General features: G+C 27.0%; 5 protein-coding genes and 1 long non-coding RNA gene across 12 annotated transcripts in view; 3 read left to right on the top strand and 3 right to left on the bottom strand.

The window, feature by feature from the left end:
- Positions 1–17,355: 17,355 nt before the first annotated feature.
- Positions 17,356–36,181, bottom strand: LOC135924923 (WD repeat and FYVE domain-containing protein 2-like). Of its 5 annotated transcripts, none has more exons than XM_065460058.1 (12): positions 36,004–36,179; positions 35,893–35,966; positions 35,776–35,849; positions 35,681–35,735; positions 35,491–35,641; positions 35,281–35,396; positions 30,583–30,709; positions 30,192–30,297; positions 28,426–28,527; positions 25,248–25,453; positions 24,463–24,589; positions 17,356–17,484 (listed from the first exon to the last, which is right to left on the bottom strand). In XM_065460058.1, the coding sequence occupies exons 1-12, from the start codon at positions 36,132–36,134 to the stop codon at positions 17,470–17,472; spliced, it is 1,284 nt and encodes a 427-aa protein (XP_065316130.1). In that variant the 5' UTR covers positions 36,135–36,179; the 3' UTR covers positions 17,356–17,469. The 5 variants fall into 5 exon arrangements, with proteins under 5 accessions (XP_065316130.1, XP_065316131.1, XP_065316129.1 ...); XM_065460059.1 differs by having other exon boundaries at positions 17,444–17,484; positions 24,507–24,589; positions 36,004–36,181; XM_065460057.1 differs by lacking the exon at positions 17,356–17,484 and adding an exon at positions 24,087–24,217 and having other exon boundaries at positions 36,004–36,177.
- Positions 36,182–36,323: 142 nt separating this feature from the next.
- On the top strand, positions 36,324–43,096 carry LOC135924924 (large ribosomal subunit protein bL9m-like). The gene is made up of 8 exons (XM_065460061.1): positions 36,324–36,441; positions 36,479–36,641; positions 36,679–36,803; positions 36,848–36,892; positions 41,991–42,092; positions 42,267–42,380; positions 42,569–42,673; positions 42,817–43,096. Exons 1-8 carry the CDS (start codon positions 36,379–36,381, stop codon positions 42,841–42,843), a joined length of 744 nt encoding a protein of 247 aa, XP_065316133.1. The 5' UTR covers positions 36,324–36,378; the 3' UTR covers positions 42,844–43,096.
- A 3,362-nt stretch (positions 43,097–46,458) lies between these two features.
- Positions 46,459–88,449, bottom strand: LOC135924921 (DBH-like monooxygenase protein 1). Of its 2 annotated transcripts, none has more exons than XM_065460053.1 (13): positions 88,144–88,449; positions 82,558–82,698; positions 67,641–67,817; positions 67,048–67,137; positions 65,960–66,178; positions 61,972–62,083; positions 61,365–61,534; positions 51,070–51,255; positions 47,526–47,629; positions 47,424–47,486; positions 47,236–47,344; positions 46,967–47,066; positions 46,459–46,881 (listed from the first exon to the last, which is right to left on the bottom strand). In XM_065460053.1, the coding sequence occupies exons 1-13, from the start codon at positions 88,441–88,443 to the stop codon at positions 46,610–46,612; spliced, it is 2,043 nt and encodes a 680-aa protein (XP_065316125.1). In that variant the 5' UTR covers positions 88,444–88,449; the 3' UTR covers positions 46,459–46,609. The 2 variants fall into 2 exon arrangements, with proteins under 2 accessions (XP_065316125.1, XP_065316126.1); XM_065460054.1 differs by having other exon boundaries at positions 46,460–46,881; positions 47,424–47,629; positions 88,144–88,216; positions 88,257–88,435.
- Positions 88,450–92,846: 4,397 nt separating this feature from the next.
- Positions 92,847–94,800, top strand: LOC135924648 (uncharacterized). The gene is made up of 3 exons (XR_010571348.1): positions 92,847–92,921; positions 94,341–94,376; positions 94,417–94,800. It is a non-coding gene; the product is annotated as an uncharacterized LOC135924648 (long non-coding RNA).
- Positions 94,801–120,843: 26,043 nt separating this feature from the next.
- Positions 120,844–122,072, bottom strand: LOC135924597 (mitochondrial S-adenosylmethionine carrier protein-like). 2 transcript variants are annotated; one of them, XM_065459682.1, is made up of 8 exons: positions 122,010–122,072; positions 121,818–121,974; positions 121,674–121,774; positions 121,525–121,629; positions 121,388–121,483; positions 121,276–121,342; positions 121,051–121,231; positions 120,844–121,008 (listed from the first exon to the last, which is right to left on the bottom strand). In XM_065459682.1, exons 1-8 carry the CDS (start codon positions 122,037–122,039, stop codon positions 120,894–120,896), a joined length of 852 nt encoding a protein of 283 aa, XP_065315754.1. In that variant the 5' UTR covers positions 122,040–122,072; the 3' UTR covers positions 120,844–120,893. The 2 variants fall into 2 exon arrangements, with proteins under 2 accessions (XP_065315754.1, XP_065315753.1); XM_065459681.1 differs by having other exon boundaries at positions 121,818–121,970; positions 122,010–122,058.
- A 3,399-nt stretch (positions 122,073–125,471) lies between these two features.
- The window catches only part of LOC135923798 (lipid scramblase CLPTM1L-like), a 16,881-nt gene continuing 15,091 nt past the window's right edge, over positions 125,472–127,261 (top strand). The window contains exons 1-2 of the mRNA XM_065458743.1: positions 125,472–125,546; positions 125,592–125,683. Coding sequence (XP_065314815.1) covers positions 125,511–125,546; positions 125,592–125,683 — 128 coding nt within the window. The 5' untranslated portion in view covers positions 125,472–125,510. The remainder of the gene's footprint in view (positions 125,547–125,591; positions 125,684–127,261) is intronic.

Below are 127,261 nucleotides of genomic sequence, written 5' to 3'. Positions count from 1 at the left end.
AAAAATGGCTGTTTATGGAAGTCACCATTGAAGTAAATTGGAAGTTATTAAGATTTCTGTAGTTATGGATCTTTTTGCTTCTGCTATTATTAACGACAGCGTCTACATGAGCGAGGGGGGAGGGTGTAGAGTTTTCTTCGAATTTTAAAAGGGGTAGGGTAGGAGGTAGGCGTTTAAGGTGAGTATGACAGGGGGTTAGTCCAGAGATAGTATAAATTTATTGGGGTGTTAATTATTAAATTTTTAACTAACGCTTTAGAGATTATTTGTTTAAGATAAGGTAAGTGCCATAGACATTTTTTAGTCAACTATAATAATTTTTTAAGTTTGAATGATATAAAAAGTTAATAAACTAAGTTCATCGTTAATTCCAAGTATTTATAAATAAAAATTTAAGACTTACATTAAAATTATTTTAATATGCATTAAATGAACTGATAATAAAACATTTAATAATACTAGACCAATGATTACTTGACTAATTTTGATCTAATTTTGATCTTATAGTATTCTATAATGCTAAAGATTTATAACAGAAATGTAATATTCAATATCCCTTGCTTCTAGAATAATTTGGTATATAAAATTTATAAAAATATTAGGTACAATGGACATATTTTAGGTATTTAGGATACTTCAATCAGTGGCGACACTAGGGGGTGCGCAGCGGCTCGAGCCCCCTGAAAAATTTGAATAGCCCCCTAAGCAAAAAATTTTTTTTTAATGGAATCTTAACCCCTTGAACTAAAAATAAATATTTTTGATTGCCCCCTGAACGATTTCTTTTATAATTTTATTAAGTAATATATAGATTTAATTTTTTTTAAAATTAATAAGACTGTCTAAATATTTATTGAATGAATACTATTTTACATATTAGATTAGATTAATCTTATAAATTATATTCACACTATGTCAGCTTGCAGAGGCGTCGCTAGCCTTCAAATCTCAGGGGGCTCGACTAAAAAAATTCACATGGGGGGCTTCGCCTCCCATACTCCCCAATTTGGGGGCCTTCGGCCGGGTTTTATATTAATATATTATACTTTTTAAAATTTGTTAACTCTGAACAATTATTCTGATTTTCATATTTTGTCATTTATTATATTATGCATAAATAAACTGGCATATAAAAAATCACATAATGCAATAATATAGTTCTTAGCAACTTACATTGACAAAAGGTTATCAAAGTAATATAATTCTCTGTAACCATTTTAGACAATGTTTTATAGAATGGACTAATAAGGAAAAATTTATAGGCCTAAATCAAATCAACAATTTTTGTAGTAGAGAGTATAAACGACCAATCCAAATCATAAAACTATATGGTGGTTAGAGCTTCCTCTTAGATGACATTATGGAAGCTAGAAAAGTAATCAAGAAAATTATGGTGAGATCAATGATATATATATTGGGTGAGATATTAAATTTCTAAAAGATTCTTCCATTTTAAATGATATATAAACGACCACACAGTTGACCATTATTGTTTATCTAAAATATGCAATTAGCCGTTATAGTAATAATCTTAAATTACATAGCAACACAAATAATAGATGCTGGTTAATTTGCACTAATAGCCATGACACTCACGATGTAAACTAATATCAGAATATATTATGTTAGATAAATTGATAAAAATATGACATCCTTGCCTTGTAAATAACTCTATGCGTCAATATATTTGCATAATTGTTTCTTCCAAATATTTTTAGTGTTTAAATTTTATCAATTTATCCAACATAATAAATTCTGATATTCGTTTACATCGTGAGTGCCATGGGCTATTACTGCAAATTAACCAGCATCTATTATTTGTGTTGCTATGTAATTTGAGATTATTGCTAAGGCTGCTGAGAGCATATTTTATACAAACAATAATGGTCAATGTGTAATCGTTTATATATCATTTAAAATGGAAGATAATCTTTTAGAAATTTAATATCTAACAATAATTTTCTCGATTACTTATCTAGCTTTCATCATGCCATCTAAAAAGAAGCTCTAACCAACCACCATATAGTTTTATGATTTGGATTGGTCGTTTATATTCTCTTCTTTAAGAATTGTTGATTTGGTTTAGGCCTATAAATTTTTCCTTATTAGTCCATTCTATAAAACATTGTCTAAAATGGTAACAGAGAGTTATATTAGTTTAATAACCTTGTCAATGTAAGTTGCTATGAATATTATTGCATAATATGATTATTAAAAACTATTATAAATTGATGAGGCATGTGTATGAATTAATAAATCTTTTTTATGACTTGTAATTCTTTAGACGCAAAATTTTTTTATATCAGCAATCGAAAATATTTTAAATAGATTTTGTATTAAAAAATATTATTTTTAGAAATGTCTTGTATTGTTTTAAGTATTTATATGCCAGTTTATTTTATATGCATAATATAATAAATGACAAAATATGAAAAGAATAATTGTTCAGAGTTAACAAATTTTATAAAGTATAATATATTCATATAAAACCCGGACGAAGGCCGGGCTAAAGCGGGACGAAGGCCCACAAAATGGGGGGGGCATGGGGACAGGGTTGCTAGGTCAAAATTTTTAAATTGCAAGAGAAATTTGGTATTTTGCAGGAGAAATATGAAAAATGCGGTAGAAATAAAAAATTTGCTAAAATATCGCAAAATCCTGGCCGAAGCCCGGATTTTGAATTGACATAATAATCCGCCTATTATTTTTTATAATTAGTTTATATAAATACAAATTCGTTAACTATTTTTCAAAATACAAAATAAATTTTATAAAAAAACTAACGATTTTAATTTTACAATGTAAAAAATATATTATATGCGAATGTCCCGCAAAACATCTGCAATTGGAAATCTACCTTGTGTGTGTGTATAACATTATAGGGATAGGCACTTAATTTTTACGTATCACAAATACATAATAAGGTAATATTGTACTCTTTTCAATTATAATTATTTTATTTATTATTGTTCAATCACATTATTTTAATAAGTGCAGGAGAGTGTACCAAGAATATTTTATTTTATACGAATGTATAAATAAAAAAATATGGAAAACTAAAAATAATGTTAATTATATTTTATTTAAGATTTAAATAATGGTATTAAACGTTTATCGTCTTTGTTGAGATATTTATAAAATTCCTGGCATGACATATTATAAATTTGTTTATCCATTAACTCGGCCTCTAATGTTGTTAAAGCAATCCGATTTCTCTCCTTTTTCCAGGCAGTCCTCATTAGGCTATAAATGCGCTTGGATGAGGCATTAGAATGAGGTAAGGAAAAGACATACTCGCAAATTTTTTCCAAGCATGGGGATTTATTATTATTACGAAAAAATTCTACCCATTTCTTCTCTGCTTTTAGACCATCTAACTTTAGTATTCTGGCGAATCATAAAAAATAGAGAGAATTACAATATCCTCAAACAAGACATCAATGTCTTTTGGTATTTTTAATATATTTATTAAATTACAAAAACCATCAATTGACGGTTTCTGTTCCAAGGTCATAATATTTATACATTTGTAAATAGAGTAATTAAAATCAAATTTTAATTGTAAATATTCTAAAATTGTCTTAATAAAAAATATCTGCTTCATTTAAAATGTATTAGAGTATTATTTGAACATTTTAATAGAATATTTTTATAGTCAAAACAATAGATTCTTTATTATAAAATTGTTTCCTATATATAGTCTTTTATAATTATGTCATTTAACTTCTACTAATATGCAATTACATTGACCTCCATAAGATAATATTAAATGTAAGAAAGTTATAATAATATATAATTAAAATAGCGTAACCTTTTAAAATATATATAAACATTCAAATATAACATATCTTCTTTCCCACCAAGTTAAGATCCTCTATCAATCTTTTTATTACCAAGTTCAAGTTCATCTATTAATCTTTTTGTTGGCTTTCGACGCGGTTGCCTTCCTTTTTGACTTGGTTCAATTGGTATTATTGATTTGGTTTCGTCTATTTCTTCCCTTATTAGTAGTTGATCTGCGTGTTTTCATACTATTTTATCTTTTTCTTCTACGTTATACGAGAATTTTGCTTGTTGATTTATGATTTTTCCTTCATGCCATCCTTTTCAAGTGGACTTTTTATCCAAACTAATTCGTTTTCTCCAAAATCTCTATGTATGCCTTTGTTTAACTGGTCGTGTTTTACTATAGAGGTTTCTAATTTTTCAGTAATTGATGGTTTCACCCAGTCTAATAAAGTATTTAGTCTTCTCCCCATAAATAGTTTGGCAGGTATTCGGCCCGTCGAGGAATGTTCGGAATTTCTATATGTAACTAATACTTCATTAAGGCATTTTTCCCCATCATTTGTTTGTTCTCTATTAGCAAAATACCGATTTTTTATAGTTTGTATGCATCTTTCAACTAATCCGTTACATCTCGGAGGTATGGTGTAGTTTTGATGTGTTGTATATTCTTATTTTTGCACCATTTGTAAAATTCATTTGAAATGAATTGTGGACCATTGTCTGTAACAATTTGACGTGGAACACCATATCGTGTAAGCTATTTTTATAATCTATTTATTAAATTTTTACTTGTGGTATCTTTGATTCTATCGATCTCTATCCATCTTGAATATGCATCGATTCCTACCAGCCAATAAAACCCGTCTAGTGGTCCGGCAAAATCTAAATGTACCCTTTCCCAGGATTGTGCTGACGGATTCCATCGGTATACGGCAACTTCTGGTATATCTCTGCGATGTTTTTGACACCCAATACAGCGGTTGACTAATTTTTCGACATCTTTATCTAATTTTTCCCACCATATATAATGTCTCGTAATGGATTTCATCGATGTAATACCGGGATGACCTGTATGTAATATCTGTAAAACTCGTTTTTGTAGTGAATATGGAATTATTAAGCGACCATTCCAAAATAGGATATCTTCATCATTTTCTATATCATCTATTCTATTTCTAAAAACTTGTAATTCTGGTGCTTGATTTTGTATATTTGTACCATTTAATAATATTTTTACTCTTCTTAAATTGGATCTTTAGCAGTTTCATCTCTAAGTTCTTTTCTTGATAGAGTTAATGTGTCATAAGTAAGATTTCGTATATATTTCACTGTTTTATTTTCACTTGTTATTTTATTATCATTTTTCTCTATTGGGTTTCGCGTTAAAGCATCTGCAATTATATTATTTGCGCCATTCTTATACATTATTTCATAATCATATGTAGATAATTTATAAGCCCAACGTAACAATCTTTGGTTTGTTAAGGCATTTAACTCTGTTATCCCCATATATTTTTATTAAAGGTTTATGGTCCGTTCGTATTTTAAATTTTCGTCCATACAAATAGTTATGAAATTTTTCTACGCCGTTTACTATGGCTTTGGCTTCTTTGTCGATTGTCTAATAATTCTTTTCAGCATCTTGTAAAGTTCTCGAGGTGTAAGCTATAGGGTATTCCTTACCATTATCATTTTGCAAGAGTACAGCTCCAAATCCTTGGTTTGATGCATCTGTTTCTAGTATTAACTCAAGATCCGGTTTATAAAATTGTATAGTATTGTGTTCTGTTACTATTTTTTTTTGCTTTTTCAAATAACACATCATCTTTTTTAGTCCAATTCCATTTAACATTTTTACTAGTTTTATTATGTAATTCGGCTATGATTCCATGTAAGTTTGGTATGAACCGTGTATAATAGTTTAATATACCTAAAAACGATTTTATGTCATGTCTATCTTTTGGCGTTGGATATTTTTGTATAGCTATTATTTTATTTTTATCAGGGTGTATTCCATTTTGATCTATTATGTATCCTAAATATGATACTTTTTCTTTCATAAAATTTATTTTGCTTGTTTTGACTTTTAATCCCGCATTTTGTAATTTTTTAAGGACTTGTTTTATATTCTCGATATGTTCAGTATAATTTTTTCCTGTGATTATAACATCATCTAAATAAACTGCTGTATCTTTACAATCAGCCAGTAAATCGTCCATATATTGTTGAAATATTATTGGTGCTGTAGCTATACCAAATGGTAATCGTAAATAGCGGTAGTATCCATTTGGTGTTACCATTGTTAATAATTCTTGCTATTCATCGTCAATGCTCATTTGTAGGTGTGCATTTTTGAGATCTAATGTTGTATATTTATTTTCATTCGCTATTTTTGCTATTAATTCTTCAAACATTGATAGAATGTGATAGTCTTTTAGTAGAAATTTATTTAATGTTACTTTGAAATCTCCACATAATCGTAGTTCACCTGAAGTTTTACGTACCACTACCATTGGAGTACTCCAGGTTACTCTTGTTGTTGATGGATCTATTTTCTTGATTATATTATTTTCTTCCAAACGTTTCAGTTCATTTTCAATTTCTACTTTTAAATGCAACGGTACTCTTCTAGCTGGCAGTGCAATAGTTTTGTATTTTCTTCCAATTGTAGTTTTACTGGTTCGACATTTTTTATTAATCCGAATTTATTATCAAACACCTTAGCAAATTCTTTATATAGTTTGTCAATAACGTTACCATTATCATTGTATTTATATCTATTGTTGATCATATTGATTTTTACATTTTTTGGTAACGATAAGTCAAATTCGATAATCCATGGAAAACCAAATAGAGCTGCATCATTTGTTTGTGTGACTAATAATGGAAGCCATTTTATGTTATTATTTAATTGTACTTTTACATCAGCTTCACCCATAATTTTTATTCTATTATTTCCATATGTAGTTGGTGCTTTCTTCTAAGTTTTGGCTTTATTCCATATTATTTCATTAATAATGGTTACTGCCGAGCTAGTATCATATTCCATTTTAATTTTTTGGTTGTTTATTAATACCTCAATTGTTGGATGTTGCCCATATTTGTAAATTTTTCTTATTAAAACATCCGAATCGTCTTCTTTATTATTGTAATTTGTTCCGTAAATCTTTTCTTCAGCTTTACAACATACGGCGAAATGGTTTGGTTTCCTACATTTGCAGCACAATTTTCCGTAGGCCGGACAATTTCTAATAGCATGAAACCGATTACAGAAATAGCATGGTTTTCTCCAATTACTATTATTATTTGTATGGTAGTTATTATACCCGGGCACTCATGCGCGTACCCAGTGGTGTGTGAGGGGGGGGGGGTTAAAATTTTTTTCAATAAAATCATTGTTATTTAAAAATATAAAGCATAATTTTTTTAGGACTAATAACTATTTCTAATACAGAATTTTAAATTAATGTGAATTATAAAAAATAAATATATAAATCGGCAAAAAATATAATTAAAATATTAATTCGCACATAAAATAATTAAGAAGCATATTATAAATTTATATGTAAAATCCAATCTTCATTGAGATTGGGTTTATGTTCAATTATCTCATCTGTGCTTGGCATCAAATGCCTACGAATATTCAAAAGGGCCAAACCATTCAATATATTGTCAGAAGTTGTACTCCTTAGGTATGTTTTTATTCTTCTTAAAGAAGGGAAAGTTCTCTCATTAGTTGCAGTACTAATGTGAAGTGTTGCTAATATATATAATTTATTATACATTGGGAAAATAATCTTAAAGATGTTTGAAATGATGCAAAGCATCCATAGCATTTCTTGGGACTATATCAACCATAGTTAATCTTTTATATAATAGTTGGCATTCAGCTAATAAGGCATCATAAGATACTTTAACATTTTCATGAAAAAAATCTGATAAATATTTTATTTTTTTTCTATTACTATCTGAAAAAGGTTGGTAAGGCTTTTGTGGAAGTAATATCTGCAGACTGCTAAGTGCTGCCTGATGAATTAAAACCCGTTCTATTTGGGTTATAAATGTATCTAAGAGAGGGATAAAGACATTTATTTTATAATACTCTTCTACTGACCCTATATTAATGTTAGGACGATAAGCTTGCCTCGTTGCAAGCCGAGGGAGTAAATGTTAATCTCATATAGCTCTGCTTTTGACTCAAAAATAACATATAAAATATGAAATTCTTCAATAACATTAGCCCTAATTTCCCTGAGTTCTAATAATATGCTCTCCGCTATTCTCATCGTTTCAATCAAGTCAATGTTATGTTTTTAAAAATACATAATATATATTCTAATGAGAAAAAAAAGTAAGTATTGAAACCAATGATATGCGTGCTTCTGAGGATATATCTCCTTCAGGTGTGATTTTTCAGTAAGAGCATAATAATCAACTCTTCTAACTCTATAAAAGCTGTTTTGATGGCAAAGACTCCATCTCGTTGGGCAAGCTTTTTGCAATGTCTTTCTCCTTGTTGGACAAGGAATTTCAGAAATAATTCTGTTTACAGAATCTCCTAATGCTTAATTTTACAAGACCACGAAAATTACCTTCATTATAATTATTATTGAAATTCAAGCTTCCTGAATCCAAATGACCATGTAATTCTGGGCCCTGCAATCCACAATATAGTATAGCCTCAATAGTTAGCTTGATCTCTATTTTCTTTTGCTATTTTAATCCTATTTTTGTCAATATGTGATAAAATGGGAATCATATCCCCACAATTAATTTGAAAAAATAATGGGTTCACCGCGTTTGTGATAAATTTGTTTTATTGTCAAAGATTTATCCAGCATCTTTGTACCTGTTGACTTAACTAACAGGACTCATAACTTGCAATTAGTCCATTGTCTCGGTAGAGAATTATAGCCACAACCATCTAGTAAAATAGCTATTTTGAAATTTTAACTTTCAATTAGCACATAAAGTTTGTGTGAAATTTGAGAGGTAGAATATAAATCTATTATTAAATAAAATATTAATCTTAGGTATCTTTATTACCTTTTTAAGAAACTTATGTTTTACTTCTAGGCTAATTATGAAATGTTATAAAATTATTTGTACTTTTTTGCTTTTTTGTAAGATGACTAGGATTTTCATCATCATCAGTATGTTTAAAAAATTTCTTATGTCCATCATAATTATTATTTGACTAGAAAATAGACAAATATTACGCCAAGAAAAACTTGAAATCGAAATTAATTGATAAAATAACTTAGTAAATGAATGTGATAAATAAATGTAATTAAATATATTTAAAACGAAAGAGAATGGATTAAATATTATAAAATACAACTTAATATAAACAATAATATTTTTAAAAAATTTATCCGGCATCTGCATTTTTTGGCTTGGGGGGGGGTAGATTTGCCCCCCCCCCCACTGCGTACGCCAATGCGGGCACTAGTTCTCTTTTTACATATGCTTTATTATCCTTTTGATAGTGCCGTTTATCATTATCATTATTATTATACTGCCGATTATTTTTATCATGTTGATTTATCCGATTATTATTTATTATCATGTTTATTCAGCTCTTTGATTTTATATACCATTTTAGCAGTATTATTTATTTCTAAGTCAGCTTGTTCCATCGCTAAAGCCAATTCTACCACTTTGTTTAAACGGTTGGTCTTCGTTTTTAGTATCTGGATATCTTAATCGTAGTTCTTTATCCAGTTGTGACATCTTTAGTCCGGCGATTAATTGATCTCGAATTCTCAGTTCTACATTGTCTTCAAATTCGCATCTTCGGGCTAGCTCCTTTATATTTTTTAAATAGCTCATTACGGATTCAGTAGCCCCGCGACTTAATCTAACTAAATCAATTCTTGATGCCAAAATAGTTCTATCATCTTTATATAATTGTTTTGCTATTTTATATATGTCAATCCATCCTACCTCCTCTATATTCTTAGGATAGAGTAATTTTTTGATATCAGTTATAATGTTTATTCCTCCATAAGCTATAAATAATTTTTTTAAAGTGGCGTCAGTTTGAGGAATATTTTTCACATTTAGTATATAATTGATATAATCAACGTAGTCCTCGATAGAACAATCTTCCTTTTTAAAGTCCTGGAGAATTATCCATAATTTATAAATATATATTATTTTTTTTATAAAGAGAATTTTTTTTTATAATTCTGTATATTATTAAACTTGACCGAAGTTTTTTTTTTATTTCGTCGCCATTTTTGATAGTCAAAACAATAGATTCTTTATTATAAAATTGTTTCCTATATATAGTTTTTTATAATTATGTCATTTAATTTCTACTATGCAATTACATTGACCTCCATAAGATAATATTAAATGTAAGAAAGTTATGTTATATATAATAATATATAATTAAAATAGTGTAATATAAATGTAATTGTAAATTGAATTTAAATTGAATATAATATTAACTTTTCGTTTGTAAATTACATAACCTGAAGGATTGAATTCATTATATATATATACGTGATATTTTGTATTAAATATACTTTTACTTACTTTACCTATTTTACTTATTTAATAAAACACTTCATTGGCGACGATATTTTTAGAGAAGATTTATTTGATTTATTAAATTTAAAGTAAAAGACTCAATGGAAGTAGCTCCTATTAAAGTTGAAGATTCAATGGAAGTAGTTCCTATTAAAGTTAAAGACTCAATGGAAGTAGTTCCTATTAAATTCCATATTCCAGAATTCGTCAAAGAAAAAGTAAATATTCAGGACTACTTATTTAACTTGGAGTTAATTTATAAAGAGTGGGCTTACCTGAGTGGACAAAGAATTTCGGTCAAAGTATATCGAAGGCAATATTACTTTTGAAGAGACTGTGCGTTTAGCGATCGCGCTGTCTTTGGAAAATGAAATCCAGACTGAAGCTAATAAAATAATTAAAAATAAGCCAACACAGGGTTCGAAAAATAATTATTTTAGAAATAATAATTATACAAACGTCAATAGATTCAATAATAATAAACACTTTAGTAACAATTATATTCCTAATAATAATTATAGACCTAGTATCAAACCTAACTCTATTCAAAAGAAAGTGATATGCTTTCGTTGCGGTAAGGCAAACCACATAGCGAAAGATTGTAGAACCCATGCCATACAAATGATTCTGCCACGGACACCTCGCCTGTCATTTTCAAATAAAGCAACCATCGATGCGAAGATAAATGGGTTGCAGCTAGCTATGGAGTTTGATACCGGCGCCGCGTGTAGTGTGATTGATGAGGTCACCTGAAATCGTATTGGCAGACCACAACTATCACCGGCTTATAAATTAGTGGGATATAATCATATCCAAATCGAAGTACCAGGTAAATGTACCGTAGAAGTCAAAGTAAAAAATATTTCGAAATTTTTACTTATTTGGGTAGTTAAAGGGGAGAATTCCCTTATTTTTGGGATGCCTTTCATTAGAGAATATGATATAAAACTACCGGAAGAAGTTCGTATTAATAAAATAAATATGAATGTTCCCTCTTTAAATACGATTGCTTCAAAATTCCCTCCAGTTTTTAAAAAAAAATTAGGTGAAATCATACTGCAAAAGGCAGTCATCCGAATAGAACCGAACACGTTACTGATTGCATTACCAGCAAGAAGAGTTCCTTTTCCGTTGCGTCGAACCATTGAAGCTGAGTTGGACAGACCTTTAGACGAAGGCGTTATCGAGAAGGTGGATCCAACAATAACTCCAATCACTTGGGCTACGCCAACGGTTAATATCTTAAAGAAATCCGGTGCCGTACGGATATGCGGAGATTTTCGTTTAACAATCAACAAATATCTAGCGATCGATAACGATTTACTACCAACTTTCGTCGACCTAACAAATAAAATCGCGGGTGGTAAAATATTTTCAACGATAGATTTAAGAGATGCATTTTTACAATCGGAGTTAGTCCAGAATGTAGGGACCTTTTAGTAATTTCGACACATGTCGGTTATTAACGATACCAAAGAATTCCATTTGGTTTGACAAGCGCTCCGATAATATTCCAACGCTTTATGAAAAACCTATTAAAGGAAATTCCTATGGTTAGTGTATTTTTAGACGACATAATTATTGCAGGTGAGAATAATTCCGATCACATAGTTAATTTGGAAGAAGTATTAAGAAGATTTGAGAAGGCTGGACTGACCACGACGACCGATAAAATTAAAATCGGAGAAAAGTCAGTCACTTATTTAGGTCATGTTATTGACAGTTTCGGAATTCACCCTACAGAAGATAAGATTAGCGCTATAAAAAATTTTAAAACACCTTCCAATGTTAAAGAACTACGTTCACTTCTTGGAATAGTGAATTATCATGAGGCATTTATTAAAAATTTGCATTCTATTAGTGCGCCTTTACACCGACTAACGAGTAAAAATGTTGGTTGGTTTTGGTCAGCTAAAGAAAATGAAATATTTACTAAAGTTAAAAATATACTGTCAAAAGAAGATACAATAATTCCTTATTCAGCCGATATCCCTGTCGTGATTTCTTGTGACGCTTCCGAAGATGGTCTAGGAGCTGTTATTGCACACCGATTTCTTACTGGCCAGGAGAAACCGTTTGCTTACGCATCGAGGACACTTTCGGCGGCTGAAAAAAATTATGCCACAATTGATCGGGAGGCTTCGGCGATCATGTTCGCTATCGAGAAGTTTCATCAATATATTTTTGGAAGACATTTTATCTTGGTTACTGATCATAATACATTACAATATATTTTAGGTGATATAAGAGATCTTAACAAAATAACAAATAACCATTTAATACGGTGGGCGACTAAGCTATTAAATTATGATTATGAGATAATATATAGACCAGGTAATCATAAGAAATGTGTCGATGCTCTGTCTCGTTTGGGGGTAGAGAAAGCAAAAACCAATGATGTTACAAAAAAATTCGAAGAAGAAATCAGAGGATTAAAATTAATTTCATAGAAGATTTATCTTTCACTCGCAGTAAAGTAGTAAGTGAAACGAGCAATGATATAAACCTAAAAGAGATTATTAAATTAATAAAAAATCATTGGTATATTGATAATATAAATAATTATTCGGAGATTGTAAAAAAATATATTTCGATTAAAGATAATATTTCGTTCGAAGAAGGATTATTATTTTATAATGATAGAATTATTATTCCAGATATTTTAAAAAAGGAGGTTTTATATGTGATTCATCGAGGACATCCTGGGATGGGATGAAATCATTGTGTAGATATTACGTTTTTTGGACAAATCTCGATACTGATGTTGAAGACTTTGTTAAATGTTGTAAGAGTTGTCAAGAAGGAAGGCCGGGAGCTAAAAAAGTGCCATTATACAATTGGAACATTCCTACCCGACCTTGGGAACGATTACACATTGATTTGACAGGCCCCGTATCTGGAAAGTTTTGGTTAATTTGCGTAGACGCTTTTACCAAATGGGTTGAAGTTGCAATTTTAACACATATTAATTCGGCGAGTGTAATAAATAATCTGCGTAATTATTTCGCTAGATTTGGGTTACCTCGCTACATTGTCTCAGATAACGGTACTCAGTTTACTGGATCTGAATTCAAAACGTTTCTTTTTAAAAACAATATAAAACATTTTAGATCGGCCCTTATAGCCCCAAATCGAATGGTTTGGCTGAACAATATATATGGACGATAAAGACGCGTTTCTATGCAGGAAGGAGATGTGGGACTCCGGACCAGTTAAATTTAGCGAATGTTTTAATTACTCACCGTAATACTCCCAATGCAACTACTGGTAAATCCCCTGCCGAGATGATGTTTGGAAGGTCGCTTAGGACGACATTAGATCAGTGGCAATTATCAACGAGAGAAAGGACGGAAAACGCTCTATGGAAACAAAAGTACTACAAAGATAGAAGTGTTGAACCTCGGGAGTTTGAAGAGCAGCAAAAAGTTTGGATAGCAAACGAAAGGACAGCAGGGTGGCATGAAGGAAAAGTGTTACAACGAAAAAGCGCAATATTGTACGATGTGGAATCAGAGGGGATCGTTAAAAACAAGCATGCAGATCAATTGAGGGATCATACACAAGAGAAGGAAATACCCGTTACGTTGACCGAAGAAGTGGAAAAGGCAGAACATGAGTATACAAATCTTGAAAAAAGAGTTTCGAAACCCCCATACGTTATCACGATGAATTCAATTTATAGTGGGGAGAACTGTAATATAAATGTAATTGTAAATTGAATTTAAATTGAATATAATATTAACTTTTCGTTTGTAAATTACATAACCTGAAGGATTGAATTCATTATATATATATATACGTGATATTTTGTATTAAATATACTTTTACTTACTTTACCTATTTTACTTATTTAATAAAACACTTCAAATAGCGTAACCTTTTAAAATATATATAAACATTCAAATATAACAAATATTTTTAGCAATAGCGCCATAAAATTTATTATCAATTTTCAACTGTAAAGATGAACAGAGCTGTAGCATGATTTTGCGAATCTTTATTAATAAAGAATATTCTGATTGCAACTGAATATTAATTGCATGAAGTAGATTTCCTACATATGAAACTAATCCCAAATATGCTTCTGCCCTTTCTTACTCGAATCTTTATTTAAAAAGTATTTTTTTAAGGGTTTGTAAAATTTTGAAATTCTATCGATGGCAGGTATTAATGATAACCACCTGATAGGTACATATCGCAACAACTCACACCAATCCAAGTCATACCACTCCACCAACTCTTTTAATTCACTAACTCTTTTAATTCACTAACTCTTTTAATTCACTAACTCTTTTAATTCACTAACTCTTTTATTTGATGAATTAAATTCGTTAAAACATTTCATCATAATTATTTCGACATCCACAGATAGTACATTCATTGCCTTCTTGCAAGAAATGTAGTATATGGCATATACAGCCAATTGGTATTAATTCATTATTGTGCTGCCTCAATTCGGTGAATGAATAAACTTTGGCTTTTGCCAAAATTTATAGATAGAAAGCTGACATGCAATTCATTGATAACCCTGAATCAGCTATATTTACATTATGTGGTTAAATACATCGTTAGATTTTTCACTATCCGAGGAAAAATTTTTAACAGTTTTATGGAAATGTTCTTATTCTTGTTAAAATAGCGAAGGATCAAAGGAAATGTTTTAATATTTCCCTTATTAGATGCATCTGTTAGAATTGAATGATGCCCATCTTTCAAATCGTCTAGAATTAACCTCTAGGATTCAGGTACTAAAACACTTGTGAGCCTTGCTCATTTTTGTTCTACCACAAGTAAGGTTTGCACTTATATTGGAAAAATATCATGGGAAAAAGATTCGACCAACATTGTGATGATATAGCTCTATGAATGTTGAACTACATGATAGGTGTACACGATTTCCGAAACTGTAGTTGCATCTATATTATTTAATATTTTTGGAGAATATTTTTGTGTTGCAATCGATGTTCTTATACTCCCCTGTACTGACTTATATGAATAAAATGATGTTGATTTATTATTGGATAAAAATAAAACAGGATATAAAGAAATTGACAAACTAGACATGTTTTTCGAATAAATATTTAAAAATATAAAAATAATTAATTACTGTCTCTCAAAATTATTATTTATATATTAAAAACGTTAAAAACTTTTTTTTAAAAATTCCGGGAGAAATTAAAAAATTGCGGTAGATTTCCAATTGCGGTAGTTTTGCGGGAGAGAAATGTCTGCGTGTAAACTAAAAAATTGCGGGAGTCTCCCGTTGATGGAGGGAGACATGGCAACCCTGCATGGGAGGCGAAGTCCCCCATAAAATTTTTTTTAATTGAGCCCCCTGAGATTGTAAAGGCTAGCGACGCCCCTGACTTGAATCTACTTATTCAAAAAAAGGAAATGCGACAAAATATCGTGGATATTTATGACTGTTACCTTTACAAATTATTACGTTAGTCTATCATGGCTTTCTATAGTCTTCTATTGCCCTCAACATTCTCAATATCTTTTATCTCAAGATATTATTTTTATTTAGTAAATTAATTATAGTATATCAAAATATAAAGGGCTTCTAACTACAAATTTGATCGGAACGAGAGTAAGAGGAGAATTTAAATAAATTATTTAATATAAATGAAAGTCTATGGTATTTAAGCATTAGTAAGCTGATAAATTTTATATTTACAACATATTTTTCTTGTGCATATAAATTAATTTTTATTTTTTGAAATATCAATGACATATGTCATTATACTTTGTACATTTCCTATAAATACTTGTACATTTCCTATAAATACTTGTACAAAAGAAAAATTTCTTACTTGTGACTATCCAAAATGGCTATTTAAAGGGAACCATGAACCATGGATTAACTCTGTTGTGATTGTGATAACAATTTGGAATTATTAGTTTATAAATATTAAGTCTGTTTTATATTTGTTGCATGTGCGCATGTGCGCTATTATATTATTACTTACTTAAATAATTTATATTTAAAATGTCCGTTAAACTATTATATATTTAAATACTTAAATAATTTATATTTATATATCTTAAGGCAACAAAGTTTTTCTCATATATAATAACTTGAATTGTTTTCTTTCAAAATTATATGAATAAAATACCAAATTAACAACCATTCTAGATTAAATATTCAAGCCTTATAAATTCTCTTTCATTAGCCTATATTACATCCTGTGCGACCATTCTAATAACCATTCTACTTTAAATATTCAAGCCTTATAATTATCTTTCTCATTAATATTTTTTATATACATATATTTTAATAGTTTTTTTTTAATATAAAGTTGAATATTTAGAGTTCATTTAAAATTTAAATAAGGAGATATTATTATAATCCGATGAGTATTATTATATATTATGCAAATAATTATACTATATAAGGGGATTTTATATAGAAAGAGAAGGACTTGTTACTTTTACTTTTTATTTTTTTTAGTTTTCTTTTAATTTTTAACTTTAATTTTATAATATTTTTACTGTATAATTTATTATTGTATAATTAATAGTTAAACTTTAAATTATATTATTGTTTCAAAATTGATATCTTTATTATTTAATCTTCTTTCTTTTTATATTTAGAAGACAAAATTCGCAAATTAACAAACTCTCACAAAATATATAGTGATATCAAACATATTTCAAATGTAGTCATAAATGAAATGGATAAAGGGCCACTTAGATTAAATAAAATATATAATAATAAAATGGACACATTTAATTTATTTTAAAATATTTTTATCAATATCAAAAAAAAATTATAATAGTTTTGTTATCAATATTTATAAGTTATTTTTATCAATAACAAACATATTTTGATTTTTGATAGATATTTAAAACATTTATAATCCTATTCCATATTTATTGTAATAAAATAATATATCCTTAATTAAAACTTATATCAGAGTTAAAAATAATCTTTGTATTTTGCTTAAAATTAGAGATATAATAGTAAAAATTTTTATATAAATTTAAAAAATTTATTACAAAAAATGTCTAGAAATATAGATAATATTTATACAAAAGTCTTTCTACTTCTAAAATTTTTTTAAAATAGAACAATATCCATCCATATTATAATTTCCCGATGTCCTCACTATGTCATCACTACGTCATGTCATCGCCACGTCATATCATCGGTACCTATTTATAAATTTTTTTTGTAGGAATAAAATATTTTGAAAATAACATCATCAACACCCAAGAAAAAGATCAATTTAAAATCAATAATCAGGCAAATTATTTTTATTAAACTTTTTTTTATTTACAGATTTCCTATTACCCTTACAACTCCTTCACTAATACTCTCACATCCTCCAATGACAAAAAAATTAACTTAATAATTGGTTGTCTCACGATTAACACTCCAGAAGATCAAATAAATATATTTATTGATCATTATAGGAACATTTTCAATTGTTAAATACCTCTCATTAAATCTTTAACTTCTCAACAACTAAACACACATGCTCCTTTTACCTTAAAACAAGAGGCTATCATAAAAGTTATAAACAGCTTCAAAAATCACAAATTCATGTCAGACAATCTTTCAAATGAACTTTTAATAAATTTCCCATTTCAACATCAAAAATTTTATTTCCAATTTTAAACAAGATTTGGTTAGCAGCAAACGTACCTCCTGAAATCTGCAAATCAATCATCATTAATTTACCTAAAATACCTTTCCCTAAATCACCAAATGGATAGGAATAACCCCTTCATCATCAATTTATAAAATTCTAATGAACTTTTTATTTAACCTAAACATTGATAATAACAGCAATGATAACATTGCATCTTTCCATAAAGGAAGAAATACAATTGAATTGATCATAGCTTTAAAAATCAAATTAGAAAAAGCAACATTTCATAAATTTAACCTATATATCATAATTAGTGACATTTCAAAAGCCTTGACTCAGTATGTCATCAATCCATCTGAAATACTCTTTTTAAATATTAAATCAGCACACATATAATCAAAATTATTATGAATATTTATGAATATAGTTTCATTAACAACAAACACAATACATTAACCTCCTTTTAAAACAAAGATATCCCTTCCCCTCATTAAATATGTATGCTATAATAATAAAGATACCAAAAATGGGTTTAAATTTCCAAACAGTGTAATTCATTACACTGGATATGTTCTCTAAAGGGTATTAATAGGATCTGACTCCTCTACAGGTTTTACTTCAATAAAAATAATAATAAGTTGTATTTATTCTATCCTTTCCTTTTCCTTTTCTACCTTTTTTCTTTACCTATCAATTTTTATAGGGTTATTAAAATGCTGATTTGAGTCGATTTACTCGATTTACAAAAATAACCCTATTATTATTCTAGACAAAATAATATTATATAAACCTCAAGATAAAATATGGGTCCAAACATTTTTGCCATCTACGAGCAAAATCTTCAGCCTTACATATTAATTTGGCTAAAATAATTGGGTTGTTTTTAAAAATCGACCTAAATCAGACTTTTAAATAATCCAACCTCCCCTCCCTTCTTTTCATTATTCCCCTTTTCTTTTCCCCAACTTTCCCCTTTTCTTTACTTTTTTCTTTCTCTTTCCCTTGCCATTCCATTTTCTTACTTTTTACCTTATCTTCTCCCTGCTCCTTTCCAGATTTTCTTTCCATTTTCCTTTTTTTTTTCCTTTATCTTTTTCTTTCCCTTTACATTTTTCTTTCTCCTTTCCCTTTAAATTTTTTCTTTCCTTTCACTTTTCTCTTTTAATCTATTTTTCTTTCACTTCCCCTTTTTCTCTATTTTTTATTTCACTTTCCATTACCCCATTTTTTTTACAATTTCGTTTATCTTTCCATTTCCCAATTCCTTTCAGTTCTGCTTCTTTCTATTTTTCTTTTCCCTATCTTCCTATCATTCTTAGAAAAGTTTCATTTAAACTGATTCTAGATCCCCATTTTCTTTTAAGAACTTGTAATTTCACATTAAAAGTTTGATCAAAAAAGGAAAAGGTTCTATAAAAAAAGGTCCGAATTTCAATTCAAAAAAGGGAAATCATTATTTTTTTAAATATTTAAAAAAATTTATATTCTCAAGGATCTTACATGAAAGAAAGCTTGCCAAAATGTATCTATAAACAATATTCATATTAATTTGCATATATACTTATTATTTTGCACATAGTAAATATTTGTATAATTTTTATTTCTCATTGTTCCTGCTCAATAAAATTAGCTATTGAAAATATACTCATTTATATTATGGCAATACATATATTAATAATATTTTTTAATATCCGTTCTTAACCCCATACCCATATTATATTTTATGATTCTTCGCCCTGGGCATAGAAAATATTTCTCAAAATTAATATAGACTTGAACCTGATTTGGGAAATTTTTTTAAAATTATCATGGGTTGGACCAGGTTTGAGAAAAAATTTCAAAATTATAATGGGCTGGGCATGGGAAAAATTAAAATTATTAGGCTCTTAGACGCTTGAAAATTTTTTAACATATAATATGGGCCAGTCATTGGCCTAAACTTTTTGGAGGCCTGGGATGGGCCTGATGAAAAAAAGGACCATGAAGATCTCTGATTACTGCATTATGATTTTTTTCAAAATTTTTGTTTAGAACTACCAAAATTATTAAGGTTTCGGGTTTAGGGAAATTTTTTCAAAATTATTGTGGGCTTGGATATGGCTTTGGATTTTTTAATATTAAATATTAGCCATAGGTAATCAATAATATTTTATAAAGAATTTTGATATGCGTCTCAAGTAAAAGTTAATTTAAATATATTTTTAATCAAAAATAGTATTAACTTAGTAATAATGGGTTAAACTTGGCCTGCTTCAAGAGAGGGGGGGGGCGGTGGGGTTGGGGTAAAAAGTATAAAAATTGGATATGGTTTTTAAATAAAAGATAAATTGGATATGGTTTTTAAATAAAAGATAACATCAATCGTAAGAAAACGAATAAAATTCTCATTTCCCGTCATTTTTGACGGGTTATCTATTAGTGCTAATAATTATAATAATATATCATTTATAATTGAGGCAAATTTGTATTAAAAAATTAATACCTCATTTATATTAACAAATTGATCTGATTAATAATAAACCAATACATTGACTAAAAATATAAATAACTCAAGTGCCACATATATGTAATTTAATATAAAAAAAATATTTACAAAAACACCAAAATTAAACATTAAAAACATGATATAATAATTTTATTGATTTATCATTCCAAATATTCGATTATTCAATTTAATTTGATTCTATTCTATACATTATTCCGTATTCTATATATTATTCCGAATTCCATATATTATTCTATTAATTCTAATATCCAAATTGATCAATTATTATTCCTAATTATTCATAACTAATTGATGATAATAACACTAATAATCATTTAAAATACTTTCAATACTAGAACCAGCTGGTTTTTACAGATGAAGCGATAAATTCTTAGATGGGATTACTCAAATGCTATGAAAGAGTGGGTAATTACTAGTTTGGGGTTATTCATGTATTACTCAACTGGGATTCCTTCAACCAAGCCTTCAATATTCTAAATCAAAATGAATAACAAAAATTCCAAATGTTTTCATACTAATCATATTCGCCATTTTTAACAAACTCACTCAATCATTCGTCAAAAATCTAGGTTCTGAAATATGTAAACTCAGAGGATCCGAGAAAGTTTTATCCTCCGACAAAGGCTGGTTCTAGCTATTCTAAAAGCAAATTACATTAGCTGTCTCCCCGAAAGATTTTTAATATTTTTTTTAGATAATTAGGGTGAGTACAAAATAAAATCTTTTTTACAAAAAAATGAATATCGCATTTATACATTATACGTCCAAAATCAAATTCAATAATAAATATATTTTTTTTAAATTAAATTTTGATTTTGGACGTACTCGTAGTTATAAAAAAAAAATAATATTAGTTTTTATAAATGCCTTTTTTTAAAAAACACAATACATATTTTTTAAATTTACACATATAATTTTTTCAATATATTTTGTTAAAATTGGTAGAAACTAAAATAAGATTAATGAAAAATTCATTAATAAAATAAAGATTAAATTATTTAATAAAATAAAGATTAAATTATTTAATAAAATAAAGATTAAATTATTTAATAAAATAAAGATTAAATTATTTAATAAAATAAAGATTAAATTATTTAATAAAATTAAATCAATAATAAAATATTGGTTATAATTATTAATATAATTAAGATTAAATAAATTAAAAAATATTAGATATTTATTATTTACGTCTTGGGCCTGGGAAGTTATGGCCTGAGTCAGAAATGGAGATAAATAAGTGTGCATAAATTGAACGTTTCAAAACGCAAATTAAAAAAAAAACGTAAGCGCAGCTATTTGAATTGAAATATTAACTTTTATTTTTTCAATATGAAACGTCTACATTCTAAACAAAAAAAGCTTGCCCTATATTTAATTAGCAAATCATTTTGTAATAACATAATTTCATAAGAAAATTATTTTACTTTTTAGAAGATGTTGTATCCATGCTATCACTTCAATATTCAACATAATAATATATAGTCACAAAGGAAGCACTGGGGGCAGCGGATCTGTAGATTTAGGATCTAATAATTCCATATCTTTTGTCAACAGAATAATATCATATGCTGACGACATAGTTGTAATCTCCAAGAGTATAGATGAAACCAAAAATTTGTTATACCTACTAGAGATCCTAAGTCAAAGAGTTGGACTTGAAATAAATTTCAAAAAAACTTTTATTCTCCCCTCCCCAAATGTTCCACCGCTAGATAATCTTACATTTGGAGGAAATACAATTAAGGTTGTGAACAAAATTAAGTACTTAGGTATAAAACTAGATAACTAAGGCAGTGGAAAAGAGGAAATGATGATCAGAATACAAAAGGCGAGGGGTGCTTTCTATAAGTACATGAAAGTTTGGAAAACCAAAGAGATCTGGGTATTTACCAGATTGAGGTTATTCAACTCGACGATAGTTCCTATTTTATTATATGGAGGTGATATTTGGGAAGCAAATAAGACAGAAATGAGACGACTACAATATTTATAAATAATTGTCTACTAACAATAAATGGAATTTTTTATCCAAAAGTTATCTCAAACTCTAATCTTTGGAAAAAGTCAAATCACACGCCGATAAACATAACTATAAAAAAACGCCGGATCCAGTTCCTAGCCCATATAATAAGGAACTCCGTTCATAATCTAGCCCACGATGCCATAGAATTGTTGTGCACATATAAAGGAAAATAATATACAAAATACAAATCCTTATGGTAGTATAAAACCATAAAAGATAATTCATAAAACTAAATAATAGCAAAAGATCCATCAAAAAGCTTTTTCGCATCAAAGAAAGTTACCTCAAATGAATGCGTACTTCGAATTTCTTTGCTCATATATCATTATCTAAATGTTTCCTATCTCAACAATTATTCAACTCATCATTATCTAATGTTTCCTATCTCAAAAATTATTCAACTCCTTTTGGAAGTATTCTTTTAAATTTCCTTACTAAAACCAGTGCTAATATAGTAAAATTTTCAAATTAAAAATGATCCTCCGCCCACCCTAAAGTAATTAAATAATATTGTAGTTCTCAGGTGTAGGCTCTTTTTCTGCCCCACTCCTTTTTTAAATAAGTCTATAGAGGTTTATGCAACATTTTTCGAAATGTTGCGCCTAAATTTAAAACGTTTAAACACATGATATTTGGTTTTTTTAATAATAATTTAAAATGCAAGACGAATGTTTCCAATTTAAACGAATGCATTATTTGCTTTTTGAAACGCTGCGTTGAAATGTTGACTTTGTGCGCACTATAACAAATGCTAATGTATCACAAATAGTGGAAAATCAAGAGTTCAAAAATTAAATAGAACATAGATTAGGGCAGAGGATTGGTAAATTTTAAAAAATATGATCAATATTATATATTGCAATGGTATATTAATTTATGTGTTAAGTGGCTTATTTATTTTAACGGTGACTTCTTGCAAAAAGAAGAAAAAGATGAAATGATATATATTTTATATTAATATCTTAAATAATCAGTAACGAAGGAGAGAAGAATAATGTAAGAAATAAAGATTGGCAAGCTTCAAAATTTATAATAAATAGGATTGAAAATTTGATTTAAACAATAAGAATCGTTTACTACGAATCTTTCTTTCGACGGTTATGCAAAATAATAAGAAATAAATTATAGAAAGTAAAATTAGAAAAATATTAAAAATAATATGCCCAAAACATATTCGAAATGAAGCAATAGTTATAATGCACAGAACCTGGTGACTCAATATGAGGTTCTGGTAATAAAAGTGCTAATATTAACTATGGGTATAATCAAAGTATGCTTTAAAGAAATCCCCGCGGCATGGGAAAATCAGATATGCCTCAAAATATAAATAGAGGTCTCATAACATAAGAATTGCTGCCATTTATATTGAGGAGGGGAGGGGTGAGATTTTGATGAAATCTTATATTTCACATTCGTATGCTACAGTAGGGCTGAAAAACTAGTCTATACTTAGCATTTCATTATGACTATATAATATAGTGACACTATTAAAAAGAATATAGTATAATAGATTTTAAATAACACATTTAATATAATGATAACATTAAATATTATGATAGATTTATATATAATATAAAATAATATTGAAAAAAATGTTACAAAATTAAATAAAATAATTAACTAACATAGATTTGTAACATGTTATTTATCACGTATATAATTGCACATAAATTTAATCTATTAACTAGTTTTGTTGAAAGAGATAAACATAACATACTATTATATAATTTATAATTATTCCACCAAAGAAGAAATATTCCATACCTAATAAAATAAAGATTAAAATTTAATAATTAAATCAATGCGATTAGATTATTACAGAGTTTTAATTGCACATCGATCAATTTGATAAAAAGAGCCATTTTAAAAAGACAAAATTACCCCCTTTAAAAATTATCATTAATGATATAAAAAACAAAATTTTAAATGTTAGTTTAAAGTAAATAGATAGATGGGATAATTCGACAAAATTGTAATTAGAACCACAGGAATCGATTATACTTAAATACTTTAATTATTTTATCTCCACCAGAAGTCACCAAGATCTTCAAACCTTCATTCATATCCATGGCGAGGAGAGGGTGATGCGTGTTAAAAGAATGAGACCATTTAATATCTTTAGAGACTATATTTTGGCTTTAAATTAAAAAAAACAATACAATGATTAAGATAACATAGACTCGAGAGATGCGTTTAACAAAACACGGATAGTAAAAGCTTTGGGTTCGAACTTAGATTAGAGCAGTTTTTTAAAAAAGATTATAATAAAAAGAAATAATGATAGAAAAAGGTGAATAAATCGTTAATCTTTTCATTCCAGGTGATAAAATTTGCGAAATATGGTGAAAATGTTACGAAATTTTCAAAATTCATATCGGGCCAAAATATTCCATTAAAAAATCGATGCCTGATTTGAAAATAAATTTTTTTAAAATGAGCTAGGATTGAAAATAAATTTTTTTAAAATAAGCTAGGTTTGAAAATAAATTTTTTTATAAATCTGGGCGGGTCTGAAATTTCGTCCTCTCATGTGTATTTTATATTTTTTTCATTGTTTGCCCAGAAGCCCATTTAAAATATAAGATGTTTATCCTTAAAAGTAGGGATCCATCAAACCCAAGCGTCATCACCAATTGTATTCGTGAAATGTTAAAGAAAAATTTGATGATTTATTAACCTTTTTTAATCATGATACCTTTTTAGGCATAAGACACTGTTAAAACATGCCCGGAGTGGTAGCTCAAATTGTAAAGCTTGAATTAGACGGTATTTAATTTCGCATAATTTTTTTTACCTCAAAGATGAAATACCACTGATGGATCCATTGACAATTTCATTTTTTCCTATATTTATATCGGATATTGATGTTTGAGGAAGATTGGAATGCGTGAAACATGAGCTACAAACCCTAACAGGTATTTCATAGCCTAGATGTGGTAATATAGTCAATTCATTGCAGCAATCGTTGCATAAAGCCCTACCACATTGCCTGCAATGATGCTTTATTTGATATTATAAAAGGGTATACTAGGAAAAGTTATATTTTATAAAAACAACTCTAATAAGTATCAAAATAATGTTTATATTTTTTCATTATCATGTAGAAAGGAGTTATGAATGGATGTATAAGAAGTGCGTAACAGGTCAAAATATCCAGTGCATAAAAATGTGATTTTTTTGTTTAAAATACTAAAAATTTATTTCTAATTTTAACATAAAAAAATATACCAATTTTTACCTAAGAATAAAAATAACTGAATAATATTTTTCGCTAATTCACTAAACATAAGAAACTAATTTTAAAAGTTTTAAGTTAAAATAAACTAGTTTACTTTAGTATCATTGCTTGCTTTTATCATATTAGGGGCGTGGATGCCATTTCGTAAACAATCCTAATATAGTCTTGATTAGTGTTGTTAAACGGTTCAATTTGAGCCGATTTTTAAATACGGCTAACTCAATATTTTCATAAGCCTCGAAATTTCACTAATAAATGTCCAAATGTTTGTGCTATCGAGCAAAGTGGTTAGGCTTGCGTAATATTTTTCTGGATGAAATATCGAGTTAGACGTTTTTAAAAATCGGCTCAAATCGAACCATTTAACAACACTAGTATTGATAATCATAGGGTCCCAACTTCACTAAAATCAATTTTATAAGAAGGAAGCTATTTCAAAAAAAAACCATAATTTTTTGGCGAAAACTATAAGATATTTCGCCATTTTTTTATAGATAGTCATTTTATTTTTATAACAAATCTATTTTTTAAAATTTTATTATAATGCTATAATTTTGAAAAAATGAAAAGAAGTGATTTGAGAATAAATTAAAATTATTCGTGATTTATTCGTAAATTTTAGAAAATATTCCAATAATTTGTTAAATTTTAGAATTATTTGCAAATTTTAAGTAATTAAGTTTTTTGAAGCCACTCTTTTTATTTTTTCTTGAACCATTTATTTTTTTGATTGTGATATGAGACTTCTTGTTTAAAATTTCCTTAAAACATGTAAATTGTATTAGAGCTCGTTTGCATCTTGTGAGCATCTATTTTTATAGATATTGATTACCAAAAAAAGTCTCTAAAAAAGAAACAATTTATGCTTTTTTTAAAGAAATTTATTTAATTGAATTATTCGTTATTCATATGAAATCGAACAATACAATTGTTCGATTAGAAATTTATAAATCGAATAGGAACATTTCAGTATTTGATAAACTCTAAAAAACAGACTGTGCTTAAAATATCATAAATTATTTTATGTTGGACGCACTCAGAATCAAAAAGTCTCATATTAGAGCTGCACCGATATTTAGATTGGCAGCTAAATTTTTATGCGCAAACATCACGGAATATCTATATAACATTAAAATTTGTTATAAAACAAAATTATTATAAGTAGGCGTCAGAATTGGCCGATCAAAAATTTGTTCTAGATAGGATCGGCAAAAAATTGGAAAACCGTCCAAAGATAGGCTCATTTCATTTGCCGATACTGACTCTTTCTTAAAATATTTTTGTTTGTAAAATTACTTTAAAGTTTTGTTAACATTCCAAGATGGTTTAGTGACAATTCCGAGATACATACATTTATAATCATATCATTTTAATATCAGCACAGCCATATATAATAGAATTAATTATATTCCTTAAAGGTTCTATTTTTGACAAATTATATATGAGGAAAATCGAGCATAAATTTTCCAAATATGTGATGGAGGGAATAAAAAAAATATATGGTGTATCGAGAGGTGTAACCAGGGGGGGGGGCTAAAAATCTTCTTTGTAGATTTAGAGGTACTCTTAAATAATTAATATTATCTTAATCTAAAAATTATACTCTTACACTAGTCCCCAAGTATATCATTATAGAAAGTGTTTTTCTTTGAAAAATGACCACAGTCAGTCACAAGAAGAGCTATTGAAGACTTGATTCTTGTAAGAGTTTTAGAGAGCTCAAAGATCTTTGAAAATACACATATTAAGATAAAAAAATTATAAAAATATCGGTTTACAATATTTTTTAGATTTTGCGTATCCAATAAGCTCTTGGGAAATGCTTATTGTCTTGTGACACGCTTGATTAAAATGCTTTTTTTCAGCAAAAGCATTTTAAAAAGATGCAACATGCCAAAAAAATGCTCTCTAATAAAATGTATGGGTGGGAGTGGGACATATAAACCTTAGGAAAATTTACGCCTATGTTGTATGGAACAATGTGTAAAATTGTTAAGATAAATTCAGATAAAGGAGTAGAGTAAGGTTAAGAACAAAATATAGAGATGATGGGGAAGGGGAAGTGAAAGATACAATTTAATATATAAGGAAATAAAAATGTGGCAGACTTTAAGTGGCTAAAGTGGGTGAAGAATTAATACATAATTTAGGTCAGAATATTGGCATTTAAAAATAATAATAATTAATTTAAATGATTAGAAAAATTTATTTTTTAAATACCTATAATTTATTTAATCAAGTTTAAGCATAGCTATTTTAAGTATTTATAACTGGAAAAATTATCAAAGGTGCCATCTTTTCTGTAGTCAACACTATTATATCCTGAATTTCTTCTAAATGATTTTTTAAAATTAAATTTTAAATTTTATCCACGCGTTAAAAATAATGCTTTATCCTTTATAATATTAATATTTAAAACATTGGATTAAAAAAAAGTAAGAACTATATTTTATATAGTTATATGAAAAACATATTCCAAGTAAATTTGTAGAGGTTTTTCTTGTTGAATATATATAGGTGGAAGTGGATCCCCCAAGAACAATATTTCCAAAATTAATTCTTTTTTTGATTGGTAAAACAGATTAAGAAATTAATAAATAATAATCGTAATCACAAGCTAAATATATGAGCAAACAAGATATTGGTTGTGTATCTATATTTTAGACCAAAGTGGAGTTAGAACCCTGAATAATCAAGCTGCTTTAAAAATAATAAGAATTGTATAAAAATAAACCTGTCTAACTCCGATAATTTTCCCCTCGATCATGGATTTGAAATTCCAAAAAAAGGGTATTTTACAATTTTCGCAAAAATCGTTTTCACGCCAAGATACCGGCTAAAATTGGTAATAGTTATTTTTTTAAAATCAAATGTTTACATTTTTATTCATAATAAAAACATCTAACTATTTTTAAGATTTAAAAAAAAGGATCGTTTACTTTTATGTTTCTTATTTTAACGATATCTTAAATCTTAACTATATCGATTTTTGGTTAGGCCATATCAAAGCAAACTATAAATATATTTATATAGATATAAATTAATAAGCGGAAAAATAGTCCTAAAAAACCCTAGAAAAAAATCTAGAAATGATAAAAGTAAAATCAAGCAAAATTATTTATTTACTGATTCTTGATCCAAACAGAAGCCTGATTTGGGATAGAGTGAAAACAGTATCCATTATTTAGTATAATTTCATTTTTTCTTATATTTTTGATATACTTTATTAGGTCCCCAATGTTACAATTTAAAAAAAAATATTTTAGGGAAACAAACGCACAGTTCTAAAATTGGTTCTATATATTTTTAAATGTTTTTAATCTACAAACATTTTTTATAATATATCGCCTGACAAATGAATCTCATTTTTAGTTTTTATTGTTGTTAAAAAAAATTCTGCAGACTTGTTAACGATACTATTGAAATGTAACGACACAGATACAAATATAGTTTTCCTAAATGTATTCGATACGATACATTAATTTATCGATACTTTTTGTGATATACTTAATTACTAATTAATAAATACATTAATAATAATTATAGTAATGCATATTTCATAAAATAATTACAAATTAACATCAATATCAATTATTTGATCAATAAGATATTTCAAAGTTTTTTCACGGGAAAGACATCCTTTCCTATCAGTAAAAACATTTTTAACAACACTGAATAAGTGTTCACCAGGTTTGCTGGAAGGAATGGTGGTGTTTTATTTTATAAATAATTGTTTAATATTAGGAAAATTAATAAAAATGGAGAATCTTTACACTATGTACTGAAAAAATTATCAAGATTTTGCTTTAAAATTAATTATTTTAATCATAATTTTTAATTAATATTTATTTAAAATGTAAAATAACTCTGATTAATTAATTTAATAAAAAAAAATTAAATATTTTTTTAAAAATTCAAGCTGTAAATATATAAAAATATCGATTTTTCGATATTGATACAAAAAATATATTGGGCTAAGTTGATACTTTCAAATTGCAAAAGTGTAGTTGATATTGTTCGATATGTGAAAATTCTTTGGGATAGAGTATCGTAATACTTTAACAAATAAAGATGGCAGTATTAATTTACGAGGTTTGAGTGATATGAATGAGGTGGGGTAGTATACAATGAATTTTAAATAATGCATTTATTATACTATGTGATTGGAATCAGTAAGGTTTTTTTTTGAATATTTTTTCTCTTCCGGAAATCTTATAAATTATACATGGTAGTTTTAAATATAATACATATACCTATAATACTTTAAAATATAGAAAAATTATAGAAATTAATAGAAATAGTAAGCGAATAAAATTTTAAACGCAGAAACGTTAGAATTATCCAATTCTTTGTAAATAATAGTTAGATTTTTGGCTTGCTATTTTAAAATCATGCCCCCGAAGGTTCTGGTATGGCTTTAGCCTAAGTTGTAAAACTCTACACCCTATTTCTAAACATTTTACTCTTTCTCAAATTCGCTCAATTAAAAAAAAACATAACCTCTTTACGAGGAACCGTCATATTCCAGGCTATGATGTTTCCATCCATACTAGAAGACAAACAATAATTGCCTTTAGAAGAAACAATAATTTTGCTAATTTTCTGCCTATTTTTTTTATATAAAGATAAATATATTTAAAACAATTATATATTACAAATGATATTATTTAATATAATCTGCATATAGCAGTGTTGTCAAAAGTTACCTTTGAAAGGTAACTTGTTATAGTTACTAGATACATTCTTAAAAAGATTAGTTATTTTTTCGCAAAAATGCAATTATTTACGTTCACTATAAACCTCCGATTATAAAGTGACTATGATGGTAACTTTAGAGGTTTAGCCTTATTTAAAAAAAATTAAGCTTCAATAATGAATGTTTTGAAATTACGTGTGTCCCTCGAGTTGTATTATTTTCCCGTTGTTTCCCCCTATGTCCCATATAAGAATAATTCCTTCGTTACTACCCGAATATAGTTTCATACGAATAGGATCCCAAGTGATTTGTGTTACCTCACCTGAATAAATAAAAAATAAATAAAAATCAAGCATCAAACTAAAAATTAAGGGGGGGGGGTAGTTCTATACTTTAAAATACCATTATATTATAGATAGATGACAATTAAACTCAACAACAAAAATAAATCAATGCATATATGATTGCATCCTATATTAGAATTCATTAGAAAATATGAAAAATTGTTTGAACTAATAATCAACTCACCTCCCCCCCCCCCTCATCTCTCCAAAAAATTTGCATTTTTGATTTTCTCATTAATGCTTTCTGGTAAAAATTAATATACTAATTTTATGAAAACTGGCAGGAAAATAACAGTTTTACGTTTCATTTTTAATGTTCCTTCTCAACAAATAGTGCTTTTGTTTTGCTTTGAGTTAATAATAACAAATTGGCTTTGGTTTACAGTCGAAAACCTAAATTTAAGCGGGTTTTAAGAAACGGCAAAGAGTTAAGCTCATTATTATATAGGTAACATTTACCCCATGAAGTTTTTATTTTTTTATATTGGTAATTTATTTTGGAACTTCATATTCATTTTTATTAATAAGGATTAGCTAAACAGGACATGGCTAATAATCTTGTCTCATAATGGAGAGGTTGAAGAATTTATTAGGATTAGCTAAAATCACGATTTTTTAAAAATAAAAATTCCAATTTATAAAATTATTTGCAATATTTTTGATTTAAATTAAATATTATAATTTTGAGGAATAAGCCTAAGAGGAAAATAACTCACAATACAAGGTGATTAATTGAGGATATATTTAAAAAAATTAAATTATGTTTTCCTGCAAAATTTATGAACAAATTTGTTAAATTAGTAATAGTGAATTGTTTACAAAGTATTTTATCAGTTACCAATATATAAAAAAATGATAAATTGAATATAAATGATAACAATGTTAGAATATTTTAATAATAATTATTTATAAACTGCATATGAATTTTATTCAAAAAATATAAAATAGAACTTATGATATTAAATTAACAAATTATCTTAAAGAGATGACAATCGGTGTAAAAATATAATTTGTGAATTTGGAATATTTCATTGTTTTTTTTTCTCGGCTATATCAACCGGATTAGAATTTAAATTTTTTGGGAAAGAAGATACGCATGTGAAGTCCCAAATTAAGGATTTCCCTAAAGACCAAGGCACGGAAGTTAAACCATCTGGTCTTAAGCCATCATCTAACGATAAATTTGTAGGCTCCAGGATGTTTGGTATTCGGGCCCTGGTAAGAGAACGGCTAATAGCTAAATTAATTGCTGCATGCCTTGCATGCCTGCCTTGACTATATATACAATTTAGACCATGTCTCCCTTTGGAGTCAACTAATGTTTTACATTTGATGCATGTATGTGGTTGAACAATGTTACATCCAAGTCGATGGCCTATGGCAACTCTTAATTGTTCATCTGATAAGAGGTTACCTAGGTTACGACTTGGTAATGCTTCCAACCATTCATAACCACTAGTACAGTCAGCATTCTGTAATAGTTGAATATACTCCAAAGGGGGGTTTGATGAGATTATTTTAAAAATTTTTTTAATTAAAGGTTCGAAAAGAGATTGGTGTGTTAAGATCGTGGGTAAGACAGCTTCAGGTGGAGCTAAAGATGTCCAGGCTGTCAAGGCTGAGTTTAAAAGGTTATCTTTAGGAGATATAAAAGAAGATATCATGGCGTTATTCATCAAACGCGATGCCAAAAATGAGGAAAAAGATAGAAGGTTTAAAGGATATAAATCTAAACCACCCATTTTCGAGGGTAATTGTGAGAAACCCCAATTAAAATCTTCCAATTTAATATTTAAAATATTTTCTAATAAACTTCTAAAAAATTCATGAACACGATTAATAATTTCATTATTTAAAAAAAGGAAGAAGATCTAAAAATATGTACTATCTTTGGTAAAAATAAATATTTTTTTAAAAGAAAAAAGCTCTGGTGTGAAGGAATTTCGTTTAAAATAGTTTCGAGTCCTGATAAGCCTTCGAAAAATTTTTCCACGAACACCTCACAGTTGGAAAAACTGCTTAAAGGTGAACCTAGAAGATTAATTTCACTTTTTTTGATGATTTTAAACCCTTGGACTTTGAGAGTATTTGAATTTAAAAAGCATATTTCCGATTTAGCTTTATTTAGAGTAAGGCCTATGTTTAGAGAATTTTTCTCTATATAATCTATCGCTGCAAGAATATTTTTAGAAGGTCCGCAAATGGTACCATCATCTAGATACCATATGTTTAAATCTAAATTAAAAGAGGATTTTAGACAATGAACTAGGTTATGTATACCTAAACTAAAGATCAGAGGGCCCAAAGGGTCTCCTTGTTGAATACCCTCGTCAGAAGGAATTGTATATTCCCCGAATTTGAGAGGGGTTCTACAGCCATAAGACTGTTCAATAAATCTTGCATAAACTGGGAATTTTTCATAAAAAATGTTTAAAAATGTTTTTCTGGATAAAGAATTAAAAGCATTTTTAAAATCAAGCTTACAGACTACGGCGTCTGGAGGAGGATCTTCGATATATATGCGAAGAGAGTGAGCGGCTATTTCGCATCCCCCTTTAGTACCAAAGCCTAGTTGATATGTTTGGAACATTTTTGAAGCATCAGGTTTGATGCGCTCAACGATTATCTTAGCTAATAGTCTCCTAAAAAAAGACCCTATTGCGATTGGCCGAACTCCACCATCAGGCTTAGTAAAAGCAATTAATCTTGCGCCAAAAAGGATTTGGTGAATTTGACTGGGTAAATCATTGTTCAATATATTTTCACTAAGTATTACCAATGAATTTACAAATGTATCTTTATGAGGATTTTTAGGGTTAATTAAAAATTGGAAATAAGAGGGGCGAAAACCGTCAATTCCCCCTGCAGAGTTTTTATTAAAAGATAAAATTGTTTTAATAAGTTCTTCTTTACCTATTTCGATTAAATTAGATTTTATAGGGATGGGAAGATCTTCAGGAAAAGCCTGAGGGTGCAATTCTTTTAGTAAAGTAAAAGTATGTTCATCAAATGGAGCCAATTTATCATTAGATGAGGCTAATTTAAGAGCTCCACATACGTTCCCTTGGTCTATTTTTTTTGATATAATCTTACATTTATGGGAAAAATTAGATGTTGCCCTTACATCAGGAACGTAATTTTCCATTTCTAAATCATAGAAATGGTCTATTTTATATTTTATATATTCATGTAAAATAGTTTTTTTATTTTTATCTGTAGGTTTAATTAAGACTTTAAAAGGAAAGGTAAGGTTAAAAGATTCTCCCAAGCTTTAAGGGAATTTAAATTTGAATTAACTTCCATAATAAGTGTTGTTAAAAAATTAGAAATTAAAGACCTTGATTTAAGGGGTAGGTGGATTAAGGTTGGTGGCTTTTCCCACTTTAAAAAATTATCATAAAAATCAGGATAAAAATTTTGGATTACAATGGGGGTTGTTTCAATTTTGTTGTATAAAATTTCATTTGAAGGGGGTTTACCAGAGTTTATACATGGTTTAGACCTGGGCCCATGTTTATAAAAACAAATAGCTTGGGTCAAGGTTATATTTCTATGGCAGGCATTACAAATGCTTGACATACCCATTTTAGAAGAATAAAAAAAAGGAGAAGAGGGTAGGGGGTATGTATGAATGAGTGATTTTTCAAAAAAAAAAGTTATTTATTTTTAAAAAAAAATTTATATAAATAAAAGTTAAATTAAAATTAAAAATTTAAATTTTGTTGTATTAAGAATAATTGAGTAATGTTTAAATAAAAATTTATATTTAAAAAAAAAAAATATATATATAATACAAACTAACTTAAAATCTATATTTTAGGAAAAATATGTATTAAAATGTATCTTCTTTCCCAAAAAATTTAAATTCTAATCCGGTTGATATAGCCGAGAAAAAAAAAAATGAAATATTCCAAATTCACAAATTATATTTTTACACCGATTGTCATCTCTTCCCTTGGACATATGCCAAGTGGAACTTTAAAGTTTTTAAAAAATATAGGGGATAAGATAAGAGCCCTTACATCAGACCCTAAAGAATCTTATTTCTTAAAACAAAACTTCCAAATCATAATTTTAAAATATAACTACACATGTTTTTTGGGAACTTGTAGTCCCACCTCGGTTTTTATATAATATTTTATTTAATTTATTTTATTTTATATAATTTTAATTTAGTATTTTAACGCTATGTATTATTATACAGTTATCATTATCATGTTAGAATAGAATATTATTCATTTTTTTTAATTATCTTAAAGCTTACAACTACTTTATAAAATTAATATGGGCAGGATGGAAGACTGTAAAATTTTTTTTTGATGGGTTAGATAAAAAAAATTGAGGTCAGCCAAACAATTCAGGCCAACTAATTTAAACCATATGATATAGTGGCTACTTTAAAAAAAATTAAATTTAGCAAATTTATCAAGGATATTTTTATAATATATGTTTTAAAATAATTAATTTGGGCTATGATGCAGAACTAAGATTACAATATTTATGATATTATATTCAACATTAAAATGAATTTTTTTTTATAATATATAACTTGTATGCTCTTTTAAAACAGTCAAAGGTTTGTAACCATGTAAATCTTCAATTTTAATCAAATGGATATCTCCACCTGAGTCACCTATAAATATCAATTTAGCTGCAGAGTCAAAAGTATATATATTGTATGAAGTTAAGGTTAATAATTATATGAATTTTAATAGAAAAAAAGGCAATATATTAATAAATATTGATAAAAAAAGGATATTCTAAAGCAGTTATAATTTTGTGGTTTATTATGCTTCCAAGTGTTAATCCAGTAGTAGTATTATGCCAAAATAAAATTTTATCTTGCCCTCCTGTTAATAGTATATTATTCATTGCTGAATAAAATATGCATAATATTGCTGATTTATGTCCTAAAGATAATGTTTTCATATAAACAAATTGTAACTAACCATTATAATTTCTAATGTGGGTTAGATTTGTCATATTTTGGGATAATTTGTATTCCTTAAAAACGAGAATATATAATATCAATTATATATAATACTGCAACAAGTCCCATAGATAGACCAATAAAACATTTATATGCTGAATCATAAAATTCAAATGAAGATATTTGAGCTTTATTTCAATATAAGTTTATAAATAAAATATATATACTTACATAATACTGATTGGCAAAGAAGAAGTTTGAATTGCTCTGATTGTTTATCATATTCACCCCAAACTCGTATATAGCTAAAGCCATTATTAAATATGTGTAATAATTATATACTTATCATCACCAATACCAACTAATCCCCCAGATATAATTTTTATAAATCTTACATATTCGAGTATCCTACAAATTTTTGATTCAAGTATCAGATTAAATTTTAAATTAAAATAATCATCTTTATTTGACATAGTTTGGAATTTACATTGGTTAATAATATGCAAAATATCGAAACATCAGGAAAACCGATATGAATAGCCAAGCTAATAATATAATTTTTTGAAATGCAATTTAAACGTGTAATAATATGGTTCTAGCTACTATTAAAAATAATTTATTTTTGATATAATATTTATCATTTTTAAAGTTGTGTTTATGATTTTAAATATATTAAGCACTATTTCAATGTTCGGTTTTTAAGTTTTTCGAAAAACGATGTTTAAATCACTCCTGAATATTAACAAATATGTTTCATGTGTGCCTATATATTCCAAACGAGTAAGTATTAATTTTAATATTTTATATCTTTCATTAGAACACTTATATGTTGAAACATGTTGATCCCGATAAACATTTTTATCAAAAATGTATGGATAAAGAACCCATAGATCGTAAAAAATATGTATATGAACAACTTGAGGACATATCTCTAAATCCAAGTGGTAAATTAAAACTAATATTGACTACAACAGTTGAAGGTTGATTATTGAATTTAATTAAATTAATTTTTTTTAGAACTAGGTGTAAGAGGTGACATCATCGAAGTTTGGAAGGAGAAAGCATATCTGGATTTGTTGCCATCAGGATATGCTGTTTATGCTTCTCCTGAAAACCTTGAAAATTTTATGCAAGAAAAAATAGTTAATATTATTGTTTTATCATAATTATAAATATCAATTTTTAGGATGACAACATGTCAAAAAATGTTCATTCAGCATTTGCATCTGGGGTAATTTTTTAGTTAGTCTTATTTAGTCTTATTTATTATGTAAATTATTGAATTTTTATACCTAATTAAAAATTGGACAAAAATGGATGAATTTTATTTGTTAATTATTTTTACAGTAATTATTTGCTTACTAAAAAATTTTTATAATATAACCCACATGTGATTAGATATGAGAAATAGTTATTTGATGGGCTACACCTCTTTTTTCTTAATCTAACAGTAAATATCAAAAAAGCAAGCACCTTTAGACTTAGAGCATGCTTCATGTCATCAATTCTTGTAATGACTTAATTTTTAAAAATTTATAAGGATTTGCCATCAATTTCTTACCATTCCCCTCCAAATAATTTTTAAAAAAGATATGTTATTTTAAACTTATGATCCCTTCGGGAAAATTATTTTTAGATATCTTTTGCAAGATTTTTTTTAATTTAAGAGTAAGATTTAATTGAATCACGTAAGGTACTATTTTTGGAAATATAATAGTCATAAATTTTTATTTATATTGCAGAATCATCAAATAATATGCCTTAAAATATAGGAAATTTCCATGATGTTTAAATTTGGTAGAAATGTAGGAGGAAAGATACTAACTGACACCGATCTTTTAATTTCAGTGAAATTAATTTCCATGTTGCTAGAAAATGCCATATATATAAAATTAATTAAACTGTCACTAATCTATAGCAAAAAATACAGATTATAAATTATTTTTGAAGAATATAAAGTTTTTTGTGAATTGTAAAGTTTTCTAATATATTTTACGAGATTTAAGTGATGGTTGAGGTGGGGTAATAATAATATGACTTTAGACTAGGGCTGTGCCAATATTAAATATCAGATCGGATTGGTACCGATATTTAGCGTTTTCCGAAAATATCGGATCAGGCCGATAACTGTAAAAACCCTATCCGATCTTTTTACTTTTCTTTTTTTTGTTATTTTGGGTGTGGCTAAAATACGCGTCCCTGAAAACTGTGCGTCCCTACGCGTTCCCGGTCAAAGAGGTTTAATTTATATAATATTAATTAAAAATCATATTTAGCTTCATAAAATAAGTTAAAAAATGTTTTTTATGATTTAAAAAAAAATGATATCTTAATAAAATTTTTAAAAATTTATTTTTTTTAAAAAAAAACTACGCGTTTCCGGTCAAGATACAATTTTTTTTTAAAAATAAATGCAGATTCATATTTAGCTCATTAAATGAATATCGAAAATGTTTTTTATGATTTAAAAAAAATGTGTTAACTTAGTAAAATTTTTAAAAATTTATTTTTTAAAAAAAAAAACTACGCGTCCCCGGTCAAGATACAGTTTTTTTAAAAAAGTCATGCCCGTTATTTTATTTTATGTTATGTATATTTATTTATTTTACATTATTATAATATTTTCTAAATAATTTTTTTAAATTTTATTTCTTTTTTAAAATAGATTTATAGTATTTTAAAAGTTTTTTTTATAAAAATAGAAAGGAATACCCAAAGTTTTATTTATTTTAAATCAATTTAAATAACGCCAATTTTTTTACTTATACTTTAAATAAAGGAATTTTTTAAATATGTTATCTGAATTATGGAAATATTTTACAAACGACAAAGATAATTTTGCAAAATGCGTTATCTTCGGAATCATCTGAGTCTGCTTTCAGTACGGCAGGAGATATAGATAGTCCATATCATAGAAACTTATTTCCAGAAAATCTAGAGGCTCTCATTTTTATTAAAAAAATCGAATATTATAATTTTATAAATATTACAATTTTATAATTCACACCAACATAAAATGGATATATTATTAAATATATATTTTTTTATTAGTCTTAATTGTAGAAATAAAAAAATTCAATTAAATTCATAATTCGATTTTTTGCATAAAAAATATTGGATCAGTATAAATATCGGATCGGTATCGGATCGGGTTTAAAGCAATATCGATCGGTGAAAAATATGTGGATCGGCACAGCCCTACTTTAGACCACTTACTAAACCAGACCTATTTATTTTTTAATATATATTAATCATGAGGTTGAATTCGATCTTCTATATATCTTCTGCCCATAGATGGAACCACCAAGTTGGCTTAAAAAAAACATGGCCCATGCTAGATTTGAACCCATAACCATCGAATTGTTATACATGTACTGAACCAACTAGGACCCTTTTAAAAATCATCAAATGTTAAAAAAATAGGATTGTTCGGTTTGGGCTCGCTTCAGGGAAATATTTTTAAACCCGGGTTTGTGTCCGGGATCAGCTCGGGTTTAAGAATTTTTGAATTGATCAAAAAAAATTCTATATTTAAATCATAATTAAAAAACTTGACATAAATTTGGTATAAAAAATTAATTTTTTATTTTATTTATAGGAGAAATATAGTTAAAAATACAAAGCATAGTCATGTATAGATTTAAAAAAATTTATTTAGACGTATTTCTTTAAATTAACAATATCCAATTAATAATTTCTACTTTAACTTATTCACTTTCATTTTCCTTTAATTAATAATCTTTGAGAATAAGTTAAAATTAAAAATAAATGGCATATATGAATTTAATTGTAATTTATTAACAAAATAGGAATCTTTGAGAATAAATTTAAAAATGGAGTAAATGAATTAAGTTGTTTAAATTTATTATCATTTCACTTAAATGGAAATTTGAAAATATAAAATGTCAAATAAATTATTAATATTTGTATTTACAATTATACAAATATCTTATATTAATTTAAACAATACACTGAACCCGGTAGAACTCGAGTTCAAATAAAATTCCCGGGTTTAATTCGGGGTTTTGAAAATTTTATAAACGGGTTTCAGGTTCGGTTCTGGTTCAAATTTTTTTCCCCAAAACCCGGGTTTTCTTCTTTGGGTTCGGGTACGGTTCGAACCCCTGATCAAATCTTTTTGTATATAAGGATAAAATTACAATCAAGCACATTAAGAATCAATAACGTTTAACGCTATGCATCATTAGTCGGTTGAGGCAAGAGCAAAATCATATTTTAAAATTTGCAAGCCTTGACTTGCACCCTACAAACAAACCATTTTAATATTGGACTCATTTATGGATTAATATGAACTAACCATTTTTATTCTACTTTTGGATACATTTTTAACACAAATCAATGAACTATTTCCAATTCTTCAAAGGCATTATCCAATTTACAAATACTATTACTTAGAAATTCTTCTGATGTTATATTAAATCTTGATATTGAAAGCTCAATTTTATTCAGAATTACTTTTAATTTAAAAGTTGGTAATAAAGATTAATTCTAGTAGATAATATCTGAGAAATGTTATTTAAGCACGAGTATTTTGGAACAATACCAATTAGTACAAGCAAAAATGAGAGGATCTTTTCTTCATTGCTGAGAATAAAGACCTATTTTAAAAGTGCTTGTAAATGAGCTAGCTCTACTTAATATAGATAGGGATTTAATTTCCAATAAAGAACAACCTATAAAAAAGGTTGATGCAATTTCAAAGTTAAATTTCTACTTATGAACAATATTTTGTTAGCATAATTCTATATTTTATTTTATCATGATTTACATACCAGTTTCGCTATAATATTTTTTATCAATATTATATTTGCTTTTAAATATTTTGTATTTTCCAATATTATTTGTGTTCAAAATTGTCATTTTTATAAATAAGATAGGTTACTTATGCTGATTAATTATGATTAGTTTTATAAATTTTCAATGTACCAAAAATAAATCATTATAATATTTAAAAAAATATCCTTCCCCCAGAGAAAATTCTTAGCTACACGCCTACAACATGTACAATTTAGCATTTGAAAAGATTAAAGAACTACTTTCAATCAAAAATGCGTGATGGTAGGTTTGCTTCATTATGCACGTTATAACACCATTGAATCATAAACAATAAAAAATATTCAATTATATCTATATTTTTATAAAAGTCAAGTAAATTGCAACAAGAGATCTGCCTAAGCCAGCCTATGAAAATTTTTTATCGGGTTTTCTGACTTAGCCCATAATTATTTTTACCACACCCGGCTTGAAAAATGTGTTTACAGTTGTTCCTGGCCCCTAATAATTTTTTATGAAAAAAATCGCAGAAAAGCACACAAAAAGTCAGCAAAAATGAAAAAGAAATAAAAACTTTAGCAAAAAATGTCCCTGCATTTCCACGTTTTTGCGGGCACCCTTGAATGAGATAATTATTTATATTTTTACTAGGGGTGTATCGATACCACTTTTTGGAGACCGATCCGATATTAAACTGATATCGGCTTATTACCGATCCGATATCATATCTAATTTTGTAAAGATACCAATGGTTTTAATTTTTAATATATTTTTATTAGTATAACATCTATAATTTAACTATACTATAACTTATGTCGTTTAAATATATTATACAGTTATATTTTATATTCAATTTAATTGCATCTAATATTCAATTTAATTGCATCTAAAAGTATATACAATATTTTTATTGTATCACTTTTATATAACATTAATCTATATACATTATAAGTAATAAATAAATATATTATGAAATTTGAAATAAATATTTAAAATAATATTTAACATTAATATATCGAAGATTTCTTTTTAGAAATACCAAAATTTCCAATTTATCAGAGGTAAGCCTGCGGCGATGGTAACTGTCAATATCACCAGCTTCACCTAAAACAGATTCTGAGAAGATTTTCGCACACTTTTATAAACAGAATGCGCAAAAAAATAACAATATGGCAGAATGTTTATTGATTATTATTATTAAAAAAATATACATACAAATGGATTTCGATTTTATTTATAAAAATAAATGATTTTAATATAACTTTTTTTAAAAATTTTATAACATTTTATTTTTGTTAAAGACGCCATTTTATATCGTATCGGATCGGAAAATTTTATAATATTGGACGATAACCCATATGTTAAATGGGTGAAATATCGGCCCGATCCTATCCGATATAAAATATCGGTACATTCCTACACAAACTCCTAAATATTCTAAAGGGAAAAATAATTGCTTTTAGAAAAGTACATTTTAGAGTTATAAAAACACGCACACTGCTTTTATAAATAAATTATGATATATAATATTAAAGGTTATACGAAGACTGAAAGAAATGAAGCTAAGAATACTCATGAATGCTGACAATGATTGGACTCTTGATTCTAATCACATATCAATTGCTTTCAGACATGCCGTAAATTTTTTTTAAGAGTAAATTCTTAAATCTAAGTTGGTTTACTAAAATTTTCAAGAAAAGATTAAATTTTGTTAATTTAAAAGTCATACTTAATCAGTTATCAATTTGATTTTTTGGTAAAAACTTATGAACAATTCTAATATTTATTATTATATTGCTCTCATAAAATAGGGTATAATAGTTCCACCTGAAGCAATCACCCTTCCTACCTTAATCGATAATGACCATCCACAAAGCATTACAAAAAATAACTGCTTACAAAAGAATTTTAGGATCGGCATCACGGTATTTACAAATCAAAAATGTTTTTTTTCCTTATTAAAGAAATCTATCCATAACCCACTTTATTTAAAAGCGGATTTGCTAATCGGGACAAAAGCGTCATCAGCGCGCTTTTTTTAATTTTTTTTTAGCTAAACGCGTTTTTTGTAAGCGTTTAAATAAAAACTGAATTTTTAATATTTTTTTTAAAGGTTAACAATATCGAAACTATCCAAGTTGACGCCTTTATCGAACTTTATAGTAAAAATCCGCTCAGAATGAAAGAGATATTAAAAATGAAAGAACAAATGTCCGAAGTTAGAATATGATTGATTTATGTTTAAATGCATATTTATTAACTAGTACCACAGTTTAATTATTTTTATAATCGCTGAATCAAATTTGTAAATATTATTTTGTATATTAGTTATATAGTATTTTTATAAAATCTTATATCTAGAATAGAGCTGTCTACATCAATCATTGAAAATTTAGGCAAATTTATATATAGCGAAGCCTAAGTGCATAGGCGTACTCAGGGTGGGATATCCCTAGACCCACGCCGGCGCTCCGCCGATTTTCATATTGGCGGCGCAGAAATTTCTTTCATATTTCATACCTTTTTATTCTAATAATTCGTCAACATCACTGTTGTAATTTTTTTTAATGTCAATCAAGATTTTGATGAATTATTTTCTACTATTTTAAAATCATAATTATATTGACGTCATTATAGAATTCAATCAATCACAAATCTAAAATTCCAAAAGTTACCATAATTTTACATATTTTTAAAATGGATGCATCTACATTTAATAATTCTATAAATAATTTTAGTATCCTAACTCTGGATAATAAAAAATCCAGAGTTGTTAAAAATACTTTTTAAATAAATCTAGATACAGATACATCGTCTAAAAATTTATCTAGATGCAGATACAGCTTCCAAAAAGTTATCTTGATACAGATACAACTTAAAATGTATCTATGTACAGATACATTTTTTATTATACTCTTAGATAAGGTTTGAATAAACCTAAATTAGGATTCTATTGTAAAAATTTATGAAATGATCTAAAAAATTTATTGACTCGATATCACATTTATCAAAATATAACTAAAATAATGAATTTTAGATATTAATATAATATATGATTAATATAATATATGATTAATATAATATATGATTAATATAATATATGATTAATATAAATAGTTATTATATATCATTAATAAAATAATATAATATATGATAAATATTTTAGATTTCAGTAACAACCACTGTCTGTCGGCAAATTATATTTTTTTGTGGAGCTAATGTTTTGATCATTTTTATAAATGAAGGATTTTCAACAATTGAAAATGGCTGAATGCTATCTATAATAAAATCAGTTATTAAATCATCTAAAGTGGTTTGGGTTAAAATCTGAGGTCTCTTGGAAAAAAAATCAATGGACGATGAGCCTAGTTCAATATTTTCTTTAATAGATTTTTTCTCCTTCCCCTTTTTTATTTGGATTAAGAGTGTTTGATGTTTTCTCTTAAAATTTAAAATTGTAAACATTTATTTAGTATCTATACCCTTAAATGTTTTACAATGTAGCAAGTTGAGGTAATGCTAACTGAAATTTGCATATTTTTTGGTAGACATGGCAAAAATTTTACCAACAGAGATTAGTTTTCTTTATTTTGAGATATTACTTTAAAATATGCTCTATAAATTGGCCATGGAAGAATGTTGTCATTTTCGTCATCAATATTAATCTTAAAAATTAATATAATAGAATAAAATACCAATTCCATTGCAATTAAAAATGACAAATTTCTTGAGATGGATTGTAATATCAGAATTTGCTTGTTATTGATAACTTGGACATAATATTTAATTAATATTTATATATTCTTTTTATATATAAGTTTTTATATTTTACATATATATATATATATATATATATATATATAATTTTTTAATATATATATATTAATATTAAGTTATATGCTCATATAAAATAAAATAAATTTTACATTCAAGTATTTTTATTTATAATATAAAAAAGCGTTAAATAGAAGTATATCAAAATGTATCTTAAAAAGTATCTAAAAACAGATATGGATACCTCTAAAATAATATCTAGATACAGATACTTTAATCAAAAATTTATCTAGATACAGATACCACATTTTTATATCTAGATACTTTAACAACTCTGAAAAAATCCATAGTCTGGAAATTTTTTTGCAAAAGAATTAGAGAAATTATTACTGCTCTAAGATATAAAACTGCAGAGGTTGAATTTGAATTCGAGGAAGATCAAAAAAATGTCTAAGTACAATCGATTTAACATCAGACATGTTAGATCTTGACAGCATTGATCCATACCCGGATACCCATTTTCAAATTGGCAATTCCAATGACAATAATTCCACGCATAGTATATTAATTATGCTAGAAAGCATATCTGGATTGAATAATAATTTAATTAATATTTTGAAAAGAATTGGGAAGCACTTTCTCAAATTATGAATCTAAGCTGGTAGAAAAACGATTAGCATTTCTTTCAAAATTTAAAGAAACTGTCGAATTTCTTTCAGTACAAAAAGGGCCTACTTTAAACTTGGCGTTACTTTTTAGAAGTGAAATTGAAACAAATTGAATAGTAAATGATAGTGATAGTACTGAAATCATTTCACTTAAGGAAAATATGCTAAAAAACTTGCGTTACGATTTTCGGTGTGTAATCTGCAAGTAATAATATAAGATATTAAGGTATTGGCCTCTCTTTTAGATCCAAGATTTCAAAAATTGACAATTGTGTCAAAGTATTTAATAGAGCAAAATTTTTCAGCTTCAGAATTTATAATAAAACATCTTAAACTTATAGAGAATGATGATAATCAGGTAGTAAATATAGCTAATGAGGATCAAGATGAATTATTAAATTTAAGTTATTTGACAAAATTGGCAAATAAACATTCAACAAATATAAATTATGATTCCAAGTTAGGTGACTTAGAACAATAATGCCACAGTTTTCTTGGAAAACGATATTCACAAGATATGGACTTTTGGAGAGAAAAGAAGAGTAAACTTCCCAATCTTTCCAGGCTCGCCAAAAAATTCTTTGCATTTGGGTGACTAGCACACCTAGTGAAAGAGTTTTCTCTACCGCTGGATTGACGTTAAATTCAAGGAGATTATTATTATCCCGAATATTTAAATAAAATAATTTTTATACATGATAATTATAAAATTACGAAATCGATTTTGGATTTATAATGAGTTTTCTATTAAATAAATTTAAAAAATATGCCGAGATATCTGTAGAGTAATGTATATTCGTTTTTTTTAAATAATAAGCAATTAAAAAAATTTATGTTATAAAAATTTATAACTGCGCCGATTTTGTTGACGGCGCCTAAAAATCGGCGCGCCGCCGGCCGTCTATAGGATTTTTTGAAAATTGCGCCGGCCGCCGATAGTTTGCCGGCGCACAGGTCTAGATATCCCTCTTTCCTTCGAATATTTACCTGTTCCTGTGAATATCATTGATAACAAATTCTCTCACCTCCTCACCCCCAAAATGGATTTAATATATTGCTATAAACAATATTTTGAAAGAAAAATAAGTAAGCTGATAAATAATTACTATAATTCAAAATTTTTATAAAACAAAAGTAAAATCCAAATTTATTTTTTTAAATCTAACATAGCCAAATGCCTGAAATATGTGGACCTAAAGACCCCCAATAAAATTTATGGGAAATCCCTAACCTAACAGTTACCCCTATCAAAATCCTGGCTACGCCCATGGATAAGTATAGATTAGGGTTGAGCTATATTTTTTAAAAAAAATATTCCCAAAATACCTCATCTAATTGAATGTATTGGATTCAAATATTTTAAACGCATTATTTTACCTGTTTAATAAATAAAAATAGTTGTTCGATTGGTTGTTATATCTGAATAGTGAGATATTAGTAAATCAGAGCCCTACTCCTAAATTGTCAATAATAATTTTTAGACCTACAAAATATAACTCCTATTTTTTTTATTGAATTGAGCAATTATTCGACGGCGTTTTAAAAATTAACATAATTTTTCAACGATATATAGTGTAATATAATCAATTTTGATAAATATAGATAAAATATGTAACATAAATAAAATAAATATATATAAGCTTTTTTAATAAAAAGTTAATTGTTAATATAATATAAATATTTAATTATTGCTTTGACGTAACATGGATTGACTAGAAATAGTTTAAATGAAAACACAACAATACTATAAATTTTAATGTTAAATTTATAAGGCTAATCGAAGTTTTATTACTATTAATTTCCCCCTTTCTTTCCACCTTATTCTTAATATCTTTATAATCCTTTTCGTATTTAAACTCTCCCAAATTTGAAAATATCTTCAAATCATTTATAGCAAGTGAATCATTAGTTTGATTTGAATATCGTTTTGAAATTAGTCCATATTGATTAGGCTCTTGTAAGGATTTAGAAATTCTGTCACGGGCTAATTTGTATATTTTGGTGGTATTTAGAATAAAAAATATGCTCAATTTATGATATTTTTTGAAATTATAAAATAAATAAATTACCTTTTCCCGTATTATTTTTTTCGAAACACGATCCTTCATTTCTTGGATAATCGGACATTATATATTCTATATTTGGGTAGTTAACAAATCTTTCAGTGTTCTTATGAATAATTTTTTAAAATAATATTCTTAATATAATAAAAATATTATTTATAATATGAGACAATATTAGTAGTTAAATTTTCTAAATCTTTGTTAATTTCTCTTGAAGATAATTTCAAAGTATTTATTTTGTACGTGTAATAAATAATATTTGTAAAATATTAAACTTGAATTGGATTTCTATTAATATTCCTACACAGTGTGACTAAGTTCCCTTGTTTGTAGAATTCAATTAGCTTCGCCCGGGTATTTTCAAATAATTTATTATTTATATCGCTAAAAAAAATTGATGACTTAATTTTTTTAAAGGTTAAAGATAATAAATAACAATTTAATTTAAATCAATCGTAATTACAATAAATTCTTTGAATCATTTTTAGTTCCGAATTCCCTGATATCTGACATTATTGGTTCGGTTCTACAAGAAGTTAAGTTTTTTAACTTAGGGTAATAATACAAAAATTGCATGCAAGACATCTGTTCCCAGAAAAGCCCCATTTGATAAAAACCATGTAAAGATATAGAAGAGCCGTAATTGCACGTCAGTGTTATCTGGTCGCCCTTTTATAAAAGATTTAAAATAATCAGTTAAATTTCAAGTTAATTGATATAAACTACTTAAAAATATTTACTTTAAAAAAATTAAGCATATGATATAAAAATCTTATTATAAACGGTTAAAATATCATGGCCAACTATTTTTTAGTTGGGTTCTTAAAAAGGAACCTTAGTTATATTTGAACGTCAATTTGCATTTTTGTCTTTGAAAGAGAAATTCTCTTGGTTCATTAGTAAATGTTTTGATTTTGAGTAAAAAAAGTTTTAAAAATTTGTATGTTAAGGTAGAAAAATGTCCGCTTGTTAATAATACGATTGGAGTGCACACATGACTTGATAATTTTAAATATTTTTTTTGTTTTGGCTGTTAGTAAAGGATTCGATATATTGTCTGAAGAGAAAGAGGAGAAGTAAGGTTCTAAATAAGAGATTTACTTGACTCCTAAGGTATTGTAGACAATCCATCTGATTTTAGACTATCTTCTGATGATAGATTATTACATTCAAAAATGTATGGGATCTGAGCAGCTTTTAGGCTCCGAATTTTTAGATTTATTAAGATATGACATTGGTTTCGGCCTTGACTGTATAAACAGTTAAGTCCATACCTCCCCTTATAGATGACCAAAATGTTACAATCAATGCAATTGCTTAGTTGGAGGGTGTCACTTCCTAGTCGTAAATATCAATTGCTTATCTGATAAGAGATTACTAAGGTTTCGAATGGGAACGGTCTCCAGCCATTCATGACCCCCTAGTCTCTCATTAAGAAGAATATCGAATCTAAGGTAGGATTTGATAGTATGCCATCGAGAATCTACAAGATAAGAGTTGGAAATTTTATGATTAATAACCAGGAACTCGAACCGTTATATATAAAGGATCCGGCTCGGTTACAATTCAGGGGCAAAAAATTATAAAGGTTCCAGTTTTGGTACGGTTTAGTTGCTTAAAATTATAAAGGTTCCGGTGGTTAAGATTTTAAAACTTATAAAAGTTTTGCAGGTTTTTAGTTATTTATTTTAAAAAATTAAAATAAAAAACAGGAAGACAAAAATATAGATGATTTTGCTAAGATAACGCACAAGTTATTATTTACATTTATGAATAATATAAATATGAAAATATATTAGATTTGCAGGAAAATTAGAAAAAAATACCATTATAAAATTAAATAAACTCCTTAGAGAAAAGTAAAGTGTAAGTTATCAAATATTATGGTCTAAGTTATAATTTATATTATATAAAGCAAAACAATTTTAATCGGTTCAAAATAGAGGTTCGGTTTGTTATAACGGTTTGCTCCGGGTCCCTGTTAATAAGTGCCCATCAGATTTTATAGAAATTTGGGAAGGTTAAAATTTGTTAATTTAATATTTTTTTAAAAAAAGATTTAAAATTTAATTATAATTTATCAGCAGAAATAGTATTTTTTTATAAATGCAGAGAACCTAAAAATATATGGGTGTAGGTATTCAAAAATTCCAGACATTTCGAAAGGTTTGTAAAGATTTTATTAAAAGCTTCTTCCGACATAGATTTTAGTAAAAAGAGAACCTAATAAGGTAAATTTATTGTGTGGCAATATTTTGAAAAGTTTAGCTTGTTCAACCAACATTATTTAGAGCAAAGGTATTTTTAATTTTATAAAATTAAGTGATATCTCACAAAAAGTATTCATAGACGTGTTTTTCTTGAATATTAATATATTATAAATCCCAATGTAAATAAGTTATTACCTTCTCCTGTGAAGCCAAGATTCTTCTGTCGTGCAGATATAGGAGATATCTGTTAAATCTCTTACTATTAATACCCTTTAATCTCTAAAATTATCAGCTATTCTAGTCAACACTGTCTGGTAACAAAAATTTCTTGTACTAAGGGTGGGCAAGGTATTTAAATAAGATTTACTTATAGATTCTAAAAAATATATCTACGATAGGCTATAACTACTTATATCTGCACAGGAGTATCTTGATACATTTTATGAAAAAGTTTATCAGCTTATCTTTCTTTTATGAAAATTTTTAAATTATCTAAAACACTAACAAATTCATGATATTTTGACAACTATATTAAAAATATTCCAATAATATTTTGCAAGGATCTATACAATTATGAATAAACACCAATCGAAATCACCCAAATCTTCTTATTTTTAAACACAGTATAATTTGTCTAAAAGGGGCAATTCAAAATTGATAGTGAAATATAAATAGAAATTAAATTATCTAATTTGATTAAAACAATAAAGTTGGTATGTCAAAATAAAAAGAATAATATTGAATACCAATTAAATATAAATATAGAAAAGCAATAAAATTTAAGCAAGCCGAATTCCTGAAAAATAAACTCTTCTGAAATTTTTAAGCAAAAAATATAAAATAATATTTGTATTTGTATGAAATTAGATAAAGATATATGTATCTTATTTAAAATGTCAAAAAGATACAAATGTATTTTGCATCTTAGAAAGATATACTCTCTGTTCTACCCAACTCTGTGCATTATCACCCAATGACAAGCTACACCGTATCAATAAAAAATTTCTGCTACTTCTTGACTTAGGAGTGTTGTTTGTTGGATTAATGCATCCAATTAGTTTTATTTTTTTAAACAAAAGTGTGTAAGTATAATTCAAAACGTTTAAATTTCAAAATTATAAGTCAAATTTCAATTTCATTTGATTTTAAAAGTAGCGAAATATCTATCGCTACTTTTCGCTAAAGCTACAAATAAGTATTCCAACACTGATTTATATTCACATAGTTAAACGAGTTTAGAAGAGGTCAGTGATCTGGTCGCGACCCTCACTATAGTTCCTTATAAGTTACAATCACTTTCAAGATTGGAAGGCCTTTTAGCCAATTACTAATAATGAATATTTAGATATTTTGAAGTGTTTTATTATATTGGAAGGTTAATTTTTTAATTCTTCATAGAAGCTAGTGGTATCGTAGGAGATCAAAAAGGTGCATTTATGTTAGATAAGAGAATAAATTATTGTATTACTAGATTTTATTTCCACTTAATAATTTTTGAGCGTTTCAAAAAACACTATAAAAAGTAATTTAATGTATAAATTATAAAAAAAATATGTCGTTGAGCCGATTCCCTTCGCCTTTGACGAAGACGGGCTAAAGAGTGGAGCGTCGCCAGATGCCGATTTGTTTTTTAAACATCGCGTTGGGCGCCTATAGTTTCATTGGCTCACAGCTCTAACTAGATAATTATTAAAAAAAAATGTGTTAATAAATTTTGAAATTTGTTCGTATATTGACCGAAGATATGTATCATTACCCTCAAAGGTACTTTTTTAGAAACGCGTTCTAAATGGAAAGTGAAATTTTTTAGCCATAATGAGAGCGGAATAGAAAAGCAAAAATACTTTTGTCCCAGGTCTCTGATAAAATTTTTTTTAAAAAAAATATGAAAAAATTAACTTTGTTAAGTATGATGCCCTTTTTAAGATATCGGAAACTTTGATAATCTACCCTATAATTATGATCGGCCATTATGATATTTGCTGTGTTAGAGCCAATACTACGTCTCATAGTTGAAATGTTATCAACATTCCCATGCGTATAGTATTGGATGCCATATATATTTATTCCTGTTAAAGGGATATTCTTGAAGTTAATAAAATAATTAAAATAATATAATTAATTCATATGAATTGAATGAAATTTTCTAGGTTTAACAATTATTAGGTATAGGAGAGAAAAGATCTAAAAAAGTAATTGCAAAGGATATGCAATTAATTAATATTTAAATTAATTTATTAACTGATAAAATATAAAAATGCAAGTATTCGTAATCCTACCTAACCCTCTAAATGAAACTGCCTATCATAGTAATGGGTGTAAGAAATATTATAATCCATGTAAGAAGTATTGTTGTTACACGGCTCAATTTGAGTCAATTTTAAAAAAAGGCTAACTCAAGATTTTAACCACAAAAATATTGCCTAAGTCTTAAAATTACGCTAATAGATGTCCAAACCTTTGTGCCATCTATGGAAAAATTGCTTATGTAATACATTTCTGGATAAAATATTGAGTTAGCCGTTTTTAAAAATCGGCTCAAAATGAGCCGTTTAACAACACTAGTAAGAAGTATGTAAGATATCTTAAAAATTATGCATAAGAAAGAGATGTGGGGAACATAAAAAAAACGTTTAAATATTAGTAAACCTAATATTTAAACAAAAGTATAATATATTCTCTATTTAATTTAATTTAAAATTTTAAACTTATTTGAGTTGACTCTGAGGTATATTTTATATATATTTCGTATATTTCATATATATTTAAGATATTATTTTTAAATGATTGATAAATGTCAATCAGTTAAATAATTTTATATTTAGAAAAATTATAGATATTGATTAAAAAAAGAGTTATTATTTTTTGTTGATTTTAATCGCGGAGTGATAATTAAAAAGAAAGAAAAAGATTGATTCGCCAAGAATTGAATTATTAAATTATTGTGAAATATATTTTTATTTGTACTAAAAGTTGATATTTGGATTGAATTATTGTGAATAAACTGATATACCAGAAATAATGAATAAATATTCATAGTGAAATTATATAAATCTTAATAGTGAAAATTAAGTTAATTGAGTAATAAAAGGAGTAATATTTTAATGGTACCGACCGACCCGGATCAGTGAACATTAGGGAAAAATAAGAAAATTTAAAAAAAAACAAAATAGTGAATATTTTTGTTAAGAGAATTTTAGATATTATAAAGGAAGAACAATTTCTAGGACCGGGTTCCTCAAAATAATAGTAATTCCGGATATATATAAAGGTAAGAATTTTTTTTTTTGAATTATAAATTACACACAACGCAATTTGAAAAGTTTTTTTTTAAATTTAATTTTAAGGGTATAAAAATTTTTTATTTGTGATATAAATTTATGAAATCATGGTTTATCCTTTTATTACTATGCATAGGAAGCCTGATTTTAATAAAATTTCGATTTATAAGAATAATTTTAATAAAATTTTTAATACAAAATTTAATGAATTGGATGTGACCAATAGTGTGGTTACAGCTTTCATTTTTTTTATATTGTATATATTATTAATTGGTTTCAGACAATTAATTAATAAAATTCAGAGAAGATCAGTGAATAATAAAATAATTAAATTAGGTGATCTAAATGGTAATAAATCTTTAGATATTTCTGAGGATATCAAAAATAGTTTACATTTAATATTATTAGAATTAAAAAATTTAAATGGTAAAAAAAATTATTATATCGGAAGAACAATCAGAGAAAATATTATATACGGGTGAAGTATTTAGTTTTCCTCAAAATATTGACATATCGGAGGCTATAAATAAAAAATTAAATTCAATTGTGATAGAATTTAAAAAGCAAATTTCTGAGGTTTTAATCGAGAAGCCAGTAGAAATTTTGAAAAATAATAATACAAATAATACTTTGAGACAAAGTACAGAGGAATCTCTAATTTTACGTGAAATTAGAGAAATGAGAGAAAATATGAAAAATTTGTCCAGAGATGTTTCCAACTTAAAAATTAAAAATAATAATAATATATTTGAAAGTTGTGAAATCTGTGGAAGAAAAGGACATGTTGGTAAAAATTTCTATGCAAGAGACCAAAAAACTAATGATAATGTCACTGTTAAAACAAGTGAAAAAAATGACATGGTGTGTCATCGATGTGGTTTTGTGGGACATATAAAACGAAATTGCATGGTGAAAGAAGCCAATTTCAAAAGTGGATTTCCGCAACGAACATCGGTAGTGATAAGTCCAGTGGTTCGAAATATACAAATCCTAGTATTACAAATATGGATAAAACATAAATATACAATACAGACCATGATAGAATGTGTTTCAGATGTGGAAAAATGGGACACATTGCAATACATTGTATTCAAAGTGTGAGTGGGTCACAGTGACTATATGATTTGAAAGAGAGTCATATAAAAATAGATATATTATATTTAGAGAATATAAAATTTTGTGATATATATAGTTTTATTAAAAATTTTGTGTATATATATAATAAAATAGATAATCATTATGGGAATGATGATTATACATTGAAATTTAACTCGAATAGAAAGAGTTGTAATGTGGGAAATTTTTATTGTCATTCTGATGAAATAAAAAATTTTAAATTAACTAATAATCTGAATAAAAAGGATTATTATAATCAAACAAGTGGGAAATATCCATGGGAGATTTTTAATAAAAACATAAATGAGATTCAGAGACATTTAAATTCTGAGATGAATTTAGGTATGAATATTAATTATGTTAGAAATTCGATTATAATAAATACTATTCAGCCAATGAAAGTAATTGAAAAATTAAGTGATGAGGGAACAATTGAACAAAGTTCATGTCCTCATATAAATTTGAAAATTGATGAACATATTGTGGAAATGTTATTTGATACTGGAGCAAGTATTTCAATAATGTCTAGTGAAAATTTTTATAAATATTGACCGAATGGTATTGTCGAGAGACAAAATATGTGTATAAAACAATTTGATGGATCTGAAATCCAAGTTTTGGGTAAAACGCAGTGGGATGTTCTTTTCCATGATATTCCTATAATTTTGGATTTATGGATAGTAAAAAAAAATGTTGAAACAATTATGGGTTGGGATTGGATTAGCAAACTTGGACCTAGAAATAATTATTGGGATTTATTTATAATTGATAGCGAATTGGCTAGAGATATTGCCGAAAGAAAAATAATGGTTAATGAAGTCAGGGAAAAGCTTAAAGAAAGGGAAATGAATAAATTAATGAGTGAAGTGAAAGAATCTATAGTTAATAATAATATTTGTGAATATCCCGCAAAATTAATAATAGATTCAAATCAATATATGATCAATAGTGAAGTTGATAATGATAAAAAAATTAATGAATTAAATAGAGTTGAAAATGCTATACCCATTTTAGTTGAAAAATATGATATAATTTTTGAAGACACTTTGGGATGTCTAAATGATTATCAAGTGGATTTAAAATTAAAAGAGGGATTTTCGCCTATTTTCTTAGCGTGTCGTAGAGTTCCTTTTGAGTGGAAAAAGGAGATCAACGAAGAATTAGATAAATGGGTTAATGATTGTATTATTATTTTTGTGGAATATAGTGAATAGGCTACACCATAAGTACCTGTTAAAAAATCTAATGGAAAACTTAGATTATGTGCAGATTTTCGAGTAACACTTAACAAATGGGTTGTGGAAGTGAAATATCTATTACCTCGAATTGAAGAAATTTTGGCAAATTTAAAGGGAGCTAAATATTTTTCAAAATTTGACTTTTCATCAGCATATTTACAATTGCCTTTGAAAGAAGAAATTCGTAAATTGTTGACAATAACAACGCCTATAGGATTATTTACGTTTTGTAGATTACCTTTTGGGTTAAGTGTATCTGCACCGATTTTTCAGAGAACCATGGCATCCGTTTTTCAGGGTTTGGAAGGTGTATTTTATTATATGGATGATGTGTTGATAACTGGAGTGACGCCAGAACAACATAATCAACGTCTTGAAGAGGTTTTCAAGAGAATTCAAGATAAAGGTTTAAAAGCTAGTAAAGAGAAAAGCATTCTTGGTGTCACCGAAATAGTATATTTGGGTCATCAAATTAATGGAATTGAAGTGAAACCACTTGATAAAAATTTAAAAAATATTTTAAACATAAATCAGCCTAGTAATAAAGCTGAAGTACAATCTTTTATGGGCATGATAAATTATTATCATAGATTTGTGGATAATTTTGCAAAAATAGCAGCTCCATTATATGACTTATTAAAAAAAGGTGTTAATTTTGAGTGGAAAATTGAACAAAGAAGTGCTTTTGAAAATTTAAAGAAAAAAATTGGTGAGGAACCAATTTTAGTGTGTTTTAACAATGATTTGGAGATAATTCTTGCTGTTGATGCATCAAATAAAGGTGTAGGAGGCGCATTATTACATGTCATTGATGGTTTAGAGAGACCAATTATTTTTTTTTCACGAATATATGAAGTGGAAACTAGATATTCTGTTATAGAACAGGAGGCTTTAGCGATTATTTTGGGTTGACCAAATGTCGCGAGTATTTAATCGGAAAAAGAAATTGATAACATGATTATTGATAGAGAAGATGCATTGGTGCGTACTCTATCATATATGTTAAAGGGAGGTCCTACAACTTGGGAAGATCTCAAATCATATACTTTAAAAGATAAAGTATTGAGACAAATAAAATTATTTTTAATGTGAAAAAAACCATAGAAAAATAATTATAAAATTTATCAAAGATGTGAAAAAGAATTATCCGTGGTGGATGATTGTGTAATGAGGGGAAATAGCGCAGTAATTCCGGTGAAATTACGTGCTAAAATAATTAATTTATTACACGCAGGACATCAGGGTCAAGTTAAAATGAAATCTTAGGCTCGTGAATATGTGTGGTGGCCTGGGATGGGTAATGATATAGAAAAAATTACAAAGGAATGTGTTCCATGTAATACTTGTGCCGTTATGCCCCGTAAAGAGGTGGCCCAAATCAAAGAAACCATGGGATCGTCTTTACATTGATTTTTTTGAATTGGATAAAAAATCATATTTTTTGGTTGTGGATTCATATTCCAAATGGATTGAATTTGAAGAGGTTCAAGGATTAACAACTAAAGTTGTTATTAAATTATTACAAAAATTGTGGGCTAAATTCGGGATTCCTAAAATAATTGTATCGGATGGAGGTCCGGCTTTTATAAGTGAAAATTTTAAGCAATTTTGTAATTCAATTAAAATTAAACATATTTTGACTCCACCTTATCATCCTAGCTCTAATGGCCAGGCTGAAGGAATGGTAGCCATAGTGAAAAATTGGTTCAAAAAATCGAAACAAGAAAAAAATGAAGTCTGGTTAGCCCAGTTATATTATAATAATTCAAGGAATAAGGAGGGAGTTTCACCCAAATTATTTTTGGGTAGAAGAACCAGATTACCCTTAGATTTTCTTAAGTCAAAAGAAATTGACAATATATTATCTTATGAAAAAACCAATATAAAATTTCCTGTAGGGAAAATTATTTAGAAGTGGGAGAAAGGTTGTGTGATACATAATATTGGGAATAAATTATGTAACATACTATTTTATGATGGTACTGTGGGAGTACGTCATAACGATTTTATTAGGGTATATAATAAAGAGGGGAATCAAATTAGTCTTGTAATTCCTATAATTTATTAGGACAGAACTCTTTGTGTACTTAAATAATTTTAGTTGTAAAATTTATACAAATAAAAAAAAACAATGAAAAATATACCCTAGATAATTAAAAGTATATATATATTAAAAAAAAAATATATGAATGAAGAACTGAGAAGAAATATTTAAAGAAAGAGGGTACATATCATCTTAGAGAAGAGTGAATACTTCTGCTGATGAAAGTAAAATACTTAATTGGGGTTATCTGATATCTGTATCATTTAATATTAATATAAGACTATGGGAGCCAAAAGTAATTTTATTTAAAATCAATCTGATATTTATTTTCTTTTCTAAATATTAATATGACTATGTGAGCCAAAAGTAATTTTATTTAAAATCAATCTGATAGTCGCAAATTAAAAGAAATTTTATTTAATATCATGTTATTGTGATATAGAGAAGATTATCACTAAATGGAATGTACACTTGTGGGGACAAACAAAGAATAAATCATTTTATAAATAATTTTTTAATGTTATTTTAAAAGAAAAGAGGATAAAATTAAATAACATACATGTTTGATTTTTTTTCTTTTAGGGAAAGAAAAGTGAAGAGTAAAATATTTTTTTTAAAAGAAAATAAACGAATGGTGTTTTCGTGAAAATTGTCTTTTAATTTGAATGGAATAGGGGTAATAGTAAATAATTTATGTGTTAATAAAGAGAAAGGGTTCCACGTCTTTATAGAGAAACCATTATAGAGAATGTATTTTATAGAGAAACATTTATAGAGAAAACAATTATAGAGAATGCATTTATAGAGAATTGTTTTATATAGAATGTAGTTTATAGAGAATATTTTATAGAGAATGTTTTATATAGAGAATAATTTTTATAGAGAATTAATTTATAGAGAATGATTTTATAGAGAATGCCGTTTATCGAGAATGGTTTTATAGAGAATGGTTTTATAGAGAATGTAATTTATAGAGAATGATTTTAAAGAGAATTATTTTATAGAGAATGTCCTTTATAGAGAATGACTTCAAAGAGAATGATTTTATAGAGAATGTTGTTTATAGAGAATGATTTTAAAGAGAATTACTTTTATAGAGAATTATTTTGTGGAGAATTATATTGTAGAAAATTACATTGTAGAGAATTATTTGTAGATCTTGATTTTATAGAGAAATATTATATATGGGACAATTATAGAGTTCAAAAATTTTATGCGGGATTTGAAAAAAACACCCCCCCCCCCCTTTCAACAGAAAAGTTTGAATAAATAATTAGTCCTAATGATACGAAGAAATTTAAATATTAATATACTTGCTTATAACCAGATAGGAGTTTACGGCTTGTAATAAGAAATTTTCATTTTACTAAAATCAATTTAGAGAAAAGGGTGTATTATTTTAAATTTTGTCGATGTATAATTTTTAGGTAAGAGTTTGAACTATCATTTTATATTTTGTAAATTCAGATATAATTATTTTCGGACCTATGATGATTTCGACAGAAATTGATCCAACCACCCTCTAGTGTTCCCTCCTACCATGTGAATATTAGACAGTACTCTAGTGATCTTAACTTAATTTTGGTAAGGCGATAGTTTGATGGGTACTTTTTTATTTTTTGTTGTTATTTGCATTTAAAATCATTAATTGAGTGCGTTTTTTAAATTTAAAAATCTGATTTTGCAAGAAATGCACCTGAATAAGTGTAACATACCCACCCTTAATGTTGCGCAATCGGTTAATTTTAGGCAATTCCAAAACGGTTAGCCAGGTTTTTAGGCCAAAAAATCGGCTAAGCATAATTAGGCTTAGCATAAAAATAGGCGAAAACGAATAGTCAAAAATTAGGCATCGGCTAAGGAGCTCGGTTAATCACTCGTCATATATCGTTACATAATAAATTTATAAAATAATTTTAATAAAGGCTAGGCTTAGTGTTGCATAACGCAGACGGGCGATTAGCCTAGCTCCCAGTCCCTACATTTTGTCTAATTTGCTTTCCAAGTGATAGTGTAGGACATTGCTTTTTTGGAAATTTTTCTTAAGCCTACTTTGATGTTTTCCTTTTCTAAATGTATTTGATATTTCGCATCAAATATATATAATAATAAAATATTCTACATTGTAATTAAAAAAAATCTCAAAGCCTCTTATTGGGTAGATTTTCCAGATTAAATATCCTTAGCCTCTTATTGAGTAGATTTTCCAGATTAAATATCCTTAGCCTCTTATTGAGTAGATTTTCCAAATAAATATCCTTAAATATATTTTTAATAAATTATATTAGATTAAATCTGGTTTAGTAAGTGCCAAAAAAAAAGAATTAGACGGTAAATGGTCATATTTGAGAAAATTTATTTCTAAAATAATTCATTTTCTATAAAATCATTCACTGTAAAATTCTCCAATATAAAATTATTAATCCTTCCATATAAAATAATTCGCACTAAAACAATTCTCTGTAAAACAATTCTCTGCAAAAATATTCTCTATAAAAGAGATTCTCTATAAAATCATTCTCTGTAAATGAGATTCTCTATAAACGACATTCTCTATAATTGTTTTCTCTTTAAAAGTTACTCTATAAAATAAATTCTCTATAAAATCATTCTCTATAAACGAGATTCTCTACAAAATCATTCTCTATAAACGAGATTCTCTACAAAATCATTCTCTATAAATGAAATTCTCTATAAACGACATTCTCCATAATTGTTTTCTCTTTAAAAGTTTCTCTACAAAATAAATTCTCTATAAAATCATTCTCTATAAACGATATTCTTTATAAACGACATTCTCTACAATTGTTTTCTCTATAAAGGTTTCTCTATATTTGCATTCTCTATAAAAGATTCTCTGTAAAGACGGGATACCTAAAGAAAGATTATTAAAAATGATAATTAACAATTAGTGATTTTCTTATTTTAGGGAAAGAAAAGTGAAAAGTAACATATTTTTGTTAAGAAAATAACACGAGTGGTGTTTTTTGTAAAAATTGTTTTTCTTTTAATTTGAATTATATAGGGGCTATATATAAATAATTATGTATTTAGAAAAAAATAATTATTAAAAAAAAATAATTAATAAGTAGTAATTTTATTTTAAAAGAGAAAATTAATTAATTATATTAAAATAAATTTGAGTATTTATTTAAAATAAAAAGAAATATCTATAACTTGTGATGAGTTACAAAATTGAGACGCACGAACAAATAATCTATGTGAGAATAATAAAAAAAAAAAATTGGGAATAAAAAAACCTAAATCTGATGTATTCAAAGATGCTTCCGCTGTCAAAATTTCGGACATCAAATAAAGGATTGCAATATTCCGACTTATGTGCTATAAAATCAGGAACGCGAGGATCATCTTAGTGACACATAGTTATTTTTGTGAGAAAAATAATAGGGTACAGCCGGAGGTAGCGTACCAAAACTACAATAAAATAAATGAGATAGAATCTAGAAGTAAACAATATGGAAATAGGCAGTGACTACCTAATAATTATGATGGAATGGTTAAAAGATCACATGGTATACAAGCTAGGACAGTGGGAGGAATACCAACTACAAGCCAGAATTCGATCAAAGTGGGATCAACCATATCTAAAGTGATCAACAATAATGGTTTGCAAAAGAAATACAATCCTATGGAGACCGAAGAAGAAGAAATGTTAAAGGAAGAAAAAGAGAACATATAAATGTAAAAAGTTTTAATTTTCCGCGTTTTTTTTTCCACGTCTTGGTCTTTTGTAAGGCGGACGTGAGGTATATTTCATATATATTTCGTATATTTCATATATATTTAAGATATTATTTTTAAATGATTGATAAATATCAATCAGTTAAATAATTTTATATTTAGAAAAATTATAGATATTGATTAAAAAAAGAGAGTTATTATTTTTTGTTGATTTTAATCGTGGAGTGATAATTAAAAAGAAAGAAAAAGATTGATTCGCCAAGAATTGAATTATTAAATTATTGCGAAATATATTTTTATTTGTACTAAAAGTTGATATTTGGATTGAATTATTGTGAATAAATTGATATACCAGAAATAATGAATAAATATAAATATTCATAGTGAAATTTAAATCTTAATAGTGAAAATTAAGTTAATTGAGTAATAAAATGAGTAATATTTTAGACTCCTCTATGCCAAAATCACATTAAAGATGCTTATCAAAATAATATATATTAACAATCTCTCAGAAGCGTACATAAATCTTCGGGCCTACACAAAAAAATCTTATAGAGCCCTACCTATATTTATGGCCCCCGTGTATTTAAAAATTTGGCCTGGGCCTTTTCACGCTGTGGGTATCTGTTACATCGCTGCCACCTTCTATGCTTACCAAAATGTTACCGTCCTTTAATTTTCACGAAGTCTTATTGTATACTTAAGAGCGTTATTCATTAAGATAAAGAAAAGTTATTATAAAATGGTTTAAGAAAATAACCAAGGTTTTATATTTAGTTTAATAATAGAATCAAATTTTGAAGAAAAAAAAACTTGAGATGTGCAATGGCTGTCACAATGGCCGTAGAGAGTTATTCCTAAAGTTGGAATAAAATAGAGTTGAGATGGTTCTAGTCCTGTAGCTAATACTCCAGCATTATTCTCTCTCAATTTAGGAGTATATGTTATTTGGAATGAGACAAATCTTTTTAGAGCACTTGATACTAAATATTTTATGAAAATTAATGAGTGTACTTATTAGAGAAAGGCGTGGCTTGAATAGGCCCGTGGAAATTCTATCAGGTTTTTGCCTGACCCTTAGTTATATTTTTCCGGTTCGGTTCTAAAATATACTTTGTACAAGTTTTCCGGCCCGGTCTTATGATCCTCTTGCCCGACACTGCTCGCGGACTTTAGCCTTACCGGCCTATAATAGTTATGTTATCTTTTGAAAGGAATTCTATAACTTAATTAGTTAGAATGATGATGATTTTTTGAATATTAAAAGATGAAATTGAATGTAAACTTAAAACCCTCAATATTATATTGCCTTATATAATATAAAATTATTATTATTTATTATTTAGTTCTCTTTTCATCGTTTTAATATTTTACCGTTAACTGTCAATATAAAATTTTTTTTAAAGTATAATAAGAATACCTATATGCTTATTTTTAATGATGGTGTCATCGAATAAAACCTCCAACAAAACGTATTTGCTATCACCAGGCGCCCCTATAGAATATCCAGCTTCAGGTGGCCAATAAAAGTCCTTATATATGTTTTTTTTAATAATACATACAAAATATAAAAAAATTTGAAATTAAATTCAAATTTGAACTATTCGATCTTGGAAAATCTTTTTTTTAAATATTATTTAAAAAAATTTTTTATGCGAAACAAAACAAAATATGTAAAAGAATTAAATAAGATTTTAATCATAGATTTAGGAGCCCCAACCTTTATCTATAAAAAGCAGAGACCTGCAGAGGTACCATTTGCACGGCCCGGCCCGGTTTTAAATTTTTTAGGCCCGGCCCGCATATTTAAAAAAAAAATTTTTTACGGCCCGGCCCGGATTTAAAAATATAAGGCCTGGCCCGGATATTTTTTAAAAAACAAATTTCAGGCCCGGCTCGGAATTTTTTAAAATTATATTCGACCTGGTATATACAAAAATTCACCTATGAGGTATTTTACCATATTTTTCAGCGAGTATTATCGCTTATTATTTAAAAAATACATGTAAAAAGCTAATATTTTGAGAATATTATATTGAATTTATAAAAATTATAAAACTGTTATTTATAAAAATGGATATTTTGAGCATATACTATATTTTATATTGCATTTATAAAACTAAAACTAATATTCATAAAAATGGTAATAATATTTTGAGCATTTACTATATTTTATATTGCATTTTAAAAAAATAAAACTAATATTTAATTTATAAAATTGGAAAATATTTTGAGAATATAATATATTGTATTTAATTTACTATTTAATTTATAAAATAAAAATAAATCGCTATTTAAAAAAATGCATGTATAATAAATAGTATTTTGAAAATATAATCTAATTGCACAATATTAATATTTTTTATTTTATAATATAAATTTTTAACAAAAGAAGATAATTGTATTATATAATATTGTAAAAAAAAATAATGAAAAATGTTGGATTAAAAACTTTCATGACTCAAGGTAAATATAATAAATGCAATTGACAGTTTGCAAAGAAAAAACCAGCATGATTGACCAAACCCTATACTCAAGAAAGATATTAAAAATTCACAAATTATCATGAAGAAAGAAAAGCATATCTACCTTTTCAGGTTGAAGATTACTTCTTCTTTCTTCAAGAATTCTCCCAGTAGTGGAAAAATTCCGCTCACAGCTTGCACTTGAAGCAGGAATTGCCAATACCCGTTTTGCCAATTTTGCTAAAATTGGAAATTCGCTTTGATGAGCCGCCCACCACTCTAACAAATTATCCACCTTAAATGTTTCATCTATTTTTTTATTTATGTAATTATAATATTCATCATCGGGTATTGACATATTACCAGAATTACCATCGCCCCATTTGTCATAAAACGATTCAGTTTGTTTAACAACAGTCGTAATTTGACTGGTCTATGGTGTTTCATTTACTTCCTGAGCCTCTTGTAATTTAATATAATCTTTTATATAGTTTTCCGTCATCTTGCGATCTGTCCCTGACAACATACGTAATTGCTTGAATTTGGGACAGAGACAAAGAGAAATAAAATGATACTTGTGTAAAACAAATTTTTCAATTAAAAAATGCTTTATATTAAGTAAAATCAATTTTATTTCTCCTTTTTCGCTTTGAAAGGTATTACAAACTTCAAGAAGTGATATTCCTTTATTTGATTTGTTTTGATAAAATATATTCTAAAAATTTAGATATGAATTATAAAAAAATATATTAATAATATTTGAATATTGGGGCTTATTTAAGATATTCCTTTATTTGATTGTTTTGGTAAAATATGTTGTAAAAATTTAGATATGAATTATAAAAAAATATATTAATACTTTGAATAAATTTGCAGGAAATTAATAATTAGATCGATCTGTGGGTGTTAGGTAGTGTTAACCATCACCCAATATTATATTAATCATAACTATAATATAATATAATCTTATAACCATTAACTCATAATGTAAAAATTTTTATAAAAAATATTAAGGCCCGGCCCGGATATATTTTAAAAAAAAATTTTTAGGCCCGGATGTTAAAAAAAATTTTTTTAGGCCCGGCCCGGGTATATTTAAAAAATTTAAAATACGGCCCGGGCCGGGTTTAGGGCCGGGCCTGCAGGTCTCTGATAAAAAGTGTTAGGTTCGGTTACAGCTCAAGAGCAAAATTTTCTATATAGGTTGCGCTTCGGTTTTGGCTCAGACCCTTAATTTTAAAAATATTCTCGTTCGATTACGGTTTTAGAAAAATTGTAAAGGTTTTTTTGGTGGTAAAATTTTTATATTTTAATTTTATTGAATTGAGAAATGGCTTCAATTTGTTTTTTCCGGTAATATGTTATTTTTTCAACTTTAAATCATTTTTTGAGCACGTTTTTTTAAATTTAAAAATCGTATTTTACAGGAAATGTATTCTGACAAATACCTATCCTATAAATATCAGACAATTTGGCCATGAACTTTTGAACTTAATAATATTAGTTTTTTCATAGATTTTTTATATAAATGACACATGACTCAAAGGTAAACGGCAAAATTATCTACAATTAATAAAATAGGTATTTTAAACATGCTGGAATACATTTCTTGTTAAATCCGATATTTAAATTTAAAAAAACGCGCTCAAAAAATGATCTAAAGTAGAAAAAATAACACATTGCCGGAAAAAACACTTGACGCTAACTTATATACTAATAACAAAGCATAATAAATGTTTAAAATTAATCAGTAATAAACATGAATATGAGAAATATGTGCTTCAAAATCAAAAGTCCACAATATTTAATTAAATAAGATTTGATGTTTATAAATAAGAATATATATTTTAGACGAGCAATTGTAAGCACAATATATAACTGTAATTACAGTAAAACCTCTTTATGGGCCCCGCTGGGACCAACTTAAACAGTTGCCCAATTTATCAAGATAATAGTTATTAATAGGAATTTGATTGGGAATTCAAAATTTTAATCAAATTAGGGAGTTGCCCGAATTAATAAGAACCCAAATTAGACAAGTTTCCTGAATATATGTCGTATTGGGATATGGAATCCATGTTTCGGAATCTCTCACTTTTATATCATTTAACGAGGGCAAATTTTAAATATGGAAAGTCTGATTCACCTGGAAATATTATTCCAGCATATGTAAATTCACTACCTTATGAATTGTAGAAATTTTTGCCATTAAATTTTGTGTTAAATTTCAATTTCCATAAAAATCGGTACCCGTTCTAAATCGCTAAAAAAAATATTGTTAAAAACAAAAAAAAAATAATTAAAATTTCACTTATATTTTTTAGAAAATTTTTAATGCAAGTTTGATATTAATATTAATAGATGCTAGAGGAGTAATTAATTGTATGAGTTTTTTTTAAAAAAAAATCGCTAAAAATGGGGGAAATATCATCAATATTCTCAAAAGTTGTTCCCAATTCTGAAACCAATAATAATATTTCCTCCGTGGTTTTTTTTAAACACTCAATTCAAATATAAATGTGTTTACTTTCCTAGGATCTATTAATATTATTTCTAATGTTACTTTTAAAATTATCTAGGAGGTATAAGTGAGATTCCCAATTTTTAGCGATTTAGAACTATCCTTAAAATTGTTTTTACTTGTCAAATTATATGGTTTTTTAAAATTACAATTTATGTATGTAAAACGATTTATATAGATTCGGTTCGACCAATAAATAAAGGTTCGGTTATTTTTTTCGCAGTAATAAGATTCTTGAATATCTTAATTTGCTTAAGATTTGTACAAAATATATCAGACAATAATACCTTTTTATAATATTTAAAAATTTATTATTGTTTAATATTATAAGTGCACATTTATTTTATTTTTATTGTATAATAAAAAAAATACATTAAAAATGATAGTGTATATAATATGTTATGAATCTAACTAAAACTAACCTTTTCACCACCTTTAACCCAACCGGAAATCATCTCGTTGCATGAGAATAGATTCGGTGGAAATGTACTTTGGTAACACAAATATGAGGTATCTGTATAAAAATGACCTTGTAAATCAGGTTGGCACCCGTGAAGCCCCACGTGTTTCAAAGAATTTTGAATGATTTCCTCATCAGATCCTATTTTGTGATTCGCGAATAAATTTCCTAATAATTTATGCTTTCAAATAAAATATATTAGATGTTATAATTAGATATTAGAACAATAGGACTACATTAGTTTATCATTAGCATCCTTCCAGATGCCTTAGTATTGGTTATTATTATTGATATTAATTTTCAATATAGATATCGTTTAAATATAACAATGAGAGACTAGCAGATGTACCCATTTTCAGGCCCGCCGATCTTGGTTTAAATATTTTTCAGTCCTGCTCGAGTTATTAAAATTTGGTTCTAAATAATCTTGGCTACATATTTTTTATGGGGATATAAAAAATTGTAGTTATGGTTTAGAAAATTATATAATATAAATTTTTTTATTTTAAACCATGCAAATATATATTTATAGTTCTTAAAAATTAAAAGTAAAATCCATATATTTTTAACACGATCTTATGGATAAACGGGGATAATGAATAATATGATGAGCAATAACTCTTTTTCGATATTTGAAATCGTATATATTGAGAAAAATATGGGATGGTAAAACTATGCTATTAACCGAATTCGAATACAAACAATACCTAGGAATCTACGGAGAGTACTTAAGGACTAATATACACTCAGGGAACCACTCCTAAACAGGCACATAGCCAGAACGTATCCAAGAATATGTTAAAAAACTTTGGGACACACCTCTAAACCCATATCTGTTTGGTCTTTCGACCGGTTCCCTCCTATGGAAAATTCGAATTGTTTATTTCTGTTTAAAATATCTTTTATTTTCCCGTGGTTATTTTTATTTTGCATTTTTAAAATATATATTATCTTTTAACCCTTTAATGTACTTTGCTTATGGACTCTTTATCAAAAAATTTCAATAGATTTAACAGGTACTATATAACTTAAATTTAAAACAATATATACCTTGATAATATGGTGTCGGCTTGTTAAAGAGGGTAACCTGAAAAGTTGGCACAAATAGTTGGAACCAGAGGAATAATTGTTGCTTTTAAACTTTTTTGTTTAAATATTAGAATGAATGTATCAGAGAATTTCAAAAAAGATTTTTCAGCCCTACCCGTAATATTTTAGCGGCTCTTACAGAAAAATATTTTGCGCAAATTGCCTGACCTAGCCCTATTTATTTTTCTAGACCGGCTCTTAATTATTTTTTGGAAAGGAAAAATTTTTAATACTTCGGGCCGCCAATAGTTCTAATATGCATATTGCCCATGTCCAAATTTTTTTACACAATTCAAATTTTAAAGTAAAAAAATAAATTTAAATTTTATGTTGAATTTTATAATTTAATTGCTGAAATAAATGTCACGAGGACAAACTAATTTGGATGAGGGTATTATGTATATATTTATAAAAAATTTACTCATAAAATTAAAATAAAATATATTAAATTAAATTAACATATACTTATGGCGACTGATACTTTATTAATGAGTTACCTCACTGAAATATAACCATTTAACTGAATAATTTGATAAAAAAAATATTGAAATTACGATATCTGAAAGGTCAAGGGTGAATTGAACTTTTTCAATCGTGTTTTCTTCCTGTGTTTCTTGTGATTTTACGGAATTGGGGGTATGATGGAATAGATACACGGGCAATACGTGATTATGCAAAGAAAATATGGGCATATTAACTTCTTGTTTCCAAACCAAATATAGAGTATCATTCTAAAAAATATTGGATGATTTATTAAAATTTCATAAAATATGTAAACAAATGCATAGCTCTAGAATTTCCTCCATGGGCGGTCTATAAATTATTTTTGAAATAATTCTAAATTATTTCATTTAAATTTTTTTACAATATTAATAATTTTATAAATTGAAATTGCACACGAAAGAGTATGAAAGACCGAGATTATGGAGGTACAAAAAATCAAGGGACAACATCAGTATTTTGATAATTTAAATAAAATATGTGACATTTTCTTTCTCTTAATCAATCTTGAAATGTTTTGCATTTTCCCAGTTCAGTTTTTTTTTTCCTTTCAGTTAAACATGAGATCTGAGAGTAACTAAAAAATATATGAAGATTTTATAAATAACTTAAGTATCCTTTTTCAGAAACAATGACTAAAAATACTTATAGGAGAGGCTGGAGCAAAACAGAACAGGGGACATGTCAGAACACTTTATTTCAGTTGAGAAATATTTAAGTTTAGATTCAGCAAAAATTTTCCTGACATATAATGTTTAGATTTCTCAAATCAAACTGAAATACATAAACTTTATATCAAATGAACACTTAAACTTTCTTCTATCAGTTCAGTTGATATATAAAGTATCATAATGGAACCTTATAATTTTTTTAATATGATTGTCAAATGTGAGAAGTAAGTGTTGTATTATAATAAATATTTATTTATTATTTAAAAAATAATGGATAAAAAGAATAATATTATAGTGCGTACAAATTGAGCTTTTCAACGCTCCGTTTTAAAAGCAAATAATGCATTTTAAATGGTGTTGTGCAAATTGGATTTTTTTACGGCAAGCGTTAAAAAAAAAGCAAACTAGTTTGATTTTTTTATGCGTTTTTATTTCTCGCCAATATATATTTTTAATTTTATTTAGTGATTTTATATAATTATACATATTGTAATATATTAAAAATATTTAATAAACTTTTTTAAATTTTAAAATGGAAACAAATGCGAAATTGTAAGTTAATTATTTTACATTTATATAATTATTATATGTTATTTAGAGTGTGGGACGACATAGTGACAAAAAAATTCGGTGCCTTATTAGAGAGTCAAGAAATGGTCTGGAATCAGCAGCATCCAGACCATACAAATTCTACATTAGTGCTAAATGGTTTATCATCCATTAGCCAAAGGTATAAATATATATATAAGATTAAAGAAATTATATTTTTAATAGCATGGAAGTTGAATTTCCTCAGCATGATACAACTGTGTCATGCATAAAGAAGAAGATGAAGAACTTCAAGGATTTTTTATTAAAAATATTTATATTTTTGTAATATTATTGTAAATATATATATTTATATATAAAATAAAGTAGTATTCAATATTAATAGTGTCCATTTTTCAAAAAAATATATAAATGAGCTAACTATCATTTGGCATTTTTATTAAAATATATAGTTTTTTAATAAAATAGTATATCAAATTATGAAAGAATGTGATTGAATTAACATTTATGAAAATCTAATAAATAAAAATATCAGGGATATCATGGTTGGGAGAATTGTAAATTTAAAATTAGTAAGTATATATATTATAAATTTTGAAACAATAATTAGAGATCAAAATTTGATGCCTTTCTAAGAATATATGCCAATGTTTATCACAAGCCCTTTGCAATTTTTTTTAACCATAGTTTAGGCAATATTATCTAGAAATTAATGTAAAAAGAATAATAGTGTATGATTTTTTAAGATATTGACTATATAGAAAATATTTACTATGTTTTATTGAGCTAATTTTTTGACATCACCTTATGTGATTATAATAGAAAAATTATTATTCAAAATTTATTAAGCATTTTTATTAATATATGTAGATTATAAATAAAAATATATTAAGATAAAATAAATATAAATAATAATATAAAATCATTTATGAATTTAAAAAAATTTTGAATGAATTTCTGATATTCCTTGCTTCATTAGATGATGCATTATTGTCCCTAATAACAGACATAGGTCTTACATTCAAGTTCGTGATATCTGTAAATATATTTTTTAAAATAACAAAATATAGATTTATCCAATTTATATTAAATATTTTTTAAATACCTATCTGATCAACATCATCAGGTAAGCCCTCCAAGGATATGATAATGTTGTGTAAAATACATATACACTTAATTGCTTGTTGAAATTCGTCACCTTAGGTTGTATATCGTCTTTTATGAGATTCAGAATATAGGAGAAAGTCGTTCTCCTCATCCTTGTATAATTGAAAAATTGGGATGGAGTAAAATCTGCTTTTATAGTAATATACTCTGAAAATAAATTTCTCTCCATAAATATTTTTGAGGTCTTCCTTCTTGTCTTCGTAGATTTCCTTCTCTTTAGTAAATATAAAGCAATTAGTTGCTTATCTTGTAAACTAAAAAATTCCATATTGTTTAATAAAAATGTTTTCAATTTTAAAATAGAAAAAACGTACTGCTTTCAATTTAAACACAGATGAGTTACGTTAAAAAACGTACTGCAAACGCAAACGTTCAATTTGTGCAATATATTATATTTTGTAAAAATCAGCGTTTATTGATTATTATTTTTATGTTGTTAAATTCAGAAAAAAATAAAATATTTAAAAGTGCCTTCTTTCTTTTCCTTTTTCTAACAGTTTGGTGCCGTTTATTTTTTTTATTCAACCAACGGAGAAGATATCTGGGGAAGAGTGAACGCAGTGTACTAATAAAATATACAATCACGGTGGAAAAGGAAAAATTCATAATAATAAAAGGTAAAACATTTTTATTTGAATGTATTATATAACAATTTTATTAATAATAATAGCTTTAGCATATTTTTTTTTTCATTTAGAATTATAAAGATTTTATAATAAAATTTTTAATAAATTTATTATAATTACACAAAAATTTGAATAAATTTTAAGGTAAATTTTTTAAAAAAAAATTATTTTTAATAAAAAAGTGATAAAAGCTTATAATTATATTGAAATCAGGAATTTGTCTCAATGTATTTATTTAGTATTAGTTTTAAGTCTAATATTAAGTATTTATATTTGGTATAAAAGAAAAAATATTAATAGAGAGGCGAATAAAATAAGATTGTTAAAACAAATGGCTAGAGAAAAAAATGAAAAATATGATAAAATGGAAAAGTTATATAATGAAATATGTTTGATGAAAAATAGGAATATTAAAAACAGATATCTTTGGAGATTCTAAAAAAAGAAAATTTGGAATTAATGTTGATAAAACAGAGATTATTAGAGATTCTAAAAAAGAAAGAAATGAAATTGATACGGAAAATAAAAATATAGGAAATGAAAATAATGAAATTGAGATAATAAATATGATAAAGGATATAGTTATAAAAGAAATAGAGATTGAAAATATAAAAAAAAAGAAAATTGAGAAAGAAAATTTGGAAAGGGAAAGTAAAGAAAAAATAGAATTACTTAAAAGAGTTGAAGAGATGAAATGGGAAATAAAAAATTGAATGAAGCAAATCAAAGGTATAATAGTGGAACGGGTCAAAATAGAACGTGTTATAATTGTGGAAAATATGGACATATAAGCAGAGAATGTAATGAAGGAATGAATAAAAAAATGTTACTAGTAATTTTCAAAAGATGTGGAAACCGAGGACATAATGCTGAGGAATGTTACGTTCCGGCATATAAATTATTAAATGAAAAACAAAAAATTACAGCGGCGTGTGAAAGTTTGGGCATAATCAGGATAAGTGTTATAAAAATCAACAGGGAAATTCCAAACCATTTCCAGCGGTGGAATATAGAAAAAATGAAGGGAATAATATTTATGAAAAAAGAATTGTGGAAGATATAACGTGTTTTAAGTGTCGTAATATTGGTCATTATGCGAAAGATTGCACAGCAGGATGACTGTATGATAGTGAAATAAAAACATTTGGAGGAGTTACATCAAAAAATGAGTTGGATCTATTGAAAGAAAATATATATAAAAATAAGATAAATGATCATAATGAAATAGAAAGAAAAAATGAAGGAAATGTAAATAACACTTATGGGATTTATAAAAATATGTTGGAAAATGAAACATGAAAGAATATACATATTAGTAATTTACCGATTTTCAAGTTGGAAGATAATAAAAATTTTGATCAATGTCTAAGAGTAAAAGTAAATGTAGGAAATAAAGAGATTTTGATGTTTTTGGATACAGGGGCAACAATATCTGTGATGGGGTATAATGAATTTTACAAGTTATGGCCGAATGAACACATAATTAAAGATAAAATGAGGGTAAAACAATTGAATGGTTCAGAAATTATGGCATTGGGGAAAGTAAATGTACCGGTATTAATAAATAACGAATTAATAAATTTGGATTTTGTGGGTATTAGAAGAAAAAATTGATACAGTTTTGGGATAAAATTGGATATCAAAATTTAGATTAGAAAATATTTTGTTGAATATATTTCAAGAGAAAAATGGTAATAAAAATATTGAAGTATTAAAAAAATCTGTAAAAGAGGTAGATGTTAAAAACTCGGGAAATAAATTGATGAAAAATGAAATTTTAGAGAATATGATAAATAATAATCAAGAAATTTGTGATAATATGTGGGTATTAGAAGAAAAAATTGATACAGTTTTGGGATAAAATTGGATATCAAAATTTAGATTAGAATTTGATGAATATATTTCAAGAGAAAAATGATAATAAAAATATTGAAGTATTAAAAAAATCTGTAAAAGAGTTAGATGTTAAAAACTCGGGAAATAAATTGATGAAAAATGAAATTTTCGAGAATATGATAAATAATAATCAAGAAATTTGTGATAATAAAGAAAATGAATTTTTGGAAAATAAAATCCTAAAAAGTGGTGAAATTAAAAATTTATTAAATAATTCTGGGGAAATTCAGAAAAATGAAGAAATTATGAGTGATAAAATGGGTCAGGAAAAACCTGATATTTTGGATAATAAAATTGACATAAATATAATACCTAATAATCAAATTAAAAAAAATATTGAAATTGGAAATATAAGGGTAAGAGAATAAAGAAATAATAAAATGAAAATAATAAGGTTGTTGTTTTGTGTAATGGTTCATTATGTAAAAAAAAGGGGGTATTGCGAATATGTTGTTAAAGTGATTAAGTTCTTGTTATAAAGAAAAAAAATAATAATTGTATCTGGGATTGGGATAATGTTAAAAGGGATGAATAATAATTACATTTTGGATTAATTAATAAAATTTTGTTAATTGGGATCAGAAATTTTGTGTTTAATATTTGAAATTTAGGATTATGATTGAGAGAGAAGAAATATATTTGGGATAATGTAAAAAGGAATGAATAATGATTACATTTTGGATGTCATTTAAAAAAAATTTGACTTACTTACTTTGTGTAATATTCTTGTAATCAACTCAATAAATTACAATGATGCAATAGATCTATGATGCAATAGATCTATGATACATTAACCATTAAAATTTAATGATAATCAACAATGCTGGATAAGGATACCAAGCTTAAAATAGAATGATCATGACTGACCAGTGATACAATGGATAAATCAAGCTATGACTCATTAACCAGGATAATTTTGATAACAAACAAAACAATCGTTTAATCAAATATCAAATCGTCGTATATGTCAGAAATGAACGATACAATAATATCAAGAAAATATCAACGATATGAAGTTTCGCTCATCGTCGATATAAGAGAACATCAATGATATGAAGTCTCGATCAACGTCGATATCAAGAGAATTTCAATGATGCGAAGTTTTGGTTCACAAGAATCTAAAAAAAATATTCTAAAATTATAGTTATGGTTAAATGTGGCATTTAGTACCTTGAAAAAGGGGTACATGTTGTATTATAATATATATTTATTTATTATATAAAAAATAATTGATAAAAAAAATAATATTAAAAAGAAATATATTATATTTTGTAATAATCGGCGTTTATTGATTATTATTTTTATGTTGTAAAATTGTGAAAAGAAATAAAATATTTAAAAGTGTGAAAAATCTATTTGCAGAATTCTATAATTCAGAGCCTTCATAACAGTAAGGACCCGTGGGAACACTTTCATGTAAATAATTAATATTTTCTATTAACTATTTTAGATTTTCTAACCTAAGTTTATACACATGATATTAGAAAGAAAAATACAGCCATAGTTATTAATGACAATTTGATAATTAAAATATTAAATCTTTATAAAAAAGATTATTATTAATATAATAATAAATACAAATATTATTATAATTCAATATTAGTTTTCAATGAGAGAGATAACCAATCAAGGAGGCCAGTGGCCCCTACACTTTTTGAGCGAATGTAGCAGAATACCCCCATGAAAAGCCCCCCCCCTTAGAAAAAATGATAATTATGACACCCATAAATTTCAAAAATAATTTTTATTGCATCAATTTTTAATATATAATATAAATAAAATGCAAAAAATATAACTTTATAAATATTATTTTTAAATTAATAATTTAGATAAATTAGGGGAAGAGAAAGCGAAAGAATTCATAATTTCATCAGTATTTAACAGAGTTGTTAAACGCTATTTTTAAAAGTAGCGCGCTACCGTAATAGCTGTTTGTCAAAAAAAGTAGCGCGCTACCGCTTTCGCTATTTGTCAAAAAAAGTAGCGCGCTATTAGCTACTTTTTTTCAAAAGTAGCTTTAGCTACTTTTTTTCAAAAGTAGCTTTAGCTACTTTTAAGCTACTTTTTATAAAAAAAAATTTAGAAACAAATGAAACAAATTTTTTTTATTTTTTTTTTCTTATAATGTAAATGTATAATAAATAATATATAAAAATCAACATTTATAAATATAAAAATATAGTTAGTTTAGATTATAAAAAAATAAGTAATATAAATAAATATTTATTTTAATTTGTTGCATTTTAATAATAATATCATTTCAATATTATCATCCCCAAGTCTAGAGCGACGATCAGAAAGTATAAGCTTTGCTTTACTAAATAATCTCTCGACACTAGCACTTGAGGGCAAGGGGGTATTAAATTTTATATATAAATTTTTAATATATGAAAAATTATCAAAAATATTCATTTCAATATTTTTTGATTGAAAAAAAATATCAATTGGATTTTCTATTAAATCATCTTTAATTTCAAAAAACAGATCTTCTTTTTAAAGTCCTAGGGTCTAACCAATGGCCTGTGATTCCCAAATAAGCTCTAAAAATATTTAATCAGATCAATTTATAAATATAAATAAGTTTTTACCTTCTGTTATGTGTCCAACTATCTGCTATGGTACATACATAAGATATATCTGATAACTCTACTATTAGAGCATCTTTCATCACTTTGAAGTTGTCGGCTATTTTATTCATAAGTGTCTGGCGACATAAACTGTTGTGCCAGGGGATAAAGTTTTAATCATCAGAGTAAATGATGGATTATCAACCAAAGACACTGGCTGAACTGTGTCAATAATAAAATCAACAATAACTTTATCAGCCAATTTTTGTGAAATATTGGCATGTTTATTATCCGTTAATTTGGTTTGGATAGTATTTGTCTTTTTGAATGAAGATTCTCCTATACCAAAATTTTTTATATGTTTCTCTATTTCCTTATAGCAATAGGCGTGAACAGTCTAATAAAATAAATATTATTATAATGTAAAAATAACAATTTACCTTTAGGTGTTTCTTCAGGTTATAGCTACTCGATTGATTTGATGATATATTTTTTTTACATTTTAAGCACATGAATTTGAATCCAGATTTTGTTTTAATATTTATTTTAAAAAATTTTTCAAATTTAGGGAATGGAAAAACGTTATTAGAGCTATTAAGTACATTTTCTTCCATTGAATCTTCCATATCTGAATCACTTTCAAGGATTTGGATATCCATGGACGATGCCATTTTAGATTATTAACACAGATTGAAAATATAAATTAAAAATTGAAAACATATTTAAATTTCAAAATTAAATAATAAATTATAATTAATTATGATATTATATTTAAATTTTTATGTTTATACTTACATTCATTATATTTTTAAAAGTAGCGAAGTAGCGCGCTACTTAGCTACTTTTAAAAAAAGTAGCGCGCTAAAAAATTAAATAATTTTAAAAAAGTAGCGGCTATTAGCTATAGCTACCAAAAAAGATAGCGCGCTAAGTAGCGCGCTACAAGTAGCGCGCTACTTTAACAACTCTGGTATTTAATTGTTTAAATAAAAATTTTTCCATTGATAATATGGTTAAATTATTGAGAAAAGAATCTATCATGGTACTGCGCAGTTTTGTTTTAATTAATTTAATTTTACTCATGACTCTTTCGGCAGTACATGAGGTTGTGGGAATGGTTAATAAATATTATAAAATTCTCAAATTAGGGAAAGCAGAAAAATTTAAAAGTAAACGATAAGGTAAAATAAATGAATAGTTTTTCCAATCTGAATCGTAAGTCCCTGAATTATCATCATCATCAGAAGAAGCTAAATAATGTATTGGTAAAAATATTTTAATTAAATAAATTTACAATTCTCAGAATCTGACAAATCTTTAGATTCTTGAACCTCTAGGTCATGAGTAATAATTACATTCCCCATTTTGGCCATCTTATAAATAATTCTAAACTTCAACATTTCTTTGAAAATTTGACTTGAATTTAAATGTAAAATTCACAGATACCCTCGATATCTCCTTTAATAATTGATTTTTCTGCCAATCCCTTTGGCGTAAAAAATGATGTTTGATGTAAAAATTTCATGGAATCATCATTAAATCTTTCGTTAAACTGCATAATAATTAAATCGAGTGCAGCATAAAACACATCTATTTTAAAGCTAAAAAATTTCTATATTTAATGATGAAAGTATATATACCTCTCCTTTTTGGATTGTAATGTTTGAAGTCTTGAACTTTCAAAATCAAAATGTAGATTTCTCTCCTTCATAAAATTTTGCGCCCTTGAAAAAACATCCAAAAATTCAGTTTTATTATCTATTAGATTAAAAAATAATTAAGACAATAATTTATATTATACTTCTCAAATTAATCAAGCAATCTTTTGCCAATTGAATTTGATTTATTGCATACCCTATATCCTTCGAAATGGTTTGCAATTTTGTACAAGCCAAACTTGTTATCAACAATATTTTATCCAAAACACAAAGTGATAAGATAAAATCAAATTTTTCTATTCTAAAGACTATAGCACTATCCATAGTGGAAGTGGCAGGATCTTCAGAATCCTTTAAATTTGTTAAAGCTACCCTCAAGGCACCATAAAGTTGAAAAAAATTTACAATAGCTTTATATGACTATAAGCCAGCTTCTAAATAAAAAAACATTTAAAATTTAAATAAATAAGGAACTATTACCGAGTGGTATTCTTGACGCGTAGAAATCGTTGCTATTTTTTCAGATCATTACACTGAAATTTTTTGAGTACCTCATATCTTTTTACACCATTAAAATAGACATAAATCTCATCTAGTATTCCTAGAACATTTCGAAGTTCTTTAATTGATTGGCATAATTGAATAATGATTAAATTTAATCGATGACAATAACTCCAAATAAAAGCTGCCTTTGGCGCCTCTGCTCTAATCAAGGCTTGCACACCATTGATTCTTCCACTCATGTTTGAGGCGCCATCATAACTTTGCCCAACTAGATATTCAAGGGGTAAATTCATCGAGCCAAGTTTGGATATTATATTATGCTTTACATCGAGACCTGTGGTATTTCCCTTACAATATATGTCAATCAGTCTTTCAACAGGCTTCGGCGTCTCACAATTTTCAACATATCTTACTATCAAAGCTATTGCTTCTGATTTCGAAACATCGTATGTGCCATCAACTATGATTGAAAGGCACCTGTTAAATGTAATCTCATTTTGAATTTTTTTATAACCATATTTTTCATGGTTTCAATGAGAATGTTTATGTTATTATATGATAATAGGTTTGAATAAAATTTCGTTTTTAATCCCTTATTTTTTTATCCTTTTTTCTTTCTTCATTTTGCTGTATATGCATTTTTAGTATAGGTTCAGAATCTGCAATAAGCTTAATAAGGGCCATCATATTGCCTTCTTGTTGCCTGTTCCCCCAGAAGGCTTGGTTACGGGATATTAAATAATCTAAACATCTTATTATAATTCTTATAATAGAACGGTTATTATCTACACATTCTTTCTGAGGTGTTATAAATTTTAATATCGAATTTTTATTATGAGAAAGCCTTCCATAATCGGCCATCATATGTGCCTGTGAAGATTCATGCAGAATAATATCACGATTAATATTTTGCCATTTATCTAGACCTTCACATGTCCATTTTGAATTTGCGTGTGGACCACCAAATAAGAGACATGTTAAGCAAAAAACTTTATACATTTTAATAGTATAAGTAATCCAATTTCTAGGAATTTTGCTATTGTCAATAGTGTTGTTAAACGGCTCATTTTGAGCCGATTTTTAAAAACGGCTAACTCAATATTTTAGCCAGAAAAATATTGCCTAAGTCTCGAAATTTCGATAATAGATGTCCAAACCTTTGTTCCTTCTACAAACACAATCTTCAGGCTTGCGTAATATTATTCTAGATGAAATATTGAGTTAGCCGTTTTTAAAAATCGGCTCAAAACGAGCCGTTTAACAACACTAATTGTCAATATTGGTTAATATTTTTAGGCATATTTTAAAATTGGAAAAATAATTTATGACAAGAAATTTCGGATAACAAATTTACTAAACATCGACCAAAATTTCCGTCAATATATTAAATTAAATATTAAGTCGGGGGGGGGGGGGTCTTATTGTTACATTTATAGACCAGAAATCACATGATCATGATGGATGTAAAAAAAAGTACCCCCACTCAAATTTACTGAAGCAGTTGCTTCGGACCCCCCCCCCGTTGTAGGGGCCCCTGAAGGAGGTAAATGATTATATTTATTCTTTTGATCTTTATGAATAAGCATTAAAACAATCAAATTGCATATATAGTAACTTTGGCTACATAATTTAACACAAACTTACAATTTTATAGTTTGTAATCTATTAGATCAGGATGATAGCATCCTTAAATTTAATTTAATTCGCATATCTTCCTGTAAATCGTTTTTAATTAAACTTTTATACCAAGATAATACTAGTGTATGTTGATATATCCAAAATATAATGTAGATTTCCATGTAAAGGATTTTAAATCAAATTTTTTTATACATAGAAAATATTTAGCAAAAAAAAGTAAGTGTTCCAACGTGCACTGATTTGTTTTCAATCCAACTTGTTTGACGAGGCCCATTTTTTTTGGTGATACTAAAATTGAAACATAAAAAAACTTAATACTGAAAAAAAATATCCCATTACATAGAATAGACCCTTCATTTTAGAAAATAATAATAGGTTTAATAAACTTTTATAAATCCGTTCCAGTTGACCCTATCCTTATATTATTTATTTAAAAATAATATTAAATAATCATAATTTCTGACCATATTATAAATATTTTAAATTGGTGAGTAAATGGCTAATAAAATAGCCCCAAGAAAAATTATTAAAGGCCACTTTTAAAAAATCTCGCTATCTCTCTCATTTTTAAAAATTCTAATGCGCTAATACCTATTATATTTAAAAAGTATTCGTTTAAACTCCTTTATGAAAAAATAAAAATTTTTTAACACAAACATTAGACAAAATATATTAATTTATTATGAATAGCCACTTGTATAAAATAATAAAAAGAAAAAAACACGTTTTTTCGCCCCCATAAAAATAATTATATCCATTAGGTATATCGGAAAGAAAGAAATCCCAAGAATATTCACATCTAGCTGACACCAATATATTTATCAGAGACCTGCCCGTATTTTAATTTTTTAAAACATACCCAGACCGGGCTGGTAAAAATAATGCCCGGAATATTTAAATAAATCCGGGTCGGGCCTGAAATAATTTTAATGCAAATGGTACCACTGCAGGTCTCTGATATTTATACCCATTGTGGTATCAACAAACTGCTCATTTGGGAAAGGGCCTAAATCCCTAATCAAACTAATTCGCATAAGAATCTCGTGGGTCCTTTTGATCAGGCATAAATCAGCTTCGAAATTTTACACTACAATCTTAAATTATTTAAAGATGCCGTCACCAGATGAGGGTTACTTTTAAACTCCCCCTTTTTATGGATTAAAAATAAAAATATTCAAAAAATAAATAAATAATAATAATAAAAAGGTTTTATTTATTTTTATATTAACAAAATCATTTTTCATAATATATTTAATTTACTTCAGAGACTTGCAGGCTCGGCCCTAAGCCCGGGCCGTATTTTAAATTTTTATAATATACCCGGGCCGGGCCTGAAATTTTTTTTTAAACTACCCGGGCCATAACATTTTTTTAAAAAATTTATACAACATGAATTATTAATATTATATTCGTCAATTAGATATGATTATAATGATTAATATAATGTTGGGTGAAAGTTAGCACTAGCTAACACTCATAGTATCTATTACATAATATAATTATAGTTTTCCTGCCAAGGAATAAATACGCAAAGGATATGAGGTAATAAATACATTATTATATAATATACGTTATATTTTTTATTTACCCGTTACCGCGAATAGAAAAAATTTTGGCCAGTTTGAAAGGGGGAAAATATTTTTCCAATTATAATATCAGTTTTATTTTTTTTAAAAATACAATTAATATAGTATATTCTTAAAATATTATTTACACAAATTTTTTATAGTATCAATTTGTAATATACTAAATATCTGTTTAGAATAAAAATAAAATAAAATATGTAATGTAGTTTAAATGGCTCATTTTGAGCAGATTTTTAAAAACGTCTACACAGTATTTTATCCAGAAAAATGCAAGCCTGAAAATTTTGTTCATAGAAGGAGCTAAGGTCTAGACATATAGTATCGAAATTTCGAGGCTTATTCAATATTTTTCCGGCTATTGAGTTAGCCGTTTTTAAAAATCGGCTCAAAACGAGCCGTTTAACATCATTAGGTTATATGCTTGCTTATTAAATGATAATACTCGCCGAAAAATATGATAAAATACCGAATAGGTGAATTTTTTGTATATACCAGGTCGAATATAATTTTAAAAAATTCAGAGTCGGGTCTAAAATATTTTTTTATAAAAAATCCGGCAGCTAAAGTTTTTAAACCCGGGCCTTGCAAATGGTACCTCTGCAGGTCTCTGATTTACTTGTTTTAATTTTTTAAAACTTAAATTACAATACTTTTTAAATATTGGAAAAGTCACACACACACTTTACAAGATAATTTTCTTCTATAATAAGGTTCCATTTCCTTTTCATACATTTTTAAAAAATTTTATGATTCTTAGATGTAGTCATCTGCATCGGGCCTAATTTTTCAAGCCCAGCTCAAAATTTTTTTAAAAAAAGTTTTCCCGGCCCTGCCCGAACCCGAAATTTTTTTAAAAAAAATTACCGGATAATTACTCAAAATAAAAGCCATATGTTTTCTGGCGTCTAGTTCTATAAATAAAATCTAATATTTTTATTTTACATAAAAAAATCAATATAAAATTGATAAATCTAAATATATTTCCAAGTGTTGTTAAATATCTCGATTTGAGCCGATTTATAAAAACGGCTAGCTTAATATTTTATCCAAAAAATATTATGGAAACCTGAAGATTTTGGTCATATATGACACAAACGTTCGGACTATCGACTTAAAGTTTAGGCAATATTTTTCTAGCTAAAATATAGAGTTAGTTGTTTTTATAAATCGGCCCAAATCGATGGCCGTCATAAATTTATTATTGTATATGTTAGCGGCGAAGTGTTTTTTCCATCAATGCGCTTAATTTATTTTTCCCATAGACTTTTTATTTAAGTTATAAATGACTCAAAGATTAATGGCGAAATTGTCTACAATTCAGTAAAAACAGATTTTTAAATTTAAAAAAAGACGGTCAAAAAATGATTTAAAGTTGAAAAAATAACATATTGCCGAAAAAACATTGCCACAACATATATACCAAGCTACTTTTCAAAAAAAAAGAAACCATGTATCCTCACTATCATAAGTTATATTTTAAGGTAATTTAAGATATTTTTTTTTATTCAAAGAAATTTCTATTTTATGAGGAATATGGCCTTGAATAAAATAAATTTGAAAAAAAGTATTAGTTATTAAATTCAATTCAAAAATATGAACAATTTTTTTTTATATAAAGAAATATAAAAAATATTTATAATCCGAAGGGTAGTCGACCACCGCAAAACTGCCCTTGTGGCTATGCGCCTGGACCCCATAGTTATTCTTAATAAAAATGATGTGAAACCAGGCTACGACTTGAAGATGGCTATGCAAGACTTTTCCATTTTAATATTTAGAGTATTTTGTCTCTTATCATAATATTTACTCTACTCAGAGACCAAAAAAATGATAATTAACTTTCATAAATTTTAAAAAAAACCACGAATTTATAAAAAAAAACATACGAATTTCTAAGCAGATAAGAAAGAAAGTTTCTTATCTATTTCCTTAATTTTTACAAATTAATCTATAAATAAATTGTTTCCTTTTTTCTTAAATAAATAATTATAATTTTTGGTATAAAGTGGTATTATCAACCGTTACTATTTTTATTATAGTATTGGTATTGGTTCATATTTTGTTATTATTTCCCTACATATTGAAAATTTATTATAATTTAAATATACCGTAAAGATGATATCGTTAGCATCACAGGTATATATATTGCGAGAGAAATGGATAGATATTTTATCAAGGGATAATTTGCTGTAATACCTGTAATCCTGGCTGGGGTCTTTTATTGTCATCCGATTCACTATATGCCGATCCTAAGGTATATAACAATGAAAGAATGAGTAATTTTGTTATCAATAGGTAAAAAAATGTATATACAGGGTTTCCCAATCAGAGAAGGACAAGAGTAAATTAAAAAAGAAGAGGGTCATTTAAGAAAGGAAAAGTATATTACTATTTTAAAGTAATTAATTTCAAGTGTTACTTTTTGATTCAACTAGTTATACGATAAAAGTAATTTCGATAAATATATGTAAATTAAATTTATTTCAGATAAATTATTTAAATTATTAATTTAATTAAAATTTTAATATGACGAATTATTACAATTTTAAATATAACAATATTGTATTTTTCAATTTATATATTAAGTGATCCTCTATACAAACCAATTTACCTTTAAATAGGTGTAAGAGTATTATTTGTGCCACACAACGTCTAAAAGCACAAGGATGTTTAAATAAATATTTTTTTAAAGTCAAGGTTTTATGGAGAAAAAAAATTAAAACCCGGCTAGGTTTGAAAATTTGAACTCTGCAGGCAGATCTTTGATATTACCGCGTTACAATTAAACTCAAGTAAACACTTTAAATATGGTACACCCTTTCAATTTAATTATTATTTCACGAGTTTCCGCTAAGCCTGATTTTAAGGAACACTTCAACCTGTGTATGACTTTAATAAGTGCGGATAAAGTGATGAGGGGAGGGGAGGGTAATGAAAGTTGTTATTTACTTCAAATGTTGCTTTCGGTGTGGTCTGCCATAAAACTTACAAAATGGAATTAATTTTAAATTTTTTAATAATAAGATATACAAAATGTGAACATAAAGGTTTTTTAAACGTATTAATCACCATTATTTTTTCGCATTAAACAGGCTAATCAATTTTTTATCATAAATATATATTTTTCTTTAAAAGATTTGGTAATGGTTGTAGTAATCATTAAAAAGTAATAACAGTATTTTAAAAAAAAGATCCATGTGTTAAATATTCATCAAAAATTGTGCAGCATCTTAAAATTTTCAAAAAAAACAAATATTTTTTTATAAAAATTTTTTATTTGGATAAAAGGGCGATGATAGGAGGAAATATGATATGATAATAGACTTTCCTTCCCCCATTATAAAAAATTATTATACGTTAGTTAGGTTAGAGAGTACTTAAAAAAATTTTATTATAAAAGGATAGCAAATCAAACCTGTCCAGTTGAAATATTTGCTAAAGAATGAAATATCGTTTTTGCTGATTATTCTTATTCATATGATTTGAAATGAATGATATACTAAAGAATGAAATTGGGACAGTTATAAACTCAGATTAAGGTGGCTCGAATAAGTCGCCTTTTTCAGGGACTCGAAAAATGCTCCGGAACGATTTTTGGATTGCAATATTTTTAGAGAACCAAGGGAATAAAAAAAATATTGTTCCGGAGATTCCAGACAGTTTCTCGGAACGATTTTTTTAAATTAAAAATTGGAAAATATAATGGACCGAACATCTTAAAGAAAGTTTTAATTTTTAAAGCCAGAACGGACGGTAAATGATATTGGTGATCTAGGTCGTTGTTCAACAAATTACTAAACAACGACCAATATTTTATTTCCTGGCCATATCTAAGCATTTAGTTACAGGATGAACAAGTCACGCAGGGGATCGAACCAGGGTTCTGGTTGCCCTTCACTCCAGATCTCAAACTATCTGAGCCACAGCTGCCATTTTTTAAAAAAAGTTATTTTTTTGGTCTAATGCCCTTTAATGGCTGACTTCAAATTATGTACATTATAAAATATGGCCCTTATATTTTAGAAAAATATAAATGTTAGAAATAATGAATGTATAAAAATATTTTTCAGAGATCTGCAAAGTCCAATCTAGTAAATATTTTTACATAAGTTGCCTGGTCAGCTCATTAAATTTTTTCGAAAAGTCCACCCCTACATGTTAAATTTTTTTTATTCCTGCCATTACACTTTTAATATTTATCTAAATGTTTTCCCAATGTCAATTATGTTATATCTCGCTTCTATGGCTATCTATTTCATTCTACAACAACCTCGTGCATGATATCTGTATTGTGTGTTTGTAATTGGATCCTATCATAAATAATTTGTTTAATTTTTGATGAATTTACTATATTATTATTTAGTAATTTAACATTTTTTAAAATACAAAGAAATAAGTAATTGTAATTTATTTTCAAAATAGTATTAATCAAAATATTAGCTTGAAAATGCAAAAAAATATATCAAAATTTTAATTTTCGATCTGTGCTGATTTTAAAAATGGCTAACTCAACATTTTAGCCAGAAAAATATTACCCAAAACTAGAGATTTCGCTAATAGATGTTCAAAACTTTATGCCATCTATGAGCAAAATCTTCAGGCTTGCGTAATATTTTTCTGGATAAATTATTGAATCAGCCGTTTTTAAAAATCAAATCAGATGGAACGATTTTGCAGCACTACCACTCAGGTTAAAATTTTATTAAAAATCCGATATTTGTGAGGCCTGCCTGATTTTTTATATATAAATCATCTGGTATGACCGAAACTTTTTATGTAGGAATCACCCTACCTAGTCCGGAATATATCATTTTTAAAAAGTTGGCCGGAATTTGCAGATTTCTAATGTATATGTATATGATAGCGTCAATGTGTTTTTCAGTCAATGTTATATTTTTTTCAACTTTAAATCATTTTTTTGAGCGCGTTTTTTATATTAAAAATCCAATTTACCAAAAATGTATTCCCCCATGTTTAGAATATCTAACCTATGAATTTTCGACAATCTTGCTATATCATTTTTTCCATTTATTTTTTTATAAACTATAAATCATCAGTATTTTTTGTCGAATCCCTATTATGTAAATATTTAGATTAACCTATTCAATCTATTTTGTAAGTTAGTGTACGAGATTAATTTGTATTCTTCAAAAAATGTTGTTCTTTCATTTGTGCAAGTAGAAAATGAGTGTAGTGGTTGAAATATTGAATATATTAAAAAAATGTTCTTACTGATTGATTAAGATGCTTTCACTTAAAAAAAAATTATTCCAAATTGGGATAAAGAGCTATTATAAAATTCTTCTACTCATCCTATAGTAATACGTGAACGATGGGCTTGTTGTAAGTAGAGGTATATTTATAAAGCCCTCGCTTGAGATGAATACATAATTTAGGAAATTTCTCATCAACATTTGACATAATTATTATAGGCTCTGATCTGAATCAATACTTTCAACGATTTTCTTGGTTCCAACTAACTCAATATAGCATAGAATCAGTGCAGTGGCGCAGCCAGTATTTTTCCATAGGGGAGGGTTGAGCCCCAAACTCTGTTTTGACTGGCCTTCCCCCCTATAAAAAATTATTACTTATTTTTCCGTGATCTCTATATTATCTCCGTAAAGTTGATTGAACAATTGGAAGCAGTGACGTAGCTACGGGGGTGGTTTTCGAGTTTGGACCCCTCCCCGAGCAAAATTTTTTTTAGATTATACGTTCAAAAGATATAAAAGTGATTTTATATGAATTATATTTTTCTGGTTTTGATGTTTGTGGAAGGATATTATAATACTATTGAAATTATTCTGGATAGTATTATTATAAAGTCATTGTGAATAATCTAATAAATTATAATAACATATTATTGATGCATTTAAAAAATATATTTATTATATATTATCGAAGATATGGTTATGATTTGTAAGATAAACCCGGCCGAAGGCCCGTTAGAGGGGGTCTGGAGGGGAGAAGCCTCCAGCTTTTATATGTATGGACCCCCTTCTAAGGAAAATTCCTAGCTACGCCACTGATTGGAAGCACTAATTCGAAAATCTGCCAATGTTTTGTGTGTTAACTTTAACCAGTATAGTAGCCTAGCCAGTATAATGGTAAAAATTATTTGTAACAAAATTTTGACAAACTTGTCAATATTTAGTGCTTAAATGTAAATTAATTTAATTCGTTCGGTAGACAGTAGAGAAAAAAGAAAGAAAAACTGCTAAAATGAATGGAATGGATAATATATAAAAAAATTATAATTATCTGAATATATTTTTTTATTCCGCAGTCAATTATGAGAAGAAACGGAGTTACATACAAAATGAAAACTATGACGTCACGCTAGCGTGGAATTAGCCAATCATTTGAAAACACCCTATACCAAAACATTAAGTAATACTTTATAAGTATATTTTGTTTTATTTTGTATGGCAGATGATTTAAAGAGGAAAAGAATTATTAGTAAAAAAAAATGGTCAAAATTAGCATCATGCCAGAACGGAGTTATAAAAAAGTTATAATTTTCTGGTTTGCGTTAATATTTAGTGCCTTACTTATTATTTTTAATCAATTTCGGCAGTTATAAAAAAGTAACCGATAAACTATAATATCACTCCTTAAGCTCAAAGTCAGCCAATTTGGAAGTCTGATATTTTATGTGGTTGATAATTTAAAGAAAAATTTTATTGACAAAATTAATAATGTCAAAATTGACATCCTGCTAGTAGGAAAATTATAGAAATAATCGTAATGCATAGTTTTTCCAGTCAATAAATAAAAGCCAGCTATAAGCGAAATAAAAATTAGGCACGCTTTAGGCTCTGTCCTAATTAAATTTATATGGCAAATACTTTTAAAATAAATGACTACATGTCTGATAAGATAAAATAACCAAAAAAATTATAAACTCTTTTTTAAAGCAGGGACCCCGAGTGAGCCGAACCTTAATCGGAAACCAATCTTTTTAATTTACCGCCAATTACCGGAAATGCGAATCATAATGCAGGATTCTATTTATTTTACCTTATGTCCAAAGCTAATTTATTTTTGTATGAAGTAATATTAAGATGCAAAATTGGCGCGACATCGTGTAGCTTGCAAAATACATGAAAAATCTAAGCATCGCTTAAGGTTTGTGCTACCATAAAAAACAGCTTAGTAATATTTTTTTTAAATTAGGGCTTTTCCAACCAACAGGTTTTTTCAAAACGAAAAAATTTAAAACACGACTAATCCTTCTCTGAAAGGTCGACCTCGCTTTGGAAGTTAAGTTATATAGCTATGTTATCGTTTAGCAACGAATCACGCGTCGCTTAAACATCGTTATGTACTCATTTTTAGAGGAAAAAAGGGGAGTGAAAGAAATGCAAGGGTATAAGTTATATCAGTTAACGATATTTATGAAAACTGCCAAATTTGCTAAGGGATGCCCCCCCCCCCTTATTGAAAACACAATCAAAGCGAACTTTCTTTATCAACTATCCCTTCTTCTTCGCTCAAATTGCGTTGATATGATGTATTATATTTTGCCTAAAATTATATTTGGCAAACCAAATACATGACAATCCATTATAAAGATGAAAAATAAAGACATATTTTTTTCAAAACTTGTCCTTGTCTATGAAAATTTTGTCCAAGATTTTGTTTATATCATAGCATAAAAAATAAATGATTTATAAAAAAAAATTATTTACCTCTAAATAGACAGTTCCATCTTTGGCGATTGAGATATAAATTTGATCACCATCTTCGATTAAATCATTTGCCCTAAAATTGAGAGAATAATTTTTCATCATCATATTAGAACCTTTCAAAATCAATTCGAACCAAATAATTTCAGAATCGAAAGCCCATTTTAATGTAGAGCTGGAATCTAATTTTAAAGTATAATCCATCTTTATGTTATTTTTTTGACTATTCAAAAAACAAAGTCCTATAAGTTGACAAATGTTTAGTAATAATTCAGGTAGTAATTTAATCGGTTTTATATTCATTTATATTTATTAGAGTTAATTAAAATGAATACTATAATTTTTTATCGAAATTAAAAAAATGTTAATATTTAAATATTCAAAAATTCGAAATAAAAACTTTAATTCCGTTTTTTTGCAACACAAAAAAAAATTATATTATTTTTATTATTATTAAAAAATTTCTTTATCTAGACATTTTTTTAAAAAAAACTAAATATTTATTTAAAAAACCCCAACCCAATTTTAGTTAATTTTTGGTTATAATTAATAGACTTAGTCTGCCAAAATCCGATTGGCTGTTTTTTTTAAATACAAATAATATTTTATAAACTTTTATTTATGAGATAGTTTATAATTTTATTTTAAATAGACCAGCGAAATGAATGAATGAAATTTATTTTAAAAAAATCCGATTATATAATATATCACTAGCTCGCATCCGTCCTAATTTCATATTTTGCTTTGTTCAAATTGGACAAGTATTTTACATTTTATTAATAGGGGGAAAATGGGGGGGGGTGGGTGGGGGGAGGGGCGAAATCTATTTCATTTATTTTAAAATTTGTGTTTCTTTTTAAATGGGGAAAACCACATAATTTTCTTTTTACGTCTACTAAAAAAAATTTCATTACGAAAAGAGAGTAGGTTTTTTTTGTCTTAAATTTAAGTGAGGAAGGCGGGATTTATTTTTTTAAATTTTATTTATATCGTTTTAACTTTCGAAAAGCTACGTCGACGTTACTCAAAAAGTAATTTCGTTAGATTTCGTTTTACTCCCCCAAAATAGTAACATCGTTATATTTACGTTACTTTTTAAGATAACGCCGTTACTATAAACATTTTCTTAAATATGGAAAATAAATAGTTTATTATATATTATAATCTTTTAAATTTTCTAAATAATTTAAGCCGAGTTTTAATTCAGATCAACCACCAAAAGTTCTTTATTTATATATACATTTTTGTTGAATTTTATATAGTCAAGATTGTTAACTTATATTAAATCAATCAAGGTATCTTAATATATATTTTCTAATATTATCATTTATTTTATAATGAATATATGTCAAAAGTACTTATTTCTTCAGATTAACATGATTTAATTTTGTTTTGGCTTGAGTATAAAACATTTTTTACATAAATAAAGGAAATTCAAATATTTCAACCTCAATGTCTAGCAGCTCAAATCTAAAAAAACATAAGAATGTAAAAATATGAATTCATATTAAATTCCAAAAAAAAATTTTATGAGTATCTGAATGAGGATTCTTGGAAAGTTAATCTAATAAGATTTTTTGAAAATAAAGATCATTCTTTAAATATTTTTAATAAATTCCATCAACTCTTGTTCATATGATCAACATTTTGAAAATAAATTGTTGTTAAGAATAAATAAATCAATAACTATGGGAAAATATAAAAAGAAAAATTGATATGTAATATTTAGATCCGTGAAGTTGGCCGAACAATTGGAAGCACTAACGATGAATCATATGTCATTTTTTAGTGCTTCGTTAGTGCTTGTTAGTGCTTCAATCCGTATAGTAGCCGAATTTAAGGAAAAAAAGTTATAAGCAAAAATAAAAATTTGTCCCAACTTCACGCTTAAAAGTCGATTGGAAGCACTAACGATGAAACTTATATCATTCTTTAGTGCTTCGTTAGTAGAGGTTAGTGCTTCAATCCATTTTGTAGCCGAATTTAAGAGCAAAAAGTTATTCACGAAAAAAACAAAAATAAACAAATAATGGCGACATGCCAAAACAAAAACTAGAGTAGTACTTAACATCCGGTTTTCGCCATTATTTAGTGCTTAATTAATGTATTTAAATTCCGTTATTAATTTACTTAACCGCCATATGGAAAAAAAGTTATTAGCTAAATTAAATTTATGACGCCACGATTTAAGCGTGAAGTTGGCCGAACTTTTGAAAGCACTAACGATGAAACTTATATCATTCTTTAGTGCTTCGTTAGTAGAGGTTAGTGCTTCAATCAGTTCCGTAGCTGAATTTAGGAATAAAAAGTTATTCACGAAAAAAACAAAAATAAACAAATAATGGCGACGTGCCAAAACAAAAACTGTAATAGTACTAAACATCCGGTTTTCGCCATTATTTAGTGCTTAATTAGTATTTTTAAATTCTGTAATTTATTTTGTTAACCGTCATATGAAAAAATTGTAACACGCAAAAGAAATTTTTAGAGGTCAAATTTCGGCTAGAAAATTATGAAAGCACTAACGATGAAACATATATCATTCTTTAGTGCTTCGTTAGTAGAGGTTAGTGCTTCAATCAGTTTTGTAGACGAATTTAAAAATCAAAAGTTATTTGCAAAAAAAAGAAATAATGGCGACGTGCCAAAACAAAAACTATAATAGTACTAAACATCCGGTTTTCGCCATTATTTAGTGCTTAATTAGTATTTTTAAATTCTGTAATTTATTTTGTTAACCGTCATATGAAAATATTGTAACACGCAAAAGAAATTTTTAGAGGTCAAATTTTAGCTAGAAAATTATGAAAGCACTAACGATGAAACATATATCATTCTTTAGTGCTTCGTTAGTGCTTGTTAGTGCTTCAATCCGTATAGTAGCCGAATTTAAGAAAAAAAAGTTATAAGCAAAAATAAAAATTTGTGCCAACTTCACGCTTAAAAGTCGATTGGAAGCACTAACGATGAAACTTATATCATTCTTTAGTGCTTCGTTAGTAGAGGTTAGTGCTTTAATCCATTTTGTAGCCGAATTTAAGAATAAAAAGTTATTCACGAAAAAACAAAAATAAACAAATAATGGCGACGTGCCATACAAAAAGTATAGGAGTTCTAAACATCCGGTTTTCGCCATTATTTAGTGCCTAATTAGTGTATTTAAATTTCGTTATTAATTTACTTTACCGCCTTATAAAAAAAAGTTATAAGCTAAATAAAAATTATGACGTCACGATTTAGGCGTGAAGTTGGCCGAACTTTTGGAAGCACTAACGATGAAACTAATATCATTCTTTAGTGCTTCGTTAGTAGAGGTTAGTGCTTCAATCAGTTCCGTAGCCGAATTTAAGAATAAAAAGTTATTCACGAAAAAAACAAAAATAAACAAATAATGGTGACGTGCCAAAACAAAAACTATAATAGTACTAAACATCCGGTTTTCGCCATTATTTAGTGCTTAATTAGTATATTTATATTCCGTAATTTATTTTGTTAACCGTTATGAAAAAATTGTAACACGCTAAAATAATTTTTAGAGGTCAAATTTCGGTTAGAAAATTATGAAAGCACTAACGATGTAACTTATATCATTTTAATGCTTCGTTAGTAGAGGTTAGTGCTTCAATCAGTTTTGTAGCCGAATTTAAGAATAAAAAGTTATTATCAAAATAAACAAAATACAAATTGTTCCTTTTACAAATTTTTATTTTATTCGAAAAATTTTTAATATTTTTATCAAAAATTTCATTTATATTTAGATCTCATTATTCATAATATAATTATGCAGGAATTCAGTTACCCTGATTCAATATAGCAGTGCCATATCAATACTTAATAGCAACAACCCAATAAAAAAATTTAGTTTACAAATCCCAAACCAATTAATAAAATTTTTTTTTTTTTTTAAATTTAGAAAATATAAATTTAAAATTTTTTTCTTCTTCAAATATAGTTGAATATTTTATTTTGTGTATATAATAATCTATAATGACAAGTAAAAACACAATACATACAATAATAATTATAACATACATAATGTTAATTTTGTGAGAAAATATTATATTTTAAAATTGTATTCTCGTTTTAGTTTTGAGTTTGAGTGTTCGGAAATTGGCATCTTTTATTTTTATATAAATAGAGAAAAGATAAAAATATATTTAAATTAATAGGTATAAATTTGTATTAACTTTAATTGATTGGTTGTCCCCGACAACCAAGTTCCAAAAAATCATGCATGATTATAAAAGTTTTTAAAATTGTACGTATGTACCGATTTAATATCGAAGCAGTGGCGTATCAAGGATTTTCCTATAGGGGGGGGGAATTTTTTCCTAATCTCCCTTAGCTGTACTTAGGCCAGCTTTCCCCCGGCCTTCGGCCGGGTCATATGTTTAAGCTATTTTATTAAATGATTTATAATTGTTTTACCTTTTTATTTATAATTTAAAGCCAAATTAAGTTATTATTGTTAGATGAGAGTTTTTAATACCGACCTTATTTACCCCATTAACTAATCACATTCACTCCCCATATTTATTACACTTTTGATATAGATTTCGTATTTCAATTTTTTTAGAAAATTCACGAAATAAAAAAAAGAACACAAATAAATATTCTTAAATATAATTTAAATGGCATATTTTATTTACTATTTTTATTCTATTACTAAAATAATTAACCACACATGTGATTAATTAATCTAATCTATTATAAATATTTTATAATTTTTTTTACTGCCATTAAAATAATTTTAAAAAAATATGTATTCCGAAATGTAACAAGTAAATTTATAATTTTAAAACTTTAAATTTTAATGGAAAATTTTGGACATGTTTCATTAAACTTGCGAAAGTTTTAAGGTTTTGAGGCATTTTAAAAATATTTAGTTCATAGCATAAAATAATTTTTTTCTTTTTGAGTGAATCAGACATGTATTTTTATATTGATTAGCTATGGTTCATCAATTTAATATAAATTGATGAATGTATCGGAAATGTATTTTTACATTGATTCGCTATGATTCATCAATTTAATTAAAAATTTGATGAGTGAATCGGAAATGTATCTTATTTTTGATTAGATATGATCAATGAAAATTTAATAAAATTTGATAAATGTGTCGGAAATGTATCTTATATTTGATACGATATAATTACTGAAAATTTGATAAAATTTGATGAATGTATCGGAAATGTATTTTTACATTGATTCGCTATGATTCATCAATTTAATTAAAAATTTGATGAGTGAATCGGAAATGTATCTTATTTTTGATACGATATATCACTGAAAATTTAATAAAATTTGATGAATGTGTCGGAAATGTATCTTATATTTGATACAATATGATTACTGAATTTTTAAAAAAATTTGATGAATGTATCGGAAATGTATTTTTACATTGATTCGCTATGATTCATCAATTTAATTAAAAATTTGATGAGTGAATCGGAAATGTATCTTATTTTTGATACGATATGATCACTGAAAATTTAATAATATTTGATGAATGTATCAGAAATGTATATTTACATTGATTCGCTATGAATACTCCATCTAATTAAAAATTTGATGTGTGAATCTGCAATGTGCCAATGTTTTATTGCGCTTCTAAGTGATTTGACAATTATAAACAATGTGAGTTGCTTGAAAATATAACCATCAATTCGTAAAGTATAAAATATTAATTTTTTTTTTAAAGTTCTGTTTTCATACCTTTGTCTCTTTTTTTTATTTCTTCCTTTTTTTAGTCAATCTTATTTTCCCATCTCTCTCTTAAATTCTAACTCCCACCATCACGGGGTGGGGAGTGAATGTGATTAGTTAATGGGGTAAATAAGGTAGGTATTAAAAACACTCATCTTACAATAATAACTTATTTTGGCTTTAAATTATAAATAAAAAGGTAAAAAATTTTAGGCGAAAATTCAATGCGCCCGTCTTTCTTGACGGTAGTACTGTTATAATTAGTTATCATAATACAAATAAAAATAAAGTATAACCATTAATATTCTTCAACATTTCATTACATAGCTTTTACAATTAAGCCCTTGACACTTCCTATGCAAAAATATATTTAAATTAAATCCATATTCTGCTAGAGTTTTGAAAGAATTTAATTTGTCGTAAAAGTTCAATGTTGTACTGGAATTATTAAATTAGAAAATATAGGATATTTTTACCGATCTTATATATTATAGGGTATTTGCTGAAGTTTCCTAATCCTATACAATAAGGTATATTTTAAAATATCAAATGAATAATATATGATTTTAGGGTTGAAGAATGTTTTTATCTTGGCAGGAGCTTATCAAATCAAATGATTTTAAACGACTCCTAAATAAATTATGGAATTTGTGACAACAGAAATTGTGAATTGATTATCCTATACAATTCAAATAAAATTATATTGCATTAAAAAATTAAATAATATTTATAATTATGCCATAAAGGTGTTTTAAACTATATTCCAATTATATTCGTATTTGTTTATATTTGTTATAGAATGTTTTATTGATTATATGCTTATTTTCGCTTATTCGTTGAAAATTATAACATACATTTTTTATAATTTTTTCCTTCTTTATTCTTCCATCAATATTGTAGCTATAATATTCGAATAAAAATATACTACTCTTATTCCACAATCTATTTATATTATCGAGTAACAGTTTTCCAATAAAAAGATATAACGCTTGAGGATTATATTTTCGACCACTAAGTGTAGTTGGACTTGCATTTTTATTAATAACTTTTTTAGTTTTTTTGATTATTTTTAGAGAAGAGTTTGTATACATGTTGATATCTATCTATAGAAACATAATCAATTTGATATATTCTTTTCTTAAGATTCTAGAGATGTGTCAGAATATTTGAAGTATTGATATGGCACTGCTATATTGAATCAGGGTAACTGAATTCCTGCATAATTATATTATGAATAATGAGATCTAAATATAACTGAAATTTTTGATAAAAATATTAAAATTTTTTCGAATAAAATAAAAATTTGTAAAAGGAACAATTTGTATTTTGTTTATTTTGATAATAACTTTTTATTCTTAAATTCGGCTACAAAACTGATTGAAGCACTAACCTCTACTAACGAAGCATTAAAGAATGATATAAGTTTCATCGTTAGTGCTTTCATAATTTTCTAGCCGAAATTTGACCTCTAAAAATTATTTTAGCGTTTACAATTTTTCCATAAAGGTTAACAAAATAAATTACGGAATATAAATATACTAATTAAGCACTAAATAATGGCGAAAACCGGATGTTTAGTACTATTATAGTTTTTGTTTTGGCACGTCGCCATTATTTCTTTTTTTCGCAAATAACTTTTGATTTTTAAATTCGGCTACAAAACTGATTGAAGCACTAACCTCTACTAACGAAGCACTAAAGAATGATATATGTTTCATCGTTAGTGCTTTCATAATTTTCTAGCCGAAATTTGACCTCTAAAAATTTCTTTTGCGTGTTACAATATTTTCATATGACGGTTAACAAAATAAATTACAGAATTTAAAAATACTAATTAAGCACTAAATAATGGCGAAAACCGGATGTTTAGTACTATTATAGTTTTTGTTTTGGCACGTCGCCATTATTTGTTTATTTTTGTTTTTTTCGTGAATAACTTTTTATTCTTAAATTCGGCTACGTAACTGATTGAAGCACTAACCTCTACTAACGAAGCACTAAAGAATGATATAAGTTTCATCGTTAATGCTTCCAAAAGTTCGGCCAACTTCACGCTTAAATCGTGACGTCATAAATTTTATTTAGCTAATAACTTTTTTTCCATATGGCGGTTAAGTAAATTAATAACGGAATTTAAATACATTAATTAAGCACTAAATACTGGCGAAAACCGGATGTTAAGTACTACTCTAGTTTTTGTTTTGGCACGTCGCCATTATTTGTTTATTTTTGTTTTTTTCGTGAATAACTTTTTATTCTTAAATTCGGCTACGGAACTGATTGAAGCACTAACCTCTACTAACGAAGCACTAAAGAATGATATTAGTTTCATCGTTAGTGCTTCCAAAAGTTCGGCCAACTTCATGCTTAAATCGTGAAGTCATAATTTTTATTTAGCTAATAACTTTTTTTATGGCGGTTAAGTAAATTAATAACGGAATTTAAATACACTAATTAAGCACTAAATAATGGCTGAAACCGGATGTTAATTACTACTCTAGTTTTTGTTTTGGCACGTCGCCATTATTTGTTTATTTTTGTTTTTTTCGTGAATAACTTTTTACTCTTAAATTCGGCTACAAAATGAATTGAAGCACTAACCTCTACTAACGAAGCACTAAAGAATGATATAAGTTTCATCGTTAGTGCTTCCAATCGACTTTTAAGCGTGAAGTTGGCACAAATTTTTATTTTTGCTTATAACTTTTTTCCTTAAATTCGGCTACTATACGGATTGAAGCACTAACAAGCACTAACGAAGCACTAAAAAATGACATATGATTCATCGTTAGTGCTTCCAAATGTTCGGCCAACTTCACGGAGCTGTAATATTTAGTATTTTTTAAGTAAAGAGTAACGCGTTACTTTCGAATAACAAGGTAACGTGCTCCTTTTTTCAAACGTAACGTGCTTCTTTTTTAAATTAATGTTTACAGCACTATAAAATTCAAATAAATTGCACAGAATTTATTATTACTATAATTCTATTAATATATTTATAATTTTTTTTTCAATTTTAATGGTGATTGTTGTTTTTCAAGCTTTAAAGATCATTTATCCCTCAGAACTGCATTTGCTATAGTGTACACCCGCTCATTAAGCGCGGACGATGGAAAGGGGGTATTATAATATACAAGCACGGTTGTATTGGAAAATATTAAGATTTTTATTTCTACAGAGATGTATCTCTAAAAGAATTTTGATAGTGAAACTCAGACAACCCTTTATCACAAAAATTTTATTTTTATCTTTGGAATGATAATCGGTCAGAAAAGACCCATACAAAAGTAACCCGGATAAAAAAACACTAAATATACCCCTCCACCCAATGTCCAAATTGAATAATATTTTAAAATGCTCTACGTGAAATAATGGGGCAATGTTATTTAAAGTTGATATTTTATACAATAAAATCAAAGTTTTTGCAATGACAGCTGGTAGTGAGAAAAATTTCACGCCCATTTACGTTTTATGTTAAAACAATTTAGCCCGACCAGCCTATTCAAGAAAAGGCAAAATTTTTGTCATGTCTAAAAATTTATGTATCACTTAAAAATATTATTGGGCCTTATTTATTTTCATAATTTTACATAAAATAAAATGGTCTATATGCAGGAATTAAGAATTAACTAATCAAGTCATATTTTATAAATCAAAATCTTTATTTATATTGAAAAATGAATGCCATTATTTATTTTTATTTTAGTTGCGCTTGCCTTTTTCCTATTTAACTATGATTGTCTATTGAAAATAATCGTTCAATTGAAACCGAACTGGCGGGGGCTGATAAAATTTTAATGGCTAATTTTTCGAAAAAATGGAACAAAAGATTCAATATTGACAAATTTTGAAAACTATTATAAAAAGAATGAGTTTTTCTTCAAATAGAAATTTTGAAAAATTTTAAGGCCATGCCATGCTTCGTCTTATTTTTGAAACTTATTTATGTTTAGCCAAGGCTAAGCAGATTTTGAATGGGCACACATTATTTTGGTTTGTTATATAAGTTTTTACTCTAAATAAATATTATTTGTTATTTATTTATATATTTTTCTCACAAAGACGCTTTACCCTTTCCGTCAATTTAAACCTTTTCTTTTTAGGCTGTTTAGAGGACGCTATATACCCGGGTAAACAGACTACTGTTTAGAAATAAGACGAACCAGGACATGGTTTAATAATTTATTCATTTTTTTGTTAAACTTATGAAAATTCTTGAACAAAATAAATCCTGCTTTCGATAGTCTGTTAAAGTAATTTCTAGTATCTTAGGAAAAAAATCTTGCAAAATGTTTAAGAAGTAACGAGATTGGTTTTTAAAATATATTAATTTTTAAAAGTTTTCCGTGATTCAAGCAAAATTTTTAATCACACTCAACCATGCCTTGTAATTTTCTTTTGCCTAATCAACAATCAAATTTATTCAAGATCGTGGGACTCACCATGTGATGGGGTAAGGGGATTTTTACGCCCCGTGCTTACCTATAGTTAGGAAGTGGATAACATCATGTTTCGAGATTGGTTAAAAAATAAAATATTTTCCATATTGTCGATAATATATTTTCATTTAAGTGGTTACAAATTTCAAGAATGCCTTCAATACAATTTCGCGTTCCTCGGCACTCGAATTTTTTTACGACCAATATTGGCGCTTCGTAGACATTTGCTATAAGAATAGCACTCCCCTTATTTTTAATGGTAACATTATTTTTTCCGAAGAGGGAGTACAACAGGGCGACCCCCTCGGCCCTATTCCCTTCAGCTTAGCTATTCAAAACATGATGAAAGATCTTAAATTAGATTTCGACCTCGACCTTAACCTATGGTACCTAGATGATAGCACACTATGCGGTAATTCACATCAGATAAGCAAAGCCCTTAGCCATCTCGAAACAGATGCATTAAAATCGGTTTACAATTAAACAAAACCAAAACAGAAATATGTTTCCTCAACCCGGAGATACCCTCTGATTTTTTTTAAAGATTACACATTATTGAAAAGAAGATATTCAACTTGAGCTTCCCATTATTAAATAATAATATATCGGAAAAAATTATCGATAAAACATTTTCTGAAATGCAAAACCTTGAAAAGTTTATAACCACATTCCATCACACCAACTTTTTTATTGATTATAAAAATGTTTTTATTTATCTAAAATCTCGATCTTTTCTACTCATCCTCCTCATTTACCGCCTCAACTTTTTTAATCAACATGATATTCGCTTAAAAACCTTTATAGAAAGAATCCTCAACCTCTCATTATCGGATTTTAATTGGCACCTTGCCCAATTACCTGCTAAACTAGGTGGTATCGACATGATTACTTTAGAACTATTGTCCCTATCTTTAATCTCAAATCGCCCATCCCTCAATTCAGCGATCTCATCATTTATAACACCCAATGATGATCTTTTAACCGCAGCAATCGAACTTTGGAATCGACTTACAGCAGACGGTTTTACATTTCCAACCGAAATATCCAACAAATTTATTATTGAACCCCTAAAAAAGTACCTATCATAACCATATTGATATTAACAACATACAATTATTACAATCCAATGATAAATATGGAGGACACGAATGGCTCGAAGCACTTCCAAGCCAAACCTTAGATACTCTCTTAACCAACGAACAACTGAGAATTACTATAGGATTTCGACTTGATTGCTCACTTACACAACCACACACATGCCACCAATGTAACTTACCCGTACAATCCTAACGCCCAACACAGCCTTAACTGCACCCGTAGTCAAGGTCACCATCTCCGTCATAAAGCTATCAACAAAATTATCCATAATGCATTTAATAAGGCAAAAATTCCCAACATCCTCGAACCAACTAACCGTTCATTACAGGATGGCCTCAGACCCGACGGTTTAACCTGTATCCAACAGCAAATCCCTTATTGGTGTGCCTCTTCTTTTCTTCCTCAATTAATTCTAAACCTCTAACTTCCGGGGAGAATAAAAAAATTAATAAATATTCAAAATTCAATAATTTCATATTATTGAGTTAATTGTCATATCAACTAACGGCAATTTTTCCCAGTCAACATACCTTTTTTTAAAATTTTATCGCTGAAAATATTTAAAATAACAAACGAATACCGCGAATCTAAATTTCTCAAACAAGAACTTCAACTTGAAATTTTTAAACATAATTATACTTGTTTTTTAGTAACATACTCATTATTAAATTAAGCCCTTTTAGAGCCTTCGATACTTATATATATTTTTATTTCTATTTAGTATTTTTATATAATTTTATAAATACTTATTATAATTTTGATAAAATATGGAAGAGATATTAAAAAATAAAATCCACAAATATACATATTAAAAAAAATACTCAATATTATATCCAGAAAAATATTACGCTATCCTTGAGATTTTACTCATAGATGGCAGAGGTTTGGATATCTATTAACGAAATCAATAAGCTTAGGCAATATCTTTTGGGCTAAAATTTTGAGTTAACATTTTTTAAATATCGGCTCAAATCGAGCCGTTTAACAACACTAATTTTAAGTTCGCGGCATATATTTTTACGTTTTTCATATTTATTATACTAATTTAAAGTATTTTAAGATATCTTATATTTTATCGGTTGTTGTTAAAGAACGGCGCCTCAAAACCCGGGAGCAGGATCGGTGTAGGTGTTCTACTCCTTTAATTTTAGTTGTATAAATTGTTTAAAAAAAATCTTAATGTATTTATTGAATACAATTAAAAATGATATATATTATATACATTTGTGAAACTATTTAATTATATTAAATGTTTGAACCTAGTTTTTATAATTTTTATTCTCTCAATTCTTTAAATTCAAAAAACCATGGAGAGAATATAGTTTTTTTAATAAATACAGACGATATTGGAATGCATGAAATCAAAATTTCATTTCCATCCTACTATAAATTTTCTCTAAAATCTATATGTTATACCATACAACATATACGCTTTAACTTCCAGGAACCTAAATTTATTAGAGGATATCGCCAAATTAATATAATCGTTATTTTTTGAAATAAATAAATTTCAGATTATGGAGCTTTGGCAAAGATTTTGAAGATCCTTGATTGTGTTGGTTTTTTAACTCCAAATATTAGGCAAACGTTAAAGGTATAAGTGATTTTCAGATTTAGAGTTTTGATAAACTCTTGAAGTCTCTTACGGTATCGATAAAAGATTTGTAACTTTATTTAAATAAATTATAAATTTTTGAATATTTTAGATTTCACCAGTTTATAAGATAAATATCATTGCTGCTAATATTTATTCTCCATTGAAATTGACTTGGGTATGAAGTAGGGATAAAAATAGAGAACTAAAAAATAAATAAGTTAATTTTATAAGAAAATAAATTCCTAACATAAAAATACCTACAATTTGAGATCTGTAAATCACGGCTCTGCCCGTACGGGTTTCAGGCCAGGCTGGGCCTATTTTTAAAAACAATTTCGGTTCGGGCCAGGACTGACCTAATTAAATTTTTAAATAAGATATTAAATTGTGAAACAAATTGATATATTTTAATATTCTTGCAAGAAAAAGGTGCTATTTTTTCTATATTTTAGTAAATTCGGGCCAGGCGGACAAATAATCTTTATTTTTATTTCGGGTCAGGGTTTTCGGGACAAATAAAAAAAATCCGTTCCGAATCGGGCCTGAAAAATTAGGTCCGATGCAGATCACAACATACAATTGTACCCAAAATACCCTATAATAATTTAGAAATTTTTATCTGGATTCAATCAAATTGATTATCACAAGAAAAATATTATACTAGACCGATATATGTAATATAGATGAACCTGGTAAATTTAAGATAGTTGACAACCTATTATCATTTATTTACTTAGAATTTAAAAATAAAGAAATGGTATGATACGCAACGCAAAAGGAAAATAGGTACCCCCCTTATGTTTTTCATAATTATTAAATTTTATATTAATGAAAAACTAAAAAAATTAAATATTAATTTCCACCATAGAAATATATGTAAAGAATAAAACTACGTTTAAACATTTTGGAAAACTTGCTTCATCTATTTTTTATGCAGTTCAATTTTTTTTATGGACAATATAACACCGGTCTGCCTTTCAAATATTTAATTCAAAAGTAAAATGTTTTTTGATAAACTTTTCGTATTTGTAGTATCGCAATATAAAAATGAACTAAAAAAGAACGCAAAAACTAAAGTAACTCCTCTCTAGAACAGCAATTATAAAATAAAATATGTACAAAAATTTACTACAAAATTATATAAATTGAGTAGTGAAACAAATTAAAATATTAATAAAGAACCGGTCTGGTTGTGGTCTAAGACCTAGGACCGGATTGTGAACTTTCACTAGATAGGATGCTTTGAATATAAATATAAAATGTATCAAATCAAATAATTTTTATAAGATTACGGGAGGTGGGAGGAGCTATACAACCTAGTTGTTCGTTGATTTATCATTTGTGCTCCGAATATATTCTATGGATATTTATGCTTCTAATTTATCTAAATATATGTTACCATATGAAAAAAGCAAAAAATGAATATAATATTGCAAAGAAAAATCCATATTAAAATATACTGTTCTTGTACCATGCATACTCCTGTTGTATGTCAATCTCTTAAGGGATAGGAAAGGAGAGACGATTCAAGCATAAATAAAAGATTTTTTGTATTACTTTAAATTATATATATAATTTAATTTTTAAATTTAAGCCCAGCCTGAATGCTTAATTAGCTTTTACAATTTACAACTGGGCTGGCTTTTTATTAAAAAAAAATTATTTTATTAGCTGAATTTGGTAAATTGTTAAGATAGAAATAGAAAATTTGAGTAGAATAAATCCGGACTTGTTATTTCATTTTTGAACCCGGTTTGGATTTAAAAAATTATACTAAGTTGCATGGGCATTTAGTATAATTTAAATAAATGAATTTACTAACGTGAATAGGCAAGTTCTCGATTCTGAAGTTACGGTTCAACGAACTAGAGACAGACCATGACTAACTAAAGCAAAGCAATATGTAAGGATAAGGCGTTTTTAAAGATACCAAGTTTTAAGATTAATATGATGAAGAAGAGAAGACTTAATGGCGTGGGCAAGCAGGCCGCTTTAATACGGGGTAAGGGTTGTGAAGCAGTTTTCTCATAAAACTTGGTGGGAGGGGGTGGGGTTTCTTGATTTTATGAAGCGCAATCTCATCATGGGATAAAAAATTGCTTTTATCTCTCTATGAATATTTTCATCTATATAATAACTTTATATTCCTTTAATCGCACTACCCTTCTCTTTCCAATTAGGAATTTTTTTTTAAATTTGTTAAAATTGATATTTAGTGCTTCATAGCGATTGCAACTACAAAAACAGAATGTTATATTTTTTTAACTTACATACCTTATTTCTTTGCTAATATAAAATTTAATATCTCATCTCGTTTTGCTGCTCAATCTATCATCGATAATGGATCCACTCCTTTAGATACTGACCTCTCGTAAGCCTTCACCTTTTGGGACAGCAATTGCCCACCCACCCTTTGTAGTCCCGCTTTCAGTATTCAAAAAGACTGGGATGCTTCTCTGATCGCCCGTTCCGTTGAATACCTAATTTCGAACAGGCCCTTAGAGGATAATCCCAATAATTTTTATATGCAAGCTCAGGTTACGAATGGTTGAAAGCCATCAGTTCCAATCTTGGCCTCCTTTTGACTGGCGAACAGCTACTCATTTCCATAGCCCAACGCCTTGGCTGTAGTGCTGTGGTTCCCTCTTGCATCGACTGTGGTCATCCCATCGAATTGAAAGCTTAACATCCCTTGCACTGCAAGTTCTCCCATGGACGACAACTGCGTCATAAATCTATTAACAACATTCTCCTATCTGCTCTTAAAAAAGTTAATATTCTATCCACTCTCGAACCAGTGGGCCTCTCAAACGAAAACGATCTCTCATTCCCTGGACTAATGGTCTCCCATTCGCTTGGGACTATACCTGTGTCGATTTAGCCGTCAAGTCTAACCTCCCATTTTCTGCCATCGAAAAGGCCGAAATCTTAAAAAAAACAAATATGCTTGCTTCACCAACAAAGGTTTATTCCAATCGTTACCAATACCTAGGCAAGTTCGGAAGTGATGCTCTCAATTTCATTAAAGCCATAGGAAAAAAATGAGACAGAACTCAGGGGACCTCAATGAAGGATTTTACCTTCGTCAGCCCTGGAAATCTGCCAGTCTAATTTTTTAAGCATTCACTCTTTTCTAGGGTGATATATACCTCTTTTTTTTATAATAAATTTTTTTTCTATCAGTTCTCTTTTATGTTAATATATACATAATTTTTTTATATATATTATTTTTAATATATGCTTATTTGTTTTTTAATATATATTTTTAATTATAATTTGTAAAAGAAAAATTTGTGAAATTTTTTTTTAAAAATAAATTATTAATAAAAAAAAATTTTTTAGATTATTTATAAATAGAAAAATTTAATTTCTTAACTAAAAAAACATCATGATAATCAATTGGTTATCTGTAAAATGATAAAGTATCCCTTAAAGTTTTAATTTAATTTAATTTAATATTGTATTTGGAATTTTTTTTCTTTAAACAGTATTTCTATTTCTATTTCTATTCTATTTCTTCATATTCTATATTTTTCTCTCTAGCAAATCAAATTATCTACTAAAACGGTATTGGGTTAGTTCCACTCACTTATTTAGTTTCACCTGGGTACAAGTTTTGTTGGTGTCCTTGAGAAAAAAATCGGCATAATTATATGAAGGGTAGGTCTTCATATAATTATCGTCGCTCATTTTGGGCAGATCTATGACCAACGTGCTAGATAAGATAAAGTTATTTTTAATTAAATATGAATCAAATTTTTTGTTATAACCTTTTTCAAAATTTAAGATAAATTTTTTTCTTTTTTTTCAAGAGTCTAAAATTAATTGAGTAAAATTATTATAAACTTGGACTTAAAAATTTTAACAATTTCATTATAAAAATGTGATATAATATAATATAAATTTTGAATAATAATATGATTATATTTTAAATCCCTGCTCATCTTGCTTTTCTAACTTCTTATATAAAGAAATAACTTTATTTTCATTTAGGAAATTATATAAGATATTTTCGCCTAGATACCTTTATAAAAAATTTTCATAAATTTATTCATTTATAAAAGTAAAAAAATAAAATTATTCTATTCGCTAGATGGCGTCATATACTATATTTTAATAATTAATTTCTACGATATTTTTGGATTCTTTTTTTCAAATTTTCTTATTCAATTTAAATAATAAAATTTACCACGCGACACTATATTGAAATTTAGAAACACTTTATTTAAAAATTGGGATAAAGCGTGAAATCATCATATAAAAATAAACCATAATGGCATAAATAATATAATATATTTGAATAAAAAACTCTTGTTTAATGTAACATTACTATATCATTTAACTTTTTTAATCTAAGAGCCAGCGAGTTAAAATATTATTTTCCCAATTTTAAATACATATTTAATATAAATTGAATAATCTAGTATTGGCAAAAGTAAAAACGATCAATCGATAGGATGAGTATTGGCCTGATGTGGATACTGGGCATTAGTAGATCCTTGTAATTTATATTTAATATATTTGTATAACTAAATTATTTTATCAAAAAAAAATTCCTAACCCTAATCTGCAACAATCTTAATTAGTTATAAGTTTGTTCATTATTTAAAAATTTAACATATAAAAAATTTTCATAAATATGTTAATTTTTTAATGATTCTTAAAATCTAAATTTTTTGTAAAACTCAAATATCATTTTAAAAAATCTGCCTCAAATAAAAATATAATGAAACAAATTAAAGTTAATAATTATTTGTGAATGTTCGTGAACGAAGTTCGTTTTTTTGAACGGCGTTCTTTTTATTTTTGACGAACTTTGAACGTGAACGCGCTCCTTTTTTATGACGAACGCGTTCGAATTTAACATTCGTTCAATTTTTTAAAACATTTTTTATTTTTATTTATTTGAAAATTTAATATTAATCCGAATTTTTTAAGAAAAAAGTCTTAATAAACAATTGTTTTTCCTTTTCACATTTCAATTTTTAAACACACCATTATTATAATTTATTAATTTGAATATTATTGTTTATATTTTAATTTATTTAATAGATTGGCATAATTGATATTATTTCATCATCATTATCTGATTCTTAAAATTCAAAATCAGATGAATTAACATTACCATGGCCTTACAGTAACATTCTATATTGAAAGAACTAATTCAATACTCACCAAATATAAAATGTGCCCAAAAAGTATTATACCATTTCAAAATCTTCAAGTTCCAATTTACAACGACATTTGATTGTAATATAAATTATTTTATTTTATATAATATAAGAAGAACTAAGTAAAATCATTAAATTTGAAGAAAAAAAGCATTTAAGGTTATTTGATCCAAACAATAACGATAGTTATTTTAAAATTAAAAAAATTAGTGGCCTAAATTATGGTAAACTAATGATATACGCGTTATTCAATGGGATTAATAAAAAGTATTAAACCTATCATTATCAAATTAATTACATATTTATTTTTTTTAAAGATTTGAACATATATATGAAGATCAACATGTTATTTCTGCAATTATACATCCAATATTCAAGCTCATGCGCGTACGCAGAAATTTGGTGTGGGGGGGATAATTAAAATTTTTTAAAATAAAATTATTGTTATTTAAAAATATCAAGCATAAATTTTAGGACTAATAACTATTTCTAATATACAAATTTAAATTAATATGAATTATAAAAAATTAAATATATAAATCGCTATATAGAAATAAATTTGAATTAAAAAATATTAAACGGATATAACCGGCGGCATATAAATACTTTAAATAAATCTGAATTATAAAATATTAAGTGGATATAACCAGGATATGAATGACTATAAAATAAATAACCCATAATCAATATTTAAATTTTTTTGAGCCTTTAAAATTTATATATAAAGTATAAAAAATTTAAATGTTGGAAATATGAATAATTATATTTTTTATGTAAAAGAAAAATATATAAGACATTAAAAAATGATTGCACAAAAAATATTATAGAAACATTATATTTTTATAGTGCTGTAAACATTTCTAAAAAATCGAACGCGTTCGCGTTCAACGTTCATTGACAAAAATCGAACGCTTTCACGTTCAAGTTCATGTTCAAAAAAAAGGAACGCGTTCACGTTCATAAAACCGTTCAAAATTTTATGATAAATTTTTTTTAAATTTAATTTAATATATAAATAAACAAACTTATATTTTTTAATACAATATATTTTAGCCATGTTAAAAAATAATATAGTTTTATTTTGATAATATAATTATAAATAAAATATAATAATATAATCAGGGTTGGGCAGTATCACGGATATTTGTAACTTTTTTAAAATTTTGGAAAGTATCTTGTATCCAGTATCTAAGATACATATTATTTAAAAGTATTTGTATCTTAACCAACTTTGTATTCAAAAAGATACAGATACTTTAAAAAAAATTTATATTGGTTAATTTAAATAGCCTTAAAATGTAAAATGATATTGTTTTAAGATTTAAATAAAAAATTTAATCAAAATTTAGAAATTTTAAGATAATTTTTGATATATGACGTTGGTCGTCATATAGCAATTTTCTAACAATTAGAACTACCATATTTGAATCGTTTTATATCAGTCTATTTTAAAATTATGGAAGAAGAAAATAGAATAATATGTTTATCTTCGTCTTCAGATGATTCTTCAACCGAAAATTATAACAATAAATTTATACTAAGCATGCTTAATGGCAAATTTTTTGAAGTACTTCAAGATGATCATAATAAAGAAATTAATCGTGACTTTGGTATTGACGAAAAAGTTATAGCAACTGCTACAGATAACGGCTCTAACTTTAAGAAAGCTTTCAAGGAGTTTGGATATTCTATGGAAGCTGTAGAGAATAACTTTGACATCAATGATGATGAATGTATAGAATTCGAAATCATTGAAAGTATTATATAATACTTCTTTAAAATTTACATGATATTGTAAATTTAGTAAAAATTTTCAAATAAAATTATTTATTTGTTTATTTAAGGGTCTAAAGAAGCCTCAATAACATTGCTTCAACACATTCGTTGTTTGTGCCATACGATAAGTCTAATTGCCACAACAGATGTCAAGAGAGCTATTAAGGATTCTCCTAACATTTCTAAAATTCATCATCCTGCAATAGCTAAATGTACTAAGCTATGGAATGCAAATAATAGGCCTAAAACTGGAGAACATATCAAAGCAGTTTTAGGAAAATAATTAGTTACACCTTGTTGCACTAGATGGAATAGTTTGTATGATAGTCTTCATAGTTTATTAAAATTTAAAGGCGAACTTCCTAAATTATGTCAAAAATTAGAATTTCCTAAATTAAGAGATATTGAAATTCAATATTTAGAAGAATATTGCAATATAATGGCCCCATTGGCTATAGCGATTGACAAAATACAGAGTGAAATCAACTGCTATTATGGAGAATCAGCTCCAATTTTAAATGTCATTAAAAAAATTACAAATTTAATTCAAACCATTCTACAATTTTGCAAACCATTAGCTATTGCCAAAGAAAATTATTTAAATAAAAGATTTAAAAATATATATGATTTTGATAACAATTTTAAAAGTGCATTTTTGGCAACTATTTCTCATCCCTATTTTAAAAATCGTTGGATTGATGGTGAAAAAGAAAAAAAATACCTTCAGGATTTGTTATTACATGAAGTTTTAATTGTTTTTAAAAATAATATTGAAATTAATACTTCAACAAAATCTTCAATTGATGAAGATGATGATTACTTTTGCCTTAAAAGTACCACATCCAATTCTAATAATTCAATAAATGATATTGAAATAGAGGTCCTAAATTATATGAAAGATGACAGGCGGAGTATAAATATGTTAAATAGTTATAAATATATAAAAGAAATATTTATTAAATATAACACAATATTACCCTCCTTAGCCCCCGTTGAAAGATTATTTAGCTTTGCTAATATGGTTAATAGACCAAATCGTCAAAGATTGAACGATAAATCATTTGAAAAATTAATAATATTAAAAAATAATGCTGATTTATTATTATTTACTAATTATATAATTATTAAATGGAATATCGCATTATCTTTTATAATAAATTTGTTATTTTCTACAATTTATTTTAAATATTTTTTTATAAATTTATACTACAGATAAGAAAATAAAGCTTTATACATTTTGATTTTGACTATTTAATGTTTTTTAAAAGTATCTTGTATCTTAGATACTTTTTTTAAAAAAATATAAGTATTTTGTATCTTAAATACAAAATTTTATAAAGTATCTGTATCTGTATCCGAATACAATTTTCTGAAAATTTGCCCAACCCTGATGAGTATCTACAAATCGCGCACACAATGACATCTGCTCAATGCCAGCAATGTCCGTGGTCTCATCTGCCAAAATTGAGAAGCATGGGGCAGAATTGATTTCAGCAATCAATTTTTCTAAAAAATTTTAAAAGTCCACTAAAATTATCTTCGTTATCATTATTATTAAAATTTAAGCTTCCTGAATCCTTGTGGCCACGTAGTGCTAGGCCTTGCAAGCCACAATATAAAATGGCCTCAATAGTTAGTTTTATCTTACAACTATTTTCTTTTGCGATTTTAACCCTGTTTTTATCAATAAGTGATGAAATGGGAATCATATCCCCCTTTTGAATTGATTCTTTTGACGAAATCATCAGTTCACAGCTTTTGTGATAATTTGTTTTCTGATGATTGTCAAAAATTTCTCCCGCATCTTTGTATTTGATGAAAAGAGTCTTAACAAGAGTGTTAAACTCACTAGATTTCTGCCAGCATATCGTGGTCCAAACAGGACACATATCTTTCAATAAGCTCCACTGTCTCGGATAGAGTATGCTAGCCATAACCATCTAGTAAAATAGCTATTTTGAAATTTTAACTTTCGATTAGCACATAAAGTTTGGGGATACTCTAGTTTTGTAGAAAGATTTTAGTTTTAAGTTTATGTCTAAATATTGAGATGCAAATTAAAATTATTTTTAAAAAAATCATTGCTGCACATTGTTGCAATCTCATTTTTTTTACTAAATTAAATATCTAAAATTATTATTTATTAAATAATACCAGCTAAGTTATTATAAAACTGCCCAAATGTATTTTTAGAATAACTAACCTTTAGATGGCTCTATATCCTGACTCAATTATTGTTTCAACAATTCTTTCATTATTTGTTATTATGGGAGGGGTTTTAATTGCTAAAAATATTTTAAAAATTAAAATTTTATTAAATTATTATACAATACTTTTTTGCTTTAGGTATGATTTTCACTATCTTCAGTGTTTTTTAAAAAAAGTCTAATATCCATGACTAGAAATTTGAAAATGGTGAAAAAATATAATACCGGGAAATTTAAAAATAATAGAAAAATATTATGCCAAGGAAAACTTGAAAATGAAATTAATTGATAAAATATATTAGTAAATGAAAAAGGTAATAATATAAAAATTTAAAAAGAAAGAGATATGAATAAATATAATAAAATATAAATGAATATAAACAATAATATTTTTGAAAAATATATCCGGCATCTGCATTTTTTGGCTTGGGGGGGGGGGGATTTGTCCCCCTGCCCCCCCCTCTGCTTACCAATGTTTAAGCTTCAATGTCCATGGATAAAACTTTCACAGAAAAACCTATAAAAAATAAACTTATAGCGTTATTGAAATAAACATTAAAAACTCTAGAATTGATAATGCAAGAACTGTTAATTTAGAGATATCCATTTTTTGACGAGTATAACTTATCTCAATTTTTTGAAGCAAAGGGCAAAATAGTAAATGCTTTTAATAAATTATTCACGTTAAAAGAGCTGTTAAGTATAATACCACAATACCCTCACCTGCCCCTGTAGAGCGCATTTTAGTATAGCTAATGCCCTATTAACTGACAAGTGTTCCTGTCTATCAAATAAAAATTTTGAAAAACAATTGTTATTAAAATTTAATAAGAAAAATTTTTTATAAATAAAAATATCTTTTTAATTGCTATATTATATTATATTGTATTTATAATTATATTATCAAAATAAAACTATATTATTTTTTAACATGGCTAATATATTGTGTTAAAAAATATAAGTCATTTATTTATATTAAATAAATTTTAAAAAAAATTTATCATTTTTGAACGAACGTTAACGTGTTCGATTTTTGTTAATGAACGTTGAACGCGTTCGATTATTTTAGAAATGTTTACAGCACTAATTATTTGTAATTCACTAAAATTGTAATTTATTAATTGCATTTATTAAATAATCAATATTTGGGAAATACTTATTCAATCATATTTCTCACTGCATATGAAAGAAACATATGATAATGACCCTATCTTATCCCTCCAAAACAATTGTATTTATTTATAAACAGGATTAAATATGTTATCTGAATGATAAACTTTAAATAATTAAAAAAATAGTGAGAAAAAACAAAATAAATGTATTTTACAACGATTTTGTGTTGTTACCTTTTCCCTTTTATTTATACAGTCAAACCTGTATACTCTGGGCTCAGGATAATTCCATAATTTGACAAATATTTTGAGTCCCAAAAAATTCCTATTAATTATTATTAGAAAATCCCTTGATAAATTGGGCAACTATCTATTTTGAAAAGTGGACAGATTTTTGATTTTTTGTTTAGACGCTTGTTGTTTTTTGCTGCATAGATTCATTTATATTATAAATAACATCTTTTTAAAACTATTCTTGTCAAATAACAAAATTAATAAAGAAATCATTAATTAAATAAAATTAAGGTTATTAAATTTTTAAATCATCATACTCTAAGGAATTTTTATATGAAATATCATTACTTATAATGAGGCAAATGAAATCATCTAAAAATTAAAATATTTTTTATTAGAAAAAAACCTGATAATTTAAAAGAAATAAATATAATTGAAGATGTTATTATAGACCTACAAATAAAACATTGCAGGCACGTACGTAGGAATTTTGTATGGGGAGGGGGGGGGGGATAATAAATTTTTTTAAGAAATATTATTAATTAAAAATACTAAGCATAAATTTATTAGGACTAATAACTTTTCTAATACACAATTTTAAACTAATGTGAATTACAAAAAAAATATATATATAAACCGGCATTGAAAAACTATAAAATAAATGTGAATAATAAAATATAGAGTGAATATAACCAAGATATGAATCACTTAAATGATCCAAAATTGAAATTTTTGAGCATTTAAAATATATAAAGTATAAAAAATTTAAATGTTGGAAATATAAATTAATACACAAAAAGTTTCTTAGGAATAATTGTATTTTGTATGTTATGAGCTAATTTTCCAATTATCTCTTTCTTAGCGTTAAATGCCTATGAATATTCAAAAGATCCAAATCATTCAATCTACTTTCAGAAGTTGTATTTCCTAGGTATGTTTTTCAGAGACTTGCAGGCCTCCGCCCCCAGAGCCGGATCGTATTTTAATTTTTTTAAACATACTCGGGACGGGCCCGATTTTTTTTAAAAAAAAACACCTGGGCTGGGTCTTTTTTTAGAAAAAATATCCGGGCCAAGCTTTATTTAAAACCAAATATTTGAAATCGCTATTATTAGCTATAAAAATCAAAAATAAATATAATTTATTTTTAAAAAATGCGGCAGGGCCTGAAAATTTTATTTTCAAAAAAGCCGGGCTGGGCCAAAAAATTTTTTAAAAAAAAATCTGGGCCGTGCCCTGCAAATGGTACCTCTGCAGGGCTCTGTTATTCTTCTTAAAAAAGAGAATGTTCTCTCATTAGTTTACTAATGGGAAGAGTTGCTAATATATATAATTTTAAAACATTGAGAATATAATCTAAAATGTGTTTGAAATAATGCAAAGCATTCATAGCATTTTTTGGGACTGTATCAACCATAATTAATCTTTTAATCATAGTTATTCAGATAATAAAGCATCATAAGATATTCTAACATCTTCAATGATAAAAATTTAACAAATTTTTTTTTTTTCTATCACCATCTGAAAAAGTTGGAAAGGCTTTTGTGGAAGTAATATCTGTGGATTTGTAAGTGCTGCATGATGAATAGCTCTTGAGTTCTAATAAAATGCTCTCCGCTATTATTCTCATCTTTTTAATCAAGTCAATGTCATGTTTAAAAGTATTACATAAAATAGTTGTATAATTAAACAATACATTCTAATGAGAAAAAAACTTTGGAATTGTTCTAGGCATATGTTTGTTTATTTATTATTATTAAAATATTATTGATTTTTTTAATGTATTAAATATATTATTGATTTTTTTTTATTGGTTTTAAAAAGAAAATAAAAGTTTGAATTTTGGAAAATAAAAGAGTATCTCAAAAGTGGTGCCTCTAATTTAAAAAGATACCTGTATAAAAAAAAAATTAATTCGGAACAACAATAACTACTATTACGAAACAGGCCAAAGATTTATGAAAAGGAAAAAGGAAATTCGTAAAAATAAGGTAAAAGTTTATATTTTTGTTGAAATTTTATGTATTATTGTGTATTAGGGATTTTCGTAATAATTTCGATATTGTATATTTTATCATTTAAGTCAGTTAAAATTTTTTTGATAAAGTTATTGATAAGTTTATTATAGAATTAAAGAATTTGAAATTTAAAAATTAAGAGTTTAAATTAAAAATAATTTTAAGGAAATGCTAAATCGCAAAAATATTAAGACCAACAATTATTTTGAGGTCAAAAATGTTGAGCCGTTAAAAATGTATTTTGGAATATTAGTGGTTTTTATATTGTGGGTTATAATATATTTTTGGTATAAGAAAAGAAATGGAAATAAAGATATAAATCGAGTAAGAATGTTAGAGCAAGTGGAAAGGGAGAAAAATAAAAAAATTGAAGAATTTAAGAGGAATATTGAAAATTTATTTAATGAAATATATATGGTGAAAAATGAAAATGAAAAAAAGGAAATATTAAAAACAGATATCGTCAATGTGAAATTGATATTAATAAAACAGATTTCGTTAGAGAGTCTGAAAAAAGAGAAAATGGAAAAATTGGAGAAAATGAAAAAAAAAAGGAAAATGAAATTGGAAAAATGGAACATAAAAAAAAGGAGATTAATATTGAAGAAATAAGAAGAGAAATGAGGGAAGAATGGGAAAATGAAAGGAAAGAGATAGAGAAAAAAGAAATGGAAGAAAGAAGGAAAAGGGAAAAAATGGAGTTGATTGAAAGGGAAAAAGAGATGTTGAGAACAGAAATGACAGAAATGAAAATTAAAATAGAAGAATTGGAAAAGAAAAGTGAAGGAAAAGGAGTGTATGGGAATGATGAAAGGGAAAATAAAAAGTGTTATAATTGTGGGAAGTTTGGACATATAAGTAGAGGATGTAATGAAAGGAGAAATCCAAATGTGTTAACTATAATTTGTAAAAGGTGTGGAAATAAAGGGCATAAAACTGAGGAATGTTATGTTCCTACGTATAAATTGGTGAATGAAATTCAAAAAGCTTGTGGAAATTGTGGAAATTTTGGTCATGGTCATGATAAGTGTTTTAAGAATCAACAAGAAGATTCTAAAGCATTTCCGGCGGTAGAATATATAAAAAAAGGGGAAAAAAATCTATGAAAAAAGGAAGGTCGAAGATGTAACATGTTTCAAGTGTCGTAACATTGGACATTAGAGATATTGTCCGGTCACATGACTATATGGTGGACAGGAATCAATATATGGGGTTATTACATCGGAAAACCCAGTAGACAAGGGAAAAATTTTATTATTAGGGAATGTACTAAATATTGAAAATAATTTAGGAATTGAAGAAAAGAAAAATAGTAATGAATTAGTGATGAAAAATAAGGGGAATGAGTGGCCCAGGGCGAATATACAAATTTGTGTTATGACAGTTTCGATGAAAAAAGATATTAATTATGATGAATGTCCGCGCGTGAAAATTAATGTGGGAAATAAGGAAATTATAATGTTGTTAGATACGGGAGCAACTATATCGGTAATGGGGTATAGGGAATTTTCGAATTTATGGCCGAATGAGCGATTAATAAATGATAAAATGATAATTAAGCAGTTAAATGGAACTGTTATTTCGGTTTTGGGAAAAGTGAATTTGCCGGTGTTAATGAATGGGGAAGTGCAGTTCTTGGATTTGTGGATAATAAAAGAAGAGGTGGGTGCGATTTTGGGATGGAATTGGATATCGAAATTTGGATTAGAAAGTAAATTTTTGAATATATTTAAAGGGAAAAAGAATGATAAAAATATTGAAGTATTGAAAACATCTGTAAAGGAGGTGAATATGAAAAATCGGGAAAATGAATGTGTAGAAAATGAAATAGTGGGAATTGAAATTTTAGAAAATGTTAAAGTGGAAAATATGGAAAATGATAATCAGGAAATTTGTGATAATGAAATAAATGGAATTTCGGAAATTGAAATATTAAAAATTGAGGAAATTAAGAATTTGAGAAATGATTTTGAGGAAATTCAGAGAAATGAAATAATTATAAATAAAAAAATGATTCAGGAGGAGCCTGAGTGTATGAATTATAAACAAGTTGTAATATATGATTCTGAGGAAAATATTGATTTGAATGTTGATGATATTTTTGTGGATGTAGAAATGGATAATATTTTGAAAACAAGTGATGAAAATTTTAGTTTTGAGGTAGACAAAAAGTTGATTCCAAGAAAAATGGGATTGGAGGATAGTTATATGAATGGTGATGAAATTCACAAAGAATTGAATTGGGAAAGGGAAAAATTGCTTGTAGCACAAAATTTTCCGGTGAAATTGGTGAGAAAAAAAATAGAAAATGAAAATAACGAGGATTTAGTGTTGTTAAAGAAGGCCATGATTAATTTAAAAGAAAAATATAAAGAAATTTTTGATGAAAAATTGGGACGTTTAGTAGATTATGAAGTAGATATATGTTTGAAAGAAGGATATATTCCACAATATTGTGCTGTTAGGAGGGTACCTTTTGAGTGGAGAGCAGAAATGGAAAAAGAATTGGATAATTGGTTAAGAGATGGAATAATTTGTCCCATTGGATATAGCGAATGGGCGACTCCATTAGTTCCGGTGAGGAAAGCTAATGGCAAGTTAGGGATTTGTGCGGATTTTAGAGTAACTTTAAATCCATGGGTTGTGGAAGTAAAGTATCCGTTACCGAGAATTGAAGAGATTTTAGCGAATTTAAAGGGGGCGAAGTATTTATCAAAAATAGATTTTTCCTGTGCGTATTTGCAATTACCTATGAAAGAATCTACGAGGAAATTGTTGACCATAACGACGTTTAAAGGATTGTTTACGTTTTGTAGATTGCCATTTGGATTAAGTGTTTCGGCACCAATTTTTCAAAGGACAATGGCCGCGGTTTTCCAAGGGTTAGAAGGTGTTTTTTATTATATGGATGATGTATTACTTACGGGAATAACGGTAGAACAACATAATAGAAGGTTGGAAGAGGTTTTTGAACGAATAAAAATTAAAGGATTGCGTGCGAGTAGTGAAAAAAGTGTTATGGGAGTTACCGAAGTGGTATATTTGGGACATAAGATAAATGGAATAGAGGTAAAACCATTGGATAAAAATTTGATAAGTATTGCAAATATGAGAAAGCCGACGAATAAGGCGGAGATTCAATCATTTATGGGAATGGTAAATTATTACCATAGATTTATTGAAGATTTTGCAAGGGTAGCAGCTCCCTTATATGAGTTATTACGGAAAAATGTATCTTTTGAGTGGAAAGATGAACAAGAATTATCGTTTGAATGGTTAAAATTACAAATTAGCAAGGAGCCTATTTTAGTGTGTTTTAACAGTGAATGGTAGGTTATTTTGGCGGTAGATGCATCGAATAAAGGTGTTTGAGGAGCTTTATTGCATTTGATAATAGAGAGACCGGTAATATTTTTTTCGAGGGTGTTCAGAGACGTAGAAACAAGATATTCGGTGATAGAACAAGAGGCTTTGGCAGTTATTTTTGGATTGACAAAATGCAGGGAATATTTGATAGGGAGGAAATTTGTAGTGTACACAGATCATAAACCCTTAATACATCTTTTCAAAAAAGATAATAAGGAGTTAATGATGTCGCCTCGGTTGCAAAGGTGGTTACTGCTGGTAGGAAGTTTTGATTTGGAGTTGAAGTATAGGCAGGGAAAAGAGAATCATTTGCCGGACATTATGTCTAGATTAGAAATCATTAATGAGAAACAAGAGGGGAAAATTAATGAAGAAAATGGAGAGGAAGCTCTTATCAGGATATTAACTAAAGTGTTAAAGGGTAGTCCCACCAAATGGGAGGATATTCAGAGATATACTATGAAGGATAAAGAATTGAATTTGGTAAAATTGTGGATTACTGGGAAAAAACCATGGAGTGATCAGGGAAAGAAATTTAAAAATGTGGAAGCGGAATTAACTATAGTAGATAAATGTATTATGAGAGGAAATAGAGCGGTTATTTCTCGTAATGTAAGAGGAAAAATTTTAGATGTTTTACATGCGCAAGGAATTACGAAAATGAAACAATGGGGACGGGAATACATATGGTGGCCCGGGATGAATGAAGAAATTGATAAATTAGGGGAAAATTGTGAGGTTTGTAATTCCTGTGCCAATATGCCCCCTAGAGATAAAAATAGTAGTTGGCCGAGAACTAAAGAACCTTGGGAAAGAATTCATTTGGACTTTTTCGAGTGGGAAGGGAAAAAATTTGTTTTAATGGTTGATTCGTTTTCGAAGTGGATAGAATTCGTGGAGGTACATGGATTAACCACGGGAATTGTAATAAAATTTTGTAAAAAAATATTTTTGAGATTTGGAATACCGAAAGTTATGGTATCGGATGGAGGTCCAGCATTTGTTAGTATGGGATTTAAAAATTTTTGTATCAATTTAAATGTAAATCATATAGTTACACCACCGTACCATCCTAGTTTGAATGGACAGGCGGAAAGGATGGTGGCGATTGTTAAAAGTTGGTTAATGAAAACTAAAGATAACCGAAGTGAAATATGGATATTGCAGTTGTATTATAATAATGCTAAAGGCAAAGATGGTAAATCGCCTGCGGAAAAATTGTTAGGTCGAAAAATAAATATGTTTTTGGATATGTTGAAACCTGGAGAAATTGTGGAGGTACAGGAGAAGGAAAAACAGGTGAAGTATATAGTGAATCAATTGGTTTGGGTTAGAATGTATGGAAAAGGGAAAAAATGGGAAAAAGGAGTGGTGATAGAGAATTTGGAGAATAAATTATGTTCAGTAGTAATGGAAAATAAAAGTGTAGAAATGAGGCATGGTGATCAATTAAAAAAAAGGGGGAAATAAGTGGAATAGAATAAAAAATATATATATAGAATTTAGAAATATAGAATAGAATAAAAGGTTATATTTAATTTAAATATTTTAAACCATTTTAATTATTAAATTAATTGGGACAGGAATATCTGAGTCGATTTCGATTATTAAAATATTTGTTTGGGTCATTTCGAGTTATGATTATTAAAATATTTGTTCGGGTCATTTCGAATTGTGATTATTAAAATATTTGTTCGGTTCGAGTTATGATTATTAAAATATTTGTTTAAGGATCATAAAAAAAACTGAGATATAGTTTGGTATATATGTATATATATAATTGAATAGTTAGAAGTATGTAAAGGTAAAAGTAAGAATTGTCTTAGTATATGAGATAATATAACTGAATATGTTGATAATTCGTTTGGTTTAACAAAAATGTATATTGCAAGTCATTTTTTTGGTTTTATTAAATATTTGTTATTAAGTGAAATGAAGCATATCGTGGTTAATAGTTTTTTTTTTCTTGTGTTAAAAAAAAACAGTTGAGAGATAAAAGGAAAAGTTGAAAAGGGAAATTATTTTATAGTAATGTAGATTGTGTTAACTTTTTAAATTGATAGAATGTTAAGATAAGAAATCAATTTATTTGGTAAAGAATCGATAAAAAGAAAAAATAAATTAAACAACTTATGGAATATTATGGAAAAAATGAAATTATGCAGCAAGAGGTTGATTTAATGAAGTTTGGAAAATATATGTTTTGAAATAAATAATGAGGTGGATTAAAAAATGTTATTTGTTTATCAAATTAATTTATATTGTGAAAATAATAATTAAATATGAGTTGGAATGAATAAGAAAAGTTAATGATGTTTAGTAAATAATTTTATTAATTAAAAATTGTTTGATAATATGAATACGTATTACGTTAGCTTAAAATCTAGTATCCTGCAGATCAATGAAGCGCAAGCAGGGACTGCTTTAGCCTGTGCATGGACTGAACTGGCAAATAGAAAGGAGGAACTTGGGAGAAATGGTCAGTTACCAAACCAACCAACAATAAATGTGCAACCATCTTTTCATAGATCAAGGATGATGAATGTTCAACCATTATTCAACAAACCCATATTCCGTCTAACTTGCTTTGCCTGTGGAAGTGAGGGGCATAAAGCGGCTCAATGTCCTAGCAATACTTATGTTATCAATAATAATGATAGTAATACAAATAAAGTTGTCAATGATTCGAATTTTACCCGTGCTAACACTCTGGATCGTTATAATGTAAGCCTGCCTAAGCAAGTACTTATGAATCAGAAAAATTTTGGAGTACAAAAGACACTTATGAAAAAACAAGCCTTACAAAGGAAAAGACCCATCAATTTTGCTACTAGAATGAACGTGGCTGAAGAAGTGCAACAAGAATTCGCAGAGATGGGTATAAATGAGGTTAATGAATAAAGAGGAGCAATATATATTATAAAGTGTAATATTTTTTTATATATTATAAAGTGTAATATTTTTTTTATATATATATTTAGTAGCCTGAGAACCCTCTTAAAAATAAGGGAGGTGTTCTAGGCATATGTTTGTTTATTTATTATTATTAAAATATTATTGATTTTTTTTTATTGGTTTTAAAAAGAAAATAAAAGTTTGAATTTTGGAAAATAAAAGAGTATCTCAAAAGGAATAAGTATTGAATTCAATAATTTTCTTGCTTCTAAGGAAATATTTCTTTCAAGCCATTGTGATATTTCAGTAATAGCATTAATAATCAGCTCTAACTCCATAAAAGCTGTTACTGCTTAATGGCGGAGATTCGATCTCGTTGGACAAGCTTGCAATTTCTTTCTCCCTGTTGGACAAAGAGTTTTATAGATAATTATTATTTGACTAGAAATTTAGATAAATATTACGCCATTAAAATTTGAAAATAATAGGTAAATTAAGCCAAGCAAAACTTCAAATCGAAATTAATTGATAAAATAACTTAGTAGATTTAATGTGATAAATAAATTTAATTAAATATATATATGAGATAGGAATAAATATTAACAAATATAAATTAATATTAACAATAATATTTTTGAACCGGCATCTGCATTTTTTGTTTTTTTGGGGGGGGGGGGGGGGATTTGAATTTGCCCCCCCCCCCACTACGTTAGTGCCTGAAACATTGTATCAAATAAACAAACAAAGATAACATTTTATTTTCAAAAATTATTTGCAAATGGTTGAACATTCTCACTTTTTGCTAAACTAAAAATATATTTTAGGCAACTCCCTAAGTTGGACAAAAAGCTTAGTCAATGCCCAAATTGAATTTGTTTGAACTCTATTTTGATTTTCTAAAAAAAATTTAATTTAAAATAATATTTATTAAAATTTATTGCCTCTTAACTCATATTTTTGAAAAAAGTTGACACCGTCCCTTCATCTACCAAGGTTAAATCCTAAATATACTACTCATATTTGATTAAAAACAAAATTGGAATAATAAGCAATGTAAAATTTTGTTATATTAATTTAACAATGATCACAATTTTTCCAATGAGGTATTTCATAAAGACAATATAATTAAATAAATTAATAATTTTTAAAATATTTTTCAAAGTTTTTAGAAGTGATTTCATAAGTGCCCAAAAATATTGCCCCACCAATGGATATCCACATTATTCTTGGAATCAGACCAGCAAAATATCTAAATTTAAATAGGAACAAACTATAAAAATATATTCCAAACCCTTTAAATCCTTTATTTAAGTTTATGTCTTTGCAGATTTTAATGATAGATATTTGGGAATTGTCTTTCTGATTATAAAATAATATTCTTTTATACATATAAAATAAGTATTTAACTTTGGCAAGTATGATTTTTGTTTTAATTACATCCAATGGTGTAGTTAATGCTGCTGCAACACCACCTAGAACAAATTTTGATATGGAGATGATAAATTTTTATAGAAACCAGCCAAAGCACCTTTTGTATATGCATCCACAAAATTATACTCAGAAGTTATTTTAAATTTCTGGCTCTACATAAAATTGATAATGATAAATTAAAAATAACTATAAGTTACTTTTTTAAAATATTCCCAAAGAGGATATTGAACAAATGAAAAGGGAATTTCTCTAAGTATAGTAGGTAATAGCCCTCGATAAAATCCTAAAAGACCCTTAGGTATTATAAATTCAAAATTATATTAGGTTTAAATACTTCTTTTAACAATATATCTCTGATTATTTTATCATTTGATAAGCTGAAGAAAGCCTGCCTTCTTTGCTTTATAACTTCAATGGGGACTCTAATAATGCATGAAACCTAAAAAATTTCAATATACATAGTAATTAATGTTTATTTAATACACTTTCAGCTACTGCCGCACTCATCATATAATTTAAAACAATGTAATTATGATAAATTAAATTTCTTTTACAAAATTCATATGTGATAAAAAATATTGCAGCTAACAAAAAAATAAGTTAATTGTAAATTTAACAAAAATATACCAGTGGGCGCAGAACCAACAAAAGCAGCTCCTATACCTGAATAAATTTTTTTAAATCCTCCAGACTTAAAAAATCCAGCATTGCTTTGCAGACGCGTTTTAATCGTGTCAAGTGGAAATAATATTGTATCAACAGCTGTTCCAGCTATAGCACCTGACTAAAATAAATGAATAGAAGTAATATATTACTTACCATCAATGATATGAGATAATGCTTTTCCATAACTTTGCATTTAAAAATTAAAACCGAACTTGTTCAAAGTATTTTTAAATATCTAAAATGTGTCTTTTGTTTTTATCATTTAAATATCACTTTATATTAGTTTAATCATCAGCTAATATTAGCGTTATATTTAAAAAAGGTGATTACCAAAATTTATAAGATAATAATATTAATTTATACATATATATATAGAAATAAAATTAATATTAAAAACATATCAAATATAAAATAAAATAAAACATTATATAAAAACGAAGGTGGGACTACAATTTCCCAAAAACATGAGTAATTAAATTTTAAAATAGTGATTTGTAGGTTTTGTTTTAAAAAATAGAATTCTTTTGGTTCTGATGTAAGGGCTCTTGTCTTATCCTCTATATTTTTTAAGAACTTTAAAGTTCCGCTTGGCATATGTCCAAGGGAAGAGATAAAAATCGGTGTAAAAATATAATTTGTAAATTTGAAATATTTCATTGTTTTTTTTTCTCTGCTATATCAACCGGATTAGAATTTAAATTTTTTGGGAAAGAAGACAAGCACGTGAAGTCCCAAATTAAGGATTTCCCTAAAGACCAAGGCAGTGAAGTAAAGCCATCTGGTCTTAAGCCATCATCTAATGATTAATTTGTAGGCTCCAGAATGTTTGGTATTCGGGCCCTGGTAAGAGAAAGACTAATAGCTAAATTAATTGCTGCATGCATTGCCTGCCTGCCTTGACTATATATTACAATTTAGACCATGTCTCCCTTTGGAGTCAACTAATATTTTACATTTGATGCATGTTTGTGGTTGAACAATGTTACATCCAAGTCGATGGCCTATGGCAACTCTTAATTGTTCAACTGATAAGAGGTTACCTAGGTTACGATTTTGTAATGGTTCCAGCCATTCATAACCACTAGTACAGTCAGCATTCTGTAATAGTTGAATATACTCCAAAGGGGTTTGATGAGATTATTTTAAAAAAATTTTTAATTAAAAGTTCTAAAATAGATTGGTGTGTTAAGATTGTGGGTAAGACAGCTTAAGGTGGAGCTAAAGATACCCGGGCTGTCAAAGCTGAGTCTAAAAGTTTACCTTTAGGTCATCGCGTTATTCATCAAACGCGATGCCAAAAATGAGGAAAAAGATATAAGATTTAAAGGATATAAATCTAAATCACCCATTTTCGAGGGTAACTGTAAGAAACCCCAATTAAAATCTTCCAATTTAATATTTAAAATATTTTCTTATAAACTTCTAAAAAATTCATGAAGACGATTAATAATTTCATTATTTTAAAAAAAAAGGAAGATGATCTAAAAATATGTAAAATCTTAGGTAAAAATAAATATTGTTTTAAAAGAAAAAAGCTCTGGTGTGAAGGAATTTCGTTTAAAATACTTTCAAGTCCTAATAAGCCTTCGAAAAATTTTTCCACGAACACCTTACAGTTGGAAAAATAGAAGATTAATTTCACTTTTTTAAATGATTTTAAACCCTTGGACTTTGAGAGTATTTGAATTTAAAAAGCATATTTTAGATTTAGCTTTATTAAGGCCTATGTTTTGAGAATTCTTTTCTATATATTCTATCGCTGCAAGAATATTTTTAGAAGGTCCGCAAATGGTACCATCATCTAGATACCATATGTTTACATCTAAATTAAAAAAGGATTTTAACAATGAACTAGGTTATGTATACCTAAACTAAAGATCAGAGGCCCAAAGGGTCTCCTTGTTGAATACCTTCGTAAGATGGAATTGTATATTCCCCGAATTTGAGAGGGGTTCTACAGCCATAGACTGTTCAATAAATCTTGCATAAACTGGGAATTTTTAATAAAAAATGTTCAAAAATGCTTTTCTGGATAAAGAATTAAAAGCATTTTTAAAATCAAGCATACAGACTACGGCGTCTGGAGGAGGATCTTCGATATATATGCGAAAAGAGTGAGCGGCTATTTCGCATCCCCCTTTAATACCAAAGCCTAGTTGATAAGTTAGGAACATTTTTGAAGCATCAGGTTTGATGCGCTCAACGATTATCTTAGCTAATAGTCTCCTAAAAAAAGACCCTATTGCAATTGGCCGAACTCCAACATCAGGCTTAGAAAAAGCAATTAATCTTGCGCCAAAGAGAATTTGGTGAACTTGACTAGGTAAATCATTGTTCGATATATTTTCACTAAGTATTACCAATAAATTTACAAATGAATCTTGATAAGGATTTTTAGGGTTAATTAAAAATTGGAAATAAGAAGGGCGAAAACCATCAATTCCCTCTGCAGAGTTTTTATTAAAAGATAAAATTTTTTTAATTAGTTCTACCTTACCTATTTCGATTAAATTAGATTTTATAGGGATGGGAAGATCTTCAGGAAAAACCTGAGGGTGCAATTCTTTTAATAAAGTAAAAGTATGTTCATCAAATGGAGCCAATTTATCATTAGATGAAGCTAATTTAAGAGCTCCACATACGTCCCCTTGGCCTTTTTTTTGATATAATTATGCATTTATGGGCAAAATCAGATGTAGCCCTTACATCAGGAACGTAATTTTCTATTTCTAAGTCATAAAAATGGTCTATTTTATATTTTATATCATGCAAAATAGTTTTTTTATTTTTATCTGTAGATTTAATTAAGACTTTAAAGGGAAAGGTTAAAAGATTCTCCCAAGCTTTAAGGGAATTTAAATTTGAATTAACTTCCATAATAAGTGTTGTTAAAAAATAAGAAATTAAAGATATTGAATTAAGGGGTAGGTGGATTAAGGTTGGTGGCTTTTCCCACTTTAAAAAATTATCAGAATCAGGAAAAAAATTTTGAGTTACAATGGGGGTTGTTTCAATTTTGTTGTACAAAATTTCATTTGAAGGGGGTTTACCAGAGTTTATACATGGTTTTGACCTGGGCCCATGTTTATAAAAAAATAGCTTGGGTCAAGGTTATATTTCTATGGCAAGCATTACAAATGTTTGACATACCAATTTTAGAGGGGGGAGGGGATATATATGAACGAATGACTTATTTCTAAAATTCCAAAAATTTTATTTAAAAAAAATAAAAATTATAAAATTAAATTAAAAATTTAAATTTTGTTGTATCAAGATTCATGAATATTATGGTTTAAATAATTGAGTAATGTTTAAATAACGTTTTTATATAATATTGTTTTATTTTATATTTTATTTGATATGTTAATTTTAATATAATTTTATTTCTATATATATTTTTAATTTAAAAATAAATGACATAAGTATTTTTTTTTAAAAAAAAAAAATTATACATATAACATATTTATTCTATCATGAGTACCACCATATGTTCTTTCTACAGAACGCAGATTATAATCGAGAATGATATCCACCAAAAATTTTATTATATCGGCATTTACGGCTTACTTTTTTTATTCCATCTTAACCTTTTATTATATGTTTCAAATTGAATATTGCTCAAATACTGATATTAAAAAAGACCCACGAATATGCATGAAAGCCTTAAAATCTCACATTAAGGATTATAATGTAATTCTTATGTTTTCTAATGATAAATCTAAATAAAAATTTTAGATATTTATCTTTTTATCAAATCAAAAAAGTTATGATAAGTCATCTATACTTATAACAAATTTAAGTCTACAATTAAATGAATCTTTATACAAGTATAATCACATATGTCAATATTTTAATATTGATTAAATAGCCTAATTTAATTCATATTTTTAATTATCATACCTCAGGCTTTTTATTTCTATGCACAACCTTAAAGTAAAAGCTTGAAATTCATACTTTTTAAATATAGAATGTTCTTATAGGTTTTCATTTGGTCATAGAAATTTGTACAATAATTTTTTAAATTTACTGTAAATTGGTAATATGATATCTCATTTATTTCTGGATGTGTCTGCACCTTAATTATGATCCTCTTGATAATAAATGTGAATTAATAATTTATTTAAGTAAAATTAAGATTATGCTTAATCTACAAATTTGAAGTTTATCTTCTATTTAGAGCTCTGCTGATCTACAAATTTTTCATCAACCAAATTTGTTCCAATATTAATACAAAACTGATCCAATAAAGTATACTGATCCAATATTTACATTAATTTTTATTTACAGAACTTAATGTCAAAAAATGAATATTTTTCTAATAAAAAAAATCCAACCAACTTAGGTAAACCAACTAACTTTGTTAAGTGTATTTTGTTTTGTTTTTTTCTCCAAAAGTTAATTATCTCATTTAAAATATGCGAAATGTTTATGGTTAAATGTAGTTTTGTTAAAAATCTTAATTTTTATAAATGACTAAATTAATTTAGCTAAAATATTATTACCTACACCTAAAATTCCACCAATAACTGTCCAAACTCTACCATCTATAGAAAAATATCAATTTATTTTCTTTGGCTAAAATCTTGAGTTAATTGTTTTTAAAAATCTACAAAATTGAGCTATTTAACGACACTAAGATTTTTATAATAGATTTTGCTTGTTATCAATTTTTGAATAGCCAACTTCGAAAATCAAAAATACTTTCTAATAAAAGTATTAGATGATTCTGAAATCAAAACATTACAGATGTGCAATGTAACCACAGACAATGATGATAAAATGATTTTTAAAACAAGAACATTAAAATTAAATTGATAAAATTAAATGTCCCAACCAGATGGCATAGTATATAAAATATGCTTAAAAGTTGAAAGCATATCTGGAGCTAATAAAAGTCTAATAGTGAATTAATAATATTTTGAAAAGAATTGGAACGCATTATCTTAAACATTCATACCATGAATTGGATCTTGTAGAGTAACTATTAATTTTTTTTTCGAAATTTAAAGAAACAGTTGAATTTTTATCTTTACAAAAGGGGTCTACATTGAAGTTGGCATTTTTTTAAGAAGTGAAATAGAAACATATTAATAGTTAAGTGATAATGATAGCTCAAAAATTATTTCACAGAAGAAAAATATGCTAAAAATAACTAACGTTACGATTTCCTGTTTGCGATCTGCAATCTATATTATATATTTTATATTACTTTTTATTTGAAAATTATCTTGGGGTTGGCTCCTCTTCTAGACCCAAGATTTTAAGAATTAAAAATTGTAAATATATGGAGCAAAATTTCACATTGTCTGAATTCATTATTAAATATTTTAAACTTATAGAGTATTGATATTGGATTAGTAAATAGAAAGGTTGAAAACTAAGAGGAAATATCAAATACAAATTAT

Source organism: Gordionus sp. m RMFG-2023, chromosome 2 (assembly GCF_954871325.1).
Source record: "Gordionus sp. m RMFG-2023 chromosome 2, tfGorSpeb1-WG-v2, whole genome shotgun sequence".
Lineage (NCBI taxonomy): Eukaryota > Metazoa > Nematomorpha > Gordioida > Chordodea > Parachordodidae > Gordionus > Gordionus sp. m RMFG-2023.
The sequence above is the reverse complement of the archived record's forward strand: the minus strand, read 5'-3'. Positions and strand labels throughout refer to the sequence as shown.

Excerpts from the sequence above, each read along its gene's own strand:
- LOC135924923 (XM_065460056.1), bottom strand. The coding sequence starts at position 36,134 with ATGTCAAATAAAGATGATTATTTTAATTTAAAATTTAATCTGATACTT. Across the intron at positions 35,850-35,892 it reads TCTTTGCCAATCAGTATTAT|CTCAAATATCTTCATTTGAA; the intron begins GTAAGTATATAT and ends ATTGAAATAAAG. Across the intron at positions 30,298-30,582 it reads ATACAACTCGAGGGACACAC|GCAGAAAATTAGCAAAATTA; the intron begins GTAATTTCAAAA and ends TAAAAAAAATAG.
- LOC135924924 (XM_065460061.1), top strand. The coding sequence starts at position 36,379 with ATGTTTAAATCACTCCTGAATATTAACAAATATGTTTCATGTGTGCCT. Across the intron at positions 42,381-42,568 it reads ATTTTAGGATCGGCATCACG|GTTAACAATATCGAAACTAT; the intron begins GTATTTACAAAT and ends TTTTTTTTAAAG. Across the intron at positions 42,674-42,816 it reads TGAAAGAACAAATGTCCGAA|AATAGAGCTGTCTACATCAA; the intron begins GTTAGAATATGA and ends TCTTATATCTAG.
- LOC135924921 (XM_065460053.1), bottom strand. The coding sequence starts at position 88,443 with ATGAATATAAAACCGATTAAATTACTACCTGAATTATTACTAAACATT. Across the intron at positions 82,699-88,143 it reads ATGGAACTGTCTATTTAGAG|GATCGGCATATAGTGAATCG; the intron begins GTAAATAATTTT and ends TATATACCTTAG. Across the intron at positions 67,138-67,640 it reads CCCTTGACCTTTCAGATATC|TTTAAAAGCAACAATTATTC; the intron begins GTAATTTCAATA and ends TAAACAAAAAAG.
- LOC135924597 (XM_065459681.1), bottom strand. The coding sequence starts at position 122,049 with ATGCAAAGTTATGGAAAAGCATTATCTCATATCATTGATG. Across the intron at positions 121,484-121,524 it reads GAGATATATTGTTAAAAGAA|GGTCTTTTAGGATTTTATCG; the intron begins GTATTTAAACCT and ends ATAATACCTAAG. Across the intron at positions 121,009-121,050 it reads TTAAATAAAGGATTTAAAGG|ATATTTTGCTGGTCTGATTC; the intron begins GTTTGGAATATA and ends ATTTAAATTTAG.